Source organism: Syngnathus floridae, chromosome 9, assembly GCF_059516105.1.
Source record: "Syngnathus floridae isolate MCC-2025c chromosome 9, RoL_Sflo_1.0, whole genome shotgun sequence".
NCBI classification, from domain to species: Eukaryota; Metazoa; Chordata; class Actinopteri; order Syngnathiformes; family Syngnathidae; genus Syngnathus; species Syngnathus floridae.
In genome coordinates, this window is record NC_142421.1 from 10,026,466 (window position 1) to 10,170,644 (window position 144,179).

General features: G+C 40.4%; 5 protein-coding genes and 2 long non-coding RNA genes across 16 annotated transcripts; 4 read left to right on the forward strand and 3 right to left on the reverse strand.

The window, feature by feature from the left end:
• Positions 1-1,167: 1,167 nt before the first annotated feature.
• LOC148393417 (uncharacterized) lies at positions 1,168-2,697 on the reverse strand. Its single transcript, XR_015860420.1, has 2 exons — positions 2,444-2,697; positions 1,168-1,519 (listed from the first exon to the last, which is right to left on the reverse strand). It is a non-coding gene; the product is annotated as an uncharacterized LOC148393417 (long non-coding RNA).
• A 6,876-nt stretch (positions 2,698-9,573) lies between these two features.
• On the reverse strand, positions 9,574-73,889 carry sipa1l2a (signal-induced proliferation-associated 1like 2, genome duplicate a). Of its 5 annotated transcripts, none has more exons than XM_088385942.1 (23): positions 73,704-73,889; positions 49,306-49,414; positions 47,657-49,224; positions 44,875-45,008; positions 42,812-43,000; positions 39,340-39,514; positions 39,063-39,166; positions 38,135-38,292; positions 37,066-37,642; positions 34,246-34,520; positions 28,972-29,226; positions 27,737-27,883; positions 26,230-26,333; positions 26,062-26,150; positions 25,030-25,403; positions 23,023-23,298; positions 22,201-22,254; positions 20,979-21,117; positions 17,571-17,790; positions 16,264-16,395; positions 12,469-12,586; positions 11,848-11,923; positions 9,574-11,079 (listed from the first exon to the last, which is right to left on the reverse strand). In XM_088385942.1, exons 3-23 carry the CDS (start codon positions 49,155-49,157, stop codon positions 10,933-10,935), a joined length of 5,244 nt encoding a protein of 1,747 aa, XP_088242068.1. In that variant the 5' UTR covers positions 49,158-49,224; positions 49,306-49,414; positions 73,704-73,889; the 3' UTR covers positions 9,574-10,932. The 5 variants fall into 5 exon arrangements, with proteins under 5 accessions (XP_088242068.1, XP_088242066.1, XP_088242067.1 ...); XM_088385940.1 differs by having other exon boundaries at positions 73,699-73,889; XM_088385941.1 differs by lacking the exon at positions 73,704-73,889 and adding an exon at positions 55,234-55,315 and having other exon boundaries at positions 47,657-49,414.
• On the forward strand, positions 11,600-24,808 carry LOC148393419 (uncharacterized). Of its 2 annotated transcripts, XR_015860627.1 has the most exons (4): positions 11,600-11,949; positions 20,925-21,029; positions 23,870-23,986; positions 24,077-24,808. It is a non-coding gene; the product is annotated as an uncharacterized LOC148393419 (long non-coding RNA). The 2 variants fall into 2 exon arrangements; XR_015860626.1 differs by lacking the exon at positions 20,925-21,029 and having other exon boundaries at positions 11,601-11,949.
• A 941-nt stretch (positions 73,890-74,830) lies between the features above and the next one.
• Positions 74,831-77,511, forward strand: LOC148393420 (uncharacterized). Its single transcript, XM_088385946.1, has one exon. The coding sequence runs from the start codon at positions 74,930-74,932 to the stop codon at positions 77,210-77,212; it is 2,283 nt and encodes a 760-aa protein (XP_088242072.1). The 5' UTR covers positions 74,831-74,929; the 3' UTR covers positions 77,213-77,511.
• A 171-nt stretch (positions 77,512-77,682) lies between these two features.
• On the forward strand, positions 77,683-81,136 carry ntpcr (nucleoside-triphosphatase, cancer-related). Its single transcript, XM_088385947.1, has 5 exons — positions 77,683-77,831; positions 78,461-78,623; positions 78,699-78,801; positions 80,023-80,232; positions 80,690-81,136. The coding sequence occupies exons 1-5, from the start codon at positions 77,798-77,800 to the stop codon at positions 80,756-80,758; spliced, it is 579 nt and encodes a 192-aa protein (XP_088242073.1). The 5' UTR covers positions 77,683-77,797; the 3' UTR covers positions 80,759-81,136.
• Positions 81,137-83,830: 2,694 nt separating this feature from the next.
• Positions 83,831-108,688, reverse strand: mymx (myomixer). 4 transcript variants are annotated; one of them, XM_088385938.1, is made up of 35 exons: positions 108,057-108,688; positions 107,592-107,681; positions 107,071-107,175; positions 106,364-106,480; positions 103,215-103,361; positions 102,688-102,879; positions 102,162-102,245; positions 101,524-101,642; positions 101,015-101,129; positions 100,856-100,933; positions 100,669-100,784; positions 99,877-100,039; positions 97,047-97,171; positions 96,857-96,950; positions 96,380-96,529; positions 96,128-96,277; positions 95,574-95,824; positions 94,654-94,768; positions 94,068-94,253; positions 93,578-93,730; positions 92,767-92,978; positions 92,305-92,485; positions 92,080-92,232; positions 91,616-91,960; positions 91,342-91,452; positions 88,062-89,948; positions 87,493-87,597; positions 87,335-87,409; positions 87,157-87,243; positions 86,988-87,079; positions 86,799-86,884; positions 86,669-86,732; positions 86,370-86,581; positions 85,056-85,208; positions 83,831-84,969 (listed from the first exon to the last, which is right to left on the reverse strand). In XM_088385938.1, the coding sequence occupies exons 1-35, from the start codon at positions 108,555-108,557 to the stop codon at positions 84,731-84,733; spliced, it is 7,053 nt and encodes a 2,350-aa protein (XP_088242064.1). In that variant the 5' UTR covers positions 108,558-108,688; the 3' UTR covers positions 83,831-84,730. The 4 variants fall into 4 exon arrangements, with proteins under 4 accessions (XP_088242064.1, XP_088242062.1, XP_088242065.1 ...); XM_088385936.1 differs by lacking the exon at positions 91,342-91,452; XM_088385939.1 differs by lacking the exon at positions 107,071-107,175 and having other exon boundaries at positions 108,057-108,566.
• An 11,849-nt stretch (positions 108,689-120,537) lies between these two features.
• Positions 120,538-142,495, forward strand: klhdc3 (kelch domain containing 3). 2 transcript variants are annotated; one of them, XM_088385109.1, is made up of 12 exons: positions 120,539-120,696; positions 122,267-122,332; positions 122,758-122,978; positions 123,875-124,051; positions 124,719-124,834; positions 125,924-125,995; positions 126,712-126,925; positions 127,074-127,160; positions 128,411-128,519; positions 137,532-137,605; positions 138,978-139,056; positions 139,839-142,495. In XM_088385109.1, exons 3-12 carry the CDS (start codon positions 122,825-122,827, stop codon positions 139,903-139,905), a joined length of 1,149 nt encoding a protein of 382 aa, XP_088241235.1. In that variant the 5' UTR covers positions 120,539-120,696; positions 122,267-122,332; positions 122,758-122,824; the 3' UTR covers positions 139,906-142,495. The 2 variants fall into 2 exon arrangements, with proteins under 2 accessions (XP_088241236.1, XP_088241235.1); XM_088385110.1 differs by lacking the exons at positions 137,532-137,605; positions 138,978-139,056; positions 139,839-142,495 and adding an exon at positions 128,686-131,059 and having other exon boundaries at positions 120,538-120,696.
• Positions 142,496-144,179: the final 1,684 nt, after the last annotated feature.

A 144,179-nucleotide genomic window follows, 5' to 3' on the forward strand; every position in this document is an offset into this window, starting at 1 on the left:
CTCCTTTTCTTCCTGCTTCATTTTGCTCGCTTCGTACACTGCTCGGGACTGGATTTGACTGGCCCACTGCCTGCAACTTTCGCTGTCATTAAATCCTGTCTACAATTGCATTATTGTCCTTGTGGAAAAGTGGGAATAAACTGTATTTATGAAGAAAAAAAAAAAGTGGTCGGGGATTTTGCTCATAGTGGTTACTACTAAGTGTGATTGGTTGTTGATGCATAACTTGCTGTTTGTGGTCTATGAATGGTGACCGCTCTTCGCGTTAAAAAGCAATAAAATGCAATGAAAACAATAATAGGCAAATAAAACAAAACTCAGTGTGGGCTCCAAATTTAGTTCATTGCACAATAATGGATGTGAACGTGTGAATATTGATGACTTTCTGCTAGCCTAGCAGGTGCCAGGTCTGTTGTAGAAGCAGATGGTTGCTTATTAGATCTTGTAGAGTAGATTGTACCTATAGTGTAGCGCACAGGAGGAGCAGTGCGACAATTTGTTTACATCCAACACACTTTGGCATAATGATGCATCAGTGATTCCTTTGCGACGCTTCGATGATGCCTGGAGAGAGTTCAGAGATGAAACACTGCCAACACTTGTATCTAATAATAAAATAACTTCTTGGGGGTCCTTTAATAAGAAATTAATAAGAAAGTTTCGTAAAATATTAAATTCTTGGAATCATTTCAGGCGACAGATTTTTTTTTTTTTTTTCAGAATGTTCAACGTTTCATACCTTGGATCAGACTGAAGAAGAAAAACTACTAGTGAGGGAAAAAAAGACAAAAATGTGTTAATCTGTATGAGAAGGTTAGGTAAAGCCTTGTTACAATGTTTACATTCTGGTTGCAAGTGCTGCACAATGCGTTGAGGAGAATGACAGCTGAGGGCAAACAAGGCGTGCACCCCTACACACACGCACGCACGCACGCACGCACGCACACACACACACGTTTTTGCAGCTGTCAACTAAGGTGTAGCATCTCAACAATGTGGAAGGAAGACATCAAATGAATAGTAAGAAAAACTTTGGGGAAATGTCACAGCTTGTTTGCACAGTAGGATTCCCCTGAACAAGTGAAAAGTAAAGTCGCACCAAAACTTGGAACTTTGTCATTGTTTTAGCAATTGTTCTGACCCACATGAAGAAAACCAACTCGGAAGTCCAGAATGAGTAAAGAGGCTTTAATGGAGGTGATACGGTGGAGGGTGAGCGGGAGGAGCTGAGCCAGGAGCACGGAGCACGAGCAGCGATGACGGAGCGTGAGGAGTTCGGCCAGGGTGGGGTGGATCTTGGCGATGGTCCTTGGAGGAAATCTAAGAGCGTGGAACACAAAATATTTGGTCAGAGAATTCAATGGCAAGAACAAGGAGCACAACCGTGGAGGAGATCACATAGGCCGGCACTCAGGCAACGAGCCGCTGGCAGCACGCTCCTTAAAAGCCTTCCCCTAACAAGCCTGATGAGCCGAACCTGAGTCCTCCGCCACTCTGCTAACGGCTGCCACCTGTGGACCTGAAAAAAAAAAAAAAACCCTCCCTGGACCCTGACACCCTTTTCCCCATCATAATATCGATTTTATGCAAATGTTTTAGTTTTTCAATTAAATAACAATTACATTAGATTTTGTTAATGTCAAAAAATGAGGTCTATGTATTTGGCGATTTTTTTTATAATTATGTTTTTAAAGTATGTTAATGTTATATCTGGTTAGTATGATTTTGAAATTGTTGTATGTTAATGCTTTATTTTACATTAACTTCATTCTGCATTTTGTTTTTGTAAAATTCATTTAGAGTTAGATTTGGTCAATATGTTGGCACTATCTTTGTAACTTTTTTTTTTTTAATTTCCCTGCTATGGGATGAATAAAGTTTTATCAATCAATCAATTAATGATTGTTGAAACTGACAGCGACTGTCATGGCTCACCTGTTTACTGGGTTTGGCCGTGATGTTGTCAAGCTGAGCCCTTGGGCACTGTGATGTCATTTTCAATCATGACAGTACAAGGCAAAATAAGATGGCTAAAAACAGCTGGAATTTTCTGCTTAACTTATATTCCACAAGTGCACTATTAATCAAAATATCATGTTTAAAATAGCGGGGGCGCGTAGAACAGATGTATTATTGTAAAGCCATTTTTTGACTTGACTTCCTTTAAAGGGAATTTGGTAGATTTTTTTTCTTTTAAATACTCTGAAACTGCTTTTTGGCACAGCATATCAGCAGGTCAACATTCAGGATACACTTGAATAAATTATAATTTAATGCCAGAGCCTACAATATTTTAGTTCTGCACTTTGGGTGTGGTGTAAATTTAGTTTGCAAAGTCAAGCTGATCTGAGGCCAGTTTTGCCATGTTGTATATCCTCCTCCCGTTGATGCAGGCGTTTTATAATGTAGCAATGCATTGTGGGTGGTGTGATAGAAATATGACCTCGCTCCTCGCAGATGCTTTTGTGGTTTGAGGCGCTCCAGCCGCACGAGCCGCCACTGCCCTGAAGCTCCCCAGGGGTGCTCGGTATTGTCGCATGGTATGGAGACGGAGGATGTTGATTAGACACTGGGAGAGGAAGGAAGGTCACAATTACACTCGCCTCAAGGCGGAGAAGAGGAAAGGGGGAGAAACATTTTTTTTCTTGCCTTCAACAAAAGTCAACTATGATGAGAAAGATGTATAACCTCAGTTGTGAAAGCGCTGACTGGCTTGATTGCAAGTCTTTATAATTACACGCATCATTTAGACATAAGAATGTGATGTCACTTGGGAGAATGACAAGAAGGTGTCATGTGGTGAGAGCAGCATTGTTTTGCTGAGAATGAATGTTTTCATCATGTGAAAATGGCTGTTTAAATTCCCTTCTTCTGTTCTACAATATTGATTGCATTGGAAATTGATTCAAGATAATGCCTGAGGTCAAAGGTCATCTTGAAGACGTTGTACATGGATTTAATTACTATGTGCATGCGTAACATGAGCTAAAAAAAAATCCAGCTCAGTGTCTGGTTGCTGCATACGCGCGGATGATCAATTTGTGTGATTTAATAACCCATTGCTTTGTGTGAAAAAAAGCCTTTTAGTTGTTATTTCAAGGGCAAAATCAGGTGAGTATTTAGTATAAGTGTTCCTTCATTCCACTTGAGTGTAATTTTCATTTTTTCTTTCCAAATTGTGAAGTGAGCTGTCACTCACTCAACTGAAAAAAGCTGAACTTTAATTTGTACCCATTGAAGCGGTTAATGAACTATTCAGGGGAATCATTTTATAGCCGAACACTTAAAGTTGAATGCTCATGAAGGAGAACATTTGACTGTTTAACTGCAAGTTACATTTAGTCAACATCTTCAAGAGTGGACACTCTGATGAAGGCGGAAGAAACCGCCGAAACATGTCAGGTAAAGAACCTAAAACAATTTGTTTGATATAAAAGAAACCAGTGAAGTGATTAAAACAAGGAAAAACAAGATGAACTTAGTACAATGATAACTATTTTGTTTTTATACTTAATAAAAAATTCCCACTTCTCACTACTACATATTTCCAAGAGGGCCCTTTCATTCTAGTCAATAATTTGATGTTTGGCGTGACAAATAAAACAATAAAAAAAAAAAAAAAAAAAAATGATTATCAAGATTATCGTCTTCAAATGGATCATTTCACTGCAATTGTCTGGCAACCAGTCCTGGTTGTAAGTCACCTTTTTCCCCAAAGTCAGCAAGAATAACTTTCAGCTCACCCACGACACTCATGAACATAGTAGCTATGGAAAAATGGATGGATAGTTTGATGAGTTTTCTTGATGCAAAATTGATATTTATTTAATATGCTATGTTTTTTTTTTCATAGTCAATTAGCACTCACAGCTGTTTGTCCAATTAGTCAGTGCTGTAAATCTGCATAATCAGCGCAAGTTACCACATTGCTGATTGACATTGTAGGGGCAGTGTTGCATAAAATAATACACTTTCTTTACAGATAATACTTTTTCTAGTAAGACAATCTAATAAGATAACTATTTCCATTAAATTCTATTTGGAAACAAATGGTTTCGCAAGCCTTGGTTTTACACAAAGTTCTCCAACTAAGACTCAAGAGAACTGATCAGAATTTAACTGTCAGAAGAGCCAGCAAGCCAGATGTTAAAATAGATGTTGGCCATTGCTGAGCCACAAGCTTGAGGTTATCAGTGCTGACACATGGCTGCTCCCATCTGCCAAGTCTGCTCCTCTTTTGGCCTGAACCACTGATATAGTTTTTCTTGCCCATCCACTTATTCCAGCTTACTAAATCCAAATCATATACTGTGCAAGTCATTGAAGAGACAAGTTCAGAACATTAACTACGTCATCGTATTCACCCTACTGTCACGTTAATGGACACTCCTTTCACATCTGGACCTCATTGGGTCTATGAAGCTATTGTATGTTGCAAATGCATTCACATACAGAATGGATCGAAATAGTAATGGCCCTGCAAAATGGTGGAGCTGATGGGTTTCTCCAGATATACCTTTTAAGTATGAATGTGTGTGTGTCTGTGTGTGTGGATGGTTGTCTGGATGGATACTTTTGAAATGTGGGGAAGAGAGGTGCTGGAAGAGAATCCGAATCCGTGTCGAGCACTTCCGGTCATGATAATGGAGACTTATTACGCAACATTAATCGTCAAGATTCATTGTGTGGCGTGAATTTAGAGTAAATTCAATTAAGTCGGGAAGGAAAAGACACAGGGAAGGCGTGAGAACTTACATCTTGGAATGAAAAGTGTTTAAAAATTTGAATTTATATTAAATCCATCCATCAATTTTATTCAGCAATTATCTTCATTAGGGTTGCGGGTGAGTTGGAGCCTACTAAGACGCGCACTCCGAACTGGTTTCCAGCCAATCCGCAAGGCATATACAGTCAAACAATTATTCGCATTCACATTAGACAATTCAGCATTTTTAATGAACCTAATATGGATTCTTTTGGATTGTGGGAGGAAAATGTAGTAAAGCACCGGATGAAGCCCCCATAGGTTGGCCAGAGCTGAGATTCCAAACCCAAACATCAGTCCTGTTAGGCAGATCTACAAAGCACTACTGGGTGGTGATAAATCAACAGTCCGAATGGGACTATGACACTCCACTAATGGCATGCTGTGGTGGCTTTGATGGAGCTCCATAGGATTTTGTGCAGAAGCCTGATAACGGTGAAAAATCAATGAGGTATTAACCAATCTGTTCATGTGCACTTCCCACTATACAATTTGATGGGAAAGAACCCGTAAAAATGACATAGTATTTTTCAGTATCACTTGATTTGCATCTGACCTTGGGTTCCTACACGTTGGATCAATCGGGTTTAAGCTTTTATAGCTGATGATGGGTAAGTGGGTCTTGTTTGTTATTCACTACGATACATCCCGACTCTCACACCTTGCATTCACCCCGTGGACATCGATATTCCCATGACCCAGCCAATCAGCGCGCAGGCCGGGGCCCAGACTACTGCATAATCAATATGTTGGGAAAAAAATGTAGAGAGTTTGAAGATCTCCTCAGCAGAGCCCAACCCTTTTCTCAAGAGGATGAGGAGGCCAATTGAGAATCGATTTCATTGCCCGTCGCTTGAAGGCTGGAGAGGACAACAAACAAGGACATCCATGCTCACCAAGATAATTCCGCACCGTTGTATCTATTTGTTCCTGTCTCTCGAACTCATTTACACTTTCACCGCAAGAGACAAGCGTGACCTTTGAAAATGTTTTTCCCCCTCCCCTTTCATTCCTTCTGATGTGTTTGAGGGCAGGTGGGCCAGCAGGGTGGCTGTCACTTAGAAGGTGCTGCCCTTCTCCGGCCTCATAATTAAGGTGCTCACCTATGACTTGATTGACGTGTATAGGGACAACCTGCTGGGAACTGAGAAGCGGATGGAGTGATGGATGAGGTTCTTCCTCTTCCCTTCTGTTCTGTATGGTTATCTGGGAGGGGAGGGATGAGGCCTGGCTGGAGGGAGTTTCAAAGTGGAGAGATGACAGATAAGCAGTCCTGCTGAGAGACTTAATCCTGCTGTTGAGCCTCCCAGGCACAACACTTGAGAGTTCTGTCCCGGCCATAGACAAGAGGGTTATGATTCAGCCTGTGTTCGTATGTTTGTTGGCAGTAAGACCTAAAGACTACTCAGCAAATCCTTGCTAAAGCCATAGAAGTCTGGACCCTGGTGGTTTTGAGTTTTAGCACCACTCAGGGGCAGAGCTACACGGTGACCATGGGCGTCTCTCTGACTCCCCCCCCCCCCCCCCTAACTGAAGGACAATATTAAAACCTGTAACTTTCCAGTCAGTTTGACATCAGTGCAGTATTGAATAATATTTTAAAAGCAAATTTACAATAAACTTGAATACATACTCTTGGAGAATCTTTCATTAGTGATGAACATCTAATCCTTACAATCGATTAACATGGCTTTTTTATCATACCATCATCCGGAGTCATGGATTCATGAAATAAAATACACACATATTCTCAATGTTGCTCAACTCATAATACAAGCAGCCCAGTGCCTGATATATAAGTAGACAATGAGAAAGAAAGTAAATGAAAGCAAAGCAACAGATAATAAAATGGCATTATCTAGTAAATTAAGCCCAGCAAAATGTTGCTTTTTAATTGCTTGCTGCTGTGGGAGCTGGGACTCACATTCACATGCACACAGACAAAGTGAACAGCATAAAGCCAAAGATAAAGAAATGATTAGCTAACTCAAAACTACATTTTCCAATGGTTGTACAATTGCATAAAGTGGCATGAATGAAATTTATTCCAAAAGAAATGTCACAATTGAGATTCAAGCCAGATGAACATAGTGAGCGGAGCCATAAATACCACTGAGTCAGTATTTCACATTTATGTGCAGAAAGTCAAACCATTTAAGTCCATTTAAAACACAACCATTTCTTTAGATAGGGGGGAAAAAAAGAGTGCCTACTCGGTAAAGGTTATTTCTTGAGGATTCTTGAAACAACAACCCCATCCAGAAACCGGTTGGGTCCTCCTCTTACTGATGCTGCAATGAGAACATCCTAATGTGCTGCATCTGCGTGTGGTTATGCAGCTGCACAGCGGCAGACAAGAAAGCGCTCCTACGGGGCTTTACGGCCAAGAGGATTACTGGAGGCTCCTCCGTTCCTTGGTGGATACACTTCTCACTGCCTAAAGAAGGCCATGGAGACTGGCAGGATTTTGTCACATGAAAATAGAGACCAAGATAAAGCACTTTTTTTTAACATTCATTTGAGCTAGTATAACCTACAGAACCATTTTTAAATCGACTCTTGGAGAGGCTGAAAAAAGATGTGAGGAAATGCACAAATGTACACACCCTCTTATAACTGGGGATGGTAATGAATCAAATATCAGGGGTGTCAAACTCGTTTTTTTCGCAGGCTGCATTGTAGTCATAGCTTCTTTCGGAGGGCCATTATGATTGTCAACCCAAATAAATGTCATATTATATATAGTAAAAGCTACAAAACAAATTGACAAATAACTCGTTTTCAAATCAGTCGAGTAAAAAACTGGTCAAATATTAAAAAAAAAGATATTAAAAGTGAAGACAATTTGCAATTCTAGTAATGACACACGAATTTGATGCGCAATTTGTCTTTGCGGGCCACATAAAATGATGTGGCGGGCCGTATCTGGCCCCCGGGCCTTGACTTTGAAACCTGTGCATTATATGAATAGAGACATAAAAAGACATTCTGTGTCCAAAATCCTGCAGATTGCATTTTTAAATTTAACATTAATACTGATATTTGACACAATGCCAACAATTAACATAGGCTGACCTTCACCCGGTCACCAAATACATTACCTCACCTCTTGCACGCCCTCGCTCCCCTTTTGTGCTGTGCCAGCTGTGCTTTGGGCACATTGAGTCTCATTCTGAGTAACATGATCCGAATGATGGTGACACTCACAGCAGGCGAGCATCTGCTGAGTTACAACAGTGTCCCCTCTCAAAAGCTGTTTATTCTTTGTGTGCGTGTGTGTGCGCACTGAGATGCTGAGGTTCGTCCTGAAAACTGCTGACACTACCAAATATTAAAATCGATATTTCCTGGACTGTAAGGTCTTGCTATCTTGTTAGAAAAAGATTTTAGCCAATTGGATTGAACTTTTCTGCTTGTCAGCATTTGTCTCACTGTGTCATCCATCGCCTGTCTGAATTGGAGTCCAGCTTTCTCGCTCCATTTGGCAACTGGCTTTGGCTGCCGCCTGAACCCCCTGATCAGCGCGCCCGCCTGCAAATCTCCCTCATCTGAAACAACACTGGCAACACTTGCACCTTGGGCCAGCCCGGCCCCCCATCTGCTGTCCTGGCAGTGTGCTCACGCATGGAGATTATCTACTTAATCTCACCGTTCCAAACCAAATCACCTCCACATGCACGCACACGCCCATGCTGCCATTTTGGCTGGACTGAGGTGATCGTGAGGTTCTCAAGGGAGCGTCCACAAGCGGCTCGGGAACCTGACCGCTGCAGGTTTGATCCCTGGGACTTCATATTTGAAGCTTCCCATTCATGTCATCAGCTCTTTCTCTTTGCGATAAATGTCTTATGAGAGTGTGTCAACTCCATCACACACGAGCATAATGGAAGAGCGAACGGGACCCGTAAAAGACAAGGAGACCCACTCTTAATGCTCCAGCTGCCTGACGACGTGACACACTAGCACACTCCGGCTGGAAGCTCCTGGAAGGAAGTGGCTGGCAAATTGGGTTGTTTTTCTGTGAACACTCAGAAGGGCTTGTGATTAATTATTCAGCAGGTTCTTGGTGTCCCTGCAGCAAACCCAACATCTGCCAATTATTTAAAGCCACTCACATCTCATTAACACATTATAGTTTCATGTGCATCTATTTTGCACGTCTTCAAATGAACACAGATGACTCATTTAAACTAGTTTCCCCATGTAAATAAATGCTACTTGCATTTAAGACAATTTGAGTGCTACACACTTTCGCTGGATTGTCTTCCTTAATCAAAACATCTCAACATTAGGTATCATCAACAATGGCTGGCAGCTGGATTGGCTGCGATACAATCGTACAATTTTGCTGCAAATCCATTTTTACAAGCTTCTGAAAGCCATATAAAAAATCACATCCCCCGAAGAGATTAGTGTGGATGTTTCCATAACAGCAGTTTTATCAGAACAGCACTTTTTTTTTTTCTATGAAGAGCACTTGCGGCGTCTTCATTGTTTTTCGCATAAACATAAAAAGACAGTGACTACTTGGAAAACGACTGTCTTTTTACTGACTGATCTAGTTGACCCAACAAAACAATTTATCTTTCATTTTTGAGCCTGCTCTGTTCATAAGTCTCAGCGACATTGTGAGATTCACATCATTACCTGTAATTTACTATATTTGGGAAATTAGGGTCCATTTAGTTAGCAGACAGACTTGTTTGTAGTGCATGAGAGAACAGATGAATATTCTATTCAGACTCTCAGCACAGTAAATTAATCCTTTCTATTCATTTCATGAAATTAAATGAAACTGTAAACACAACTATTTCCATCTACATTTATTAAAAAAAAAAAATCAGAAGAAAACACAAAACAACATCCAGTGTCTCTCCCTGCCTGGGAACGAGACAGAGCAACATGTTTAAAAGCATACAAACCAGCAAACTGTAATCTAGCAGCATCCAAATGTTGGAATCTCCAAAGTCATCATTTATATATTTAAATATATAGAGTTGTTGTTTTTTTTTTTACCTTAGCCCTGCCCAACTACACATTTTACAACATACACAGAGCTGTATCTCTCCTTAGTGCAGAAAAAGAAAATTAATTACCCTTAATAAAATAAACAACTTTAGGTTAAATAAGCTTAAATAACAGTGTTAAATACAAGACACTTCTGTGGCCGATATGTACAGAAATAAACACATTTGGCATTGTAATTGTGGTTCACTGGCGCTTGCTCTAATGCTCTTGAAAACCACTGCATAAGAACACATTTTACTGCGATAAACGACACACAGTCACACACACAGGCACGCTCGCACACACGCACGCACACACACGTTTCTATCAGTGAGCCACAGACAAGGCATGTGTTTAGAAAAGCCAAGAGAAACAATCCGATTTAACACCCAAGAGTTTTAGGCACAATCTCCTGCTGTAGAATACAACTGCTGAATGTTTGTGCTAACCTCTTTCATAGTTTTATTCCTAACACAGTTTCATAACTACAACTTGTTATTGCTAGGACAGTGCGACAGTGACTGAAGACTACCGACAATCGTGTGTAGGGAAAAGCACCTTTGAACATCAAGACCGCTGCCAAAATGTGACACGTCATCACTACACTGAGGGAACAAAAAGGTGAAGTTGAAATAACAAGAAAGAAAAAGGCGCAAATGAAACCCCCCTTTTTTCATCACTTATGGAACCCAAACGTCTCAAGTTGAGGTACATTCATTATTCCTCCAGCTCTCCTTTTTCACCCAGGAGTTGATTCCTCTTGAGCGTATAGCACTTCATAAAATCCTCTTCCCGAAGCGGCTGCGACAGCGTGCGGAGCTTAAGTACAGCTGCAGGTACAGTAGACTGACGTGACATAGGTAGGTTACAAGTTGACCACAGTAAATGAGCTTTACATTCCACTACTGTAAGAGGATCTCGTGGAAGAATTCCTCCCCGCAGCCGGGGATGAGGGAATTTCCCAGAAGGAGTCTCAGCTGGCGCGATGGACAAACTGTTAGCCAAGTCTGTACTGAATACGAGGAGGCCTGTTCACATAATGCGAGTCTCTCCACACTTGAGCTCTTTCTATAGTCTTCCCGAGACAATTCACACATGTTGTGGACTGGGAGCTTTCAGTACAAAAGTGTGCGCCGTCCACCTCATCCACCGTCTCCATCTCAGGGCTTCTTGTCGATGCTGTGAAAGAACCACTCGGTGAACTTCCTGAGCTGAGCCGACGCTGTCTGGCTCTCCTCTTGCAACCGCATGTTGTCCTGCCTCAGGTGCTGTACCTCCTCCTGTAGCATTGCCTTGTCCTCCTTCTCCTAAACATAGTTGACAAGAACACGTCAAAAATCTGGATCATAAGTTCTGGTTTGGAGAGGTGTGTAGCGATTCTAGAAAAGAGCTGATTTGCGATTGGTCATGACCTCAGCCGAGAGTATTCGATTAAACTATAACATGCATGTTTTTCAGTGTAGCAGGAAGCTGGAGTAAACAAGTAACATCCAAACTATAGGGGTAGTTGTGCTAACCACGTGACCACTGAGCTGCTGAAAGAGCATAATGCATCCTTCCATCTATTTTCTATAGTATTTGTCCACAGGGTCAGGGGTAAGCACAAATAGACAAATATACATCTATGGACAAATTTGAGTCTTCAGATAACCTAAGCCGAGCATATAGGTACATGTACCAACATGGAAAATCCACACAGAGAGGCTGGAGGCAAGATTTAAACGGAAAACCTCAGAACTGTGAGTCAGACGTCCTAACCACTCAAAGGGCATAATTAAAAATCCTTAAAAAGAGGTGGATGAAAGCGCCTCCATTACAAACGGTTTTCATCATTAAAGGGAGATATTAACATAGCAAAGCAGCCTTTTTAGCTTGATAAAAGTACACTTCCTCCCATTTCTACGCGAGTGATTAGAGGTGGGGAAACATGAAGGCCCAACACAAAGAGGCAAGCAAGGCAAGCTATTGAATGAAGGAGCAACCATGAATATATTCTGAGCTGAGCTGGCGTGGAGATAGCAAGCAAACGCGACGATTGAAAGCTGAAGCAATACAACAGTTGTGGGTGAAGTTACCTTTCGGAGGTCATGCTGGAGCTGCCTGAGGATCACCTCGAGCTGGTTCACTTTGCCAGTCAGTGTAGATGGGGAGCTGCAGAGCAAGAGATAGAATACAAGGTAAAACATTTAATTACCATATTTTCCAGACTATAAGGCGCACCGGACTATAAGGCGCACCTTCAATGAATGGCCCATTTTAAAACTTTGTCCTTATATAAGGCGCACCGGACTATAAGGTGCACCATTAATGCATCATGTCAGATTTTTAATCCAAATCAAATCATTCTCCATTTCATCTTTTTTATTTCAACTTCAAATGCAACAAATTATTTTATAATCACAAAATAATGATCCATGGTCTTTTTGATTGATGATTCATAGTCTTCAGCGGGCCACTTATGATTGATTTCATGACACAATGCTTCGGGCCAGTTTAGATTTAGGAATTTGGTCCATATATAAGGCGCACCGGACTATAAGACGCACTGTCGGCTTTTGAGAAAATTTTAGGTTTGTAGGTGCGCCTTATAGTCCGGAAAACACGGTAGTCTCACAGGGGGGAAATCTGGTATCACAGGAGACAAAACAAATACTGTTACTATAAGCTATACAATAAGCGCTTATGTCGGTACATACTCTGTATCCAGTGCCGCTCCTTCCGCCTCGACAACCCTTCTGGTCAGCTCTCGAGATAGCTCCAGTGCTTCGGCCCGCTGCATGTCCGTCATGGTGCAGAAAGATGCCACACGCTGGTCTACAGACACAATGGGTCAAATATTAGGTCAGAATGTTACCAAAAAAATAAAAATATGCTCCGCTTAGGATAGAGCAACTCATTCAAGCAAAGTATGAATATGAATTAATGTTTTGGGGATATGGGGGGAAAAAACGCGGAGTCTCTCAGAGCGATCAGGAAGCAGACAATATGGAACAAGGTGGTAAACAGAGTTTTGAGTCCAACCCCCTCTCAGAGTTTTCCTCTGGCAGCTGTTTGCTTCTTAATGGGCTGAGAGGAATCAGGCATGCTTCTTTTCTTGTATCAGGCCCTTAAGCTTCCTAAAATCCCAGTGGAATAGCCAAATTTAGCATGTTATGCTCGGGACCGCTCCGTTTTAGAGGCATAATGCTCTTTTCTTAAGTAAGCAGGCTCCCTCTCTGTCTTGCGCCGATGGTGTGAGACACATGATAGGGAAATCTGCATAATTCACACGAGAGATTAAGAAAAACCCTTCCTTTAATGTAGCACTAATCCACTCAAAGACAAAAAGCTAATTGAGTCTGGAGGTGGATACTCAGATGAGTCAGGAAAGGGACAGCGAGCTCTCATTTACATATGAATGAATATTTTCTTGATATTACGCCTGTGTTTGAAAGATTAAAAACACAGAAAAGCGATTTGTGTGTTTTGGACGATGCCGCGTCCAGCTTGAATAGACATTGAGACAAAAAAAAAGCAGCCGCTATTAGATTTGACTGGAAAAGACATTTTACAGCCGTGTGCCATCAACATTTGTGCAGTCTGATTGAAAAGAAGCCATTGAAATGTCATATTTTTGTTGCGAAAATGTAGTAGGCCCCCACTCTGTGGTATGTCTCGGGGTCCAAGTGAGCAGTGGTGGTAAATGCATTGCTCCAAGCTAGTTAAGTATACATGTACATGGCACAACAAGAGCCCCGAGCCACGTTCCGTTCCAACGACAAGCCTCCATTTGTACACGCCGTCGCTCTGGTCCGGCCGGGCTGCCTGTCATTCTCACTGGTTCCATTCCACTTAAATGAGTTGCTGCAGGGCAATGTGGCAGAAAATGCATCAGTGAAGAATCTGAATCAGGAGTTCTTATTAATTATGACAAATGAATGGTCACATGCTACATTGCCCGCTCAGTCGACTCGGGGTCAGGGAAAGTTCAGGCGTGCTGGCGTTTCTGTGAGTAATGGGGGATACTCTGCAAACAGGCTCGTAAAAAGGGGGAGGGGGGGAAACATGATGCTGACCATGACAAAATGATGACACGTGTCATCACTTCTTGAATGCCATTAAAATATCTGACTTGGCAGGGACCGGTTGGTCATTTTGAGAAGACAACATTGTTTGTTATAAACTAGTATGAGATGCTTTTTTAGTATGTTAGCATTATAATGCAAAAAAAAAAAAAAAAGAATTTCACATGAGGATTGGACCAATGTTAAATCTTATTGCATGATGTAGATCTAGATGAGCATCCAGGAATTCATATACATAATTTTGAATATGGACACATTACAACCAGCTCGAGAAAATCGGACTGGAACAGTATCATGTCCTTTGTGTTTGTCTTTTATTTTTTTATGATTGCTTAATGTGTTATTTTTTCCATTAACATAGGAGACAGGAGTCTACCACAATATACAGTGCCGTGAAAAAGTTTGTGAACCCTTAGGATTTTACAATATATTTGCACTTTTTTTAAAGAAATGACGGTGACAAGTTTACAAAAGTGTTACAGGATATTGACACAAGGCTAGTTAGCATTGACACAAATCTGCAAAACCCTGTTTTAACAGGAAGCATAAGAAAATAGCAAAAAAATCAAAACACAGGTGTGAATAAGTTTGTGAACCTTTCCACCTATAGAAGTTAAAACTGACTGTGTGACATGTCTTTCAATACTAGATGACTTCGGGTAATTTCATGTGACTTGACAGACCTTAAAGCCACACTTGTTGTATACGCACCTGAATGTACTTGTCATTTAGTAGAGCTATACCTGCGTGGACACAAACATTACAAATCTAGCAATGGGAAGATCTAAAGAGCTGTCTCCAGACCACAGAGGAGCAATAATTGCAGCTCACAAATCTGGAAAAGGTTACAAAACCATAGCCAAAGATCTGCAGCTACATGTTTCAACTGTAAGACAAGTGATTTACAAGTACCAAGAACATGGAGTAACTACTTCACTTCGAAGATCTGGTCGTCCAAGGAAGATAACAGGCAGAGCAGAAAGAGAGATGGTGAGAGAAGTCACTGATAACCCCAGACTTACCTCTAGAGACCTTCAGAAATCTCTCTCAAGCAAAGGAATTGAAGTTCATGACAGCACCATCAGAAAAAGACTGGCTCAGAATAACCTTCATGGAAGGGTAGCAAGGAAGAAGCCATTACTATCAAAAAAGAATATTGCAGCTCGGTTAAAATTTGCTCAAGAGCACATAGGAAAGCCTCAAGAATTTTGGAACAACATTTTATGGACTGATGAATCTAAAATAGAACTTTTTGGCCAAAATCAAAACAGATTTGTTTGGAGACGACCAAACACAGCTTATCAACAAAAGCACCTCATCCCTACTGTAAAACATGGAGGAGGACGAGTACTCGTATGGGGCTGCTTTGCAGCAGCAGGACCAGGGCAACTTACCATCATAGAAGGAATCATGAATTCCGAGGTTTACCAAAATATTCTGGAAGAAAACGTTAAACCGTCTGTAAAGAAGCTCAAGTTAGGAAGAAACTGGATGCTGCAACAGGACAATGATCCAAAGCATGCAAGTAAATCAACATCGGAATGGCTCAAAAAGAAAAAATTCAATGTTCTGGAGTGGCCCAGTCAAAGTCCAGACTTAAATCCGATAGAAATGTTGTGGTCGGACCTGAAAAAAGCAGTGCACCAAAGAAAACCATCAAACCTTGGACAACTGAAGCAGTTCTGCAGGGAGGAGTGGCCCAAAATCTCCCCAGCTCGATGTGAGAGACTCGTCAGTACTTACAAGAAAAGATTGCAAGAAGTCATTGCTGCTAAAGGAGGTGCAACAAGCTATTAACTCTGACTGTTGGCAAGGGTTCACAAACTTATTCACAACTGCGTTTTCATTATTTTGTTATTCTTGTGTGTTTATAGTTAAAATATAGTCCTATTAATTTGTATTCAGCCATAATGGCAATGTGTCACCATTCTGTAACACTATTGTGAACTTGTCTCCGTTATTTCTTTAAAAAAATGCAAATATATTGTAAAATCCTAAGGGTTCACAAACTTTTTCACGGCACTGTAGCAGTATTTTTGGTCTTGTCGGACAAAAAGCTACGCAAATAATTTCCATAAAAATATCATGCTGTATAATCAAAAAAGGGCCAAAATCCACCCGAAGGCTGATTACTTGTTGAGCGGTGAAATGTTGGGCTTACATTGTCAAAAACAGGCTCCAAGCGAAATTGCTTGACAGGAATCAGAATGAGGCTCAGAGCAGAGGGTAAAAAGCAACCATTCCCAAAGGTTGCCTCCATGAGCACTTTGGAGAGACGGGGGAAAAAAACAAGCACTATTCTAAGCCTACACATGCAAGAGAGAAAGTTCTTGCAGACTGCAGACAGACAAACAGATAAGCTAAGCAGCAAAGAGGAAAGGCAGCCGGTGTCTAGGGGGCGCTAGCAGCTTGAGGAAGGCAGGTTACCTTCAAAGGCTTTTGCTGCGTCAACCAGGTGAGACCAGTCCAGGCCTGTGGCAGTCTCTGGGAGGGGCATGAGGCCCGGGTCGCTGAACTTGGACCTGTCTGCCAAGAAGCCGTCAGAGAACCAAAACTCATCTGCAGAGACAGGCCCAGATCAGATCAGTGTCTGGTCCTGGTGCTGAGTTTGGGGCTCGTTTTGGAGTTGCCATCAATTTGCAGAAGGGCATTATGTGAAGGGTTAAGGAGGGAGAGGACATCCAGGAAGGTGCGGGGTGAGGGGATCTCTCATTTCATTAGGATGTATATTTACAGCAGCTATCTTTAAAATATGCTTAAGTTAAACAGCTCATTTAAAATCTGGCATTTAAGTCAATATTGACTCTGAATGCCTCAAACTGCAAACTAATTTTGTGCGCACAGTTGGGTGGAGTGACATAAACTCATTTCTCTGCATAACAATTGCAAAACACAGAGAGAGGCAATAAATAACCTGTCAAAATGAATGTCTCATGTTTCAATCAATATCGCTCTTCCCTGAAAATGTCTTCAGCCAAGTCTTGGCGCTAAATATATCCATTCAATCAACAGTCCGCCATTCCAAAGAGGCATTTTAAGCAGCATGAGATGGAGACCGAAGAGTGGATACTTCCCTTCTATTTAGCCAGCAGTTTGAGGGATTCACTCTTTACTAAATTGGGCTGTTTCAAAATGGAAAAAGCGAGAGCCGCTGTTCTCAACCACCCTTCAAAACAATCAGGAATCCATCAGGATGACAGCTAGACAAGGCTAAGAAGCCAAGTACACCCTTCCCCCCCAAAAAAGCTGGTTTCTGTCTAGCCGCGACAGCCAGAGACGACCGAGGAATAATGTGGAAATGAGACATGAGGGACAGAGATGGGAAGCAGACAGTGACTGATGAGTGAACGAAGCATCACGTCTGACACACATCAGCACGGAGACATGGACACGTTCTCGTCGGAGCTAAGCTCAAAGACCTGCAGTGGTGCAAGCAGGACACATCACAGCTTTTCCACTAATCCATATTGAGATGATGCTGCGGCAAGCACGGCGGCCTCTCGTAGGCATTGCGCCGCATAACACACACTTTCAATTAGGTGGCGATGCCAAGGAGTTTTCCTCAAGTGTTTTGCTGGTGGGGCCAGTGAAATTGTTTTGATAGAAGTAGCTCTTCAAACAAGTATCTATAAGATGACTCATCTGGAGCCAAGTGAGAAGAGACACTTGAATAAGATGTGTCGCTTGCATCAAAAAACAAATATTTGTGTCTTCTGTACTAAGCTTGTACTTACTCCTCAGGTTGGACTGGGGTTGGTTGTGGACCATGCGAGGGGGCAGCGTGCAGTGGTAAGGTGGCGTGGTGCTGAATAGAATGTCGTTAGGCATGGCTTGGTCCAGCATGGAGCTGTGGGAGCTGGCGTAGGAGGAGCCCTTGCGGTTGCTACATACGCTCTCGTCCGATAACGTCCGGTACAGAGAATGACGGGGTGATAGACTTCCCGTCACAGACAGCTGGGTGGAGTAAAGAAAATGGACAGCTTATCAGGAGGGAGTCACTGACAATCTGAAACACTTTAATCAACAATGGGTGGTTGAGGAAATCACAGAGGAAACAACATCAGGAATTAACAAGAAGTAGGAAGCAGTACGCATGCCTCAGCTGCTTGACAAACAATAACTAAAGTCAACATTCATTGTTAATGCAATATCAGGTAAAGCGACATGTTTTGCCAGCATACGACCTTGTAATTTACTAGTCGTACTAAATCATACTGAAACATTTTGGCAGAGCGCTGTGTACAACCAGTATGGACCAACAAATTCATCAATTGATCCATATATAAGGCGCTCTGCATTATAAGGCACACTGTGTTTTTTGAGTAAATTTTCAGTTTTTAACTGCGCCTAATAGTGCGGAAAATACGGTACTTTGTTTAAAAGTAACATTTCATTGTTTCCACATTTTACAATTAACAGTGGTTAACTAGTTTTCACACTTGTAGCTGGAAATCGCAACATTCTACTGGTATTAAAGAGACAGTATTATTATTCCCTCAAGTGACAGAGTAATTTGTTACATGTGACGTAGTCATTAAACCAGGAAATTTGTGATCTGGTGATTTTTCCCCCCGTAGCAGAAAGGTGGCGGCGAGACATGTCAGGGTTCAGTACAGTGAGGCCTACCCAAAAAAAAAATAGCGAATATTACTAGACACAGGATTATATGAAAAAATATATCTTAATGTGGTAATACTTTTGCATATTATGGAAATGAATGGTGTTTTTAAAATAAACAAACCCTAAAAAAAAACATTCTACACTGTCCCTTTAAGTTTCGAATTAAGGGCTTCTACCCTCTTTAAATCTACAATATAGTACACAAAATACTTTCATTCTCATTGATTATATGGTGGAACAAGTTTTACAGCACTGTGATATGCTTCTGGCTAAGGCTTTTTACCAAGGTACAGCCAATAGTATAGTCTACTAAATCACCTTTTTGCTGAGCCGAGTGCATACTTGCTCGAGAAGGCTTATACTGTGCAAACATCTTTGTGTGTGTGCTCGCCACAATAGACTGAGAATGGACTCTTAGAGGCCAGTGCAGCGTAACCACATACATAAGAGTAGGTAGGAGAGTTGGAAAAGCATTTTCCTCCTGAGGGCATGTATGTATGTTCGTGAGGCAGGATACATAGAGTTTCAAGGCCGTGTCCAGAATTTTGACAGGGATCTCCTCTCGAAACACGCAAAACCACACAGCGCAACCCAATCTGTCATTGCCCTGTTTAGCTTACATAAATATTGCTGGAGTGGCATCAGAAGTAGCCACAAATGATATGCAGGGCTGTCAGCCAGATGAGTAAATGTCAGCCTACAGCTTCCCGACTTTAAGCATCAATGACTGTCATCTGCGCGAGCCAACACCCAACCGTCTCTATTTCAAAGACAGCGTAACCACGAATCCCGCAGTGCGAAGCTAACAGACAGCGAGTGCATCTTGAACGTGAACATACATTGGAATTCAAAGGAGCGGACCGACGCACTCTGCTTCCTTAAAATCTCTAACATGTCAAATTCTCACTCATCAAAACATTAAGCAGGATTTAGAACTTCCCTTCATGTGAAGAGAAAATAGCCTCGATCACAAAGCACACACATGGACCAAAGGTCAGTGAAAACATTTGTGAGCTAATGATTTGCAGAAGCCACATGTTATTGAAGCTTTAATCAGAGAGGTGATTTGGGAACCTGCGGTGTACTTTAAATAGCTTTAAAATAACATTTTAAAGTTGTTTCCAGGTGCTAAATGTTATCGTAACAGCCCAAAATTCCACGCCTGGTTTGGAGTATCGTGAATTCTTTACCTCATGCGCTTATCAGCCACACTAACACATCCACCTATATTTTCCCCTGATTTATCGGAGTTTTTCCTCAGTGGACAAAGCCAACGAGCGGCATATGGAACCCCTTGACGTGCCACTTGGGAGGATGTGTTGGACAAGCAGTTTCTTTCCCACAAGAGGAGCCGTGCGGTACACTAAGCTGCAAACGGCCTTTCCTTTACGTCAGCCGCACAATAGTCAGCCTGTCCGTGGAAGGGACGTCCCGGCGGACATGGTGGTTGCCAAAGAAAATCTCTCAGCACCTGCTCAACCACACAAAGAATGGCATCGGGCGGCTGCCGGAAGTGACACATGCGCTAACCTTTTCTGTAATACTCTCCTTGATTACATAGAGGCCCAACCACGTCACATTGTATTAAATTAGAAACGATCCAATGGTTTTTTCCAACATTGTCACCAGTGCAATGTGCCAGCTGATGATTGAAAACATTCACCTCCAACAAAAGAGCTGTATGTATTCATTAGGATTACCCAGTTTGTATACAGTCGTTTGGGCATGCGTCTCCCTCCAAGATTGCTTTTCCAAATGTTATCAGGCAGAGGATGTGTGCAAACAAAGGCTTACAATTTCAACTTGCACTCTGAGAGCACTTTTGGGGATTTCATGTCGAGCTTTACTACGACATGGAGGGGAAATGAAATAAAATGACGCAGACACATCTGTGTTATGTTCATTTTCAGAACAGAAAAGAGCTGTTTTACGGTGTAAGGCCAGTGCGTGAAAATATGACAAACTAATCAGAGCCCCAAGATGCTTTGTGCGAGAACACGGTTGTGTGCCTTCCTCCTCTCATGAGAGGAAGTGGATTTTGCACAAGAATTGAGTGGCATCCAAAAATAACCCAATTGTGCATCTCTAGGGTCCCTTCCAGGAAGATAATAGATGGAGGACAGCAGGAAGGGGGTGGTGGGGCTGGGGGAGATGATGCAATTAATCGAGTCTGTAGGACCCAGCAACAGCAAACATCATTCCATTCTGCGCCTTTAATCCATAACATCCCAATAGAGCGGACTCAGGCTCTGTTATAAATTGAATTTACCTGTCAATAGCAAGCGAGATAAAGGCTCTGGTGTTGGGAGGGAGGAGTTGTAGCCGCAGATGTTTGCTCTGCTTTTTCTGCCTTTGCGGTTAGAGGTTATCTGCACGGGTTCACGCTTTGAATCCAGCAAAATGGCCTAAGGGTTGGTTGCTCATATCTGTGCTTGATACTTCCAATGCTGTGTTTTCTCATGTTAAAGTTTAACAGGTTCCATTTGCACGCACGCCATGAAAGATGTAGATGGTGGCCTCACCTTTTGACCCCTGCCTTCTCCTTGTGGACTGTCGGGCAGCATCATTTTCAGGTATTCCTTCTTTGAAAGTCTCTGCAATGATTTTCCATCCTGCTCGGTTGCCTGAAGGAGGCAGGCGGCCTCCTGTGCATACAGCTGCCTAAAGACAAACAACAGCAAAGCCCATCAGCAAGGTCATGCAAGCTAAGTCCTGCAGGGGAGGCTTGGAGCCAGCCGGCCTGGGTTCAGCTTTTGAAGAAAGTATGTCAGTAACACACAAGGCAACTCGGGTGAATCTGATTTAGCATGCCAACATCAGGCAACATCAGTGGTGTGAAGGAGCAGAGCTGGAAAGTGTGAAGAACACAGCCAAGCACCGTGAGACGGAAGGAGGGAGGGGTTGGGGAACAAGGAAGGATTTGTAGATGAATGACATCAAAAATATTGCACTCTGTGGGAGTGTACAGACACCACTGAAGTAGGACATAAGAGGTGCAGGACTCAGAAGAGGGAGCATGTTTTGATTTGTGGGCGGTGGGTTGGGGAAATTCAGATGCTTTTAGAGCAAGCACTCGGATGTGCGCGACCTATCCGGTAAAGTGAGCTGCCAGTGAGGATGGCACAGTGTCAGCGCTGCTCTTGGCACTTCTGTTGGCACAGAGTTTGATGGCTACGCTGGGAAATTACCATACACAAGTCTGGCTGAAATGCTACACATTGACACGTGCACATGTGTTAAAAGATGCATTCTTTGGCTTATATTTTGTAATAGAACCGTTCTGGTTCTTCACTGTGTGGCTAATTGTTTTGGGCACAACTTTTCCACATTAACTACAAATGTATTCATTATAGCTTCAAGTAAAACATCTGCTACCACTGGCTTACTCTGTGAAAGAATAACAATAGAGTGTAGTGTTTACTGTATGTTAACCCGCCAAACACTCCACAAGCTTGTCTAACATTAATGTTATTACCCAGCTGGAACATTGCAGTGTTGGCTAAGGGGCTGACACAAGGACTTTGGGGTAAGCAGTAGTGCGCTGTAACATTAGTCTGCAGAGACCCGGAAGAAATGTCACAGCCACTGATGCACAAGTCATTAACCTCCACTTATAGCAAGCAACCATCTTGAGGGAGTGATGGCAGTCGGGGAAAGGGTAGTGTGTGTGCGTGTGTGTGTATGGGGGAGGTTCACAATGGTTCAGAGCTAGGGCCAGAGGGTTGATTTCCACTGATTGTGTACCTTGCACGCTCAGACAGCATTTCGAGAAGGAGCGCTAACAAGCTTTCAGCTCCTCTGGAAGAAGAAGGAGCAAGTGGAAGAGAAAAAAAAAAGATGGAGTTAGGAGCACCGTTACAAATACTGACTAGTGTTACAGTGGGTCAAGAGAAACATCATTATGTTACAACAATATCTGTGAAAAAATATTACACCATTCATCACGAGACGGGCTTATGTAAGGTAAAATAAATAATAAACAACCTCTTGGGTGGGATAAGTGAATTAGGGGGCTTTTTCATAAGTCTGCAGAAGATGACTTCAGCACATGTGATCAATCACAGAGCGCTTAAAAAACAAATATCGAAGAGTAGATTAAATTACTTCAAAGATGGAGCAAAGTTTTACTCTCGCAAGTCCCCAAACCCATTTCATCATCGGTGAGTCTTTGCAGGAAATAAGCTTCAACCAGTACGGAGTGATGGCATCCTTTTGCATCCCCCCACGACTGTTGTGTACTTGTCATCTCATAGCAGTGTGTGGATCTCTCATTGGCATCCACAAGAGACGGGCTACAAACTGAGGCCGGCAGTCCACGGGGATACGTCTCCTTGGAAACGATCAATAACCACAAGTGACATATGCCAAGTGTATGATGTCCGCGGCTTCATTGAGCGTATTTGTTCCGTAGCTGTCTGTCTCAATCAGGCTGAGTTTGTGCACACTGGGAGTCCGCTAGACAGAGTGGGTGCTTAGATCGGGTCTGGCAGATACGAAATAATCGTAACCGATGATTCTCATGCAAAATCATATTTCTTTCTCCATCTTGTTAACAAACACACTCACCCACACTGTGACATGTTGGGAGGTTCCTCATTGCTGTGATTATCATCACCGTCATTATTAGTTGTCTTCTCTGGAAGATTGCCATCTGGCTGTGGACATGTCTGTCCACTAGCCTCTGAGCCGGCATCCGGGCCACAATCGGGGCTTGGCCCCGGCTGGGGCTCGGGCTCTGCACCTGAGTTGCTGGTCTGAGGGACGGTGTACACCTTGGTGGAGTCGGCGGACATACGATATCTGGCACCACGGGCCAACGGACTGCCAGAGTGATGTGAGCCACTGACAGAAAAGCAAAACAAAAGAAAACAAAAAAATGCAACTCAAAAGTTGACCATGCATGAATTGAGTCAAAGCGGGCAAAAAATATGAATGCATAAACAAACATGAAATGATATCAGCATTAAGATAATAAATAAAAATCATACAGATATGATTCATGTAGAAAGATAATCTTCCTTCCTAATTAATGTTTAGATTCAATCTAAATCTTGTGTGCAACTAATAGTTGGCATTAGCTGGCGATAGTCTCCACTTGCATATTCATGACCATCTGGACCACACCCCTGCTGTATTTGCCCCTGCTGCACTGTTGGTTTGAATGTTCAAAAACAATTACATGAAAAAGATGGGAAGCATCAGGGTGGTTATGGTGTGATGGTGCTATGGACTAGTTCCTTATTCAGGATGCTCTTGAGTTGGGCTAGTTCCCACAAACACTACTAATTAGAGCAAATTATGCAAACATAATCATGTAATGGATGCCATAAACACAAGACTCCAATTCTATTTTTTGGCCACTGAGACCAGTGAGTGCTAGACTAGCCTTCTTCACACCACTCCTCTTTCCCAGATGGGCAGCAGCCTGGTGAGGGGCATTTGGACAAGAATGTGATGAAGCACGACCCCATGTTGCTCCAGTCTGACAACAGCTCCAGCAACAATCCTCAACACAGCTGGATGAGTCAAAGTGAGTTGAGAGCAAGGATGGGTGAAAAGTGTAGCTTTAGAGCCCGTAAATAAAATATCCTCGTGTGTGTTTTTTTTTTTTTTTTAACAGAATGGGGCATGGCATGGTGTCTTGGTGGCGAATGTAACGCGGGATTGTGTGGTGAACCGTATAAGCAGGAATCACTTGGTGTGTTTTATCTCGAAGTCAAATCAATAACCCGATACGCTAGAAATAAAGCCACAGCAGACTCAAGTAAGTCCAAAGAAAAAGAGGAAAAAAAATCAAGGAGGTTTGAGTGGTTCATCTCCTTTTGTTTCTGGGCTTCCTCAAATAATTATTTTGTGTCCTAAATGTTAAATAAATTTGTCCAAGATGTACATATACGTCCAGCAACACGAGGGGTCACATGGGTTGCGCAACATTTACAAAACACAGATTAAATTAGTCAGAGAGATACAATGTTGCGTAATCTAAATTCTATTAAGTCTTATTATATAACGCTACATACATGTGAGTACGGGAGGACACAGATCATAGTTTGGTGTTTGGAACAATGTCATATTTTGTTTGTGATTCTCCTTCATGTTCATCCCACCTTTCAATAAGACCTTGAATTTTTGTCATTCAGTGATGTGCAAAGTGTTTTTAGAGAAAAAAAACTTTGATTTGGCGTTGTCCTTCAGCCGCGAGAATTGCAACAAGCCATATGCCTCAATTTAAATGACAACACTTTCGGGATGAGTACTCTTCATGCTTCTATTCAATTTTTGCAAGCGAGTGAAAATCCAAAAGCCAAACGAAAAATTGATATTTATGGGAACATGTAAAATACATTTGGAAGTGCGCATTGATGTTTTCTCTTAAAATGTCCATTGAATAGAAATCCCTAATACATATTACTTGGGCTCAAATTTTCTCACTTCATTAGTCATCTACATGCTTCCCCTCTATTTGTTTTAATATGTCGTCCATATAAAACAAATCAAACAATGTGTGTTAACACAAAAAATAGTGCCATTGACAATAACATCTAGAGCTGTCGTTTCGATGATGTGCCGTACCTCGAGTGTGAAGAGATCTCGCTGAGGTCTCCGATGCTTCCTTCTGCCACATTACTCGCCATCAAAGCAGAAGCGTAACACTGCGGCAGGTATGGTTTTCCATGATCTTCTTCAGATGCTCCATCTTCATGGTGCTCTGACACCCATGGGTGTCCCTGCTCCCCCGCCCTGCTCTGCATCAACACCCGAGCCCCCGGGACCATGCAGGGATTGGTGTCGATGCCGCTGTCTGTGGAGGCCCCTTTGATGTAAGTAAGACCCAACATCTCCGGGTCCATCAAATCTCCTGAGCCAAAATGCTTATCATCACTGTTGCTGGAGGCATTGCTGGATAGAGTGTTGCTACTTGAGTGGCTTGAGTTTTTATCGCCCATCTAGGGATGGCAAGAGAATCACATATACACAGTATATCAGACAAGGTCAGACATACATTACAGGCGTTTTAACATGGACATAGGAGGATTCAACTTTTTTTTCGAGCTAGCTCTACAGAAGAAAATGTCAGCCTTGTTCCTCCTAATTAGTCCTACTTGGGGTGTATAATGTAGTTAGCATCATGGAACTTAGTTTAAAGTACCGTGACTTCAACTTTGCTACCGCTCAACTTAAATCAACAGCCATGTAATTTATTTTGTTGACTAGAACAACGGGCGAAATGTAATTTGGGATCTTTGGGGAGGCAAATTAAGATCACACCATGTTACATCAAAAAGACCAACGTTCCTTTTTTTTTTTTTTTTAAATATTGTTTGGTGTCAAGAGACCAGTTCCACTTTTTATCCATTTCCCCTGGGGTGATATGACAACATCTGAATTATGAAAGCCTTGGTTGTTGTTAATGCTGTCACTGGTTTGGAAAAGAATGCACCACTGACAGAAGGGCTATTGTTCGGAATATATTCAAGCTTCCGGGTAAGGTGTCTGGACAAAGAAGAAGTGATAAGATAGGACATGACTGAAGCCACACAAAACACTGCTGAGAAGCAAATGAGTCTTAAATGTGTCCATTACTTGAGACAATTGAACTTTTACCCTGGAGAGCTTGTTGGGAGAGTCTTTGCTTCCTTCTCGCTGCTTCAGAGGGTTCAGGATCTTAGTGGAGGGGATGTGCCACTTGGCCTCTGCGGACCCACATAACTAAACGTAAACAACATTATCCAACTCGAGACTATGGCTACCATGGTTGGATCGAGCACTCACCTGCCGACCTGGTCCTCTCTAAAGTGGGTTCTCGTTCCCTGTGCATGTCTCCATCGCCTCCTTGGATATCTTCCCCATGCTCATGAAGGATAGGAGAGGGACATCTGCAGAGACAAACACCAGACAGGAGGTGGTGAGCATTGTTCTCCACAAGGAGAAAGGCTCATAATAGATTTTCCGCAGAGGTAACGCAATTAGTGCGCAATCACCGGGAGCTGAAACACTTGAGCTTAGAACAGAGAAGAAAACAAAAGAGCTTTCAGATGACTCAGCATTCCAGTCTTGAGAAAAAGAAGAGCTACTTTTTTTTCCAGCTGGCTTTATAATTAAAAAAAATTAAAAATTAAAAAGCGATTAGAACGAATAGAGGTTCCCTCCTCTACACTGCCAGTCATGCTGTCCTCATGATTTTTCTCAGCCGTCCTAGCTGGAGATCAATGGACTCGTCAATGTGTCACGTTCTGTTCTGTCAGCTCTGACGGACCACAGCAACTCGCATCCCTGCAAATTTAGTGCACCATTGAGGCTTCTGACAGGAATGTAGCAGCATGGAGCAAGGCATTTTGTCAAGGGCTGTAATCTCTTCGAGAAGTATATTGGTCTCTGGTGCATTCTGTTCATATGTCAGTAACAGGTTGGGAAGTGGTAATCTACTGGTCTCTGGATTTAACTGAAAGTATGATTCATTTTTTCGATTTAATTCATTTCCAAACCAGACTTTTTTGAATGGCCTCTGAGTTCAGCAGGCCAGACAGTCAGCAATTCATTATAATGGTTTTATCATTTCGTTTCAGTGTTCTGTGAAAAGAAGCTGGAAACAGTCTGAAATTACACACAAAAAAACCCAAAATAACTTGGCTTTCCAAGTGAACTGCCTCCACTTCAAAGCAAGGACATTGATCTTTTGGGGAGAATTTTTTTTTTTTTTTAAATGCGCCTCTTTCCAAAGAGACCTCATTTCCTCAGTGCGGTTCAACTGACTCTGTTTGATTGACATGAGCCAACAAAGGAATTACTATACTGACAAACGTACTTGAATGTAAAACACCTGTTGAACCCATTTTGCAAGTTAGTGGTTATACTTGGCAGGTATTTTAAAATCATGATCCATGATACAGCAAAAAACAAGCACGGCAAGGCTCGATATTTAAACTAATACTGGATGAACAGCCTCAATCAAGTAACTTGTCCATTTAAATTCTTTGCTTAAAGCTTTTGCTTGAACAAAACGACTCTCTATATATCCAATGCAAACAAACAAACAAACAAACAAACAAACAAACAAACAAACAAACAAACAAACAAACAAACAAACCACAAATAAATACACGAATAAATAAATAAATAAATGAATAAATAAATAAATAAATAAATGCTTTTGTGAAATCACATGTATTAACTACTGCAGAAACAAACAAAAAAATCTGCTCTGATGACCACAAACCTTCAAATAACTAGGATTAAAGTATGACTTGTGAAAAGGAGTACCATTGATGTGGTCACCTACCCATCATATCCAGGCTGTTGGGACCAGGAGCTGCTGCCACAAGGTCCTGGATCGCTGGAGGAGGACTGGTTACTAGGGGAGCTGCGGTAATGGTGGTCTCCCTTGTTACAGGAAACAACCTGGGGATTCTCCAAATCCTGCATCATTCTGCAGAGCAAAAAGAGGCCAACGTCTGAGGGATAATAATTACTCATTTAGATCGGCCAGTGAGCTTTAATCCATCTATTTTGTGCAGTGATTGTCCTCATTTTGGCCGCGGGTTAGCTGGAGGTTCCTAACTGACTTTGGATGGGAGAGTGGTCACTAGCCAATCGCACTCACATTCATGCCATGGGCAAATTATTATTTTTTAATTAACCTGAAAATAATGTTTTTGAAGTGAGAGAATTCAGCGTTCCCATGAATAAAATTAATACATATAAGCATTACATATGGGTGGGTATCAGTAACGCTAGAGTAATTAATATAAGCTGATCAAAATTTGTTTCTCCAAAACATTTTGTTTGCAGAGTTCCAATGCAGCATGAATTTTAAAAAAAGTCTATTTAAAAAAAGAACTCAAAGAGAATGCAATCTCAGTAAAATTCTATTCTGATTTATATTTTCTTCTTCTAAATTCTCGTGCCCCATAGCTCTCCTCTGCTCTCACTCCTCCATTAGATGGTTTAGAGTGGAAGTCTCTTTGTTTCTGCAGTAATTGGCTGAGATGAGCTGTGCCGTGCCAGTGTCCCGTCACCTCCTCATCAGTAGACCGCAGAGGCGCAGGGAGTGTGGAGTGGGAGTCATACACAGAGTAAAAGAAAGAATGGAAAATGGAGTGCTCCCACTGACAGCGACTGTGATTAGGCAGAGGAGATAGCCGTTATCCCAGTACAGTCAGAACAGGCCAAACCACAGGGGGTCATTTTGACACCGTGAAAAGGTTATCATGACTGTGGGGCTTTCATTAGGCTGAACAAATCACTGCTTTACATGGCTGGATGGAGATGTCCTAAAGAGGCTGTCAGAAAGATGAGACTGGGAGCTACATTCAAAGAGATGGGGACTAAAAGGTTCCATTCATATTTATACGATAGCGCAACATAAAAGTGCTACTTAATGAGTTTTGTTTTTCCATCCATCCATTTTCTACACAAAATACCCGCCATCCGCAAATGAATCTCTTATCCTGGAAGAGAAATAGGGGTTCATTTTTATGCAATGCTTTATAGTATAAAATCAACAAGTGAGTGTACCTGGATCCATCTGGTAACTTCCTGTCAAAGGAAGTGCTTCGTGGGATGGCGGCCTGGTGCTGTTGCAGGATCTGCTGGCACTGGAGGCGATCAGGACCCTGAGTGGGCGACCCTCTGGTCAAAGGAGTACCAGCCGTCGCGGGGACCCTATGCCAGGTTGTGTTCCTTCTGAAAGGTGTCTTGTACTCGCAGGGGGTACCCTCACTGTCGACTTTGTACTCCACCATGGGAATGCGATACAGCTCAGAGCAGCCCCTGAGAAGAAATTAAGATGGTAAGCCACACATTTGTGTATTGTAGAAACAACAGCATAAAGTATTAACAAAACGACTAACTCATAATTGCTTCGAGTAAAAGCTGTTAACAATCCATACTTTAATATTTCCATCATCCATCTTATCCATGGCTTTTGGAAAATCAATGGAAGAGAACCGATATGCTTCTGATGACTAATTAGCTGAGTGCTAATAGTATAAAAACTGAGTGGCTTAGTGTGTTTTTTAGGGGAAAGAAGACACTCTGCAAGACTGGAGAGAGCAATGAAACAGAACATAAATATTATGCTAAAAGATGCAAAACTGCTCTGTGGAGGTGAGGCTTGAACTCAAGACTTGATTACTAACAATATGGAAGATCAAATTCTTATTAACATGCAAATTAGTGCATATTTAATGTGAGGGATATTTACAATAAAGTCAGAGACTGTGCCGATCATTTCCAAATAATATTTCATAATACATCTATTAATTAAATAATGTCTGGATTTGTTAGATGGATTTGTTTAACCATTTAATTAATGTTTTTAATTGATGTAATGATGTAACTAATACCTTGCTACAATAAGGGCAATAATTATTGCATCATGTGTTATCATAATAATGCATTAGAAGAATGCTGGAAGTGTTACAACATATCACAACTGGTCAAATACGGTCAAACAAAAAAAGATGGGTCGCTTACTTTTTTACTATGAAAACTCCAAATTCCTTATTTCCATCCGTGTGCTCATACTGTATGCACACCAACACTTTATAATTATTTCAATGTTTTATTGTGAACAACAGTGAACTTCTCTGAAATACCCAGACCTCGGATGCTGTTTCATGCAACACTGATGGTGGAGCCTGGGCTCTGTGTATATTTGAGGGGGAAAGGGTCAGGGTTAAACATTCTAGATGTTGTGCAAGCTCTCCACAAGCATCTCAAGCATGACCCTCATGATTGCACTTGCACTATTTTCCACAATCCAATGCGGGTTGAAATCTATGAATGCATTGCTGTGGTCAGAAGTACAAACAAAGAGGCTTGAGGAGGGTGAGTATCAAGGGAAGACAAGTAGACACTCTCATCCGACTGGCTGGCTGTTTACAACTGGCATCTGAGTGGTGTTGTGGTTGTGTTACACGACACAACATTGGAATCATCCCCCACGTGTTCACCCGTCTCACACCCATACGGCCAATGTCAACATCACGTCATGTATGCACATCCTAAAGATCTCATGGTTTGAATAATTGATTGACTTCATGACTAGTATGTCACAACTGAAAATAAGAGATGGCACAGTATCATTGGTGGCAGGGATGGAAGAAGCGGCGGGAATGAGGAAAGGCGTTAAATCCTCAACAATGTTCCAATCTTTCTCCGGGACTGCTAACCCACTCATTACCTTGATGAACTGTGTGTACATGGTAATGCCAGGTTGCCACACGCAATTATTCCCTCAACGACTAAATGTGGTTAACAGCTTGTCAACAGGAAAGGTCTCGGTTTTTGTTCCTAGCTGTGCTTTTAACACAAGAATGATTAAGAAGTGACAAGGTATGATCTAATGTTACAGCTCAGTGCCTGCCAGGCTGACTGCTGAAAATAACCATCAAACTGGACCGGGGTTACTTGCTTTGAAATATATAGGGGAATTCTGTCTTTCTGTGTATAAATCATGGCAGAACAGCAGGAAACCAGCACTAAACCTGAGCTTTAGCATAGTGTTGGAAAAACAGACTGGTAGATGCATTCATTCAACTGGAAGGAAAAGAATTGGTGTGAAATGACATGTCTGCTTCCTCTCAATCTGCACAAGCTAATGCAGGTTTTCTTATAGGCCTACCATATTTTCCTCACTATAAGGCGCACCGGATTATAAGGCGCACCTTCAATGAATGGCCCATTTTAAAACTTTGTTCATATATAAGGTGCACTGGATTATAAGGCGCATAGAATACATAACTCAACGTTGCTCAAACGTTAATGCAATCACAATATAGTAACACTCAAAATAGTGAAAACAATAACAATATATCAATAACTCAACGTTGCTCAAACGTTAATATCACACAACACACAAAATAAACACATAAAACTTACTTTAATAAATTAGTCCTCATCCACGAATCCATATATAAGGCGCACCGGATTATAAGGCGCACTGTCGGCTTTTGAGAAAATTTTAGGTTTTTAGGTGCGCCTTATAGTGCGGAAAATACGGTACATTTAACGACATCGGCATGGAGTCGATACAGAAAGATGACGTATACAATTTGCTCTCACGTTGTCATGTTTTTCTTTGGAGGAAATCATTTGAACGTTTCAACCATTTTAAACGCCGTTGCCAAAATGACATTAGTGGTTACTTGGCCAGTTGGGGAGCAATCAGTTATTGGTGCCTAACAAAATAGAATAGATGAGTGTGACAACAGGACCTTGGACCTCAGTCAGGGAGCCGTCACTTCAATGACATGGCCAGGGATTGAAAGACATGCTAATCCATTCCCACAGTCCATGTCACAGCAAAGAGCCAGAGAGGTTACGACCTCCACCAGCTCTTTGTAGAGCATCATTGTCCTGAGGTTCATTAGGAAGGTGTGATCCAAAGTGAATACGTTGCAAAAAAAAACCCCAAAAAAAACCTCTCAATGATTTCTTTGCCAAGAAATGTGAATCAAAGAAGGGCTTCAGTGTAGAAAGTGAAGGGATTAAGAGGAGCTATTTGTGATGCAGGTTAGGAATGTTTTTGTTTAGCAGCTTTTTCTTTCACAGAGTGTCATCATGGGAAATGAGAAATCCGGCTTAACTTGAGTCCAGATGAAAATCCATGATGACGACTGATGGCACTTCAAAGTAAAGGTCACGAATGGCCATCTAAATGTCGCGAGTAATACTTGTTATCAGCGGGGGTGTAGAGCAGGTTAAGCCCCCTTTAATTTCAGATAAACAGTAAATCTGGGGATCAGAAGAACCTACACAACGATAGAATAAAATTAATTCCTATTATTATGTTTGTGTTATTTTCCATTTGTACCTCATGGTCATCTTGCATTTAAATCCAAATTAAACTCATTTGTATACTTAAAGACTCTGTATCAAAAAACGGTCAAATGAGCCATTATTTTCATGACTCTTATTCATTTTGATATTTCTTCTGACCAATGGTGGACAAGCCTCTGGCACTGCTACAATTGGCTAAAAGCATATCCTGCCTCGAGTGTAAGGAAATCTAGTTATATGTACGTCATGTCAGAGCCTTGGCTTCACACACAGCTCTTATAATTTAATAAATATAGACGGCTCCAAAAGGTGACATAAGATCAACCTTGATACGATAGAAATCCCAAATGAAAAAGCTCTATAAATATTCTCCTTTCAAATGACATTTGGATATAAATAGTGCGATCGCGGGTATATGAAGCAGGTCATATTGTCTAGAGGGCATGAGACTCGTCCATTGTTGAGCTTGCCCCCATCGTGCAGCTCACGGGGAACTGACAGAACCCTTCAAGCCCCGGCTGAATTCCTTTCTTTTGAGATCATTGTGAAGAAAGCAGAGCACTCATTGTTGACTGCTACATTTAAGCGACTTTAAAACTCAGCCAGCAGAAAGAAAAAAATAAATTGAGAGCCCTTACATCTCTCCACCTGACCTCTCGCCTCTTATTTGACCGAGCCTTGGGAATTTATTCACAAGACCTCGAGATGGATCTTTTGGGTTCTCATGAAACAGCATTAATTTGTGTTTGACAAAAGAGAGAAATTCCATGGTAAAGCTCCAAAGCATAGACCACTACGTTCTTCTATGGTAATACCCACTAATCTGCCAAATGTATCTGTTTGTAAATGCCACATCGGGATCAAATAAAGTTCAATATGTAAAGTATCGTGTCACCTTGTAAGCTTGTATGAATAATTTTCTTTGGGGCTCATGCTAAAATTAAACAGGCACTAGCACTTTAGTTTCCTATGTTTTCAGAGGCTGGAAGAGTTTTTGTAGGATGATTGTTTTGCACCTATTCAGAATCCCTGAACTGCAATTATGACTAGTGTATCATCATTTATGATCACTGATCTTGGTAAGAGGATTAGACAGCAGTTTAGCTAGAGGCTGCTGTTGAACTCAAACAGGAAGAATATTAGGCTACCATTTTGGGAAAAACAATATGTTGCCAACAGAGAAAACTTAAGTCAAAATCAGTGATGAAGCTAACACTTTAATAAATATGTTTGCTTTCCTCAAGCTTTCTCATATTTTATTTGTAACGTAAACTGTTGATCTATTCATCACGGCTGTGATTCAAAAATATTGCCCATATCTGGACAGTCAATTTTCAGACTCATATTTTTTATTTGCAACAACCCACAAGACAATTCTGCCTTGCTTATTTGTAAGTGAAAGAAAAGATTACAAAAGAATATGAATGTGGTATAGCAAAACATCTAGAAAACAAAGATAATATGAGTGCAAAAATGGGGAGATGAAGCCTTTTACAAACATTGAATTGTTTCTTAAATACTGTTATACGCTTGGGTTATAGGGAAGGACTTTATTTGTCAGCCACAGTGGTGATTCTGATTGTCTCTCGCAGAGCAAAGGCAATTTCACACAGCCCACTTATTCTCATCACATCATCTGAAATATGTTCCTCTTTCTGGAAAAATGGCATCTCGCCACGGGTGAATGTTCCCAAAAACCCAGCCCCTCCCACTCTAATTGCTAAAGTGAACAATGGGGGAGGACAGAAATAAAAGCAATCTGCAAAAGTGAACCATAGCAGCAAGACTTGAGGCATTAATCTAAATGATCTCATTATTAGCCTGAAATGCTGATTGTGAGTGTATTGTTGTACAGGTGCCTCAACAAACAAAGACTCTGCGGGGAAGCAGCTGTCAACATCAAGTAAAAAAACAAGGAAGTATATTTCTCTCCACTAATTATCTCAAATATGGGAGGAAATATCAAGTTAACACAAAAACATGAGAATGAAAAGTTGCATTTCTTACCTTCGAGGGGTCCCATCTTCATATGGTTGGATGATAACCACCTTGACAGCCACAGAGGTGCGCAGAAGGTCAATCATCTGCTCGTGGGTGAGGGTGGCCACAGCCACCTTGCAGATCTCAACCAGACGGCTGCCCTGTCTCAAGCCCGCCTTCCAAGCAAAGCCAAAGGGCTCGACATCAGCCACGATCCCCTCAAAGTTGACGTGGAAACCCAGCTGGCCTAGGCCGTTGCGCCGTAAAGTCATCTCTATGGTTTCACAGCCTCTGGTCGTGATCTTAAACAGGAATAAAAATCAATCTGTTAATCATGTGCAATATGACCACAGTTTTCTGCATCTGAATGTAAGAGCAATTATCTGATTGCAGTGACTCTCTTTAGAGAAAATGGTGTATAACGTCACATTGATTTGGATTCATTTCATAATTGTATGCTATCAATAACGCAAACAAATTCCAGTTGTTAACCCGAACGGCTTTAAAACAAAAGCAATTCCAGTTCAGTATCATTATAGACGTACAAAAAAAAAAGGTCACAGATAAAACCACACACCATCTATTTTTAGCTTGACAACATAATTCGACCAAGCTATTTGGAGGTCTCACTCGAGTGTGAGTGCACTGCGTTGCTGGATACTTTCCCAAAAGTGTTTTCTGTAGAAGCACTGGAGAAGAAATCACACCGCACTCAATGAGCTTTAATCACTGGTCAGATTAGTTGTGGTTGACTGGCTCTATAAACCTCAGAGTGGCAGCTGGCTTCAGGGACACATTAACTCAGACTTTGGCCTGTCAACACTTGACCAGATTCTCACACTAGCAGAAATCCTACCCTGCTGTGCGAGTTGAGCCCAGACAACCATAGTGGACCACAACAGATCAACTGGTGTCCACTAAGTGAGACGCAAAATTAGTTGTGTGGATTCACTCGTTTGTTAATCACTCCATTTCTCTTTGAGATAACAGTCTGGAGCTAAAGAAAAATAAGAATGAGGAGTTTATGAAATACAAAACGAAGGGAAGACTGAGAAACTTGATTCCCAAACTAAGTTGATATGCTGCAAAAACTAAGTGGGGAAAAAAATGAAAATATGAATTTTTAAAACTCGCTGAGAGGATTTTATGAAACACAATACTAAAGGAAGACTGGGAAACTTGATTCCCAAGCTAAGCTAATATTCTGCAAAAACTAAGTGGGAAAAAAAACTACAATATAAAGTGCTTCCTGAAGTTTTTCCTGCGCATCAGGGGACACAAACTTGTGATCAAGTTTTTTTTTTTTTACACTTGACTGTTTAAAAAATGAGTAACAGCCTGAAGTTTAGTTAAAAATGTCAAAACTTTTCTTGTAAGAAAAAAAACATTTAAGACGCTTGATGAAGTCATTATGTAAAGTTCTGTTTACCATTGTGCAGCAGTACTGTTTGAAGATAAATGTTGATGTTAGCATCAATAGGTACGCTTTCATACTGAGAATTAGTTTCATTGTGATGTGCCATGTGACCCGAGATTGAACCATAAAATAATCACAAAGACTATAACACGATGAATTAAGTTTTGTGACCAAAAAAGAAAAATTTAGATTACAACTCAGCAGAGGAGATTAAAATGTTATAACCCCTACAATCCGATTCCATGCAGATTTAGCACGCCAATATTGACCAAATATTGAAAATATCAAAAAATAAATGCTCTACTCACTCTTATATATATTTTTTTTATCCGTGCACACACTGAAAAGTCAAAAGAAAAGGACCACACATAGGACAGTGATGACTTGTTCAATAAAATCCAAACATGGGGGCCCCGAGCTCACTGACACCCTGGAGAGCAGGATGTTATCACAAAGCTTTTAGTGGTGTTCTCACACAGGCTGCACAGGCCAATCTAGTACTTGCTTCACAATACATCACTTACTCTTCTGTCTGGAAACCATTCAAATGAAAACGGAATTGGATGAAGTTCCAGGACAAAAGACTGACACCTTCTGGATTGATGGGCAGGGTCACCACTGATGCACATTTTATAAGGCAAGCCCAGATTGCCACGAGCATCTAGTACTTATTATCTTTTGTGCAAGAGCTGGCAGAAATCCCACGGGCAAATGTGAGAGAGATTAGCATGGGCAATGAGGAGGAGATGGATGTCCTTTGGCTAATCACAAATGCTAATATGGCCTTCTCTGTTCTTTCATGCCATGAATGTACTGACGAAGGTGACTACTTTGTAGAATTTTGGAATCTTCTGAGACATTTACATTATGCAAAATCATTGTCCTTGGGCTGCATATATTTTTGGGGGGATCTGTGCTATTGTTCTAATATTAGGATATAGAATGTTAGTTTTTCAGACCCAATAGCTGTGACTATTTCGTCTCCCAAAATTGGATCCTCTTGGATGCATCCTTCGTAACATCAATCTAAAAAAATTGCCCCAAATTTCATGAATGTTGATCGTCAATTCCAATAAATAATGTATTTTTTCCCGCTAATGGTTTTACTAAAGTGAGAGCAACACATCTAAATATGTGACCCACTTAATGGGCACCCACGCTGACTATGAGTGATAACTTTGAGCCCAAATTAACTAGGAGGGTTAAAATCCTCTTGGGGCTCTTCATTTTGGGGCCGCACACTTTACAAATCAAAGGTGATACGACAGTGTTAGCAATAAAATTCATAAATGGATGGTCGGCTCAGTGGAATGAGACGGAGGAAAGGGGGTTTGGGAAATATTAGTTTACCTCGTTAGTATGCAGTATGGAAGGAATACAATGACTTTAAAATGAAAGAATTATTGCAATTGAGACTTTGAAGCATTTACCTCCAACCTTTGCACCATCTCCCGGATATCTTCTCCACAGTTGTCATGAGCAGACAACATGACACACTCCCCGCGCTCATAGAAGATCTTTATACTCATAATCCCTGAGGTCCATCCAATGACATCGCGACAAGAACAATTGAATACCACATTTTTGGATTCCTCCTCAATGAGCACAATGAACTCGTTGGATATGCCGAGCAAGCAGTCCACATCCGCCGATTGGCCGAAGTCCCGAGCCCGAACGCTCCAAGTGATGGCTCCAACGCTGAAGACATGTGCATCCTTTCTAGGTTTCACTTTCTCCTTCTTCTTGGCGCCGAGGTTAATGAAACTGAATTTGACAGCGGAGTCAATGGTAGCAGTGCTAACAAAGTTTTCCGCTAGGTCCTTTAGGTACTCCTGCCGCGTACGGGTGGCCATGGCTCGGAACTTCTCGGACTTATGTGCTGCATTTTCTCCATTTATGACTTTGGCAAGCAGGAAGTCCCTAAAAACTGCAGACTTTGGAAAGGTCACAGACTTTGGAATCGGGGGGCCGAACGGAGGCACGTCTTTTGACCTGGACACGGCGACACTGGAAGACAAAATGAAATACTTTAACTGAGCGGCTCATAGTATAAAAGACAGCTATTAGAAATGATAAAATACTGCTCATTTTAATCTTGCTCTGTCAAAGGCTGAGGTTTATGTCAACACTAGAAATACTCTGGGAGAAATTTCAATGTCATAATTTCCAGGTGTCGTGATAATAACTGTATCATTACTGTGCAGATAAAAAGACTCACTCGTTATTCTTCTACTGTCAAGTAGCCATGGCAGAAAACAGAACAATTAGTTGAACATTATCATTATTCTTCCAAATTAATAGCCGTGAAAAAGGTAGCACAAAGACATTTATGTGAAGCCAATCATAAGATAAACGTACCCACTTTGCCTTGAGGATATTTAATTGCCTCTCATTCCAAAGTACTATGGCTGCAATATTTGTCGATTTGACACGTTGCCACACATACTGCTTTCAAAGATAGCTTTCAAGGATGCTCACAAGCAGGCTTGTTTTATTTACCTGTAGCAGACGTTATCAGTGCAGGGATTGTGGACTTTAACGATGACAAACACATGCTGGAAATGGGAACGGATGCTCTTTGGAGTAAAAGGAAGGGCCCCGGGCTCCTGGAACACTATGGTGACGATGTCATTGCCAATGTGCCTTTTCCGCAATAACTGAAGACAAGATAGGAACAGCAGTTTAATACAAGAAGGGGAAAAAAATGACAATCGTTGTTTTTATATTTAATGATCCTCAAATGACTTCAGGTTCTTTTAAACTTAAGAGTATGAGGTTTGTTCATGAATGTAAAAGTTCAGTAAATTCAGGCGTAGAGAACATCAATCCCCAACCTACTTCAAACAGTCACTTTTGTTCAATTGTGTACCGATTCTCTATTTTCAGGATTCAGCGAATTTAAATCAAGCTAAAATTAAGGTTGCCGAGGTGAATGTGAGCGGATGAGAGTAAAATATATTTGTCCTGCTGTAAGTTTAATGAGGCTTAAATTAAGTGACATAACTTGGTAACATAAAATAAGAGACACAAATCACAAATGGGTCTCTGTTTATTAATGTCACAACAAAAGGTGTGTAAAAACTAAATTATTGGGCCCTTATGATGGCAGATTTCTGGCACCAATGGTTGTCAAGCAACGGCTACAATCATTTAATTTCACTTGTTAGGATAGATAGGCAGGTCCTGCCCCTGGGGATGCATTGATTAAAATCCTACTATGAGGTACCGTTGCCATGGCAATGCTCGGAGTTTCAACTGATGGGTTGTTACTGTGGCAAAATGATCTCGTCGAGGCGTGGGGGGCAACTGGCAGGAGTCAAGAATGAGGCTATCCAAATATGAAGCTGCTTAGAGACTACTGTCCATCATCAAAGTGGTTTACCATACAGACTCTAAATTGATGCTTGCGAAATTGGTGTTTGCTGACCTGTTGTCTGTTGTTGGGTGTGTAGGGGAGCATGGTGGATACATGAAACATCAGCTCGTAGTCTTTGTAGGTGGTGTAGAGAGAATGTGTGCCTGTGGAATCAGCTGGAACAACAAAAACAACTCAGTCTTAGATTCGTGGGAAAATCTGAATTACCCTGGCAATTGGAGCATTAGGGTGAAAAGGAGACAGTTACAATTATTCATTCATTGCTCTTCACTATTAGAAATGTAAAAGTATGTACCGTCGGTTTACACCGTCCAATAATTTATCTTACTTTTGTTATCTAGCTGCGCTCTGTACTTGGTGAAGCCTTTGAGGCGAACTCTCTGGCCCAAAAGATCCAAGAACTCCTCTAGTGCTGGTCCGGCGCTCTCGTTGTTGTACATTTCTTCTTCTGTGCTTTGGCCGGCCTTACAATAAAGTACGCCCACCTTGTGCTGGAAACTTAGCTGGAAAGAGAGACATCAACACACGCACGTACTCAGTAAGTATAATTTCCTGTTGCAGCTGCGTAGCATACAAAACACTTGTGCATACTCTGCGTGATGCACTCAAACTGCCGAGAGTGGCCACTCGTCACATCACAGCTAATGCGATCGCTTTCATAACCTTTTCTAAGAAAGAGCTGAACTTATTTTTTTAAAAGTAGAGCTATAACATCACATGGGCCCCCATAGGTACTATGTACACAATAACAAGCAGTGAATTTTTGAATTAGAACCAAGAAATGCAAACTAAACTGTCATGGCTTTCAAGTGATGCAATTAATTCCGCTTGAAAACCTTTGTTTTGACAAATATTATTATTGTGATTGTAATGATCTAAATTATTAGAATACTGTTTGACGTCTAACGCAAAGTCTAGCTGACAGTCAAAATATAATACTCCACTTTGTTTTGCTTTGTTTTTACTGCGGGTATTATTACTGGCCAGGTCAAAATGACATGCGGAGCCTCCTCCACCACCATCATCAATCTTTAACGGCTCACTGCTCCTTGAACCTGACCAAAACAAAGAGTCAAAGGGGAAATAATAAATGGCCGCCTGCCTCAGTATTTTGCTACCTGTTGCTCGTATTCTCGCTTTAAAGGCATCTTCTTGAACTTGACCCAGGGTCAATACATCTATACAGAAAAAATGGGTTTCTGTGGATGTGAAAAGTAACAGCAACAAAGTGGAATAGCTTTTCTCTTCGGTTACAGGTCATCAGCTCCTGGTGTACTGCTGACACTGTTGTCATGGTGACTTTCTCTATCAGGCAATCTGCTGTGCACTAAAGTGGCAGCACTGACAGAAGGCTATTATACCATGTCAAGCAGTGGCAATGGCAAAATGAGGTTCCTTCCTTTGAAAAAAAAAAAATCTATTGGGATCACATCACCTTTTACTCTTGTTAAGACATTGGCCGATGGCAAGGACAATTACGTTGGCCTGATGGGAAATGGTCAGTGCTTGAAAAGTGCAAACACATAAATGCATTAGTCAGGCTCCTGGGATATAGCTTCCAAGAGATTTATCTGAAGTAGTTTCAACCCGTGGAAAAACTGCAGACAAAATAATCTCCCTCAACCAAAATATAGAAAAAATAATAATTCTATTAATATCCATGATGGCAAGTGATTGATTTTCTTAAGCAAGAGAAGTGACTGAAAGCGTAGCCTCAATAGTGTTGTTGAGCCCGTGAACAAATCTTATCTCAACCTGAAAGAAATCTTACAATGCAATTACCATTGACTTCTCAGGCTTGCCCACTCAAGTATCAAATAATCAATGTAAACCATCTCTTTGATAAAAAATAAATTTGACATGACTTTTATTTGTGGTTCAAATAATAAGAGTTCTGGTTAAGATACGAATTGAAGACGATGGCAGTAAATCAATAATCACTGTAACATCTGTCCTTATCAAAATTAAATGTACAACGTTAGAGATAATGCAACAGGGATGGTAAAAAAAAAAAAGAGGTTTGTCATTTTCCAGATGGGAGCAACAGATATTTTATATTTTACATGAGCAGTTTACTTAAGAATGTAATTTATGATATATAATCTCAAATCATATCCCAAAATATCTAACAGGCTAATGTGTTTGCCAGGCCATCCGCACACATGCAAAGTACATTTACGGTTTTATCTCCTTTTTCATCCTGGCAACTGAACATATTGCTTTGAGGGATTTTCTCTCAGCATAACTGATCATGTAAATACTGAAGACCTTCTCTCACTAGCCATGCAAACACACACACACACAATTTAATCTGATAGACATACAAAACATGCAACAAAAAGAACGCAAAACGTTGGACTCTTTCCTGTCACATTGTTGAGGTGCTGAAAATCCAGTTTGCTTGCCTTATCAACATTTACACAGCAACAACAATTTTAATCAAATCAGGAGTGTATACAAATAAACATGTCAAATGTAAAAGTGGTCATAATTAAACATCTTTCAACAAAGTAAAGCTGTGATTATAAGCAAAACTATTATTTTTTAATTACATTTAATTCGCCTGAGAGGGATATCTTGACTCTTTCGGTTTACAATGTGGGGGGAAAAAAATCTTGATATATCAGAGGGGATGCTCATTCACATTTTAAGAGGCTGTCCCCTGACATTTGGTCAGAAAGCTAAATGCTAACAAATGTAATTACGCCGATAAGTAGCCATATCTCTCATAGGCAGACAACCAAGTGCAATGCTGCTTAATCCCTGCATGCTTCTTCCTGTCCAACATGTCTAACCATGTTGTTATCTTGAAATGACCACTCGCATATTGATAACATCAGGTATCATCCTGCACTATTCAAAAAATAAATCCCATCACAAAGGTTAGGAAATATGTAACTTGTAATTCAAATTGTGTCATTAGGATTTAAATTGATGGGGGGGGGGCTTGATTTTTCACCGCTGAGCTACAAAACTGGGTGAGTTTTTCAACCATTCAAATCTAGCTGGGGACTTAAACAACACTCTTTTCTATGGTGTATCAAATTTACAAGACATTGTTTTGCTTTCCATGGCCTTTAACGACAGAATCAGATGAATATAATATTGACAAGTGATATGAAATATAATACTAAACATTGTCGGCTCAATATGGCCGACAGTGCAAGTGTTTGCGACCCATATGCCTGTGTCAGCGGAAACATTTTTAAATGTCTTAATAGGCAGATCCTCAGCGTCCTCACCTACGACACATTTTAGTACATTGCGTGTACATCACACGTGTCAAACTCAAGGCACGGGGGCCAGATTTGGCCCGCCACATCATTTTATGTGGCCCGCAAAGACAAATTGTGCATCAAATTCGTGTCATCACTAGAATTGCAAATTGTCTTCACCTTTAATAATATCTTTTTTTTTTAAATATTTGACCAGTTTTTACTCGTCTGATTTGAAAACGAGTTATTTGTCAGTTTATTTTGTAGCTTTTACTGTATATAATATGAGGTGCTCATACATTTATTTGGGTTGACAGTCATAATGGCCCTCCGAAAGAAGCTATGACTACAATGCGGCCCGCGAAAAAAATGAGTTTGACACCCCTGGTGTACATCGTGTAGCTTTTCTGTCCTTTTTAGTTGAATATAGTTCAGCACACCCATTACTTCAGCTTCTGTCCAATTGGCTTTAATGTTCTGTTATGACATTCCATGCCAATGTTGTTAATAATGAATGCGGAGGTGCTCCCAAAATGAGAGTTAACATCTGACTGCTTAAACGGCAACTAAAAAGTCTGCACTTACTCCTTGTTCATCCAACTTGAGCAGTTGCTCCGGTACTTTAGGGGAGTTGATTGCCAGCCTCAAGCATTGGATATTTAGCTCTGGGATTACATATTCAAGCACTTCCTTAAGTGGCAAGCCACGGGCCGTCCCATGTCGTGCTGTGGATGGGATCGCATCTTCCAGAATGGCTCCTCGAAGGGTAGTCAGCTGTCAGGATACCAATGGAAAAGGTTCAAAAATTACACTTTGTTTCATGTAATGCTTACAAATTTGTCACAACATCGGGTACATATTTTGACAGTGTGAATCAGAATTGAATTGTTTTGTTGGCTGGATTTTTGTGTTGTATCTTTATATCCCAGGTGTACTTAAAGTTTTGGCCCGAAACGTAATAGGGTTAGGTCACTGTGTGCGGTCCTTCCATGTAGGTCAGCAAGTCTGGAACACAATGATTTGATGATGGCTTGAAACATTTTGTACCGACGTCAAAATGGGTAAGGCTCGTGCTTGTTGTTGCGAACCCCAGTTCTAATACAATTTCATTTTATGCCGTGCTATTCAGGGCAATGGCTTATTACAGCTCCAATGGGCAGCATTAACATCTCCCACTCTAAATAATTAAAATAGTCTAACTGAACAGTAGATGCTAAGTGGCATTTTAGTGTTACGATCATTAATGTGCCGGTAATGGTGGAAGCAAACAGCTTTAAAACACGCCACTGATAACGATGTGTTGCTGTTTGGAGGATTACAGACACGTTTACACCTATGAATCCCCGCTCCTATCTGCACGGCCTGCGGACTTAGATGTCAGCAGTCAAGAGAGGGGTATGCTATGCTGAAAAGCAGATTACTTTAACAGCAAGCCAGAGCGGGACACAGAGGAAAAGAGCGCTGGAGCTTAATGATAGGCGCCCATGCAAATAGACGCTCCACTGGTTCGGGAGTTAAAAGTGCGTGCAACATGCAGGGTTCGCATGACCCAGATACATTGCTTTATCAAGGGAGTGTCGCCCAAACCTAAGAATGGTATGAGATATCAGTGACATTTCCTTGCCTCACACATCTGTTGTACCTGAATTATTCATTGCCTGAGACCATGAGAGGGTTCCTCTACCATCAAGGGACCATGAGAAGAAGCATTTCAGTTTGTGGATTAATAATGTTGTATAGGTGAAGGAGCACGTGCAAGGACAGTGGCAATGAAATGCCATCTGCAAGACTGAACAACTCAGCCATGACTGGTAAAGACCCAGATTTGGGGAGCGTGAGCTTCCACTTTCTTTCATGACCAATGAAGCGTTTCTGCACACTTACGGACTTGTCACAAAGGAAGTGGTTATAACTCACAAAGGGTGTTTGGCAAGACATGTTTAGCATGGCCACAACAAGGTTCAGGCCAGAGATCTGTTGTGTACTATCATTAATTAAAAACACACTCACCTCTAAATGAAAACAATTCTACTTTTTATAATATTTGATATGAAGTGGCCATCTTAGCAATCGATTAAAATTAACAGGTAATCATTAAACCAAAAACAGATTCTTATGAAACTGACCGTTTCCTTGTAAAGTGAGATGAATCCTCCATTTGTTTATAACATTGTAGAGTAAATGTACCAAAACAATTTTGCTCAAATTAAATTGATAACCATCATTAAACAAAACCTTGGGCAAAATGTCAGAACTTTTAAATGTCCTCAAAAGTACAGCGGGATGAATGCAATTTCACTATCTCCAGTCGAGGTAGAAGAGCAACAGTGTTTATTCAATACAAAATACATTGTATTCACTGTCATTCTCTCTCCCTGTCTGAGCAGACGTTTCATTTTATCTGAGAACAGCCTTGTAACTGCCTGAATGACCTCAGTGACTCAAACATGTTGTGCTCAAGGCAACATAGCATTTAAAAAAATGTCAATACTTTATCAGGAACTGCAGTAGGTATTGACAGTTTGTCTGTAATGAACCTTGAATCATGTTAACCATTCAGTATCTCTGCCGTGTATTTGTAAAAGTTCCCGTCCGATTTATAACATGAGGTTGTATGAAAAGAGCAACTATCAGAGTGTTATGTTTACCTGACTGGTTCTGAAGGTGACACGATAGTTGAACTGCATTCCATCTTTCTCCTTTCCGTCATCCAGACGCTCCCTGCGGACGCTGACTGCCACAGGTCCCAGATGGTCATCTACACCAAAATAGTTTTGGTGCTCTGGAGACACATTTAAAAGAGTACCAAATTAATCTCTCAGTGTTGGCATGTTTTCCAGATCTTTCTCAAGGTTTTAAGATGACTTCTTTGGCAAGTGATCAAAAAGATAAAACCCGTATTTGCTTCGACAAAAAAACTTCATAAGTCAAGTTTTGACAGATTGAAGTGCGCAGAGGAAATGATCCAAAACGTTCCAATTGATTCACTCAAAATTAGAATGCAGGCACTCGTGGATTAGATACATGGAAAATACAGAATTTCCATTCACCCGGTGTAACTCACCACCAGCAACAAACTGCATTCTCATGTTGGATATGGATGGATTTTCTATTCAGATTGTAAGAGCTTAGTGTGTGCAGGTTCTATTATTGTTTTTACATCTGGACTTGATGAATTTATGATCCCGTATCAAGCATACCCATATGAGATGAAGTCAGAGAATAGTGAAGATTCGTTGGGCCATTCTCACGATAAGGTTGCTGCAGATGGTTTAAATGTTGCGTCCATGTCGCTTAGACCATGCATCTTAAATACACACCTCCCTTATCAACAAATCATATTTAATCATGTAAAATGAATTTACTGAGTCAAGGTAAGACATAGCTACCCATGTGAGTAATGCATGACATGTTAGGGATAGTGAACTGAGGGGGCGGCATGCTCGGTTTGGTAGAAGGCCAAAACGCAACTGAAAACTGATGGTGTCAACCGCAGCGGAAAGTTTTATTGTCAACACTTTTGCTTAACGTGTCACTTGGCGTTGACAAAATGCCAAAGGTTACCAAATAGATGGCTTGGGTTGTCATGTCAAATAACACATCAAATTTGTCGTCCAGCCACCTTGTAATGCACAGTCACTTCAACCCTCTGCAAGCACTTTTATTTTTACATGTATTTACTTGGCGCGATTTAGAAAGTATTGAGCCGCTTTAGTTTAACGACTCCCAATATACATGCTGTGACTATTAGCAAGTCTCTGGCCTTTGGCGATGGATAAACACTGTTCATTAGTGCAGTCTTGAGGAACAACACCCCTGCTGATGATGCAAATATGGCTTTAAGCAATCAGTGAGATCAATGTCCAACAGGCCAAGCTGATGGAAGCATTCACGTCATGCTTGAGTGAGTGTGCGTCTTTGTGCATGTGTGTGTGTATCTGAGGTGATGATAGACTTGTCTCTCCAGTTAAACACCTCATCAAAAGGTTACATTCACAAACTGTGCAAAGGCATCATCTTTACAAAAAGAGATGAGCAAGAAAAGCAATCTGACAACTGAACATGCTACTTCAGCTAGATACGCTATACGTGGTGACCTGTGTTACCCGAAAGGTTAAGCACTCTCAACACAACTATTTCATGGGAGAGTGAGTTACGGGAGGGAGTCTTTCAGAGTCAATGATTAGCCGATGACATTCATGGTACATCTAAACAATAATTGTGCCAGAAGGGCTTTGAGTGACGTTACAAACTGACAGCTTTATTTAAAGCAGGGTATTTTTTTTTGTGGACATTCAGGAATCTGCCAATGTTAAAAGGTGAAGCAGCTGTTTTCTGTGTGGCCTAAGGTTGGGAAATTCAATCTGCTGAAAGCAGCCAATCCCAAAACAGTAGGGAAACAGATATGTATGTATATAATGATGTGACGGGTTGGGCTGGCATGAGTATTTACAGCCATGCTCACAGGTGGTTTAATGGGGAGACCTTGGCATGGTTTTGCTGACCCCGGAGTTTTATAAGAACGGTCCTCACACCCGACTGCCCCCCATGGAGAACAGCTGCAACACAGCCTCTCGCTCACTTCTTACTTCACACATGACCAATCACAGCTTCTCACCAAAGTTAGGCGCAATATCCAGAAAGGACATGACCGCTTGTCTCTCAAGCAAGAGAAACATACACCCTTGTACCAAGCACAAGCCAGCTATTGTTCTAGCCCGAATATCATCTGGTCCTGTAGCAACAAATAACTGGGATGTTAAGACATCTGATATGATGAGCTGAGGCTGTTCCATTGGGAAACTTGCTTTCCCACCGTACTTTTTTTTAAGAAGGAAATATATATTCCAAGGAGTCATTTATTTTCAATGCATTGCACAGTCTGTGGTCACCATTTCTACCTCACTGCTACTCAGACAAGCTACCCTCAAAAAGTTACTTCTAAAACTTGCCTTTTTACCTACCTTTATGTTTTTTATGCAATTATTTGATCAAAAAACCAAGTTCAATAGGGTAATGCTCGAAATACCGTATTTTCCGCACTATAATGCGCACCTTCAATGAATGGCCCATTTTAAAACTTTGTCCACATATAAAGCGCACCGGATTATAAGGCACATAGAATAAATATATCAATAACTCAACGTTGCTCAAACGTTAATATCACACAACACACAAAATAAACACGTAAAGCTTACTTTAATAAATTAGTCCTCATCCATAAATCCATATTGGTCCATATATAAGGTGCACCGGATTATAAGACGCGCTGTCGGCTTTTGAGAAAATTGGAGGTTTTTAGGTGCGCCTTATAATGCAGAAAATACGGTACTCAATTTAACACAGTAAAACCTAGATTGAGTGAAGCACTTGCCAAAGGCCATCTGGTAAAATAATAGACAACAACTGGCAGACAAACAGATTTCTTACCTTTTCCATAGAAGAACTTGTGGTAGTAGTAAGCACCAAGGTCAATGTGTTCAATGATGTAGCGTTTGACCTTCTCCCTATGGATGGGCTGGCTTTCTCGAGGGACTTCCAAGACAGAGACGCCAGCATTGGTGCAGTGAGAGCTTAGCGAGGATTCAAAGGAGCAGCTCTCCGACAGTCCGCTGTAGTTGGCACTGTTGGCTCTGGAAAGTGAAATCTTTCTCTCGCCTTCACCGCCGATCTCGTTGCGAAAGTGCGGGCAGCCCAACACCAGGTTATTACTCTTTCCGTCCCCCTCATCAGCATCCAAGTTCTCCTTTGGGTTCAAGTCTTCCCTACTTCCTAGTGGTGATTCAAAGAAGGCAGAATTTCCACTACCGCATCCTATTACTCCAGCATCTGGTCCAGGTCCCGGTAGAGCACTGGCTCCAATGCCGGACAAGCCCCCAGCTGAAGCAGCTGATGCTCCAGTAGTGGTGTTCTTCCTCTGGCTCAAGTTAGCTCGGCTAGCAACCGCTTCACTGATGTTAAAAAGCACGCTCTGAACATCATAATGGGCAAAGCATTTTTGAAAACTGAGAGGTCTTCGATCATCCTCCAGAGAGAGTCTCAAAGCGTCGCTTTCGCTTTTAATTGTCCGCAATTTCCTGAACAAAGATGGTTCAGATGACTCTGACTTTAGACGCCTCATGAAGGACTTCTCCCTTTCTCTGCTATAGAGGAGAGCGCTATCTATATAGTCGTAGCCTGGAATGGTGACAAACTCCCCTCTGGCTATCTGGGCTGCTGTCTGTAAGCTGGGGGAGAGGGAGGCATCACAGCGCAACAACTCGGGAAAACCCTGGGGTGGTACACTGCGGTGGTCCAAGGTATCCACTCTGTAGCCCCTGAGCATGGTGAAAAAGCCATCCCCGCTTAAACCTTGGCGGTCAATCGAGGACGTACTTCCATATTCACGATGTAAAGAGGCCCCGGTGTTTGGATTGACGGCTGTCTGGTCCACTACGTCTTCGGAATCAATATCGCTGATTGTGACATCACTGTTGCTGCGTTGTCGAATAGGGTGAAGGCCTTTCAATGGTGAGTGGCTGAGGAGGTCACTCAATGAATACTTTGCATCAGAGTAGTCTACCTCCATACAGAGTGGTTCTTCTTGCGCATGTACATCCACAGTATGGTCCTGCTGGCCGTTCTGGAATACCGGTATCACACTCTGATAGTTTGGTGATGGCCGTCCATCCCAACCATCTTTTCTTGGTGGCCATTCTGTTACCCTGGCTCTGACCCCCATTTTAGGCATGGCTGGAGTACCATTGGTTTTGCCCGGTCCTTCAAGTTTGCCTTGCATGTTGGAGCCCGGGGGTCCCATGCTGCCATTGAGGGCTTTGAGTTTCCTGCTAAATAACTCCTCTGACTGCATGCCTCTATGGTATTCCTCTGGGCCTCCCACGACTCCCACAAGCTTTGATTTATTATCCGTCACCGGGCTCAAAATACTCATATCTTGCGAACAGACACCTTGAAGAGCAGACTTCTAGGACTCTTCATGATATCACGTGATCTGCTCACTGGTGAAACAAAGAGATGGGATCTCTTTTTTGTGATGCTGTTGTCATACCTCACAAAAGGCCACTGGCACAACTACTAACAACATTTGGATGTGAAGGACACGTGTCTGTGGAGTTCTGAGGCACCGCAGAGTGGAATCTTTTTTCACAGCCTGCCGCCAACGTAGAACGACAGCTGGAAGAGGTTGACCTAAAGTAAAAGGACAAAACCACAGAGTGAAATATTAACACACAGATACCACACCGATTAACGGGGACATTGTTATAAAATTCATTACAAATTTATTTGTATAGTGTATTTTACGTTTTCATGCAAAACGTGGGAAAAGTAGATACTATTATGATACATTTTATACACTGTTAGGTGACGTTGGACAGAATCAGCGGTTGTTTTGGTTTGTGGGAGTCAGTGTTCACCAAATGTAGCTGATCGGAGGATTTAAGAGGAGTTGGTACAATTATGGCTTGATAACTAAACAGATGTATTGTGTATCAACTTGTCCAATGCCTAACAGATGGTGCTGAAGTGAATTACAGTAACAGGAGGCAGATGTTCCGTGAGACGTTTACATGTACAAATATCTGATACTGCCTGCAGGATCAAACATGCAAATTATACAGCAGAGATGTTTTTGCATATTAAAACACAGTTTCATACAGGTTTTTTGTTGTTGTTGTTGATGGAAAATAACAATGGGTTGAATCGGACATGATGAATGTTCATTTTTCATTCATCTTCTGAACCGCTTATCCGCACAAGGGTCTCGGGGGTACTGGAAAGCGGAGCCTATCCCAGCAGTTGGGCAGTAGGCGGGGTACACGTTGAACTGGTTGCCAGCTAATTTTATAAACAGAAATATATTATGAGCCAAAATTCCTGACGTCATTCTACTAGCATAAACTCTCAAGACAAGTTTATTCTATCACTCCCCTCTCGGCTAACTAAAAAGATAAACACAGAAACAATATTGACATCTGTATCAGTTTCATAAATAGTAAATGGGTACAATTACATTGTGCTTCTCTCTTTCAATACTATTTGCCAACTCATTTATGTCTGCTTATCCTGTTCAGGGGTGTGGGGGTTGGAGCCCATGCCAGACAATTGCAGGCAATTGTGAATACAGTCAGTTTTATAGGCGAAATTGACAATTCACTCTATTACTGACAGCCTGACATAATTGCAATTCCCATAGATCAATTTTAACAAACCAGGCTTACTCAAATGTGCCCAAAAAATCGATAGTGTTTCTGACGTCACTTGGTCTCTCGGCCCAAAATCTCCCTTGTTAATGTTTCTAGAGAAGAACAGTTTGTTGATGAACAATTTAAAAAAAAAAAAAAAAACTTGGGTTATTAAATGAAATGTGTTTTTTTTTTCTCTTGTGTATCCATCTTTTTCTTTCTTTGTGATATATGAAAGTAAAATGGGGCTTTGCTTAAAATGAGTCCACAGGCCTCAAACTTTGTTCTTTCTATTGTTTTTGTTTTTCTGTCATTTACCAATAAGCAACTTTGAAATGAAAATGTGGGTCAAATCTAACAGCCATAGACATTTGAGTATGTCTGTCAACTTCAACCAAAAATACAGGATGATACTATTTGGACAAATAATTCTAGAAATTGTCAGTCTTTCTAAAACATGTCACTAAATGTTACCTAATGGCTTGTCTTGCTTTAAACGACTTTGTTTACAAGTACCAAATGGTCGGTGCTATTTAACACAAGCAGTGTGTCATGTGGCAGCAATTTAGAGGGGAAAAAAAGCCTGCTCTGGGAAATATGTCTGTTTAGTGTCGGTAACTGATGAAAGCCAAAATATACTGTATAATAAACAATCCCGAAAACGCTTGGTTAATTTGGGATTAAACTGCTTTTATCGTTTCTCGTCATATAATCATCCAAATTAGATCTTCTTTCACTCCAAAAGCGATAAAGACAGTGCCACATTGAGCCAGTAATGACACAATTGTATTCGAAAACTAACATATGAAGAAAATAGAACATCAACAGGAGATTCTGTGTACCAAACTCACACTCTCTAACGTACTAATCTAATTTGTACAAATATATAGTTTATAATGAATGCAAATAATCAGCAAAAAAAAAACCCGACCTTGTCAATCTATAATTATTTTCTTGTAAATCAAGGCATCTTGAAAGTATCTCCTGCTGCTAGTAAATGTGACTTAAAGAACAGAGGAGTCAGCCTCAATAATTTGCCTGCTTCACCTTGTTTATGTTGCCATGAAGGGTCAGGACAGGGTGAGGGGGCTTTTATTTCACACGGGAGACGAGGCAGCCTAAACCAATGAACATGGTGGTCTGTGTTCCCCTTCCCTCCATTCTATTAAGTTATTTCTCTGTGACATTGATGAATGAACACAGTTGCAGCACGTCTCACAACGTCAACTAATGGAGTGTGTGGCAGGATTCATGGTCAGCAGAATCTATTGTGCGACTTGAAGGTGGCTCTGATGTTCACTGCATAGTGGCAGCATGTGCTAGCGAGGTGGCAGGTAGGCAGGCTAGGTTCCTGACAGGCCCTTATTACTGAAGTAATGTACAGTTATTAGAAATGTTTAGGACACAAAGCCTGGCAAACTATGGGTCTGGATGGAGAAATAAGAATAGAAATCTAAATGGTGATGATTACCGTTTTTTCCGCACTATAAGGTGCACGGGGTTATAAAGCGCACCTTTAATGAATGGGCCATTTTAAAACTTTGTCCATATATAAGGCGCACCGGATTATAAGGCGCACCTTCAATGAATGGCCCATTTTAAAACTTTGCCCATATATAAGTCGATATATTTGGACACGCCTGCTGTAGTGACTCAATATTGGTCAATATATAAGGCGAACTGGATTATAAGTCGCACTGTCGGCTTTTGAGAAAATTGGAGGTTTTTAGGTGCGCCTTATAGTGCGGAAAATATGGTATGCAGGACTGCAGCCCTCGAGGACCAGACTTGGACATCCCTGGCTGAAAAAGATTTTGACAAGGAGGAAACGTTGCAGTTAAAAAGATAAACAGCCATCATTATCACTCAATGATTCCATCATTTAGTTTTGCGGGAGGAAGATAAAAGTTAACAGCCCGACATATTTTTTTGCGTCCTTCCTACTTTAGTAATGATAATGTCAAAAAAGGCAGTAACTAGTCAGATGCAAAGTGAATCGAATCATTGCACTTTTGATTATCCATGTTTCAAGCAAAGTGGCTATAAAACCTTCCCCTGAAGAATCCTTAATTTCATTTTTATTCCCTGATGTCAGATAGACACTGTAATAAATTTAGAAGGAGGCTGCAGTACATCTCATCAGCAAAATCTTAAAATAATCCTCCGACATTGTGGCCTTAAAAGTTAGGCATATAACACAGAGTGAAGAAAGTCAATATATTCTCTCCACCATCTTGAGATTAATACTTATCTGTCAGTGATATGCCTTTTTTTTTTGTGCCAGAGCAGAACATAATGTCAGCCAGGTCTGACAAAGTCCTTATTAATCACTTTTGCAGTATGACTAAGCAAGAGTAGACGTCACCCAACCCCAAACTACTTTTTGATAGATTTTTTTCTTCTTTCTTCATACATTCATCATCACTATTAACTTTTCTTCTTGCTATCTCCAAAATGAATACATAAATCAACAATTATTCATTATGCAGTTCCCCTGACATTGATATTGCTGATAACACCTGCAAGATAGATTTTGGATCTGAGACATCAAAATGAAGAGGGAGAAATACTAGCATATTTGAAAGATTATTTTTTTTTGTAAACACCTACTCATTTATATATTGAGCATTCTCCCCAGTCCTTTTTGCCCCAGGATCAAGGTCAAACATGTTTGTTTAGCTCCTACTATGCTGTCGAGCTGCTTTGAACCTTGAGGTCATCACAGACCTGTGATCACGACCAATTATGTTTATTAAAGCTATGTGTAATTGAGCAATATTAAACCTGCCTCAGTTCCAAACTGGCAGGAAATAGATGTCCCCAACATGTTTCGACCTCCGGAGGCAGAGGGCAAGCCTTGATGCAATCATCCTCCCCTCCCACAGCCAAATTAGGGTGCAATGTAGGTTAAAGGCCAAGATGATTACACCAATTTTCCACCTCATGGACTTCATCATATAGTGAATCAGGCAGCACTGCAATGGGAAGCGAATTTCCAAGACGAACTGTGCATTTATTATTGGCCTTTGATTGTTTCATGGTGACAGGCTATGGCTAGTCATAAATTTGGATGTGTCACACAATGTTCATCAAGACCTGCCAGGAAGGGGAAAATCCAAGAGTAAAGAAAACAAACCCAAGGGCATGTTGCTTGTGCTTCACTGACCATTTGAGTTCTCCATAAAACCACAATTAAAACAATGAGCCACATTCCATGTCACTCCACAGTCGAATGAGATCACATTTACACCGCAAATGGTGTTTACATTTTATCCTACTTAGGGGTGATTTAAAAGTCTGTGGTGCACTCTGTTTTAAGATTTCAACAGAATTAAGACTGTTTAGTAACTTTCAAATAATGAGTCCTAATTAGATGAATGTTTTCGTAAGAGTAAATATGTGCTTCGACATACTTTGATGACTATTTCAGACTATTTGTACTTGATGAACTTGTTTCAGATAATCCTTTTAAAACCATCAGCTATTAGATCAAAGCACACAAAAGAACCTCCTCGACAGGTCGTACAAGTATGCTAGATGTTTTAAAAAATACACTTCTCGTGGAGTTCACCCCTCTCTCGTCGAGGAAATCTAGTGACACGTGGCAACTACCATTAGCAATGTGCATTTGAAAAATGCCACAGGCCTTGCTCTGTAGCCACGCTAGCTGCCCAATTCAAATTGCATCAAGATACTTTCTGAACAGACTGAGATATCATTGTTAAACACAAGCTCTTCTTTGTGGTGTCCTGAAATATGTAAGTTATAATGTACTTTTCAGTTTTTCTCATTGCGAGTTTCCTATGTGCAGAATGTGTACTGAAAATGTGTAAAAATGTTTTAAAAAGTACCGATATTGGTGTCAAAATGTAACAATTACTGAAAAAGCTACTCAAGTTACTGTAATTTGTACTTCGTAAATTTTCAACTGGACTGAACAGGTACCGTGCAGTGGGAAAGGGACATGCCAGCTGGTACCATACGAAAAAAAAAATTAAGGATCAATATGGCTCTAAAGCCATCAACTACCACAATCATATCTCAACACCTCTGCATGTAACAAAATACTTCAATTCAGAACATATATATTAATTAATGTGTGTGTTTTGGTTTTTCTTTGAAATGCCAGCCTTAATATAGGCTATTTAATAAGGAACGGGAAGAGGCTAACTTGTAGGTTATGTAGTGATACATTAGATTCGTTGGTAGAAATTCCAAATCTGAACAAAGTGGTGGACAAACATCCCAGGCCAGATTGTGCTCCAGAATAATCTACTAACTAAGCATTCTGACATGACATCATTTCTTTTTTAATTTGGACATGGCTCACCCACAAATGAGATCATGCCATTACTAGAGATGGGAAGACAAAAGACTCCTGGAATGTGAGTGTGCAGAATTGGTTGAGCTAAACAGAGGAAGCCAGCAGACGGCAGGCAGAGACATTTTGTTTATGTCGCAGCACACACTGACCTTGGCTGCTACCACGACCGGCAAAGAAGAATAAGCAGAAGAGATAAAAAAGCATACACTGACTGTCTCCTAATTCCCCCAGCGCCTGCTTTCACTATGCACAGTGGGAAATACCCCCATTGGCTAATGCTCATTCCCAGGTGCACATGCTTTTGGGAGAACACATCAAACAAACGCCATAGCCTCCGCAAGAGTCTTTCCCCTTGCATAAGCTTAAAAAAAAAAATTTGCACGCTCTGTCTGCATAAAATTCATGGTTTACTTCGGAATCTAGAGGATTAGACAGGAATTTGGAAATTGACGGATACCGGAATTGAGCTTAAATACTGCCCAAACCCTCGGAAAACTTACTGCAGATGCAACGACTGTGACGGTTGAATACAAGATGCATGAAGAGGTGCACGTTAGCTACTTCCTCCTGTTGACTGTAATGCAAGATCACTGAAGAAACCAGCAGAGATCTCGCCACACCTCCTCGGTCAACAGTTGTGCTGTCAAGCATAAAACGTAACAAAAGCCAGCCATTTGTTTTTTCTTCAGCTTTGCGGTCTGGCCTAGTGTTTATTTCAAATAGACCCTATAATGGCGGTAGATGACAGGAACAAGTGTGTGCTTCCTCTGAGTGCTTTTTAGCCAGCAGCAGCTCGAAATCTGGAATGTGCTGGGTTCAGATGAGTCTGAAGCACATGGGTCACCCGTGATTGGACTCCATTTCATTTGGTTCAAGGAACAGTAAGTATTTAAAGAGCTGAGACTACATTCTCACTGCTCTTTATTCATATAGGACATTTTACAACAGCTGCAGTTGTAAAAAAGTGCTTCACATATAGCAATGAGACAACCTCAAAATTATTTGCTTATCTGTGTTTCCTTTTTCAAACGATCAAAAGCCCACATTGCATTTACAAATTATTAAATTAAATTTGTTGGCAATTGTACCTGAAGAAGTTGAATCTGTGGCAAGAAAGAGCAACGTTTTCAACATAGACACCTGACAAACAAAGAATGTATGTGTACATGATAATGAGGAACACTCGAGAATGAATTGATTTTCACCTGAACGTAACATGAAATGAGCACACTCATTACATTTTGTGCACTAAAAGCCTACGAAGCAACAGATGCATCGCACTTTTTGCTCACATGACAACAAATACCCACCGGAGATAATTTGCTGGGCAGTGTCACAAGATGATCAAGATTTTGCAGGATTGTAATGTTTTCTCTTATGAGACTAGCTTTCCCAACATATTTTATGTACCTGTCATGGACTTGTACAACCAGTTACCAAGTAAACAAAACACTAATTTCGGTTCACAGTGGAAGTCCCGCCCATAATTCATGCAAAGAGTCATAGGTTGGACGACTAAGACGGATAAAGCACATGAGTGCATTTAAAAGACAAGTGCTCGTGGGTTTGTCTTCCATATTAGCACAAGAGTGGATGTGAGCAATGGGGAGTGTCAAGGCCCCTCCTGGACTGATTGAAAAAGATAGTCTCCTGTCCACTTGGCCGGCCAGCTGGCTAACTGCCCAGCGCCTGCCAGGCAGCACATTGCCATTGTTCTATAGTTGTTTCGGTGGGAGCTGGGAATTAAAATAAACAGGACAACAGATTTTGCCTGTTTATTCACAAGAGAACAAAGCATACTGCTGCCACATCAACGAACGTTAATGCTTTAGACTGGTTGATGAAGTCCATAATTCCAACAATAAGTAATTGTTACACGCTGTTGCTACCTGTATGTGACAGGTAGCTTTAGTATCACAACTAAAGCACACATGCATAGTTTTGGATTCACTCCCTGTGTATTCAATTCTTGCAGGATTCACTTCCTGTATGTTCACAACAGAAGGAGACCGTGTTCACTTGTGGCTGCTCGAGCAGAGCCCCCTCCCGAAAACAGAAAGCTCTGTGGCCCCACTCCAAAAGGGACCATCTGTCTCATAAAGAGGTGGTGGTGGTGGTGGTGGTGGTGAAGGGGGGCACAACAGCCTTCACTCCAATGGGGAGATTGAGAGGGGACATGCAAGTTTTGATGTGGCCTGGTGGGTCTCCAGAATAAAACCACTATCTATTTCGATCTGCAGACTTCTCCCCTTCTGCTGATCCCCAGCCGCCTGCTGCCCACCCAGCTACTTCCATAATGACAGCCTGTCAGCAATGCACTACCCGGGAAGGAGTGAGAGAGAGAGAAACAAGATAGAAGAAAAAAAAAATGAGGACACAAATGGTAGGAATGGCAATCTCATTTTGAAAATAGGGCAAACTGTCAACAGATCTGTGGGAAGTTTAATTATTTCTTTAAACACAACACATGTTCATGTTCTATATATATTTTTTGTTGATTTGGATACTGCAAATAAATTGTATTTGTTTCATATGCCACTCTTGAGCTGCAAAAGTGGTTGCACTTGCAAGCTAAGTGATGCACAACTGATGAAGCAAATTACCCAGAACTAAACTGCACTGCTCTGGCTGACCTGTAGTACACTACCAAAGGGCAACATTGACCACTGAAGGGGCATGAAAAGACAACATTGTGTGAGCCATCAGATGAACGTTAGGTACATTAGAACTTATGCCCATCATTTGGACCATGGTGCTATTACGGGTGCACACGATAAGTGATTGATCGAATTTTGTGATTTGCGTGCAAGCAGTTATTTGGTTCTCTTCATTCAATTGCAAATAGAGGGCAGTCTGAAAAAAGAACATGATGTTGGCTTTAGGAATTTAAACTAATACTGCACAGAACTATGCAAGTATCTTTGGGCTCCACGAAGCAATAGTATTGGCATGGGGAGTTATGAATGTAAAGCGATTTTACAATCCATTTAGAAAAAACAATCAAAGATTGATTGATTATTTTCATAGTCATGCAAGGTAATTTCAGTCAAGGGCCCTAGCCCAGTGCATATACAATCTTTACTGCCATTTGATGATGTATCGATTCTAATTTATTGTATTGTAAGCAAAACTATAAATAAATAAATAGATAAATAAATAAATAATTAAAGAAAGAAAGAAAGAAAGAAAGAAAGAAAGAAAGAAAGAAAGAAAGAAAGAAAGAGTATTAGAACTAAGAAGTGCTCAAGACTTTTCAAAGAATGAGAAGTGTCTCTTCTGCAGATTTAGTTCCAGGACGCTATGTGCAACCCAACAAAAACAGATTTATACACCTCATCATCAGGAAGCACACGCAAACTAAAATTATATCAAAACATTTCAGTTCTTTAATACCTGCTCACTCACAATGACGGCAAGTAATTTTCTTTTCAAAGTATGTTATTCAGACTGGTGTTGTCGACATAAATCTGGCAGCTTTAAGAATTCAGCCCTCAGGTCACATGCAGAAAGCTCCAACAACTGACAATGGGGTAAGTTTAGTCAAGCAGAAAATGTGAAGGAAAGAGGTGGACACAAGTAAGCACAGATACGGATGAATCACATTTATTACCCACGCAAAAGCTTCCTGTGTTGCCCCTTCCGAAATACACACACTTGTTTGACAACTACTCATTATTATTTTTTTTATTTGTGTATAAATGTTTATAACTCTTTTGTTTGTAAATTCTGTACTTTTAATTATGTGACGCACATTGAGTTACCGTGTTTATGAAATACACAATATACTGTAAATAAACTGCCTTGCCTATAAACACATACATGAAAACAGAAATGCAAGTTAATGTTGGCCGGTGTGAGTGTTTATTTAGACCTCAACATTTAAGACCATTGAATACCAATAGTTGACATGTTTACTTACTTACAAGAGTCTTTTTTTACTCAAGCCATAAATCCTAAAAGGCGAGGATGTAAATCTCTGTAAGCCGCTAAGATAATGAGTCCACTGGGTAGATGCCATCCCTCTGCATTAAATCCACTTGTTGAGTACAAACCACCCAAGAACACACTCCGGCTAGGAATCCACAAAAGACAGGTGGAAAAAAAACATTCTGCAGCTTTTTTCAAAATAGTATGTGCCAAAAGTTTGATGAGAACTTGGGAATAAAAGGCTAAAAGTAATTAAGGGCAGGTCTGGAAGCCTTCAGGGAGTCGCTTTGGCGAACTGCATACAGCTGCTACTTAATGCACACAAGTTTCTACCTCCCCCTGTGACAAAGACACCAACAGCTGAATGACACTTTAGCATTAGCATATGTGAGAGAAAGTAGGTGGCTGCCCTGGGTGGGGGCAGAAATACTGCAGGGGGTTGAAGTACTTTGGGTATGTGTGCAGGGGGGAGGGGATGGGTGGACACTGGTGACATTCAGCGATCCTCTGCCTGACAGGAAGGACAAGGCAAAACAGACAGGGAGAAAAAAAAAATTCAATTTTCTTAAGACAAGATGCATGGGTGAAGGCAGTGAGCTTCAAAATTCTTTTTGACAGCTGGCATTTGAAGTTACGGAAGATGGAGAAAGGCACATAAGTCATTCTTGTGAAGAATAACAGCGACGTGGTCGAGGATTCATACACACCGTGATATGGGTGCAAACTCACAATCACAATTGCCTTTCACTTTGAGAATCTCTCATTTGACACATAATGAGTTTGCATATTTAGATCAGGCAAAAGCAGTATTAAAAGGTTGAGATGGAGAAAAAGGCTATATATCAAGGTTGGTATTTTTTTTTCCGTGTCGACCTATTTGTGTCTTCGATTCATGTACTAAAATCAAAACGGTACCAAGGTGGCCTAAATGGATCCCTTTTATTCTTTTCTGACTGCGCAGGAGTGAAAGAGTTGACTTTTTTCCCGTGGTGTTCTTCAACACAGGCACCAGCACTCAGGCACACACTGTCGCATAGGCTAAAAATATACTTGTTTTCTTTCTCATATAAACTCCAAAGTCCAGCTATTATTTGGATAAGCAAATATTGGCACCCTTCCAGAGCGGCCCCTTTATTTTGATTATTTATATAAACAATCTCAGCATGCTTTTCATTTGTCACTAGTTACACACAAATCCTGCAAGTTATCCGTCCAAACGTATATTACGTCGTACTTGTGGGTTTTATAATTCAACATTCGCAAGTAATGCATCTTTCCCGAACACAGTGTGCAGGTTTACAGACGAGAAGCACAAACAACAACTGTGCTATGATGCTCCTTTGTTGTTCTCACGCAGGCCTCCACACCTACTTTTAACAAGCATGCTTTCCGTTCTCACCGTCATGTGCGTACCAAACTCACTCACCACTACATTTGATGAGATAAAAGTATATTGAAGGCTTATTAATTGGGGTTGTATACAAATATAGTGGAATTCCCATACTATTACAATGTAGTTGTGAAGCAGGTTATTTGGGAGTAAGTCAATCTTTTTAAAACAACAGTACAGGTCTTTGGAGGGATTAAGTTTTGATTACCGTATTTTCTGGACTATAAGGCGCACCGGACTATAAGGCACACCTTCAATGAATGGCCCATTTTAAAACTTTGTCCTTATATAAGGCGCACCGGACTATAAGGCGCACCATTAATGCATCATGTCAGATCTTTAATCCAAATCAAATCATTCTCCGTTTTATCTTTTTTATTTCAACTTCAGATGCAACAAATTACTTTATAGTCACAAAATAATGATCCATAGTCTTTTTGATTCATGATTCATAGTCTTCAGCGGGCCACATATGATTGATTTCATGACACAATGGTTCGGGTCGGTTTAAATTGAGGAATTTGGTCCATATATAAGGTGCACCGGACTATAAGGCACACTGTCTTTAGGTGCGCCTTATAGTCCGAAAAATACGGTATATAGTTCTTGTACGATAAAACATAATTGGGTTTTAGTGTCCTTAATTGGAAAACCGTAAACAGAGTAATTCCAACTACTTACTCATATGTGTTTTGCTCGGTTTTTACTGGTTGGAGGTAGGAGCATGATAATATCAGGAAATGACAGACTTAAATTTAGTTGAATGAATGAATGGCAGCAAGTACGCATCTTTGTGCCACATTCTGCTTTGATCCAGCCTCCGCAGGCATGTTCCCAGCTTTGATTTGAGTGAATGGGAAGGAAGGAGTTTTATTTGAGGAGTGGGAAGCCGCAGGAGGTAACACTTAGATTTTCGTGTCACTGCATCCGCGCAGACTCACAAACTATTCATCAGCCTGCACACATACAACGGAGCTTTTGGAGGAGCGCACAAACTCAAGAATACTGCCCGTTTGCAAATTTGATGTGTCATTTACATAGCAAAGGTAGTCATTACAGAGATGGAAACACATACACAACGACCTACATTCACAAACACTGAAAAGTCATCTTAAAAGCCCCGCTGAGATTCAAATAAACAGAGAAGTTGGGAGGTTTGTTTAATGCTCAACTGACCCCACATACAAAAATGACATTTTAAGAAAAGCACATTTAACTATGATCAGACAAATTGAAAGGAGGCAACTTGTTGCTGTCAACAAACAAGGGCAAGTCCAGGTACTGTGATTCATCTTTTTCAGATTACCATGACCTGGATAACTGAGAATCTACTCAGACATAATTTTACTGTGACATTTAGGTATACTTTAATTAACACACTTGTTCCTGTGAGATTAATTTTCACAAACCTTTGTCTAATTCCACAATTCACTTACAACACAGTGCATATATTTCTAGAACGTCTCTTGTCATTGCTTGTCTTTTAGAGGTTTCTGCAGTTTTGGAGAATTGTTGATCCTTTGGGTCAACGCGGGGGACGAAGAAACACGACGTGGTGATATGGAAGTAATCAAGGCTTGCTATGCAATTACACTACTTAAACAGGTAGAACTGCATAATGCAGCAAGGAACAAAGACTTGAGTCTGATTGCTTCCACCAGGGTCCATTTAATGATCTACAGAGACCCTAAGACACCTGCATCCGTCTCGACTGAGTATGAGTGACGATAAGCAGGAATGTGATGTATTTGCCGTCTAGTATTTTTAGTCCTGCTGATAACAGCATGCTGTGGAAGGACAAGGTTCTCCTTAGTTATGCAGAGTGGAAGAGAAGCGGTTAAAGGAAATGGCATGTTCTTCCAGCTGAGAGGCTGAACAGCTGGCGAGCAACAGGCAGGACACTGCCACTCCTATCTGCTCCCTCATCCACGTCTCATTGTGTTCCGCAAATTTTGTTGGATAGGGGAGCTGAGCTGCCACCATTTTCCTCCACTCTGCCACTCGGCACAAGAGAGCATGAAAGACAAGGGGGCTGTGGGCATGAGGTGAGGCGGTGGAGAGTAAACAGTGGCTCACATCCCTCGATCTCGTTGCTAGGCAACTTTTTGCTATGAGTGACAGCAAATGTCCTTTATGAACAAAGACAGAAGTAAAAGGAGAGAAAGGAGAGAGTGCTGCAGGGATGAACAGTAGACCAGAGTTGTGCAATGGGACAAAAACACTCACACTTGTACACTTGTACAATCTATCTAATATAGGATGCATTGCTGGGAAAAAAGCCTTAATGCATAAAATCGTACGGTGGTGTAGAAGTGCAATGCAGCATTGTGAGAGGTGTTGCCAAATATGCTGCCTCTGTAAAATAAGTTACTCAAATCTAAGAAATATCTGAGTTTGTGATGAAGTGTCACACCATTGTAAGCTAGCAATACAAAATTAATACTGAGCAGCAGCTATTTGGAAGGGTATACACACAAGAAAATCACCTAACAAAGATACACGATTCTAAATAAATGTCAAATTATGGAGAACACATTCAAAAACACTTGATCTTCATTTTCGTTCACTCAACCACACGTGAGGCTGAAAAGGTGCGGTCACTGGTTTGTCCCTGTCAGCTTGACACGACTACAGAAAGACGTCTGTTAATGGTTTGGGCAAGTTTGCCCCTACCACACTGAGAATTCATCCTTGCCAATAAGCTTGTGTATAAAGCTTCACATTTCAATGCATCTTTTATTGCAAACATATGAAACCCCCTGAGAAGTACTGGATTTCAACACAGCTGACAAACCAAACTGGCATAAATGAACAAACAACACAGTACTTGCTCACATTTGAACGGCACAGATGTTCTACCTCATCCGTAAAGAAGATTATTCATTTTCTCCCCTCTCACAATTGTAAGGGTTAAAATTAACACCCACATAATGACTGCTGCCATAGTGATGCCTTTCATGGGACTTTTGGCAAAGAAGGGAGAGCGGATTGCCAGATTAGGAGTGTTACTCTGCAGATGTGTGCGGAGGTAGTTAGGAAGTAAAGAGAAAATGACACTGGAAACCACATTGTAAACAGCAGAATAGCAGCGGAGGCAAGGTGGCCAATGTTGTTAAATGACAGCAGAGGATGCCAGATGTCTCGAAAAGTGAAGTGTGCCTCAAATAAACAAGAAGCAGATATGGGTTGTTTTCTGCAATTATGCTCCAGAAATGTGACAAAGCTTAACTTGTGCAATACCAGTTCACAATAAGTGATTCTTCTTGCAGTGTGCTATGAATAAATTTAAAAAAAGTTCATTTAAATGCATCGGGACTACACGAGGGGGCAATTTTGTAAACAACCTGCACCTCATGACGTCATGATGTGTGGATTAAAACAAATGATCGCCCAGCTGTATGCAGACTAAATATACTTCAAAAAATCTGGCTAGAGCTCACAAATAAGTGACTGAAGAGGTAGATAGAAATGGGGCTGAAGGAAGCAATGGGGAAATGGCCAGAGTTATTTCCATTCCCTCTGCCCGTTTATGGAAACATTATGGGAACACGGCTCTGTTCTCATGGAGGACCAAGACGCTTTGGGAAGCGAGTTAAAGAGGAAGAAGTAAGTGAAGGAGAGTGTGGGTGAAAAAGGGAGGAGGGGCTGAAATAGTTCTTTTCCAAGTTTTCTCTTGAAAAGACCATGCTCTGTGTGTGTCCTGCATTGTTTAGCCCGCCCTCTGGCAAAGACCACAATAGACTCCATTTATCTACACCGAGCATCCAGCCTTATTGAAAAAAAAGGCCGTGAAAGGCGAGCAAGCATCACATGTGCCAAGGTGACATGGCTTTTCCCTTGTTAACACTTAAGTATAGCATCCAGAGTCCACATAGCACAGTCCTCATGGCCGTGAGGGATTACTCTGCTGACATACCGGCGAAAAAGAAGTAGTACATCTGTTCAATATATTTGCATTTCTATTGGTTGAGATCACAATGCACCACTTGACTCGATGGAAAGCGAACATTCTCAGTCAGGCGTGAGAAACCCTCCCCATCAATGAAGCTTTTTTTTCCACCCTTTGGTTTCTTTAGCCGGTGTAACAGCACATCGCAAGGAGCAGCTTGCGCAGAACGCAATCTGTCAGTCTTGAGACAGACTGGCCCAGTTTGCCCTGATTGGCTCTCATCAATTCCTATTTGCGCTGTGTTCTCAGAAGCAGAAAGGGGACCAAGTGCCGTTTCAGGACATTGCAATGTGTGCTATTCAGCAATCTGCAGCTCTAATTGCAGAGTGTGAGGAATTCTCCACATCTCGAGCAATGAGGCCCAACAGCTGCGGCGGGCATGGCATGCGCTGGGTGTGTTAAAGTGAGGTTTGGCTTCTAAAAGGGTGTCAAAGTCTAATGCCCCACTGGGAGCCACCCACACCTACATATAAGTACGCACAAAAGCTCATATGCAAACACATCAAGAAGTTTCTAATCACAATAATGTGCATGGGGCCTTTTCCAAGTCCCGCAGCCTTAGGAATCACTTAATATGCTTTCACACGTCTGACAAATGTATTACCTTTTGTCATGATGATGGGCCAATAAAGTTTACACACCCCATAAAAGGTTATCTCATCAGAGAGTGTCACCCTTCCTGTTTGGAAAACCAAGATGTACACATGACTAAGAGAAGCTGTTAAAGGACACATAGCTCCAGACGGCACACTATTCACGAGACACCTGTCGAGGAAATAGTGCACCGAGAAATGTGTTTGGACTAACTCTTAAATACCTTTTTTTTATATATAAATAATGAACTAAACTTCAAATTCATTAAGTAGCAGAATTATGTTTCCCCAAAATGGAAGTCAAAGGAGATGCAACTCAACCCCCCCATGTCAAGTTGTTCTTCTAAAGACTGCAAACTAACTGAGATTTATTTAAACAGCATCTCTGCTGGTTACAGCCAAGTACTGCACTTGATTTCTCAACATTTATGTCCATCTCCAACACTGACAGAATCCAAGTACATTGTTATATTAAATGCACAGTGGCTTGCTATTCTCTTTAAACTTGACATTGGCACTTGGGAACACAGTATTGACCCTGGAAAAAGTACAAACAAGGACATCCAATAATTATTGGTACATTTGTGAAGATTGTATCTTGAGGGGCAGCTATCCTCTGAAAAATACATCTAGACAAGCCCACAAACCATACATTGACCATAAAAAGTGCATTGGAGAGGAAGTCATGTGGGGGTGTTCTTCCCCCCCCCTCCTGTTCAACACAATGCACGTCCCCATCCTCCTCTTCCTGAATGCTAAATGCGTAAAGTGTCTCGAGAGATAAGTGCGGATGAATTCATTCCGTCCACAAGGAGCCAAGTGCACTGATGTGACCTGATGTACATGAGGCCCACCTCAAGTGATTTGGTGACCTTTAACCTTGAGAACTGATCAAGGCCACTGATCTGATGAGGTGGACGTGTGAGGCAAGGGGAGGGCAGCCACATAAATTGAGGATAAATAAAAATAGGGGGGTGGGCTAAACAATAGCACAACAGTTGTAAAAGACATATCTCTTTTCACAACAGTAGAGCACTTCGGTATTATCTCTCCAAGGAGACCCCACTAGTGGAAAGTTCAAGCACAAAAGAATTGTTTTTCATGGGCTTGCTTGAATCATTCAATGGACATGACCTCACAGAAGTAGAAGATTGAAAAAGGCCCGTAATTATTTCTCTCGCTGTCTGGTTTATTTTTTTTTTCCAGTAAAAGCATTCTGAGGAAGCACAAACTCCTTTCTTTGGTGAAAGAAAGTGACATTACAAAAGCATTGGACACAGTTCAGCTGTCTCTCAAGGTTATCAACAAAACTATACATTTGGAACCTTGCTATAGAAATATAGAAGTGTATGTTTGGTTGTTAATAACTATAAGTTGAAATTTGAAACTGCCATTGAATTCAAAACTACCAGCACACCATTGTGATCACTTGCACGTTGGAATAATATCCAAAACAAGAGATTTATCACATATCCCGCCATGATGACAAAAAATATTCTGCTATAACAATAGGTTTACTATTTTGGTTCTAGTTTTGTGGTGTTGTGGAATTGTTCTTCATTATTATGAGAGCTGATTCTAATTTTTATCTCCATCAGTCACAAGAGATATTTATCGCTGTCAACTGTAGAGTTTTGTGATTAAAGGCAACACAAATAAATGTGACTTGCCTTATTTTGACATAGTTCTTCATTGTGTTGTTACTTGTGCTACAATATATTATATATAGGAATGTGACAAATACCGCAAATGAAAACTAAACCGCTAACAACCATCAGTAAAGAAATTCCCTATCTCAGCAGGATCTCATCTTCTAAATCTTTGAAATAGTTTTCAAACAATTGCTCGAGATTTTTTTTTTTCTAACATGGTCACAAGCATGTTTTTAATTTCACACTGACAACAAAACACACAGGATACAAATCCACAACATTTCTGCCTCTCAGTCTGAAATGCCTTTCATTGTCAATTAACCATAATGACAGGAAATAATTAACAAAGACTCAAGCTTCTATTTCCACCCTCCCGTAATACAAAGTCAAACGTTACCAGCACGTTGGAAAAATGATCATCCATCATGTGTGATCTCCTGGGAATGAGATTGTTTACACCCGCCTGACGAACCTTACTGCAATGACATGGATTATTTCAATAAATTCATCAACGAGAGGTCGAGAAATCCCATCTACTGTTTTAAGATTATTTAGGAGTTTGCACTTAATCATATGTGAATTGTCTGTGACTATTTTTTCTCAGTGTCAGTACATTAAAAAAAATATCTATCATCTTACTTTGTCCTCTGATGTTTGAGCTTTTTAGGGTGGTTATACAGCTGCTCCGGTGGTCCTAGTCCAAGCACCTGGTTGAGAATGCATTTGTGAACTGTATGTGGCCCTTCAGCCTTGTTTACATTGTCGAGAGGTTCCACAGGCAACCAGTAACAAAGCCTGGGCAAGGAACACACTGAATGTAATGAGCAGTAAGAATTCAGTCCCTCTTTGATACACTACAGCCCAACATAGTACCGGTGACAGTTCCCCAGAATAAATTACTCCTTCTTTTAAGCCAAATGAAAGATTTAAAAAGTAGCATTTGGTGTTAAATGTGTTGCCCCCTGGTTCTGGATCCAACTGGGTTCCCACCCACTGTGGCTGACATATCCACAGCAGGTTTCAATACACTTGAGTAGAGGGGAGGAAGGCAGCAGTTTGTCTTGACCACACTGACAGAAGTGGGAGTAGGGTGGGTGGGGGGTGGGGGGGACAATCAGGCCACTGTCACTCCATATTATCTTCTATCCGCAATCGTCAAGTGACTGCTAGTCGAACTCGTGTGATAAAAAAGGATTATAAAAGAAACAAGTGACATGGCATATACTGCTCAACTTTTACTTTGTCTTGAGTCACTAATGCACACGTGCATCGTGGACTTCTTTGACGACAAGATAATGCATTTTTAGGCCAAAGGCATTAGTCATCATTCAAGTAAAGTTATTTTTGTGTTTCAAGATACAGTATTTTAGTCATGGTGGCTTAATGGTGCGTGTATGGTCAAAGCTTAACCAGAAAACAGTAAGGTACGGATAAAAAATAAAAATTATTTAAAAATAAAACCAAAAAATAAAAAAATAAAAAAATATAAAATAAAAAATAATGCTTCAAACAATGAAATGAGAGAAAGGGTAAAATGACACAATTATTTAATTTTAGATTTTACCATGATGATTACATTTAGAATACCCAGATTCATGACTATTACTACATCTGTGTCACAATCAACATGCAAACGACCATCGTGTTGTTCTAGTCCCTTCCAAAAACATGCATTTATTTATTAAACAAAATTCATTCCCATCTGATTTATGTCAGTGAAAACATACAGGAATAACATCCTCCTACCCATGTGTTCCGTCAGTGCTTTTACAAACAACAGCCTACAGGCCATAAGCAGACGCTAATATGTCACATGCCAGACAGCTGGCAACATAAAAGAAACCCACCAGAAAAAAACAGACAGTTTCTCACGATTGATAAAGGACTGTTTGGGGAGAAAGTTCCTTCCTGTGAGAGAGAGCGGGAAAAAAAGCAGATACCCACAAGATTTTCACATTCCCGACAATGCTCAACACAAAGCAGCTGAGCAACGCAAAGCAAATTTACAAATCAGTATTATTCAACCCCGTGTACAGAACGACACTTGATAAAGGTGACACCCATCTAATGTGTCACCTAGGGTCAGGGATTTAATTTCTATGCAAAACATATTTTGCCTTCTTGAGTCACTTTGACATTGACATAGTGGTTGTGAAGGTGTCTATGCCAGCAATATCCAAATAGGCGGGCATGCACAGTGGCTGACCACTTCATGGCACATTAGTCAAGGCTCTGCTCTATTGAACTTGCTAATTACGATCAGCCACTATCAAAAACAAGCATTTTTTACGCTTTACAAGTCATCAATGGCTATTTACCTCGCTTCCATTTGAAACTACAGGCTCCAATTGATGTTGAGGAATCCAAAGTGTATATAAGGTAAAATATTTAAATACACAAGTTGTTTAAAAAATCACTGAAATAGAATAAATCACAGTTTTCTTTGCATGTATATGAAAACAATAACCAATAAATAAATATAGAAATACCTATTTTGCCTACCTTTTTGTAGGCACGCGAATATTTTGATAGCTTCCCTTTGCTTGTTCTTACTTCCACTATCGCTTGTAATAGAAAACGGAAATGATCTAGCACCATTACACATTTGGATGACACCGTTGCGCTTCAGGCCTCACCACCTACACTTATAACGGTAATATTAACCGTCTGAAAATAACCGTTTCATCCATACTTGTTAGCTGTTGACAGCCTAAAGGGATAAAGGTGTCACCTGACTAAAAACTACGTTGATTGGTGTATTGAATGTTCATAGACACAAGAACATGTTCATATAATTATTATATTTCACTCTATTATGTTGAGTACATTGAGTTGAAAGATAAGCCAGAGCGCCATTGGATCTCTAGAGACATACAACCAAGCTCCATCACAGGGCCTTTTTTTAACAGTAGGAAGGTTGTATGCACAGCAAATCGCTTCTTATCTTTCAATGGAGGCGAAGACCCCATTTTTTTAAGTCAATTGAAACACACGAACTCAAGTTAACCCAAAGATTCATGACTGGTACTTGGACTCTGTAGCCTGTAGGTTAATGACTGGCCAATGCTTACTCGCTCCATTGTTGCTGTAGAAAAGACGTCGAGACAAAACATGTAGGGAGGGTCAGCAACTTCAAGCAGCCTTTCCCTCCTCCAACATTCCTGTTATGGACATTAATGAGCCCCAAAGGGACATGGAGGTGCAGGTAATTCATCTTGGCAGAACACATTTTCTTACATGTTTGCAAATCCATAATGCACAAGTGTGGCAGCTTTTTTGTGTGACACTGTGAAACAACCCAGAATACAAAGAATGCTCAAAACCTCTGTCCAAGGGTATTTTTGGCCGTTGACCCGGTAGATGTAATTTGGTGCTTTTGTTCATTTTGAAAGACTGAGGAATTAATAGCGATTACGGGTTAGTACGGCACGAGAGAGGCCCTCAGATGACCTCATTTTCACCTTTGTTCATGATAAGTAAAAAAAAAAAGCAGTTGGCAGCATTATACATCATGGTGCCATCTGTTGCATGATTGAGTTTGGACTCAAAAATGATGTGGGATTTTAAAAACGCTATGAAAGAAATGATTAAAGCCGATTGATGTGGCAAGATGCCCAAAAAAAAAAAAAAACTCAAAGTTGCAACTGAATATGTTGGTGCTTACTGTATTTCCTAAAACGGTGGCCTCTGCTCAAATAGACTATGTGTTAATCCCTGGGTGGCTCACCCATTTGAACAAATAAACGCCTCTCCTCAAGGCATTGGTTTTCTTCACAGCAAATAAAAAACAATTCCTGCCACCAGTCACCTGAACATACAATTACAACTGTTGAGATCTGTTACGTCGTATCGACAGGTGTGAATATTATTTGTGGAAACTAAAGCAAGGGACAATTAGTTCCGGCCACAACTGTGCTTCAATATCAATAGGAAGCTTGAATAAAGAACACACAAATTGAAACTGTTAATGTTAAGCAGTTGTACATTCCATTCTCATTTTAACACGCAGAAATCAATTCCCTGCTGACCAACCAATGAATGGCAGCATATTTAGTTCCACTTCACCTCAAGCATATAAGCATCCTCTCAGATGGACATCTTTTTTCAAATAGTCCCCAAGTACTCTCCGCATTTGACTATAATGTCACTGTGTGAAGAAATACAGTTTTCATTGTCAGCGGAGTCGACTCCAAAATGGATGTGGAGCTTTGACTGTAAAGATGAGAGGCCACATTTTCTATTTCCTCAGCAGTCAGGCCATGCAAGAGCAGGCAGGGATGGCAGCAAGCTCAAACCTTTAACTTCTTCTTTGACGCCACATTCTGACTTCTCCTTTGTTCGCCAGAGGTTGACAGGGTCCTGACTCGAGATGACATGATAACCACTTGACATTTGTCGTTATACCATCTGCCAAACCGAGCAAAACTTGCCTTCTGGCCATCACACGCCTTGTGCCTGGCACACAAATAAGCTTCCGGATGAGTGAAGCTACAAATATACTACAATTAAAAGACACTGGCTAGATAAAGAGGCTTAAGATATTCCCCAAGTAGCCACTTTCACAAAAAAAAGCACTACTTTAGCAAGCTTTTAGTGACTATCTTGATCTTGGACTACATCTACACTATTCTTACATCTTGTAGACCCTGGAGATGAGTTTTGCACTTGGTGAAAAGAGAACACCTCAACAGTAGTCAGAATGCAGACTAGTAGTTTTTGTTTGCTTTTTTCCTGCAGCAGAACACAAGTGGTAGTCCTCTGGTTCCAAAAAGTCCCTGCAGATGAGCTACCGCCACCCTTAAGTATACTCCTTGAGTCTCAATCATATCGGCAGAGTCAGATTAACCACCGCTGACTGTACACAAATAAACTAGCAAACACAATATGACATACAATATATCCTCAAGCAACGCTTACTGTAACATGTCATCAAATCAAATTTATTTTCATTACATAAAGTTGTCATAATGCACAAGCTATGTGATTAATACTATTACACTGATTGACATCTACTCAGCTACAGGGAAAGATCTGACACTGACATTTGTGAGGCTGTTTTGTGATACTCTGGGGTTGTCTGCCTTCATCTTAATGTACAACCCTCTTTTTTGGCCACTATATATATCAAATTAAGAAATTGTTAATAACAACCAAAATTATCCTCGTGATTATCTGGTGCACACCACCTCTCGGCAAGTCAGCTGGGAAAGGCTCCATGGAGGTCACCTGTGACTCAAATAGGGACGAGAAGTGTTTGACTATTGGTAGGTGGATAAATGATTGTCATTATTAAAATTTACTAAAGAGGAACACCGCCTTTTAGTAGTTTTTCAGAGTATAGCCAACAGCAACCGCATTGTCTCAAAAGCTGACTATAGGTGGAAAAAAAAATTGATGATACAACCCAACCCAATGACAACATCTGCTTTCTCTGACAGTGATAACCAGGCTTTAAATCTTCCATAAATCCAGACTGCAATCAAAACAAAAACTGACAAAAAATGAGGAGGGCGTCAGGTTCTCACTACAGGAGCAGGCAACATGTGATCCCCAGCTGCTGGTTGGTTGGTTGGTTTTAAATCAACAAGATTTAGTTGGGGAGGCCCCTACTGTGACTCTCTGCCAGCCAGCCGGTCTGTTGGTCATGACCAGACTAAGTCTCCTGATCCTCATCACATGGAGAATGTGTGTGAGGGGGTAGCAATGTGCCACCTCGGCGAAGTTTTATTTGCCCCTAAAAACATGATGAGTCAGCACAGCAGAAGGAAATAACATCATGAAGAGGGTGCAGGCTAGGTGTTGCAAAAAGCGTGGTTTGACAAGAAGATAGACCTGTCAGGTAATTTCCCATAACAGAACCCTCCCTAAACAGCTCGGCGTTATGGTAACATCTTCATAGGGAAGTAGTGTGTCTCAAACACACACACACAACTAAGCAGTGTAACACTAGATGGGCGTTTCCAATGCCTCAAGGCCACAAGCTATCCTCAACAACACTGCAATGATAACTTGAAATGTCCCGAAGGCATGTCACAGGAAGCCGTCTCTCTGACAAACCTGACAGGTGTCTCATTGTTCAACTGAGCACACATTGTGCACATAACTTTATTTTTGAAAGGCATATCTATCGGCTTCAATTATCCATTGTGTGTTTATTCATGCAGAAGGTGTTTTTAGAAAGAAATGAGAACACAGTTCCGCTTCAATGGTCCTTTCTTCATGTTATTGCTGACTCTACAAAGGCATCTCAATGGAGGTGCATGTGTGCTTGAGGCAGTTATTTACTCACTGTGACCCTAGCTTCCTTTTTTTTTTTTAAAGAAAACCTCTGAAAGTATACAAAACACAGACATTCCAAGAAGATAATTTTTAAGAACAATTCCACATGAGCACACACATGCACCTCAACTCATTTGGAAGGTCACGTTTGAGTTCAGTAACCAAATTAATTTTTAGCAGACATCAAACTATAAGAATAATTGTGCTTTAATGAAGATACTAAGTTAGGAACAGGAAAAAAAATGTTTATTTGCCTGAAAAGCTATGATGGGGAATATGAAACCAGAGGGAGATAAATGAGAGCACATTAAATTATGCAATGATAATTTGCATTTGAACTCTGGTGTACCGTTTGAAGCTCTTTATGAGGAATTGAGATCTTGTGGGGTTTTCATTTCTTAGAGGAAGAGATCAGTGAGTATACTTGATTTAAGATTAACATGACTTGACTTGTTTCGTCTCTCATGGGACATAGGTCACAAAGGCAGCAATGAAACATGCATATTGTGCTCTGCTAACTGTCAGATTACAATCATGCGCAACTCAACTTGATAAGGAGGAAAATAGTTCCTTGACAGCTTATATTGACTACATACTATAGTCAAAATAAAGGAAAGGAATCACATTTCAGTCCAATTAAACGTCTACGAAAAAATAAAAAAGCAAATTTTACAGTCAATTGTTCTTGAAGAGGGAATTTAAAGGCTGAATTACAAGTGGACAACGAAATCTCTGTCGCCCTCTATTGCTAAAGCCACGACTGACTCCACGAAACAAACCCCATTCACAAATATTTCAAGGCGAATCTACCCCTTTTCCCCCCAAATAGTAAATACTACTGTTAAACACCTAAAACTAATTTTGACTCGAGTTAATTGGAAGAATACCTATATTTAGTGAATGGACATTGAGGAAATAAGTTAAAACAACAAAACATGACATTTAATTTATGGGCGGAAATTTGTGATCAGTCGTCCCATTTGTTTTGAAATGAAAACGCCCCCCATAAAATCACTTTATCTTCAATTCTTGCAATTAAATTTGGAGTTTCTATCCGGTTTCGCTCTCGCAAGCACAACACTTTTAATCTACACAACCACGTAGTCCTCCGTGCATATTTGTATTATATGCACAGAATTTTGTTCAATTAAAAGGGGAAAATCCTTATGTCTTACCTTACATTGAGAGCGTCGCCAGTTCGCCAACAAAGTATCCTTATCGGCCTTGCGCCAGATGCACAGTCGGGCTCGTACCTTTCTCTTTCAGCCTGAGCCTCCAGACTGAAGCGAGTGAGCGCAGACATCCAGCACCAGCAGCACCTCGTTTGGCGATGACAGCACGCCGGGAGAAAGTCCCCGCCCACCGGGACTCTTGCTGCCCTGTGTGAGAAATGGTTTATTTACACCGTCCTCGTTTTGTGCGTGCGCGCTTGCGTGTATTTTGCGTGTTTCTAACCCAGACTAATGTGTACTGCCTTAAATATTAATAACAACCCCATAGTGTGTACTTGTGAACTGACCTCATTTTCAATCACCTTTAGTCTATTTTAGTCGGTCCAAACTCACTGTCTGCCACTAAAAGGTTCTCAAAAATGGGGAAAAACTTGTGAACCAGATAGCGTATGCGCTTTTAATAAATTTAAAGTTTGAAACCTGTAAATTGTCTTCATTCTTCCTTCAAATTCATTTGAATACAATAAATTCCGCGTCCAAGTGAGAACTACTGAAATGAACTTCTTTTCCCATGAGGCACCATACGACGCCATAATCTTGCGACATCCGTTGCCAAGGCGACGACAGACGCCGAAAGATGACCGTCCTCAGGTCAACTTGGAGTAGTGACTATTTTACTTTTTTCCATTCATTCTCATCGCAGGTCACAACAAACAAAAGGGGTTTCAAACTAACTAAAAATTAAAACCAGAAGTTGTAAAACATTCCTTTGTGAGCATTAAGAACAGTATAATTTTGGTTACCGTACAGATTTATAAAAAAAAATAGTAGACGCCGTCACCCGTTTCCATTATTTCATTTCAGCTTCATGTCTTATAGTTTTTGCGTGCGGAGCGCGCGCGCGTGTGTGTTTTTGTATATTTTTGTTCATGCTTTTATTTATATTGAGCACGTAGGAGCTGGTATAAGAGGTTGCCTCTATAATATATAAATTGATCCAATCCAATTGTTGTTTTTTACTGGGCCGTATTTTCCTTCAGCTCGCAATTGTTCAGTTGTAGCAATTTACTGTCAAAATGTGTTATTTTGTGAGTTCTGATCCGGATATCCGGGTTGATGTGGTGCCACGGTGCTTTCTTTCCGACAGGAGATTCAAAACTCCCACCGTTTGAATGCAACATCAGCCAGCAGCTAGCTCGTATGCTAGCTAATTCTCAATGTTGTTGTTGTTGGTATGTGTCAAACCCACGTCGCTACTATAATGTCACAACGACCGGATGAGAACCCGAAACGAGAGACTCTGTTTTCATTTGAGCTTTTGGTGGAATACATTCGAATTAACAGTGAAAGAGAGATCTCCGACAAGCTCGCTGTTGGAATCCGACTCTTGGACTTTCCAACGCTGCTCATTTATCCGCCTGAAGTGAGAGGAGCTAATAGAAATAATCACCTACAGCATGAAAAGGACAAGCGATGGGTATATTCGTTTAATAGAGGCAAGTCGTGTTTCTTCGAAATGAATCTCGACTCTCTGCACACGAAACTCATCAACACCCCTCTCTATGTTATGATTCTCGATGTGAAAGACGAGATACCCAAATTATTAGGGACATCCCTCATCTCGTTGGCTTCCATCATTAACAGAATTAGACACGACTCCATTGAACACGATGTTGTTAGTTGCTCATCTTATGGAGAGAGAGGGTCCGTGTGCGTGAACAACCTTGCAGAGGAGCCAGTTGGAGTTATTTCTCTGAGTTACAAACTGCTAATTGTGGGAGACAGTCTACCACCGCATGTGACAAAAATCATACCGGTCTCCAGTGAACAATGTGCTCAAGAAGACATCATGAAGAAAAGGGCAAAAGAAAAACTACATTCTGGCTCTATGGGAGTTAAGTTTCCCACGCAGGACAATTCTGATGATGGATGGAATAATGTGGAGAAACAAGCTGTGTTCACCCAAACAGAACATGACCCAATAAGCCAAATTCCTCACACAGTCCAAGAACATAAGAGCTTGGATGAGGACCTAACTGTGTTTTGTCCCCCTTGTCTTTACTATTGCAATTCTGGCAAGGAAAAACGTAAACCCCAAGGAAGTGAGTACAGATTAGTTCAATGCGAGTCACCAGTGGTATCACACAAAGCGACATTTTCCGACAATGAAAGTGGTAATTCCTTACCAACGGACCAGGCATTGCAAAATGAGCCCAACGTGTCTGCAAGTGTCGCTCCAACAGGCCTCGAGGAAGCTCTGAGACCACTGCCTCTCCTTAATGCTCTTTTTCTTGAACTGTCACAGTTAAATGTCCACAACCTGCACCAGCCGCCTCTGTCGAATCATCCAGACTTGGCCTGGATATATAAAACAGTTTCTCCTGAGGCTTCGGGCAGACAATGGAGCGCACCAAAAACAAGACCAGAGCAAGAAAGCAATGTGGACATCACTTCAAAGCATTTGCATTCCCCCAGAATAATTTCGCCCCAAAGTATGAAGGCTGAGCTCAAAGAACCAATGCAAAGCAACCAATTTGAGGCTTTAATTGAGAGTAAACCACACAGGAAAAAGTTAATGTACAGAACAACAAAAACATACAATCTAAGGCGGCAAAAAAACTGCACTGTGGTGAAAAATCGGGACTGTATGGCATTACACACAGCCAATCAAACACGGCCAAGTGCAAGTAAAGTGGAGAAAAAAGTCAAAAGTTTCATTCCTAAAGAAAATATGAAGACGCAAAACATGAAAGAGGTCTCTGTTGTGGAGGATACAACAAAGCCAAAACATGAAGATAGATCTAAGTTGGAAAGTCCGAAGCAAGACAGTCCTAAGCAAGAAATAGACACTTCATCTATCTCTCTCTCTTGTCTTGATGATGATGCCACAAGCAACCAACTCCCCAAAATGATCCTGACGTGGACTAAATCAGAGAGCCAAATTATAAAACTGGACTCTTGCAAAAGTAGTAGTCACAGCAGCCACAAGTCTGTAGTGTCAGACTCTGACAAGGAAGAAGAATACGCAGATGACTTTAACAGTTTTGAGGCCAGCGAAGCGGACACATCCAGTAGTCCAGAATCTGCCAAGTCGAAGGTTCCAAAGCCTTCTTTTCTCACTTCAGATTCAGACTCGGAACCCGTTAAGGAAAAACCCCTCCTCCCTGCGCCCATTAGAGGTCACAGCCCCGTGCAGCGGGTTCTGAGAGGCACGCACCTCATCCAGCCTCGAACACAAGACTCTGCACCCAGCTTCTCTTCTGAAGATCTATCAGCCTCCATGCAAATGGGACACTCCAAGAAACAAAAAAAGGAAGAGGATGCTGGAGTTTCGTCCCCAAGAGGCCGAAAGAGTGAGAGCAGCAGCCTCGTTTGGCGAGGTTCTTCAGACTCAATGTGCTCTGATCCACTGGAGGCTAAGGAACTGGAAGATGACCTTGGATCCCTGGACTTCAGAAAAGAGTATCAACATATATCTGAGCTTGCGGCCTTCAAGCTCCCTGGTTACACAATGTAAATACAGTGCACCACAAAAATAAATACATAGGCTTTTAGTATTATATTGAGTATTGTTTACGTATGATTGTATTTGAAATAAAGATATTTCATGTGGGAAAAGGCTCAATTATGCAACAGTTTTCTTTGAATATTTTACATCAATTTGTATATATTTGTAAATAATATATGTAGATATGTGTGTGTATCTTTGAAGCCTTGCAATGGCAAGGTAATGTTGAGCAATTGTCAGGTGTCATCTTTTTTCAATTTTATGCAGGACATTATCGTCATGGCACATTAATAAAGTGTTTTTTTTTATCGTGCTGCTTTATCCTTTATGCAGTACACCTCTAAGAACTATTTTTTTAAGTTTCCATGTATTCCAAGTATTTCCTGACCATTGAATTAAAACTGCTCGAATATAAAAAAATATCATACATACTCAAAAGTTAAATTGCTTTTCCAAAACCAGGCGTCGTTTCCAATAAGTCTAACATGATCAATGTTTTTTTTTTTATTGCGTTTTCAGTCGTTCAAGGGACTTCTACGCATGCGCGGTCTTTGTTTGCGGAAGTGAACCAGCGTGGCAGAAGGGAGCGACCAAATGCTCAGGCATGTGTTTTTGACAGGACCGCCAGGTAACAGTTCACACATTGGACTCACTACATTCAAGAAACTTATTAACAGCGACTTTGCTCGTCACTCCACCAAGAAAAAGAAAATTTAGATGAGGCCAGTATAATCTGTTTTTTTTTCTCCGATCAGAGTTTACGATCAACTCGTTCAGTAGTAAAGATCTGCTAACCCTTTTCTTCCCACAATTAAATTAAAGAGGAAATATATTGATAAACAGAAGAAGTTATTGTAGTCTGTTTTCCTTAACGAGCAACTAATGTCCACAGGATACGCAAGTGTGAGCGGAAAGATGCACGGATTTACAATGTTGTCAGGTGTCCTCGTCTTACGACGGTTACGAACAGCGCACCTCTAGTAAAGTCACGAAAAGCCACGCACAGTTAAAGTTGTAGGCTACATTTGATTGTTTTATAAGCATAGCCAAGTGTTTTGCATATCAATATTAACTTTAATTAGAACTTGGACAAACTAAGTGAAATTAGATTTCCCTCAGCTTCCTGATTATATATACTATATGGCACTTTATGACAAATTCTGGTTACGTCACCGCCGTAGGAACAAAACTCCATTGTAAACTGAGAATTTTAATACGTGAGAATTTTCCATGAGTTAAACAGTATTCTTGTTGCAGGTGTGGGTAAAACCACTCTGGTCCAGAAGGCGTGTGATGCACTAGTGTCCTCGGGTCAGTCGGTGGAAGGCTTTTACACGGAAGAGGTTAGGGAAGGAGGCCGCAGAGTGGGGTTTGATGTGGTCACAGTGAGTGGCGAAAGAGACCACCTGTCCAGAATCAGGTCAAAGGAATGTCAAACAAGCTGCTCTTTTTGATGTTGTGTTTGAATAACCCCGGCATGCATTTCATCCCACAGAGATGTTGCTGGTGACTCTCATGGCAGACGGGAGTACAAAGTGGGACAGTATGTTGTGGATTTACCTTCATTTGAACGCCTGGCCCTCCCCCTCTTCAAGAAGGTACGCCACACACTGTCGAGTCTGTTATCATCAACAGATCATAGCTGCCTTTTATTCCTGCTTAACAAATCATCAAACCTTTTGATTTGTCTCAAACCAGAGAGCATAATTGGAAGCCTGCATAAATTCCAGAGTGACATTTTTAGTAGCAGTGGTGCCGTCTGGCTCTCTTTGACCATGAATATCCTGCTTGTAAAGTGAGCCCGGAGCGCCGCCTACACATTAGCTGTAAAGAAAGGTGTCATGGTGCTGCGTTTTCTTTTTATCTCTTGTAAACGTTTCTCTCTAATCATAGTAAACCATGGTCTGTGTACTACCATGTCTTATTCACATGCTAACATGATGACATTTTTCCTTTTGTTAGACTGACAAAATGGTTTTTGTCATTCATTTAATACAGAGGTAGTGATAATTAATTGGCTGTTGATTAAAGAAATGAAGCAAATTTGGATTGCCGTACTTGACAGGAAACCAGCATAAGCCTTGTTAATTTGGTCTCAACTCATTTGTGGCCTGATGAAGAACAACAACATATCAGCAAACGTGTAAACAGGGTTTTTTTTTTTCCAGAAAGGTTGTGAAAACTTGGCAAACTTTCATCTTCTTTGTGGAATACCCTCCAAATATATGCTATTGCACAACCACTCCTCCAGGTCGTAATGCAACAATCACTGTCACGATCTTACAGCTCTAATGTTCTTGATTCATACCATGGCTCCAGCCTTGCTGTGAGGATTATGCATATTCTCCCAATGCTCGCATGAGTTCTTTCCGAGGACTCCTGGCTTCCTCTCACATTCCAGAAACATGCATGTCGTGTTAATTGAAGACTCTAAATTAACCATAGATGAGAATGTGTGTTTGAATGGTTGTTTTGAATGTTCGTGCCCTGTGATTAACTGGCGGCCAGCCTAGGATGTACCCCGCCTCTTGACCAAAGTCAAATAGGGGTATGCTCCAACTTGTCCACAATTATAAGGAGGATAAATCAATGGACAAAATGACACTAATGGCATGGGAAAAAAAAGAGTTCTGAACTTTCAGCCATTGCCCCTCACATTGTTTTATTGCAACCCACTGAATGAAAGTAAGTAGTGGGTTTACATACAATACACAGAGAGTACTTTGGTGGTGTGATTGTTCTTACCGAACAGATCAACATCAAATATCTGCCTTTGCTTTATACACACAACCTAACATTCTGTGCTATCCTGTGTCCAGGTGAGCCCAGAAGAGGGAACTGGTAAAAAAGTGTTTGTCCTTGACGAGATTGGGAAAATGGAACTCTTCAGCCAGCCGTTCATCAAAGCAGTGAGGCAGACATTAGACGGCTCTTCTTGCACGATCTTGGGCACCATTCCCATCCCCAAGGGGAAACCGCTTGGCTTGGTGGAAGAGGTGCGCATGAGGAGCGACGTCAAGATCTTCACCGTGAGTACAAATACTGTACAGTTGCTAAGAAAAAGGGGTTGGGGGGGGATCAGGATATGTAGGTCAGTTTTAAGAGCTTCTTGCAGCCATAGGACCATGTTTACATTCTATCGCAGACACATGTATGTTGTGTGTTGCATAGACTAGAGCCATTCCCTGCATGATCCTAAGCCGATAGCAGGATTAACATCAAATCATGCGTGACTGATTAAACAACAAAGGCTTGACTGAAATGTCCAAATAATTAATCATGGGGGACCCCATTATGGATATTGTCATGCTAAGTACCAGTATTTACTTATCCTGCACGAGGTTACAGTATTGAGTAGTGTAACCTCATGATGAACCGTTTCTCCCTTTGAGCGTGATCATCATCCATTGTATGTTTGGCGTTCATCATCAAATACCGTTTGTTTCGCCTCTCAAAGCAATATTCATTGTTTGTTGTCCCGCCTAGGTGACAAAGGAAAACAGAAATGCCATTCTGCAAGATATTCTCTCAGCTCTTCGGGAGGGTTTAAAATAGTAACGCTAACACAACTTTAGGAAGGTAAACATGCAATTAAATTCACCTGATACCGTATTTTATTTTTAAAGTATGCTTCCATGTATTACAGTAGATTTGTGACCTGTTCAACGGGTACACAATTTTTTGTTTTGCATTGTGCCTGCTCACAATGGATTCAGTGCAGAATGATTGATGGATTGCATAGCAGTGCATTGCATGGCCTTGTGTTGTCAAATTGCTAGTTTTCACAACTATTCTTGCACATTTGCAATCATTTTGATTATCCCCAATTAAAGACAAGTGCTCATTAGAAATCAATTAACATACTGTGCAATATTTATATTTGTAAGCTTTATCATTTGGATAATAGGAAAATAAATGTTTTGGTTCTCAGTTGTTTAGGGTTTGGCTTCCATTCTTCTCCATTTGGAACTTTATATTACACACACACGCACACACACACGCACACACACACATGAATAATACTCGATGGATATTGAGCCATATGTCATAAACTTCCAAAGTTCTTTTTTTTTTTTTTTTGAAGTTGAAAGCCAGCAAGAATATTGGCCCCCTTTCCAAAGAGTGTCCGGTCATTTCAAAGTGAAACTCGAATTTTGGCTTATTTTTAGTATCACTTGCGTAAGTGATGTAAGCTGTCAGGCCAGCCGCAGTGAGCGCAGCCAGCTGTGATGTGCGTCAGACATACTGCTGCGCCAGCATCTGCTCTTTGGCCACCTCTGACGTCTCGCCAATGGTTGGCACTCCAAAGCGGCGTTGCAATGGTGCCGCTTCTGTTGCGGTATGATAGTGTGTGTTACTTGGGCACATATTTAAAGGCTGATTGGCGTTGTGGCAGTCCACAGTGAGGTGGCACCCGCCACTCTGGATTGGCAAACAGACTGCTGCATGAGAGCAGAGGGATTATGTAAGAGTGACCTTTTCCAGGTTTATCCCTTAAGTGCTGTCTGGATACCTTTTGATGTGTCATGATGTGATTATATGCCACGGTGTACTTTTGGGTTTTTTCTAAGCTTGAAGCATATTGATGACACTGCATAGAGAGCCTACCATCATTTTCAGCATTTTCACCCAAAGTTACCGGAAATAGGCCCCAGTCCACCCACAATGCTAGCGCTAAGGCTAATGGATGGATGGATGGAAGATGGATCATCAACACAATGTGTTTAGTGACACTTTCCTGATGTGGCCATACCATGCCCGCTCTTTCAATACTATAAATACCACATGTGACCATTGTGCAACTGTCCTCGGTGATGTGAAAGCATTAATGTTCCCTAAGCTTGGGCAGCATCGCGTTAAAAGCCACGCCGAATGGATATGCCTTAATATCCATATCTCCGAGGTACATTTGCTCCAAGCTGTGGGACAGATGTCTGTCTGGCACCTCGCTTTCTTTATCCCTTCACACAGAAATTCAAGGAGCTTACTGACAATCTAGGACAAAAGAGAGCTTGCAATGAGAGAAACGGAGCTTCAAGATATTGCTGTCAAGATATGCTGGGTGACAGCAGCTGTAGTGCTGTGCAAACATAGCCTTGTTACTTTTTTTAGGAGCATTTTTGTCATGATTTAACAATTTCCAGGTGTCTTCATAAAAGGCCTGATATTCTATCAAAAAACTGCCAAGGATGAATAATTACAGCACACTTAATATCCGACTAATATCCACAACAACTTATTGTGTCTTCTGTTTTTATTTGATTCAAGTGTGATGTAAATTAATTGTGGGATGAATTAATTACCACCCCTTTAATTAAGTTGGATTTTCTTTTTTCAAATTGTGTCCCATATGAGACCCTTTGAAAGCATACGCAGAAAGAATTTATTAGAAGCATGTGCAGGCTGTGACTTTTCACTTTCTCCCCTACACTAAAACAGATAGTAGCAGCGACCTGAATGTCCAAAAGGGTCCAAAGACTTAAATGTCATTGGACCTGGGTCCTTAACCACTATGCAAAGCTGCTTCCCATCTTAGTGATTCCTAAACCTCTCTTCCCATTCCATCATTTTAACAGGCTCACCCCAAAGGTTGCAGCCGTGGGGTGCCGATAGGCTTGAGTTTCCAAGATTGTTGTTTGCCGCTTTTATCCCTCATCTCACCCCTGAGCCTTAAATCCAGCTACAAGTGGCGGTGACACGGCAGCAGAGTACGTTATAATGTCAGTAAAGGGGGGAGGGGGTTAAGCCTTCGCAGTGGTAACTCAAGTCAGCATATGACACAGAGGTCAGAGTTCACAGGTTGAGTACAAGGATCAGAGCAGGGATGATCACTAGAAAGGCTTTTGTCCCTGTGGGTTGCAAAGGATGTGGCTGTCATTTAAAACTTGGTTGTCTTCATTGTGGTTACAATGTCATGCTTTTCCAGTGAGTTGAGGAATTTCATTTAGACTAAATTGCCCCAAGTCCTCAAAGAAGAGAACCAGCAAATCATCACTCTTCTCTTTTTACGTGTTTTCAATGCAATGACCAGATGTCCAATATTTTTGCACATGTTGTGGACCTGATGTAAGTACACAGTTTTGAAAGTACATCGATGTGACACATGAATGTACTATAGCTTATGTAAATTAAACAAACTGCTGTGTGAGTCATGCTGCAGTCAGAGATGTGATAATGGTTCTCAGATTGCTGACCTGCAATGATGGATGCTCCTGCCAACTTAATTTGGCACATATGGACCGCGAATACAGATCTGTCTCGATTTCGTATGTTACTGCAATGGCCGTGTGCATGTAGGCACGTTTAAAAGCCAAATTTTGGGAACTGACAGGTGAAGCACTTGTTGGAGCAAAACAAAAAGTAAAATGCATATCTTATTTTGGAGCAGCTGTTCTGCACCATCAGGGCAGATGTGAGGTGACCTCTTATTTGTATTAAAAATTAAAAAGTCTATCCTTAGATGCATTAGTCTTAAAATTATTGTCCTCTATATTGAGATTAAAAGGTTGAGGAACTCCAAAACAAATTCCTAAACCTTTTTTGCAAATTTGATCCACACTAATAATGACTAATATACCAATAAAACATTTTTTAATTACAGATTAAAAACACAACTGCATGAAATCATTACTGTTAAGTTGTTTTATTATGAAAATTTGCTGTAACAAAGCATCACAAGCAGTACCCAACTGCAGGTTTTAGTGAAATTAACGAGTGCAAAACACACAGGAGGGAAACAATTGTGGGCGCCATTGTAATGACTTTAGTGTATTGTACGTAATGTTATTACTTTAGTATGCAAATGTTCTTTCAAAATGGACTTCCTGCAGTGCTGTTTTGTACACACACTGATAAAAGACAAACAACACATCCATTTATTTTCTTTCTTTGCCGTTTATCTTCATTGGGGGAGCTGGAGACTATCCCAGTTTAGTTTGTGTGGGAGGGATACACGCAGGTCAAGGCCAAGCTATTAGTTTTAGAAAGGCTTCTGAAATTATATGTTGTTAATGATTCTTAAAGAAATGTGAAGACTTTGATCATTTTAATTATTTTCTACAATAATTATCAGCTTGAATTAAAAGTGTATGAAACATCAATATTCATCACCATTTATGCAAATCTCTGCAAATGTTTCCATTTTAAGCGAGCATTTTTTTTTTTTTTTTTGTAGAACAGGCCCACAGGCAATTCATGTGGTCCTCGAAGGCAACCAGGATTAAAGCGTAAATGCATGTTTTTGGTATTTGGGAAGAAGTCTGAGTACCTGCAGAAAACCCAGGCAAGCACAAAAATGCTAACTCCACTATTTATTGTGCTGCCTCATAGAACACAACAAAAATGTAAAATGAAGACAAGCGGCAAACTAAACTCTAACTATATAGCACACACAGTATCAAAATCACACAGAAATACCATCTCACACATTCAAATAAAACTGTGAAAGCAACTCTGAATATAAATATAGTCAGTAGTAGATAATACTCATAAAAACGTGCACTGCACATTAGAGCGACCGGTGCAAAGTCACATGTCCTTTTTGCCAAAGAACTTCTTAAAGACTGATTTGTTGCCAGGCCGGGGCAGACTCGTGTAGCTCGTGGGTGGGCAAGCGTTCCGCTGCCATCCAGCCACCATCACTGGTGGCATGCTACAGGTCTCACTGTCCATTGACTTGTCTCCCAGCACTAGTGTCACACTGTAGTTCGACCCTTTCTCCAGACCTCCGCAATTGTGCTGCGTGGGTTTGATCTTCTGATAAGTTGCTAGGAGACACACAGAACGCAAATAGGCGACACACTCTCAGACGACGTATTGTCAAGGTCATTCAAGTTAATAGGCGTAAACTAACCAGAAGTGAAGGAGTGGGAGGGAAACTTGCTGCTCGGCCAGTCCTGATTGCTGTGTGGGGGAGACAAATGGGAGGAAGAGGTGATGTCTCCACTCCCTCCCTGAGTCACCATCTGCTTACAGCTGCTGTCATCATAATCATCATCATCATCTTCTGTGGAAGAACAAGAAGGAAACATAAAAGGCAGAAATGAACAATGTGCATGAATCACAATGACGTAAGAGCATGGACTGCAAGCTCCCTCTAGTGATACTTGAAAGAATCACTGAATTAAATGTTCAAACTGCATTATGTTAGGGTGGCTTAAATTTTTGTTCGTTTGTACAATCCAGCACAAAACATTTTTAAAGCAGAGTTTGGTTGGAAGAAGTTCGTACTTTATACTAATGTAAAAACTCAGTTCCAATCCCTGTCACATATAATTCTAAAACCGTTAGAGGCCTACAATATACTAATATTCAACTATTTTACTTATTTATGATGAAAGTTACTACTCTCTCATTGTTATTAATAAAATACTATGTATTTTATATATTTGTACTTTTACTAATACACATGCTTTTTCATGTTAATATCTATAATAATAATAATAATAAATAGTAGTATAACATAGCCAGTGTTATTACAACTCATCAAGATCTTAATAAAAATAAAAAAGCCCAACGGCAATGACAGAACTGCGCATAAAACACATAAAATGATTTAATAACATTTTGAGAGATAAAACCTCTGCCATGTTTTTGACAAACACTGAGACCTACTACGCTACTGTACTTTAATGTTGGTCGTGGTGTAGCTTTATAAACAGCCAAGATTTATTTATTTATTTATTTATTTACTTACTTACTTACTTACTTACTTATTTAACCGGTGTGGAAAATTGAATTACTAATATTGGTTCAGTACAGGGTAGCAGTAAAACAATACTTGGGCACCCCCTAGTGTAGAAGATCACAACTGCAATGACTCACCCTATTATGTCCACCTAAAAGACAACTCCCTTAAAATGTGTTTTTAAAGGACCAGTTGTGTTAAATGGATATTCTTGTGTTCAGCAATCATGATAATAAAATAATAATACATTTTAAGTCTTAAGTCTATCTGTCCCAATCATTTTGCTCAACTAAAAAAAGGTATTTCATTACAAACTGTATCCGTAAAAGTTGAAATCTTAATCTATTGTCTCATAATCATCTTTTGTTTACTCTGCATTTCTGATATTTATATACATCTACAAAACTAGAGAAATCACTGTTTCAATACTTTTGGAGTAGACTGCACAGTCTGTATACATAGAAGACTCGAGGGCCTTACTGCAGGAGTGTCCATGTGTGGATGAAATGCTCGACTGTTCCTCCATACGTCTTAGGTGACTGTACGGCAAGCACGTGAACTCTCTGGAGAGGACAACCATGTCTCTGGCTCGGTTCAGGGGTTTCCGTCTGGGAAACGTGGAGGTGACATCATGCTGGGAGGAGCAGTAGCATTTGACCAGACCATAACAAGTTGAGCACAGAGGGGGGCTTCTGTTGGGAGGGACAGATGTTTTCTTTCCATTACAGAGTATTCGTTGCAAGAGCAATGCTGTTAGGTTGGACAGGATCTTTTCTTACAAGGAAATGGGGACATCTTGAGCTACTGGGTTGCTTGATAACGCAGACACAGACTGACTTGCACCTTTTAAGATAGAACGAAAGATTAAATTGCATTGTCGTCTTACTGACATACTGTATATCTCTTTACCTGTAATTGCTTGTATTTTGTTCATCCATTTATTCATCAGAAAGCGTGACGACGCATTGAACAGATATTCAGAGCCATCACGTAACCTGAAGGCCACAAAAGTTGGAGATATTCAACAGTCCATTTTGTTCACACAGCTCCTTTGTTACATCTGAAATCATTGTAATGCTTTATGTTTTACGATCTTACCTCAAACGGAAGCAGTTTGGTTTCTTGGTGTACTCTGGTGCAGATGAACACTCGGCTCCGGTGAGGTTCAGCGGGAGGCCACATGCAGAACTCTGCAAGGCAGCAAAGGCTGACCACTACTGAGCGTATATTACTGTTTGATTTTATTATTCATGGATATTGTACTCACCCTCAGTGTTTCCTTTCTATCCTGATAGAAGCATAAGGTGTGACGATATAAGACCGTATGGTACGAATTCCAGCCTCTGGAGGCAGCCTGTGGAAATAAGATAAAAAGTGTGCTGCTGACTGGGGACTTTACACTTGCTGACCGTGCTCACTTGAATAACAAATAGAAGCTTTCTTACTTTCTTTCCTCCAAGTTGAAGCTTTTGCTTCCTCTCGAGAGTTCCCTCCATGGATTGCAGATCAGGATTTTCATTCTAAAAGGCGTTATAAAAATGATTCTGGTTCTTTCAATCGAAGCAGACCAATGTCTAATGCAAAAAGATGCTTTCAATCTTACTAGGGTAGCGCAGCGCCCTCTTGTGGCCGTTGCCGTGCTCTGCATATCCCTGGGTTCAAAGTTTTGAGCATCCTCGTTTTGGTAACAGAAACCATTTGACTGACGCTGTTGAGAAGAAGATTCAAACAAAAAGTAAATATCAGCCATCCCAAAATAAACATAAAATGACGTTTTAAATGATGATTTATATTTACTACTATTTATCTTTTCATGACACTGTATGTGGGGAAATTAGATTAGAAAGTATTCCCACTTAAAACTGGTTGGTGATTATGTAGCGGAAACAGAACATTGTGGTTGTCAGTATTTTGGAAACTCTTTTATGCTGATTTTAACTAACATTAAATGAGTAGTGTTACATCGGCCAAAGAACAACTATTAAATTTGGAAGCTGAACTACTTGGCACTGCCTGAGAAAACATTTTTTTTTTATATTGGTTTTGGCAGAGGCCTGAACTCTGCACTATGCTGGGAAAATGTGGGCAAACACGGCAAAATAAAACAAAAAGTCACATTAACAGAAGTAAGATGAATTGATTCAACAATTCAGGTCTGCATGGTCACCTTACCTTTGAACTAGCTGTGTGTTCCCCAATCTCCTCCCCACCTTTTGACTCTTCTTCATCTTCCTCCTCTCTGTATTGGTAGACATATTTCTGACTGTCACCAACATCTGGAAGTTTCAACTGATCTGCAGCTGTTTCGTTCACAACCACTAAGGTCTTGTCAATTTGATCCCTGTTTGGAAAAGCTGCCCAGGACCTTCTGTCTCTTACAGTCTGCGGCGGGCCCTGGAAATTCGGCTCCTTGCTGCCACCCAGGAGGTTCTGGATGTTAGACGGCAGCCTGAAATCGGCCACAAAGAGGTTGGGTTCTGAAACCGTGGCCAGGTTTCGATAGAGATTAGCTGGCAGTTTGCTGGTGCATGAGCTGGGAGTGGGCTCACTCGGCTGATTCGATGAGATGGGCTCGTCTTGGCTAGGCTGGTACATGATATCTGAACAGATACTCTGCCTCAAATTGCTAGTTTGATTCCAGATGCCTTCCAGCTCTTCTTCTTCCTCCTCAAACTGTTGATGGTCCAGATGGACATGGTCTTGTTGTGGATCTTCTTTAGGTTTTGATGCGCCCACATTTTCTGTCATCTTCATGCGATCAACGCGTCCCACTTGAAGGGACATGAGCCTCCCAACCATTCCGGTAATCTGGGGATTATCTGGACAAGATGCATCAGGATGAAGTTTGATGCTGCTGGAGCTGGAGATACCCGAGTCTACCGAGTCGTGACGAACATTGATAGTCGATTTGACATTGACAATCATGTGAGAAGCTTGGTGTGGACACTGTCCTGGCTTCTCATCATGTACACCTCGCGTGATTGGACTTTTATGGTACTTGTGTCCATTGAGGTCCCGAATAAGTGTATGGACATTTGGGCACTGGTGTTTATTAGCCGCAGCGCTTATGGCTAAAGTCGCTTGATTCACATAAATAGGAGGTTGAGAAAGCTTGCAGGTGTCATCCTCGACAGTTTTGAGTACCGGTGACATTTCATCCTGCTCCTGCTCGGTATCACCCTGCAGGTTGAACTGCCTTTTGGACGAATCATTCCAAGATGCCAACTGATCCTCGTCTTTTTCTGGAGGAGGTGTGTGGAAATAGCCGTCATTATCAGGCAAGTCTTTCACAACTTCTGTTGACGTCTGTGTCTCAGAGATGATTGTGGCTCTGCTAGCAGCGTTGCCCTGGGATGGTCGAGTTTGTTTGAATGAACTTAATTCTGTGTGCCGTTGGAAGTTTGGATCTGGATTAGTCTTATTTGATTCTTGAGGAGCTATAGTTATGATTTCCTGAATGCTAGGAATGAGAGTCATGTCCTTTGTCAAGTCAAAGCTTAACACAGAGCCCAAGGAAAGAAATCTGCAGCGGCCTGCCCCTTGGGTGGAGGTGAGTGGTCCCTCTGAAACAGCATATGGAGTAATAGCGTCCTCTCCAGTGCACTCGAACTCTCTCAGTGGCGGATTCTTTATGCCTTCCATAGAATCAATTCCATCCCCACACTGTGGCGAGCTTTTCTTCCTTCGACCGTCTTTGAGTGGCCAGGTATGCGTGTCATAAGTGACCGTCTCACCGGCATAAAGGGGCTCATCTGCTTCCTGGTCGACACCCATGACTTTCTGGATGGTATGCCTGCGAGTGTCGTGCTTTCTCTTCCTCTTCTTGCCCATTCGCTTAAGGCTGCAGAATATGGAGTTGTTGACATGTCTTCCATTCAAAGGGTGGAAGGATACGCTAGTCGGAGGTGCTTGCGCTGTAGAAGGTGATGAAAAGGAGGATGGCGGGGCACTAGGGGAGGCCGAGGATGTCAAGCGGCTCTTTTGACGCGGGAGAGAGATACTTTCGTACACCGGGGCCACGGATGAGTTGTTATCCTTGACATGGAAGTACGTACTCACCTACGAAGAGATAGAGAGACGTGTGAATGTTTTTTTCTTCTCTCCCATCAGAGATATGTGTTGCCATTTTACAGTCAGCAAAGAACTAGATCTGTTTCATGTGTTAATGATAGAATGAGCACTGAAAAAAATACAAAACATGACTTATATTTGTGTGCGAACATTCAACCCATTTATTTCTATGAACTTCATATTATCATGCAAATCATTAAGTGAAAGCAAAGAAAATAAAGTAAATCTGCATCTTTTCGAAGACCAAGGTGCAAGAGCACCAAGAAACTTATTTCGTGATGTACTGTGAATTAAAAGTGACTGTCCCTGAGCAACAAACACATCTGTGTGGGGACATCTGGAACTGTGGAGCAAAAAAAAAAAAACAACAACTAAAAATGGAACCTAAGCTACTTTGAAGCTGTACTTAAGGTTGGAAAGGAGAGAAAAAGCAATAAAGTGGGAAACTAAAAACCATTTAAAGAGGTCCGGGAAACTTTACTGAATCTGTCATCACGACTACATCAGTGCTTACTACACATTAGAGTTACGAGAAGTTTGTTGGTAAAACGATAACCATCATACTTAAGAAAAGCAAGCTTAATTTTTCTTTGCTGTTGTTGACATGATGATGTGCTGACTGGTGTATATAAATTCAATATGTTACACGGTAGTTGATATTAAGCAGACCGAGTGAGAAGATTTTTTTTTCTCAGCCTGCAAATATGTTCGACAGTGAGCGGGCCAGCCAGCCCACATTGATCTCTCATGTTTTAGTATTGGGTTCAAATTTAGTATATGAGCTGTCTGTGAAGATGAAAACTGAAATTCATCCCTTCCCTCATGATTTTTTTTCCTTCGTAAGTACCGGTACCGAAAAAATATTACTGATGTCGTCAGTGACCTGCCCACATCAACTTGACTTTCATCACATTGTGATCGACGTAAATCAAATCTGAAGTCATACCAGCTCATGGTTAGATAGTAAAAATAACACACCCCTATTGCTCTCCTGTAAAATATCGCTCCAGTTATTGTGCATCATTAAAGCCGAATTTATAGGCTTCTTGCTTGCATTTATGAAGTTTGTGAGAGGAAAATTCTTAGCATTACCAATAAATTGTATTTTCACGTTTTTCGAACTGACACGTGAACATTAACCAAAAACAGAGACTTGTGGTGCCGTGAGTAAAATAATATTTTGTCAGCAATAAGGTTTTCAAAGATTTCGTCCAAGTGTAAAACGTCTCATCTTGGCAAATGGATTCCATCACGGGGAAGCTGCAAGGCCGGCTGCACCTTATACGGTGAAGGCACAGTAAATAACTCCAAACAGCATGCAGTCTCAGCACACTTGAAGGCGAGCGCAGCATGCGTTGTCAATTCACACCCTGCAATTTACCTCGTTTGCACTCTGCCGATAAATCTTTTTCTTTCGCTTTAAACTACCCAAAGTATTTTCCAAAAGCCCCTGGCAGCGCTTCCAGAATTTTTTACAGGCAGGCGCACTGGGCTAAAGGAGAGAGTGGGCAAAAAGACAATATATGACGGCCAAAGCAAAATGAGAAATGAACAAACAGCAGATAGTCAAGGAGAGATGCTGTTGCTGTTCGTAATATCATTGCGATGTCTGAAAAGCCATTTGCTGGATGACCCAAAACTATAACTGTACTCACCCTGTGGAGAGCCTCAGAAGTTTCTTCTACATCATCAATCCAAACAGGTCGATCGACCACCTGCACCCGGCTGTCCCCTGTGTTACCAAAGCTGAGAATGAGGTTGACCATGCTCCCTAAAGAGGAACTGCTGGGCTCCTTAATGACCGTGATGGCGGTTGTGGGAGACTCTGATCGTTGAGTTATACTTTTCATGACCTCATAGTCATCTTCTAATGGCTTTTCTTTTGGTTGCTGTGCAAGTCCAGGAAACTTTTCTGAGCTCTGGCAGCTGTCTTCTCTCACCTTGGATTTGGTTTCGTCTATGATATTCAGAGACTGGCAGAATTCGTAAGAATTTGTTGACTGTTAAAAAAAGAAGCCAGAAAAAAGGCAATTAGTTATTACAAATATTTTCATTTGTTTTAAACCGTGAGTGTATCTTGAGCAAACTTAAAATTTCAGGTGATTTTTTGCAAACGTACCTCTGATGGGGAGCACAACGTGGCCTCGGAGTAAATGTTATCTATTGGGGACTCCTGCATACTCTTTTTGTCATTCCACTCTTGTTTCTTTGCGATCCAGTGCACAGAAATCCACCCAAGCATACTCCGCAGTTCCTCTATCCGCTCTCCTACCTGGAACACATGACTAAGGGTCAGAAGGAAAATCATCCAGTGATCCAGTGATACATATAGAACCCAGCTCACCATCTGAGTGAGATGGTGTTCTTTGTCTAAAATGTTTCTCCCAGTTGCTGCCAGCTGGTCAAACTCTTTAAACTTCTGCTCAATTTGTTTATCGAGCTCTGTGGACTGCAGGCTTTGTCCATCTTCCCTCAAATGCAAGGTATCGGAGAAAATGCATGACCGCGTGTCCTCTGTCCATGAGCTAGTCACAGAAGTGGAGGTGAGGTAAGAGTTGTTGGAAGAGACAAGGAACAGACTTGTGAGGATAGGCATTCATAGAATATGAGAATGACCAGACCTCCACCCAAAACGGACGTACATTAGCTTGTCAGATTCAGACCAGGAAATGAGTTCTAACTTCCTGAACACGTCACATTTTAAGTTAAGAACTTTGCTCTACACTTTTTATAGATGTCCACACAAAATGAAATATGGCAAGAACATCTGGCCTTAAAGAAGGGCATACCCCTGCAATGAGCTTACATTATTGCAAGGTAGCTCCTGAAGAAGTCTTGGAGATGCAAGAATTCTTGCAGACGTGATTTGAGCTCCATCATACTTTTCCCCAGCTCCGTCCAGACCTTCAGTGTTGCCCGAATCTTGGTCCAGAATATTCTTTCTGGGCAGAACTCCTTCAAGCGAGAAGCCTGGCTCTCCATATCCTTGACTTCATCAGTAAGAACTTCATAGTCAATCTGTGAGGATCACAGAATCCCGATTACACCATCATCTTTGGCACTGTTTTTGTGAGCATGTACCAGTTGTAATGTTGCCCATGACTTCATATGTTCTCTACAGCAGGGAAAACATATGGTCCACATATGTTTGATCACGCAATAGCAAACAAGCCATCGTGTCCACCTTTTTTTCTTCCTTTTGACAAGGCGGTAATTAATCGTGTTAAAGGTTCTTTGGGAGCAATACTTTATTGCGTCCGTCTGCAACAGTGAGCATCAAGAACACTGAGATAGGATTCCTGTCTCCTGACGGTATATTTATTTCAGTTTGTGGGATTAGGTCATTTCTGCTTCACTGGTATCAGGTCCAGATAGCTGTGCGTGTGTGTGCGCACATGACTCATACAGATATTTAGTGTTTCCAAACGTACACCACTAACCCTGTATCCTTCGGATGTGATACACCCATTAAACACACACACATACACACACAGTACAAAATCTGTCAGGAAACAAAAATGCGTGAATCCTTAATCTAAAGCCAATCAATCAAAAATGATTCAAGACTATATTAGCCTTGGTGAAATTCTTAATTTGGAAAACAGTATTTTGCTCACCTCAAGGTGGGTGTTCCTCTCCTGCAGAGTCTCAAAGTCACAGTTATCTGGCTCACATTGGACAGCCAGATCTGTCTCCTTCTCAAGGATCTCCAGGTTAAGCTCATTGCAGCCGCAGAGGCACTCCTCCAAACACACAGCCAGTCTGGCTTGCTAGTATTACACACAAGTCATCATGAGAACTTGTAAAATTGTACTTTTTAGTCATTATTCCTCAGTGAGATAAACATTACAAATGTTATAAGGTGACGTCGATGCCCTTAGACATGTTTATGTGCTATCCTGACGTGCGCTGCATAAATCACATGACTTAAAAGAAAACGCCCCCAAAAAATGCTCATTTGTGGCCTTTTAAATCCATAGCATGCAAATCAAACCAGATGCTGCAAATTTTTTTTTTGCCCAACTGTTGGGACAGAGATTTTTTTGACTGAAAAGCTTTCTACCAAATAATACACATGTTTCTGGACTTATTCTTCTCTTCTCCAACCTGGCTCAGTAGCTCCTGTATGGATTGCTCGTGACTCTGTGATGGTCCTCTTTCTCCCACTGTGTTATTCAGTATTGCCACCGTTTCTCCCAGTTCCTCCACATCGTCGCCCATGCTCAGATCAGCCTCACCGCTGTTTTGGAGTCCCAGCAAGTCAGGAATTGATGAGCGCTTACCGAGGCGAGGCTATAGAAAAATATCTATTATACTTTATGTACTTCAAAATTATTTTTTTTCAAAGTACCGTATTTTCCGCACTATAAGGCGCACTTAATAACCTCCAATTTTCTCAAAAGCTGCGCCTTATAATCAGGTGCGCCTTATATATGGACCAATATTGAGCCACTACAGCAGGCGTGTCCAAAGTCCGGCCCGCGGGCCAAATGTATATATCTTATATATGGACAAAGTTTTAAAATTGGCCATTCATTGAAAGTGTGCCTTATCTATGGACAAAGTTTTAAAATGGGCCATTCATTGAAGGTGCGCCTTATAGTGTGGAAAATACGGTAGTTCATATAAAGACAGAGGGGAAGACAAACCGGAAAAAAACAGGGCTGGAAAAAAGTTATTTGGTATGTCTTACCTGATTGAAGCAATATTGACTACTGTCAAGCTCTTGACTCTCCTCGAGCGCCAAATGCTCCAAAAACTCAGTCAGCATTTGCTCGGAACTCTGCTGAGTCAGGGCGCTTTGGTACCTGGAAACATTTGAAACATTGGAAAATCAGGCACACCGAAATAATCACCTGCATTCCCAGTTGAGCGCCTTTCAGCAAGGATATTTTACACACAATGTATCATCTGAGTTTATTTTACTATGCAAGAACCATGTTTTGATGTCGTCATGTGTCACATAAACAAATCTAAATCAGAGCAAGGTTCTTCCTACATGTGCGCAGAATTTACTTTTGAGATGGGAAACAGAGCCGTTTGAAAGGATATTTTTTCCACATTAAACGGGGTTGAAGTTGCTTGCGTTCAATGTTAATAAATGACACTGGCCCAACTGCGGGTTAGTGAGAGTTTTCTTGAGGTGTCTATTCCAGGCCCCGCTCATTACCTACTCTGAAGAACCTAAATGGAAACTTTTACCACTCTTTGTTTTCTTTAGTCAGTTTGGTGTTCTTTGCAGCCTGGTTTTTATGAGTATAGGTACATCTAATGATACAGCTAAATCCCAAGTTGTATTTAGTGACCATGGCAACGACCTTTCATGCTATAAGTCAACCAAAGCATGGAAAGGCTGAGTCTGACATTCATTGTGTGGTGGGGAAGTAGATGTCAAGACAGGTTTAGACATCATGTGCTCTATGAATCAGAAATGACTAAGCCTTAAACGGGTGAGCACATCGAAGAAAAAAAAATCTTTGGTTATTCTGTATTTTTCTGTCTTAATAATAAAAACTCAAAAATAAATGAAATTACAACTAGCAAGCAAAACATTTATAAATCTCCCAGTTATGGGTACAACTTCATTGTTTAAAAAATGACATCTGATCTTACTTTCTGTCCATCTCTTCCATACGCAAGCCATGTGCATGTAGGTGACTGCGGCCATGGAGACGCTCCACCTCTTGTCTGAGTGTATCGAGCTCGAGGCCACGAATGGCGACTTCTTTCACTATCCGACCACTCTCTCGTTCTTTAATTGACGTGGTTTCAGGGTCACAGGCTAGCGAGGACTCCTTCATGGAAATCTCCGTCGACTCCAGCCCGGCCTCTCGGCTTCCAAGTCTCTGTCGTACTTTAAAAACCTTTACAGTAAAGAAATTGAATGTCAAAGTTTGCGAGAGCTGTGCTTTTCATTGCAAGAAACCTGGCCCAGTATAAGCAATGAAAATGTGGCTGCTTTGCCACTTATACTTTGTAAAATACCAAAGTCATATTCACTTAATACCATTGTAAATCAAATTTGAGTCAACTTCAGACACGACCAGCTCTGAACATGAACTTTCTCACAAAGGAAAAACATACATAATCATCTGCCATGAGCCCATTCATTTCAAGAAAATAGTTTCTGTCTGACTTGAGTGTACAGGTTATGCGATGAATGTTACCCTCGCGCCCAGGTCTTCCGAGGCCTGCAGGAATACAGCGTTCCTCTGGTGCCTCCTCTGCAGTTCTTCCCAAAGCATCTCCAGCTGTCCGAGGAACTGTTCTATCCTGGTGCTGCCTGGATGCTGAGCGCGGACCAACCCATGGCCCTCCTGAAAATTGGACATTCAGATAATTTGAATAACTGTCCATCGATCCAGCAAACTAGAAGTGAAAAATTCATGCAAGTTTAACTCATTCAGGCTGTAGCTTACTCTTTTGACCACCTCTATCCTGGCTTTGTTGGTGAAGATTTCTTGTTGCACTGCATGTTGGCACCTCCTGGCCTCCTCTAGTCCCTCACATGTGGCTATAGAACACACTTGTGTGGCCATAGAAACATTTTCCTTCAGCCAGGACAAAGTCTGCGGAAAGCAATTAGGTTAAAGCGATGCTTACGAGAATAGATGTTCACTGAAAAACAACACAGGAAAATAGCTAGCCGGTGTACTAAGAATAAGGTGCTGTTTCCATTCCAGACCTAATTAAAAAAAAAAAAATTGCATAGGTACATATGAGCATCTTAAGTTTACTTCAGCATTGTGTCTGTAAGAACTAGCGAGCACAAATGGAGTACCAGCTAAGTGGGTTGTGCAATGAAATTTGATGGCTTGAGAACGAGACATACGCTTTTTTTTTTTTTATATAAAATGATTTTTTTGGGGGGGTGTTGCTGGCAGAAGTAAGTTTACCTTGTCAGCTGACACAGTGAACTTCTGGAGCTGAATATGAAGCTGTGGGTGGCCTCTTAGGGCAGTGGCTTGCTTGGTTTCGCCTCTAGGCTCTCTGTTGGAAAGAACACACAGACATGGAACTCATATTATGACTTACATAAAGACTTTATTACATAAGAGCGAGGGAGTACAGCTCGGCTGACATTACCTTTCCCTCCCTGAATGATGACTGATGATGACATCATCAGGCCCATCTCTCATGGGTAAAGAGGTGTGGTTCACACTTCGCTGCGCCTGGCTTTGCTTAGTACTCCCACAACATTCAGATGTACCCTGGCGGAAAGAATAAATTAGCAAACGTAAGATAAAATGTATTTCGCAAACTTGAAGCGAACTCATTGGCTGGGGTAAATGAAACACACAATGCTAATTACACAGTTGGACAAGACCAAGAATAACCCCAAAAATACTTCTCGCATGAAAACCACGACCACAATAAGGCGAACTATGACAGTTTTCGGAAAACAAATACAGAACAAGATGGCCGTTCAAAGTTGTCATGAAGCTAACCCCTGATTTAAATGCCACATCCCAGTACAAGAAGGATTAATGGAGCCGACATCCATTCCCAACACATTTGCTTCTGTTTTTCTTTCTTCATAATATAAACAATCTGTCAAGTGTGCCCAACATCGAAAGATTATGAAAGTGATGATGTCAGACAGTGCAAGTGAATCTTTTGAAGTGGTATTCTGCTTTTCAGGCCATCTCGTTTCACAAGACACTTCTACCAAGAGTGGTGTTGAAGCTCATCTGTTTTCGACTTGAGTGTCTTCCTATGAAGTGATGTCAGCCAAAAACTATCACTTAGCACTGAGTCCATCTGGTCTGCAGGCCTAGCGTCTGACAGCACTTAGCCAGAGAAACAAATCATGTTCGTGTTTACCTCCAGCAATAAAGAGACCGTACTACTGGCATCCATACTGAACCCACAATAAGTGAACACAGGCGTAAGGATGTTGATGTATACACGGGCAACTAAGATACTTTTGACAAGTGGATGTATTTATGAACGATGCATGCGGTCAACAGTATTTGCACACTAGATCGTGTCTGTTAGCAAATAAAGCTGTCCAGCTGCAAATATTTCAGTACCCTATTTTCCGGACTATAAGGTGCACCAGACTATAAGGCCAGACTTCAATGAATGGCCCATTTTAAAACTTTGTCCTTATATAAGGCGCACCGGACTATCAGGCACACCATTAATGCATCATGTCAGACTTTTAATCCAAATCAAATCATTCTCCATTTTATCTTTTTTATTTCAACTTCAGATGCAACAAATTACTTTATAATCACAAAATAATGATCCATTGTCTTTTTGATTCATGATTTATAGTCTTCAGCGGGCCACTTATGATTCATTTCATGACACAATGCTTTGGGCCAGTTTAAATTTAGGAATTTGGTCCATATATAAGGCGCACCGGACTATAAGGCGCACTGTCGGCTTTTGAGAAAATTTTAGGTTTTTAGGTGTGCCTTATAGTCGGGAAAATACAGTACACACAGACGCCCGAGGTAAAACACAAAACAAGAGACAAATAACTTTTTACTATTTAACTAGTGGCTGTCTTATTGGTCGTTTGGGTTTTCTTTCAATTATCCTATCGTAATGCGTTTTGATGTGGTCAAGGATGCACACAGACCTTGCTAGAATCTGATCGCCTGTTTAATAAAACACAAAAGGCAATAAAAACACACGTTCAACCGAGAGCTGCTGGTGGCCACAACTCATGCCCACACACAGATTGACTGAGCCAACCTTTCCCAAATTTGGTGCATCCCGTCTCCATGACGTCACTAACGACTCAACTGGCCCCGCCCTCACTCACAGCACAACAGACATTACATTATTAATTGCACAACTAACAGTAATGACTCACTTGGATTAAACTGAACATAGCTACAAGCATTTTCTTGTCGAGAGAATGGAGAACATTTGAACTTTTATACAAATTACACAATAATACTGATGCTACACAGTCAAGTAATTTTTCTGAGGCATACTCACAGTTTGTCATTATAAGTTTATGTTTAACTCTGTCTAGGTAGCAACATTCTCATACGCGATAATTTTCTTACATGGTTGCCAGAATATAATTTCATTTTATGATCCACTCGCCTGCCATCTATGAACACATCAATGGCTGTAGTTTGCTCAGGAGGTTGAGCCAGGATATTATTCTGCCATAAAGTAAAAGGCTATGTAAACCAGTTGACGTTGAGGTGAAGGTAAAATTGTGTTTGCGCTGGCCCAGCCTTTACCAAGGTTGCATAGTCAGAGCTTGACAGATTTCATGGAACCTTGTGCAATACTTAAACCGGGTGTTCTTGCGGTAGCTACAAATTAGTATTTCAGGACAGAGGGGAATAAAAAGTATAATGTTAATTTTGGGACCGTACTATGAAATCTGACAATGTACTGCAATACATTACCGAATAGAAGAAATAAAAACATGCTTGTTGGGTGTCCGTGCTCACATCTAACCCCGGAAAACCCTTCTCAAACTATAAATAAGGCATTTTCTAAGCCACGTGTCAAACTCGAGGCCCGGGGGCCAGATACGGCCCACCACATCATTTTATGTGGCCCGCGAAGACAAATTGTGCATCAAATTCGTGTGTCATTACTCGAATTGCAAATTGTCTTCACTTTTAATAATATCTTTTTTTTATTTTTATATTTAACCAGTTTTACTCGTCTGATTTGAAAAAGAGTTATTTGTCAGTTTGTTTTGTAGCTTTTACTGTATATGCTCATACATTTATTTGGGTTGACAATCATAATGGCCCTCCGAAAGAAGCTATGACTACAATGCAGCCCGCGAAAAAAGTGAGTTTGACACCCCTGTTCTAAGCCATCGAACACTTTACGTGCAGATGTTTCAGGGACTGATGACACATTTCCACTCCTAGCTAAGAGCCACATTGTGGTCACGCTAGTATCATACGGTAAGACCTACATTGCTTACCGTATAGTCTTCCATGTGACTCTGCTTTTCTCTACCCAGCTTTCCCATGCTCGTTTGAGTCTCTGTTCCCATATTGCATTGGAGTTCTTGGGTTGGTGTCAAGGGGTCAGCATCTTCCCTGGTGAATGTGGAGCCTGTGGGGGGGAGGGCTGTCCGGTCACTCCTGCAGGACAAGCAGAGCGAGAGATTGCTTTGGTGCTGACAGCAGGGCCCCACAATAAACTCCAATTATGGTTGTGAATTTTCTGCCAGCGTTTGTGTCTTTTGGATTTAAATAGCCAAGGCACACAGCTTAAATGACAGCGGTTACGTCATTTATGGAACTGAAGATTGTCCCCGAGTAGGACATGCTGTGAGCATTTCATGGTCGGGCAGGGATGAGCATGATTCTTCCCAAAGATATTTCCTCATTTGGTATTTTGATGATGGCGGTGGAGAGCGTTGTCTAATGTAGATCCAAATTCATCATGGGTGTTCTCTTGGGCTAAGATGTGGCGACTGCAGAAGTTGTTTCTGCATGAATTCATTCAGCCTTTCCTATTAATTTGACATCCTATATATATAGTACATAAAATTTGTTATATTACTGTCAGCCTTGAAATGATCTTTTTTTGAATTATCCATTTACATTGTGGACATTATACAGATTTAAACACATTTTGTTTCCACTGATGATTGTCTGGTCTTATCCCAGACATTAAAACTGGTCCTTCTTTAAAATTTACTACAAAGTTTTACTGAGCTGTGCTCACAGGACCATCGTAGTTGTCTTATCTGGATCTGCTGGCTTACCTGAAAACCTTCTGAAGAGAAACCCAGCAGTCCTTCACCTCACTCTGCTTCTGTGTTACACCAGCAGCCAAGGCAGGGTGGAGATTTGAAAGCTGGGATACACTGACATCTAACATCTAGCGCACACATGCATGTTGGTTAGGTGAGGAGTGTTCCTGAAAAATACTTTCAATTATGTTTTATTTACCATGATTTGACTGGCAATGTCACGTATTTCTCTGTCTCCGAAGAGGCCTGGCTCTTTTGAGGCAAATATGCTTTTCATCTGAGATAAAAGCAAATGTGTCAGTGATGTCATTTCCATGTGTTGGACAGGGAAAAACATCATGAAGATGAATTAGATTACCATGTTATTAATGGCAAATAACGTATTGTCAGCCTGCTGGTAAAATGAAGACACTTCCAATGCAAGATGAAGATTGTCTTTGTGTTTTTTCAGATGAGACTGCACCTTCAACCACCTGTAAACAGCGGAAAACAATTGAAAAAAAAATATTTTAGTACATCTTGAACACGTCTCAAACTCAGATACGGCCCGTGGCATCATTTTATGTGACTCCAAAGGCAAATGATGTGTGTAGACTTTGTTTCTTGTAAATTGTCGCCACTTTTAACAACACTGAGATAAAATACAGGTTTTTTTTTACTGACCCCCCCCCTTTAAATTCAATTGATAAATAGTTGATCAATTTAGTGGCTTCTGATTTCAAAACTAGTTTTCCATCATTTTTTGTATGTATATAACATAATGTAAGTCAATCATACATTTAGTATATGGCTTCAACGGAAACTATAGCAACAATGTGTCCCATGACAAAAATGAATTTGAGACCCTTGATCTTGAAGGACACTCACATTTTATTGATATTTTTTCTCCTGCTGGAGATGCTTTTACTATCAGACTTCCCTTGTTTCTCCAGTTTTAGAGCCATGTGATTGATCTCTTCATGGAGGGTTCTATACAGCTGTTCATCCTGCAGTAAAGAAAATAAACCAACAAACTTAAATACTGTATTTTCCGCACTATAAGGCGCACCAGATTATAAGGCGCACCTTCAATGAATGGCCGATTTTAAAACGTTGTCCATATATAAGGGGCACCGGATTATAAGGCGCACCTTCAACGAATGGCCCATTTTAAAACTTTGGCCATTTATAAGATACATACATTTGGACCGCGGGCCGGACTTTGGACACGCCTGCTGTAGTGGCTCAATTTTGATCCACATATAAGGCGCACCTGATTACAAGGCGCACTGCCGGCTTTTGAGAAAATTGGAGGTTTTTTAGGTGCGCCTTATAGTGCGGAAAATACGGTAATTACAAACGAAGAAAAGTTGTGCACCCAAAAGCAACACAAAATACAGTTCATTAAATATATATGGTGTGTTTAACCATACTAGTTGTATTTAATTTAACAATTAACTTTGATGTAAAATGTTCTGCTTTGTTTTTTCTGAATATGACTGTTCACAATTATTGCTAGCGGTCACCTGTTTCAAATCTAAAATTCTTCTGGTTAGCTGCATTTTGTCAACGTTTGCACCCAGGACATTAACAAGTGACTGCTCCTCTTCCTGTTGGCACACATAAAAGACGGAGTTTATAGGCTCCATTAGTTGGGAAACCAGACATTTTTTTTAGAGGGAACAGAATAATATCACATTGTACCTGCCATCAAGGAAAGGCATTAACAGAAAAGGCCCCCAGCATGAATAGATGAGCAAATACTGTAAATACGTAAGCAATCAAAATTCAACTTAAAAAAAAGCATCCGCCACTCTATTCATGCAGTGAATGGTTTTTGTTTTTGTTTTTTTAACAGCAACTGGGTACAGCAACCCAATAAGGAAATAAATGCAGGGAATAAATGTACGTGAAATTAGAAAATAAATATTGAATTAGTTAATATCTGTAATTGTTTGTTGATCATTTGAAATTGTGTTGTCAAAAAAATTATACAAATGGTAAAAACAGCCTTAATGGTATGATGTACAAGAATGAATAGCTCCACTTTACCTTCTCTTTAATCCATGTCTCAAGTTTGTCCACCTTTTTGTTGAACTCCTGCAGGTTTTTGGATCCTCCCAAGACCCTGGACTGAGTGGCAGCTGTCTGTTTCAGAATGTTCCATTGATCTTTCAACTGACTGAGCTGATTCTTCACAAGGTCAGAGGTGGGATTCAGTTTACAGATCAGCTGATCACCTGTCTTTTGAAAAAGAGGTGAACAAAAGAAGCAATTTAATATCCTACAGAGTCTTTCATTTAGTGTTTTTGTGTGAAATTCGTCCACTCAAAAATAACCCCAGCAACTCTCGATTATGGTTTTTTGTTGGTTTCTGAAGTTCTGGGTATATTTATTATCTGTAATCTACCGTTTCCGAACATTTTCTTCAAAAGATGACTATTATAAACTCTTTGTGTGCTTAACTGCGATTAATGGTTTCATTCAAATTTTTCTTAAATGACAAGGTAAGTTTGCATTTTATTGTACTGGCAACATTGTAAATATTCACTGTCGTACAAAAAAAAAGAAAAGCCTACCTGATTAAGTTGAATTAGAGTGTTGTCGAAGTCTTTAAGATCTCGCTGAAGTATCTGTGAGGCTTCATCCCAGTCCTGCAGGGGGCAGCCCTGAATTTTCGAGTCGTCCTTCAGGTCTTGCAGTTTGCTTTTGCTCCACGTCTGAGCCTACAAAACCCATTTCCTCTTTGTTAATTTCATTCTAATCTCTTTTATAACAAGCAAATCCAATTTTCTTACACAATATACAAACACATTTTATAGAACAGTATAAATTCTGTTAAACGATTGTCGACGCCTACTGCTTGCATGACATCAGATGTGTTACCTCTCAAGACGTGTTAGTAAATACAGTGCTATTTCTGATGATGAGGAGAGCAAAGAGAACTTGGCTTAGAGTGCTTCAGGCACATCAAGAAACTCTTTGTTCTCAATTTCATCTTATGCAGAGCAGTATTTTCACATGGCAGCTGCCAGGACACGATTGCATTAAGCTTTGTGGAGAGCAGACTTGTCTGGCTGATGACATAAATAGTTAGAACTCAAAAGTAGGTGACAAAATCCAAAAGCAGTTTATTGCCAGTTATAAAGTGCCAGCAATTCTTTCAGTCGCAATGATTGATTTGATAAATTAATAGTCTGGTACTGGCACTTCCAGTTCTAAACAAGACCAAAGTTGGAGCCTACATAAATCAGTAAAACTTTTATTTTCCACAGAGCTCTTTTTGTGTACTTTATCAAACGGCAAATTACAGCTCAGTGCACACATAAGCCATTACAATGTCAACACGTTGAGCCTAAAGATATATAGAATAATAAGAAATATTATAAACTCACTTCCAACATCTAGACCACACATGACAAGCCCCTTTGCCCAAGAATGAAACGTGTGATGTCACTTGGCTTCAGAGAAGTTTATGTTATGTTTACGGGCCCCTAGAGGCATCCTAGGTATTTCGGTGTAGAACAGAAGGAAAAGAGTTTGACAAAATGTGCCTGCTGTTATCGCCTCAATCTGGAAAGCTCTCATAGCTCACAATGACCTCATACAGGAAGTCTATGATTCCCTTGTTTCTTCCTGTCCACTCTGCACGACAATGGCTTGTTGATCCCAATGTACAGTTGGGCCTTGGTCAAACCCCAAAAGAAGAGCGCTAATGTTGGCAGTTTAGATTCTACCACTGCTTCTATAATGTGAAAAATCTGTGACAATATTGAAAACAGAGACACCTTTGGTGAATATAATTTGAAAGAAATACGGCCCTGTTTCAGACAGCCTTTTAGTCCTAAAAATCCTAATTTTAGCAATTGAAGGTAAAAACAAGAACACAAGTGTACATTTTTACAGGTTGTAAAATGTTGACGGTTCAGCTATGGTTTTAACTGCTGCAGTAATGTGGCTTGGCTCGGAAAACAACTGTGAGAGTGCAGGTTTTTAGACTTTATCATGGAAAGAGTTGGTGAAAGTGGTGTTTTCCACAAGAAGTTTTCAATGCAGCTGTGCTGACCGCCTTTGCGTCCTAACGTCAAGCATTAAGCCAATTCAAAATCTCCAACCCTAAATAATTACATAAAGCATGTAAATCACCAACAATCAATTTCTTATGCTTATTTCTTAAAAACTCAAGCATCACTGACCTTAAGGCTATGTTTGCTAATATGAACAATGAACTACAGTATTAGATTGTTTTTAACACAAAAACATTTCCCAAACAGTTCATCGTATTAAAATGGACCGATTCATATTTGGCCAAATTGCCTGCGCAAAATGTCCTTCTGCCAAACTCACAGGTCCGCCGGCCTGGAAGTAAGGATGAGATAACGCGCCCCGTTCTGCAGCTCATAGAGCCTTGCGGGGCCATAGGCGTGAAGAGATGGAGCCAAACAATGATCTCATCCCTAAATAATTGCTTCACTTGTGGCGCTTTTCCCTCCTCGTCTCCCCTTAGCTAAACACGGCTCATTCAGTTCCTGGGACCAAATAAGAAGCAGTACATATTTTGGCTGATTCCATTCTTAGGCATAATATACAGCTTATAAAAGAAACACAGTCTCACACTATTCCTTCTGTGGTCACAAAGGTTTAACGGAAAGCATTTGCCTGCATCTGACTGCAGTGGAAGACTGCACAGGTTGATTTTCAAGTTGTTCTCATTTATTTTTTAAAAAGAAAATAGCTCAAAATACTGATAATAAGTTTAAAAAATTGCCTAAATTGTTTTCAATAGTATGAAAAAACTTTAACTGAAGATTATATTTTATATAAAATATTAACATTATGACTAAAAGGCAAAGTTAAAGTATAAAAAATATACTGATAATAAGTTTTGAAAAAATGCCTCATTTGTTTTCAATAGTATGAAAAAACTTTAACTGAAGATTATATTTTATATAAAATTTTAACATGATGACTAAAAACTACTAGTCAACTTTGAAAATCCTTGGCAGGTAGTGTACCCCCACTCCCCCACACATTTTTATGGAAGATACACATTAAAAAAAGAATAAATAAATAAAAATTAATGATGATCCTGTATTGCAGGAAGTCTCATTTCTGGTTCAGTGTTTATTATGACACAATTCCGCTCTACCAACATGAGCGCTAATGTATGATGACATTCCAAAATAAGAAACAACAACAAATAAACATTTAGGGGAGTTGATCTTTTATATCCTCACTGATCTGAAGTCATAACAAAATTAGTGCGGTTACACATGATGCTGGTTTGGCATCTGAAGCATATTTTCCCCAAAATTTTGATTTATAAAATTATATCATTTTTAGGGTGCTTGGAATTTCCAATGTAGATTTAAAAACCTTCACATTAATGTGGAAAAGTCTCTTCACATTAGAAAAGGTTGATGGATGGTAGCAATGACATTCATTAGGATTCTAAATATATTCCATTTAAGTTTAAGAGGGGCAGCCAGGTTCCTGCTATTACTCAAGTGAGGGAATGTTACGCGCAAGTAGTAACCACAATACAGTTTTAATAAACTGCTTTTTCCATTTTCTGTTTGTCTATCAATCAAGAGGTCATTACAGCATCGTTAAAACAACATATTTACTGGTGATCGCAGCACGACAATTAAATCCAGTTCGTAATTGTAAATTTTCAATTAGTTACTGTTGTCAGATATGTGATATGTGTTACAAAATATATATTTACCTGCAGTACTTTCTTGTTGAAGAGAGATGTGTGCTGACTATAGCAGTCACTCTTGGATGTAACATTGGTCAGCGCTTCACTCTGTGTGTGATGCTGACATTTTTGAGGGTCTTTCTCCTGTCATACAGACAACGGGAAATTTAAATGTTAGTCTGAAAGCTCACAAAAGCTCGTTAGGATTCATGCTGCTTGTACGGATGTCAGGGGATTAACCAGTACATCTTCAGTGACCATGATTCCGACATGACGTTTCAGTAAGACTGAAAACATCCCAAGGCCAAACAACTCAATCATGTCAGCATTATATCTAATTTTAAAAAATGAGCATAATGTTCCCACTAGTCAAGCATTCCTGAAGCTCTCCGGCCGGGAAACACCTGGGTACATGGAGGAAGCAGGAGCTGGCAGATCCTCAAGTGTCTGCTATTAAACATGGGCTTGCAATGCCTGTTTCTATCTCCTGCTCAGTTTTTATCTTTGACTACAAATAAATAAATAAATAAATAAATAAATACATAAATAAATAAATAAATAAATAAATAAAATAATATATAAATACATACATGAATGAATAAATAAATAAATAATGGCGCCAAGAAAATACATTGTTTGATTTGTTAGCACGGGTGGCAATGAAGATGTGTCATGTAGTTGCATGACCTAAAAGGATGAGGGAGGCCATCGCTGTATTAGTGTGTTATTATTACCGGCCTCCATGTGGACTTTACAATGTCTTTTCTTTTGTTAACATCTTCCCTGACCTCATGTTTTCCAGTGAGCACTGCCTCTGAAGGGTGTGCTGTAACAGAGCACTACACACACACACACACACACACACACACACACGCACACACACATGAAAACAGAGATGACTTCAACGTAGACCTTGCCAAACATAACACGCTTCGCCCAGTGTCATGCAACACACTACATACAGTAGGCTAAAGAGGATTGGGTTATTCTGCTGACTGATGACTTTTTCCATTTAGTGACAGCCAAACAAGAAGAAATTGAAGGACTCAAACTGCTTTTGTCATAGTGCCCCATAAATGTGTCAAATATGGACATGCAGAGGGCAAACAACATACTGTAAATTCACCAGCACTAATATAACAGATAAAAAATAAATATTTTTTCAAAAAAGAAAAAACATGAATTTCTACTCATTTGAGGGAGGAAAAAAACACAACAGTACATTTAACATTCAAATTTTAAAAAATCATCTTACCTGTTGGATGGACTTTTGTCGATTTAGTTTTGGTTTGGTTTGCCCCTGTATTGCTGGATAATCCTCGCCATTGCTTGTTTTCAATAAAACCTTTTATTATGAGACAAATTGCGTTGTTGTTAATGATATATGTAAGCTTGTAAGCCACCATGATAAATCTATCGTAAATATTCTTCAAATTAGGCTGCAGCATCATGATGCAGAGACCTGTTCATTAAATCTAAAGCTTAAAGGAGACAAATTAATACATTAAGACTAATACTCAATTAGCATTTAGTGACTTAACTTTTATATATTAAAAAAGAAACATAAAAAATATGGATGTAAGTTTTGTAAAAAGAACACATTTAAATATGAGAATATAGCAGTTTTAGGGTCGTCTTAATCCGAATAAAGCAAATATGGCTCTGGTGCGATCAAACAATCAAATATATATTTTTTCAATGTCATTTAAACGTCTTGTACCTTGAACTGAGAGCGAGGTTTATTGTCACAATCAACCCCGACGATCCTCGGAAGACTGCAATCACATGTCGCGCTGATGTTGTTATTGTTGTTGTGGTTTTTGGATGTGCTTCCCAAAATTGATCGCTGTCTTAGTCCCACAGAAATGGTGTTCTCTGGGCTTTTCTTACTCCCAGAAATTGTGATCTTTTTGATGGCTCTAGAAACAGCAGAAGAAGACGCGAGGTTCTGGTTCAGGTGGTCTTCTGCGATCATGTCTTCCTGTTTGTGTTTCCCGGGGGCTACCCGCTGGTCGGTGGGCGCAACCAGGCAGGGGCCATGTGCGCAGACCTGCTGTCGGCTGAGGTAGAGCGAGTTCAGGTTCTGCTGCAGTGTGCAGTTATCAAGGTTCTGGCATTGCAAATAAGTCTCGGAGAACTCTTGGCATTTTGGCACGGCGGGAACCGACAGCTTAGTCCCAATTGTGAAGGGCTGTATCTTCCTGACAATACTCTCAGACATGGTCAGTGCCTTGATGAGATAAAAATCCTGGAGACCAAATTGCCCTTGAAAAGAAAAGTTTCACTCTCCTCACTCACCACGTCTGCTTGTCCAGTCTCTGAGCTGCTGACAAGTGGAAGGTTGAACGGCAAGTGAAGGGAGAGCTCAGTTGTCCACCTTCTTGTGCATGTTGAGAAGGCAGAGCACACAGCCTACGATGGCTTCCTTGGACTCTTGGGAGCTGACACGTTCCCAGACGTGGCGCAGAGCTGTGCCGATGTGCGTGACGGCTGAAGAGAGGCTTCTCCTGAGGAACTGGACCAATGAGCCAACCAGACTGCTACTGAGGAGCCTGATAACCAGGGACCGCAGCAGGATGAAAACTGCTGGCATGCTGCCTGAGTGACTTTCTGCTTGGAGTGAAAAAAAAAGCTCTTGGAAGGAGGGGGAGAGCAGAGGGTTGGTTCAAGAGAGGATGAAGTCACCACCTCTCCATTCTCTCTCTTTTTCTCGCTGTAAGGAGCTCGGAGGGGGCTGAGAAGCCTTTGGATGTCAAAATTCCAGCTGAAAAAAAAAGTTCACCAGAGACTGAGTTAAAAGTTTGAATACTCTAAAGAGTCCATCCTGTATGAGATAATATCCTCAGAGTAATCACACACACCTTGAATCTTGAATCTTGAATCTTCTTTCTGGTTTGAGGAACAGAATCTGCGAGTAGACGAGGCTTTTCTGAAGCGTATCTGATGCTCTACTGAGCACTGTCGAACCAGAAGTGAGAGTGAAGCCCACAGACACCTGCCTTGTCCTTCCTCCATCTGCAGGAAACAGTTGTCACGCAGGTTCTCAAACACAACCTCCCGTCACTCATCTCCTCGAGCTTGACGAGCGGCTGGCAGTTGCACACGTGCGAGGCCGATAGCAGACGAGCAGATGCTGACCCCATGACTACCGCTCCTATGGCAGCGCACATGTCAGGCTGACTGATTGGAATGTTATGGGTGGGGTGCTTCTGTCCAAGCAGCGGGGGATTACTGAGGAGGGCAGAGAGCAGAAAAACTATTTGTGTTGAGGAAAAGAGACGTTCCCAAAAAAGGAACTCTCACTTTTCACTCCTTTGCCCTCCCTCTGAGTTGAAGACATCACCGGGTCAGAAGGTCACCCTCTCAATCATTTAAGATGACACAAGATGAAACAAAAACAAACATATAAACAGTACGATTAATTATATCAATTACATTTATCAAATCCAACAATTTAAGATGAATTTACAGATGTATAAAACTTTCTAGCATTTCTTTAAATCTTGACTTAGAGGAGAAATTGATTTGAAAACATTATGCTCCTACAAAGGACACATAACTTTATTTATCCCAGTCATTAATTTTAGTTTGGCTGCAGATTCATTATATTCCAACACATAACAAATAGTTGTTGTTGTTTGATACTGCTCTTATCAGCTATTACTTTTAAAACAAGATTAACCTTTTATATGATGTCATTTTGAGTGCATTTTAGAACATATAATATAGTGCTCAAAATGTGTGTGATTATAAATAATGTTCTCCAATGATTTTTAATTCCAAATTGTAATACTGCACATAATCTTTCACATTATTTTGGCATATTTTTTTCAATAGAATTCTAATTCTAGGTCACACCTCTCTCCCGGTTAGCACATTTTCCATGTAAATACACTTTACGCCAAATCTGGTTCAAGAACTTTAAGTAAACGTCATGACATTTCCTTATTTTATTGCACCGCGCGGCTTGTACTTGAGCCTGTAAATATTTAGAGAGGATGGAAAGTTGTTTGCTTGCAGAGACACTGTCAGATAAGATTTGAACCAGGTGTGCTATCTCTTCCAACCAATTCCGATTAGGCTACTGTAACACCTTCCTTATGTTGTTTACACTGGAAGTCCTCCCTCGCCCCAGATCTCATTCCTGTGTAGAATTCTGCAGCCTAAATTTGTGGATAATAATTTGCTCTGAACTGAAACTTCTGTAAAGGTGCCATCTTTCTTCATTGCGGGCTTTGAAGCTTTCAGCATAGCAGCGCGTTTGCTTCTAGTCTGATGGCTGATATCACTGCCGCCCAAGTTGATAATAAAGTCCCGATGCGTTCTCACCACAGGCCTTGTGAGATTTTCTTGCATTTTCCTCGAGCCACTAAGTACGACTTGGAAGACATGTCCGGGGGTGATGTCACCGTTACTGCCCGCATGAAAAGAGTGTGATAGCTGTGCTGTGGCTGAGGGGAAAACATGCAATGGCGCTTGAGAGGGGGTCTGTACTTTTCCACTTGCTCTATGTCATCTCAAAGGCATGATCGGCCTTCTAGTCAAATTTCATCATAGATAGGAAGTTGGGCCTCGGAGCGTGATTCAATTTGTTTTGTTAGAGATAGAAGTGGTTGTCGGATTTTTTTTTTAAAATGACACGGACAGTAACAGCTGAACACCTGTCTGGCAACTCAGAAGTCAGAAATTTCTATACTGCTTGTTTTTATTGAATATTTTGGGCAAGCTGGAGCTTATGCCACCCTGGACTAGTCTCTAGTCAAACACAGGCCACATAAAAAATAAATGAAATTGTTTCACTAACCTAGCTTGCTTGGGTTCAGAATGTGGGATGAAGCTGGAGAAAAACAATACAAGCATAGGGAGGAAGATGCAAACTACCAAAAAAAAAAAAAAGACATTTATTAATGACTGTTATACGGGATGGCAAGACAAAAGACAGTTGTTCTCAAACTGACAAACATGAGTTACAACAACGGTGCATCTGAATTGTGAAGTCATCCATTTGTTCTAAAGCTTATCAGTGTGTCTCAACAGCTTAAAATTCCTTAATTCTAAGATCACACATTCAAATCGACATCTTGACGATGACCTTTCACAAGGGTCGACTGCAGGCGGTTGTAATTCAACTCGGACATTTACAACATGTGTTTTTATAGAATGATTTTATTAATTTTTATAGAATCACGACAGCTGCAGTTTATGGAAAGAGGACAATAAAAACACATTACAAAAGCTACAAGTTTTACAACATGATCTTTCTTTTTTTGCCCACCTCAAATCTCTTTGTTGATGACATAACTTCATCAAGATAATTTCAACATTCACCTTTTATGCAGGCCTTTGGCTATATTTGCCCTAATGAGACTGCATGCTTATCAGCTGACGTTCAGATGCGGGCACGCACCCACACACACATGCACACACACGCACAAACACACACCTTTTACACTAACACCGGCGGTCCTTTGACTATCTGATTCACATTTCTTCAAAACATGTCAACTCCTATCACACAAAGACTCAAGTGTTGAATGACATCAGATGCAATTAAGTGCCAAGTTAGTCATTGTTTAGAAAGCAAGACTGCCAGGATCTTCACATGGCAGGAAAAGGCAAGCAGGGACAATGCAATATTTCATCATGACGCATACATCAAGTCAGTTCTCCTGGGTCATTGTTTAAAAAAAAAAAATCTCTTTGAGTTGAGGTAAATGTAAAAATATTATCTTAAAATGACCTTAAAACGCAATTCAACACTGCATAGACTGGCCCCGTAATGGTGATCTACTTCCATCCAAGCTGACTTGGGGTAAAAGGCAGACTACAGGTCAATCACAGGTCACATAAATAGAGACATTCACACTCACAATGTCACCGAGAGTAGATTAAACCCACGCTGCCTGTACTGCAGTCAATGGAAGGCAACCAGTACACCTTGTTGGACTGCCAAATTATTCAATTTTAATAACACATTTTTCCATCGGAATTTGAATCTGTTCCAGATGAATGCATGTGCCAAGGAGGTCAGTTTCTTTCCAACAATGACTAAATCTAATTCACTTTGTGGTGTACGTTCTAGCATAATAAATAATGGTGCCTTAGTGTTACTTTAACCATAATGTTATGGTACTGAACAGCCAGGCCAGAGTTGTGTGTACAGAACCATTGTGTTACTTTATTACTCACTTTATACAAATAGTATGTGTAGATTAAAACATCAAACGGGTTCTGTTTTGGGTTCAAGACTGTGTTTTGTGTTGGTCTTGCAAATCAATGTTCAGATCAGGGACACGCACATACTTTTCTCTGAGTTTACTTCCAAGAAACCCTCAGGTGGCAGTTAGGCTGGCGGGATGAGGTCACACCGTCATGTAACAGCATTGGTTTCCATGGTGATGGCGCTACAGCAGCGGGAAGCAATCTAGTCATATCAAAGGCCAAATAACACAAGACGGCTGTGTCTTATTTTTACTCCTCTAAAGGTATCAATCACATTGAGAGAGTGTGTTAACCTTTAACCTGTGATGTCATTCCAGCGGAAGGTTGGCTGCCTTCAAGCCTTATTGTGGAAGTGGTGTTGACCTAGTGTAGTGTGATGAATTAATCACATGAACAGACTCTAATCTGGAGCTGCGGTCTGCCTGGAGCGTATTACTTCACATCTGAGTCATTCGGCTTTGCCAAGAATCGAAGATTTTTAATGCAAAAAACATACGGACACAAACAAGAAAGGGTTGAAGTTGAATATATTTACAATGACATGCATTTTTACACATTCACACACTTAAGAGTCGCTCTATCATCATGACATCTAAAAAAAATAACGTTTCATTTGAATTTGCCTTCTGCAAGAGGACAATTATGAGCGAGCCAAAGTACATCTTGACTTCATTTTCAACATTAGCCTAATGTTTTAGGTGAGGTAATTCTTCCCTGTCATCTTCTGTCTAAATAAAAAACAAGTCATATTTAACTCACCCTTTTGAAATGAACTACATGATATCTCACTATAGAAAACAACTCATCAAAGCGTAGAATTAATTTAAGACAGCCAAATAAATTGTTTCTCCTTTAAAATACAAGGTGGCCTCGGGGGCATTACATAACACCTAGGACCCACCTGAGAGTTTGGCTTTATTGTTTGTCTAACTCATGTCACCTCCCGATAGAGGAATGGATGAGCTCATTGTTGACAACAGGCTGAGCAATGCATGCCTGTCGGCGCGTAACTTCAGATGACAATGTAACAAATTAAGTTAGAATCGTGACAGGAACATGACAAAGCATATTTTGTTTTAAATAAGACTTCAGGACAATGTTTAACATAATGGTTTATGCTACAGTTACCATTTAAAAAAATACTATTAATAGCATCATAACATGTTTTGACCATATTATCACTGTATGTAAACAATCACAAGATTAAATCAATAAGATTACAATTGTGAAAACATCACTTTTCTTGCACTTGATGGATGTAATGAATTTGACCTTGTATGGCTTGTTTCAATTATAGTATTTGAACAACCGCTTATAATCAATCAATGGGAGTAGGTTTTCTCCAGGTATGACTGTTTCCACCCACATGCCATAAACATGTTGAATGAGGACTTTGTGAACATCGCTGTGAATGGTGGTTTGTCTATGTGCCCTGTAATTGGTCAGCAAGTCCAGAGTCACTGATTTATAATCCTAACGAGGTCGAATGCTTTAATAAAAATGCTGAATTTATTTCATTTTACTTCAATTCATCGAGTTAGCCCAGCAAACAATATACAAGTTCCCTTTTTTTCAAGTACTTCACAGAAGGATGCATTGCTTAGCAACGTCAAAACAAATAGAGTTAGAGATTTGAATCACCTTGATTTTTTTTCTTCTGCAGGGCACAACAAGTAGAGCCAATGAAATGCAATTAGAATCGAGCCTAAAATGCTCATCTGTGAATATTTTCAGATATAATTTAAGAGCTTTTGCATGTGCATAATTGTCAGTTGTACAGTACTGTATAAGCATATTTACGAGTGATTAGGTAGCAAGGTGTGGTATCATCAACAATAAGTACGTGTGGTTGATTTTAAATGTTAACAGTCTATTCTTGGATGGACACAAGTATAAGCATGTAAAACTGTACATACAAAGTAAGACGTGACACAAATGTGTTTACGCACGTGTCGTTAGACCACTTGTGAAAAAAAAAAAAACAATTGGCTTTCAAACAGTTGGCGTTTAATCATGGAGCAATGTCCCAACTGTTTTGGGGGAAGGAGGGTGAGATGCGGCTGCCTTTCGTCGAAAATAGAAAGTAAGCCACATAATTAAAGTCATTCAGGAGAAAATGCAACCAGTTGTCTCTCCTGTTGCAGTCAATCTGAGAGACTCTCACGGGTCTTCTGTCATATGCTACACAGTCTATTACTGTTGTAAAAATTAAATGGACCTTAAAAAGCAAGGAAAATGTAAAAAAAGTTTATGACAAGGAAAAAAAAAGGTGTCACATCCTGAAAGAAAGAATAAAAAGTTGAAAGAAGTGTAATGATCATGCACTCATTATCTTTAATTTAGCGTAGAAGCACTTTCCTGGACCTATTTACATGTGAAAATTGACACACAAGCCACAAACACACCACACACATTAAACAACTGCTCCTGAGTAGCTTTAAAGACACTCTACAAAGATGACAAACCACAGAGCTGCATTTGTATGCTTAATAGTAAATGGACTGCATTTATTAAGTCAATTTTTCACCACAGCCTTACAATGTTACGTCACACAAACTGTATTCATACACTGACAGGGACATTTGAGGACTACTGCCTTGAGCTTGTTCTAAAGCCATTCATTTATTTTTTTTTACTAAATTGAACTTCCAGTCTCGGTCCATTTACCATAGAATACCTTATGATTGAATTCGGGTAGCTTTCACCCAAACCGACCCTGACTTTTTATAACCAGCATGGAAATAATTATATATGGAATTACTCATTTATTAAGGATTTTTGTTCAAACCATGTCCTTATGAAAGTCTTTCCTTGTAAAGAATGGCTTGTTAGTTCCTAGGTAATTGGACACTAAGTCTGGTCAATAAAAATCTGCTACATAGTACTAATTTTTCATAATTCTGCACTCTTTCACTGAACCGCAAGCAAGAAATACGAGCAAATGTGCATACCAATCTTCATCTTAAGAAACGTACAAAGAGCTCTGTTCATTAAATAAGCCACGAATTAAAGGAAAATGCATGATTCAATCATCTGGCCACAGAATTAGATCATGTTCTATGACATCATGTTGGACCGCTTGTAGCTGTTGACTTTATCCAGCTATTGCGGAAGTCAAATCAGAGGATTTAACATCCTGGGAATATGTCTGTGCATTCACATTCTGTAGCTTCACGTCCTTTAGTGTGATCGTATAAACAGATCGTGGCCCTGACTGATACAAGCCTGACTGTATTGCTTACCTTATTATTATTATGTCATGGAAAAGCCTGGATATTTCAGAAGAGAGTCAAGAATAATAATGTAGAACTTGAAGATGCATCAATCAAGTCAAACAGATATTCTACCATACTAGGAACCGTTTGACCTATTTCAAGAGAATACGGCAGTTGATTTAGTACAGTGTTAGTTGTGCTGCTTATATCACAATAAATGAAATATTTTTATGTGAAGCTGTAAGGAAAATAAATGGCTACATGTTATATATTTCACAGCCACAAACATTGCAAAGCGAATCCATCATGCCTACAAAATACCAAACAACAGTTGGTTTTAGCAGTTGTTGTTAACTCAGAGCTATTCTACAGTTGGATAGTTCTCCCAACAACAGACGGACAGACACCACCTGTGCTGGCCATAAAACTGTGAAACACACCACTAAGCAAATGTGCCATTGCAGGGTCAGATGGATGACGCAATGTGTGCAAACGCTGACAGGTGGGATGATATAGGCCAAGCTTTTGAAACAAACAGGCAGCATATACATACTGATTCAAAATAAAATATTTACTGAGTGCCTTAAGAAGAAGCACTGATGCATTCTCTTTTCTAAGGAATTACAATTAATTACCGTATTTTCCTCACGATAAGGCGCACCGGATTATAAGGCGCACCTTCAATGAATGGCCCATTTTGAAACTGTGTCCATAAATAAGATATATACATTTGGCCCGCGGGCTGGACTTTGGACACGCCTGCTGTAGTGGCTCAATATCGGTCCATATATAAGGCGCACCTGATTATAAGGCGCATTGTCGGCCTTTGAGAAAATTGGAGGTTTTTAGGTGCGCCTTATAGTGCGGAAAAGACAGTAAATGTAACATCGCAAAGTCCGCACAGTCGGCCCTGAACCGAAATTCAAACCCGAGACCTTAGACATGGCAACCACTAGGACAATGTGCTTGCCCACCAAGACCCAAATTATGATTTCCAACCCAGAAGCTCAGAACTGAGAAGCAGACAGGCCAACCAGCTTTGTTCCAGTCGAACTGTTCTTTCATGCGTAACATCTACAATGTCTGCTGGAATACATTGTGGTTTTTCCATGACCCTTTGTAGCTTCTTAATATACTTAAGATGAACTCGTGTTAGCAGTAACAGCCTCAGTATCATTTCCCATATCATTCAGATAAATGAGACTTACGTGTGAACGGGCCAAACGTAATGCAAGTGACCCAGACATGATTGTCGTGTTTGCCACATCCAAAAACTTTTGGGACCTATTCCAGACAATAACATCATCTAACTGTAATTGTGTAATATCAACAGTGTGAGAAAGTACTGCTGTGTGGACAGGTTTGGGAAATTTGAGTGATCACGGTTTGTATAAGCTTCTTTGTGTGTATTTTAGCAGTCACGACTGAGAAGCCTCTTTATTTATGTAGACTCGTCTCATTCACCTTAGATCTTAGTGGAACTCTATTTTTTTTTTTTTTTTTTTTACTTGTGTCCTTCTTTTGTATGTAATCACCTATGAGAGTTCAAAGTAGCAGCTTTTGGCAGCTGTCGCTTTGCACAGTCTGGCCATTGTCCATGACAAGCAGCTGGCATGGGGACAAAATGCCTGCACACAACGAATCCTTCAAAGAGGATCAAACTGGGTCATGATGCAAGCAGGTCTGCAGCAGCTGTAATATGTTCTCTCTTCACCATAATCCTTGGACAAGTCTAAACTTTCACTATTTTAACATTTGAAAGCAGGTACATCAGTCTCAACCCAACCCTCTGTAATATAATGCTTTGTAAGACTAAAGTGCAACTGTCATATATTTCTTAATGTCTTTAAATTACTGTTTTAATGATTCCAAAATGGCAAATAAAAGTGCTACTTTATGTTTATTCTAATGAATTCATTGAACCGCAAGCAAAAAAAATGCAGACATGAATACCAAACCTAATAAAGTCAGTTGTTCATTTAATTAGCCCATTAGACCTAAAGGAAAATGTATGAGGTAATCCCACACAACGAGAGCAGTGTTAGAAAAATGCTACAACAATGATTGGAATAAGTACAGCACAACCAATATGAACCTTCTCTGATGTTAAAAAAAAGGTTATAAAATCTAGAATAATTTGTACTCTATTACTGACAGCTTAATGATTAATGGTCTATATTTCAGGCGATTTTTTAATGGATAGCTGCAGTGGAATGCTGAAAAAAACTGATCCAACTGGAGCTTCTGCTCATGTTATTTGCCCAATATTAGAAGACGTGTCATGTTACAGCGACAACAGTTGAGGCACAGGAACTGCATGCTGCAAAACCTTGGAGCAAGGATTAATTGGTGGGCGCCCTCTATTGATTGTGATGAGAGACAGCTTTTCCATAACATTTTCATTATTATTCGAATATTTTTATGACGTTTTTTTTAGAATTTTTATTAAAGACCTTGTAAAGTGAATTTAGAAATTGTTTCTAAATATATTATACAGTGAGTGTTTGGAAAAAAAAATCTGAAAACAAAGACTGAAAAATGTCATTTGTGGAGATGTATTATTAAACTTGGATACACACTTACTAAGTCTAAAAAAATGTTAATTAAAAATTATGTTATTATTAATAACTGATGGTATTCACCCATGCAAAGACAATATTGTTAAGGATTTTTGAGGAAGGAAACATTTTAATGTCAAAATGTCAAACTGTTTACATTTTCATCTTTTCTACAGAATTACTAGGAAATCGCAATGCCCCATAACTTTAAAAAAATAATATTATTTAGAACAGGTCCACGAGCTCTTCACTTGTCCCGTTCTTGGGGTCACTAAGGACCGATACATTTGGGAAGCCAGATACGTGCAAGACAGCGATCTCCTGCTCCTGGGAGGGGAATAGTGGAGGCTGATATAAATATAAAACTGAAGACATGATCCACCATTATTAGTAGTCTCAATGGCGGAGGGGAGTTTGGGCAATGGAACAAAATGAACCATCTTGGAGAATCTGTCAACCACAGTCAATATGAGCATGTTTCCAAAGGAGGGAGGCTAACCAGTGATGAAATCAATCGGCAAGTTCCCACCTATCAATTGATTTCATCACTGGTCTGCCTCCCTCCGGGAAAGCGCTCGAGACTTACTAAACACCTCCCCTAAATCGTGATATTCAGGAGGAACCAAAGAGAGATCAGGAGGTGAATTCTCTGATGCGATTATTAATCCAGATTACTACAGAGATTAATTGTTCAAGAGTCTCAGGTTCATCTCGGGAAGCCATCTGATTTTGAAGTTCCTCGGACAGTCCGCAAATTAAAGCTTTTTTTTGTCCAGCCTCTTTCCATCCACTTTTAGAGGCTAAAATCTTGAACTCGATGGCATAGTCTGCAGCTGATTGAGAGTCCTGACGTATTAGCTGGATTAATGAAAGGCTGATCAAAAACTCTTTGCATCTCCTCGGAAAATGAAGCAAATGATTCCAAGATTTCTGACTTTGATTCTCATAAGGCGTTGGCCCATCTTCCTGCTCTTCCCCGAAGCAAGTTGATGACATAGGCCAACTTTGAGCCATCGTCCAAATATGCACTTGCTTGTTGCTAAAAAAATAGGGAGCACTTTAACAGGAACCAGCCACAAGCTCCTACCCGAAATATTGTTCAGGCGATGGAATGTTGGGCTCCCGGTGAGGAAAAAAAGCTGTTGTCAGTGAGTTGGTATCTCCCAGATTAGAGATGCGGGGCTGACCAGGTGATGAAATCAGCAATGGGACGCTGGACGCCATCTGTGCGGCTATTGAGTTCACGATGGTGCAAAGGTTCTGAATAGAGTCCACAACAGTCTTCAGAAGATGCTCACGTTGACAATTGGGTCTCCTGAGTCTGCTGGGTCCATGATGGTCAGTACATACTGTCACGTTTAATCCAGGATTTGGACCCAGAAGCAGACAGTAGACATGAGTGGGAAACCAGTCTTTATGTACAAAATTTCAAAGTAACAACAGAAACATAGAAGGCATAGAAGGCAAACATTTCTGACAACGTGTAACTGAGTAATTCAAGTATATATAGAGAAAATGATGTATCTAATCCTATGTGAACAAATAAGGAACTATGTCATTAACATAACTATGCGATCAAATAAATGACCTACAGTCATAAAGGACAAAGCCACTAACACAGTGGTTCTTAACCTGGGTTCCATCAAACCCTAGGGGTTCGGTGAGTCGGTCTCAGGGGTTCGGCAGAGCTCCACTGTGGAGGTCCGAACATACCTGCTTTATCGTGTAAATTTATGATGATGCATGTCTGAACTGTTCTCGCAAAGGCAACAGCAGAAGTCACACTGATTTGCAGGTGTGTAATTTGTTGTGAGTTGTGTTGGTTTTGTTCTTTGAACAAGGTGATGTTCATGCATGGCTCATTTTGTGCACCGGTAAAAAAAAATGTCTTGAATTTGAAAAAAAATATTTTATTTTCCACTAAAGAGGGGTTTGGTGAATGTGCATATGAAACTAGTGGGGTTAACCACTGCACCATGACAGTGTCGCCCCCATCTGGTGCCTTACCAGGCTTATGATCGTCATGATGACAGTCGTAATATGAAGGCATTATTTACATAAGCAGGCAGTAGATGCCCTACTTTTCCTTCTACGGAAGCGAACTGGTCAGTCCTGCAATGCACGTTGAACAATTAACATTCCTAGACGCCGTGCCTTACCAGAAAAAAACCGGAACTGTAAGTGATTTCGAGCCGTCTCCGTCACATGACTGCCATGAGCGTGACAGTTGAGTCGTGAATGAGGCGATAGGGGGCGCACTCTCTCCCTTGCCGACACGTCACAGCGTCCCTTCAAGGGGCTCCCTTGCCTGCCTTGCAGCCAGTGTTCAAAAACATCATTGAATCACCTCCGACTCTTCTCCAAGGTAGCTATGCTAAACATACTAACATGAGAACTTATTGGCTGTCGTGGCGTGCACTCACCAACCTTGTGTTTTATCCAAATAAACGTCGCTGTTATAACTCTTGTCATTTTCTAGTCGGGCATGCGCTAAATAAGGTAGCGTAGATTAGCTTTAGCCTAGCTTACTCGCCAAGAGTCTCATACTATCGCTTGACTGCGGAACAAGATAACATTAAGATCGTCTATGTTGGTTGTGACAACCTTGCTGTCTTTTACAGACATGACGCTAAAAACGTCCTGTTAAACCTAACTAGCTGGTGGATGAAGCTGTGGGAAGGTGTCATGGCTCTGCCCCACTGAGTCTAATGTTGATGTTCCTAAATCAGACACATGATCGCTTATGACACTTTGGATTGTGGACCCATTTCACCACCTCTCAAGTGGTGGTTATACTTAAACCTTCTGCAGAAGACAACATGCCGTTGTGCAAACCCAGTGTTGCTTCTAATGTATGTACAGACGTGTGTATTGTATAATACACAGCACAGCATCTACAGTATGTGTGATAAAGTAAAATAATCGTAGTTTAGATCTGGTGTTACCCCTCTGATAGGGGGGGGGGCTCAAAATAGATAGGGTCGCTTAGGGATGTATTTTTAAGAGCAAACAAAGGTTGGGGGTCAACAAGAAAGTGGGTCATTAAACAGAATGGGGACAGAGTGGGGGCTGCAAAATGTTTTGCTCGCATGGGCCTCTATTGTTAAATATTCGGTCTCTAATACTGAGTATTAGATCGTAAAAGCAAGAATGTGTTTCTTATCAACTCCCCTCCCAAACTATTCATTCATGGTGTTGCGAGTGGAAGTGTGCTGCACTTCTTTGTCCTTCATGGAATGAGACCAAAGAATGTCAGAGACCTGTTATTAGCACCCATAAGAACTTTTTTCAACTGTGCAAAAATGCATGATATGTCTAATACACACAAATAATACTGTTCTGGACAAAATTAGGTTATGGTAAATGGACTACACTTTGCGATTTATCTCCTATTTTGTTGCACAACCTTTTCAGGCTAAACCTTTTCAGATTAACATTACCAGCAAACGAGTTCTGTAAGTCATTGAGACTTGCAAGAATTTTGTCCCACTTCTCATGAGCAAACTGCTTCAGCTGTCTCACATTTTAAAGGCGTATTCGCCTGTCTGCAATTTTCGGCACCTTGCACAGATGTTCGGTAAGATTTAGATCTGCTATCATAGGAAGTCACTTCAGAATAGTCATTGGTTTTGTTCTTTGCTGTTCTTGGGTGGTTTTAGCGGAGAAGCACATTTTGCTCTTAGATTATTGAGATTTGTGATCATAATAGTAAATTTCAGAATGATTATAGTCATGATACTTTGATTACTGTGAGCATAATTACGTGATCAGATGCGGTGGAAATGTACATCACAACAGCCAATTAGAGTTGACATTTTCCTGCCCTACCTTTTTTTTTGCAAGTTTTAGTTTAAAGTTTGATTTTTTTCCCCCCTCCGTTTGTGCTGTATCGCCCTGCTCCACTTAATCTTCATATTTTATATTATGCTACACAGATCCAAGACACCCTGTGCAAGAGCCAGCCCAAGAACATAACCAAGCTTCTTCCATGTTTCACTACGGTACTGTTTTTTTTTTTTTTTTATGCCTCCATTTAGTGTCTGTAAAAAAACGTTACCAAAAAACCTGTTATGCATTTTGCCAAATTCCAGTCCCACCAGTTGTAACTATTTTCTTTCTTTGGAAGGGAATCAACAATTTTTTTTTTTTTTTTTCTTTCTCTTAAATGTATACAGAGGAGCCTCCAAAGTTGGAAACAACTTTCATTGATGTTGGGTGACTTGTGAGTTGTTCACATTTCAAAACAAATACATGTCTTATAGGAAATAATCTATTTTTTTCCAGACCTAAGATGCACAGGTAATGTTTGAAGTACAATTTTTAACTTGTCTTGATGAAATGAGGAGTTAAGCTAGTCCAGGAAATGTTCTTTAGTTACCACCAGAGTTTTTTTTTTTTTTTTTTCAACTCCTTTTTGTGTTCACAGGTTCAATGGTGGCAATTGATCTGATGGTGATGAAGTGATTGACTACGCAGAGGTGCAGGCGAGTGGAATGTTGCGCTGGTCGGTCCACCTTGAAGGAGGGCCACGGAGAGTCAATCATGCCGCAGTGGCCGTGGGGCACAAGGTCTACACCTTTGGGGGCTACTGCTCCGGCGAAGACTATGAGACGCTCCGTCAGATCGATGTGCATGTTTTCAACACTGGTAAGTTAGAATGGATAAACTCAAGGCTTCCATTTATGTTTTGCAAGTAGTCAAGCTTGCATTAAAATGTCTTGTGTTGCTGCTATGTGAAAGTTTTTCATGACCTTTAAAAAAGTCATTGTTAGAGATTTGCTCACTCCAACTTATTTCGCAAGAACCACACGAGAGACAAGCAAGTTCTTTTAGACACCTGCAGGTGGAGAGCTCACACGTTGAAGGAGTGAAGTCTGAAACTCTCCCAACTGCAAGGACATATTTATTAAGAGAAAGAGTGGGGGCAAGAGTAGACTGAATAGGAAGCCCTTGTGCTCTAGTCAAAACATATCAGGGGGTGTTTTACGACCTTGTGTAGAATGGGATTCATTACCGGTTGCATTCCAACATAGTCATACGATAAGGATACTCTGTAAAACCCTAACAGTCATACTGAAGTAAATGTACAGAATGTGCTTGCTTGAGAAATTGTCTACATTTTGCATCCCTTTTTATTGCTATTTGTTTTAGTCAGCCTCCACTTGGTTAGAATTTCTAAATAATTGTTCACAAAACAAGAAGATGGCTTATGCTCATTTGAATTGGAGATGAGAACATCTCAGCTGTTGTTTCCTGATTTCATCAGGTCGCTTGCTCTCCGTGTCTTCCCTTTGGTGTCAGTTCCGCAGCAGTGCCTGCTGTCACGCCGTTTTACCTTTTGATCGATTTTTAAAAATATTTTCCCCCCCTTTCTGTCAGCTGCAAATGAGTAATTGGTGAAATATTATCCAGCAAGACTAACATAAATAAAACAGTTCAGGAAAATGTATCCACAAACCAATCATCTGGGAATGTAAGAGAGGTCTAAACTTGCCCGCATTGCGTTACCATCTTATTAATTCCTTGACAATTTAATGCCGTAGTGTCCATGCGCTGGATGAACTTGCCCCCAGTGAGGCCATTGGGACATGAGCGGACTCGTGAAGTGCCATACATGCGTTATGGTCACACGGCGGTGCTACTGGATGAGACCATCTACTTGTGGGGGGGGCGCAATGACACCGAAGGGGCCTGCAATGTGCTGTATGCATTCGACGTCAGTAAGTAGAGAATGCTCACAATATATCTACAAACCTTTCTGCATTGATAGTCTGGTACTTCCTTAAGCAGAATAATCATGATATTAAATTTTCTTGTGCCTAAAATATATAAGATATATACACATAGGTGTGAATTAGGGTTGGAATGGTTCACAAAATCCACATTTTTCTCTTACTTGGCAAAGGAAGTTTTGTTTAACAAATGTTTAAAAAAAGTAGTTTAGAGGTGCAATGGTTAATTGTTAATCAATTAGCAAAATAATTGACACATTTCACATTGTCGAAACCCTATAGTAGAATTTCAGCCTCTCTCACTCAACGGTAAATATACTCAAATTTGTGCAGTCCCCCCCAAAAGCAGACTGATGATCTTTCAGGTGAATCAAAATACAACATCAGTTGGGATAGACTACGACACTCATGAGAATAAAAAGAATAGAAAATTTGAGCTTGCGTTGTTTGTGGTATATTTTTGTTAAGACTGTTTTACAGGCTATCCTTTAATTGAACCCACTATTGAAAACTCCAATGCAGATATTTATTCCTTGCTATATAATACAACTAAGCCAAAATAGCATGTGTAACACACACCAAATCTCTGCTTACTTTTTACCAGAGGTTTGATGTAAAGTACTGACAATTAATTCAAGCTATCCCTGTTCTCTAGATACCCACAGATGGTTCACACCCAAAATATCTGGGACCGTTCCAGGGGCAAGAGATGGCCACTCGGCCTGTGTACTCTTGAAGGCGATGTATATATTTGGAGGTTACGAGCAGCTGGTGAGTCTTTGTCCTGTTTCTTTCTGGGTAATGGAAAAAAAATATGTAGCGAAAGATACTTGTCCAGTAACTCCACTTGGAAAAACTACATACACGAAGATCGATGAGGGGGGTGTCAGGTCTAAGGACCATCAGACATTATTTTACACATTGAAAGAAGAGGAAAAGACAACCAGTATTCTTTTTGCTCGCGAGGAGAATTACGTAGAAGGCCCAGTTACAGACCTCCACCAATTCGGAGCTCCTTTTCCGCTATCTCCTCTTTTTATTTTGGTTGCCCTGGTTACAAAAGGCGTTGCTACACTAAACGGAGGGGCGATTGTGGCTGTAGCAACGCTGATTAGCTAACTAACAAATGTTATGTGGTGCGAGGCCTTGGCCAATTCGTGACCCCAGTAATGCAGAGTCTGTCCTTAGTTGGTTGGCAGCCTCGTTTTAGGCTGCGATCTCCAAACGTCCTGGGTGCCGTGTCCCTGTAAAACAATGCTCTAGACTTTCTTGCTAAGTTTCACACAATAATAATAATAAGTAAATAATCAGATACCTCTCGTGCAAACACTCCAACAAACATTAAGTAAATCTGAGATAACTTGCATGAAGTCTAGTTGAGTAAATATGGGAGGACTTATGTGCAACTACTTCAACATGTATATCTTTACTGTAACACTTTATATCAAAGAAAAACTGTCCCGGTCAATAACAATTTATGAATAGAAACTACAAGGTTTATTAAGAGAAAGAACTTCTCTCGAACTACACAAAGAATAAAGGTGTTCTGTTCATAACTAGTGAGGGCCTCTCACAGATAAGAAAGGAAGGGAGTCTAAGAACTCCCCGGAACTAGACAGACATCTTTGTTTAAGCAAACATATGAGGCCTCCGGTTCAGGCCGACCAGCGCTTCTGCAAAAACAATTATTCCAACAGGGGGGAAAAGATTAATATGCAGTGTTCCAATGTGTTATCTTAGAAAGTAGTCAGATGGTGACCAATATATATGTGTGCCTTAGACTTGTTGGCAAATTGAGTTCAGTATGAATGGTCTAGTGAAAATTCAAGTATTTAATTCCTTTCATGTCCTGCTCTCTAGGCTGATTGCTTCTCCAATGATATCCACAAGCTGGACACCACTACCATGCATTGGTCTTTAATTGATACCATGGTAAGTTTAAAAAAATATATATACTTTTTTTTAATCTTTAATTGAAAAGTAGGGAAATGTTAGCTCATCCAGCAAGGCTTAATTCATTCACTCCTGCAAATATCTCTAGTTTTCAGGATCATACGCATTCTAACTAGAGGACTGGCCACCACAGTCTATAAAGCAAATGTTTTAAAAGGCCAACCACACAATTTAGAACTTTTTATCAGTGTCCAGTGCATGGAGTACCTCTGCAATAAACACGATCATTAAATCAGCATCTTATATTGTACAGCACATCTGCCATGTGCACAATTATTTAGAATTATTAAAGTAAAGTTCTACTTGTTAATTTTACATCAATTAATTAAACATGTTTTTATTCATGCTGAGTGCACATATTTGAACGACTCTGATTAAGGGTTATTCAGCTCACTGATTTACCATCCATTTGATTGCAATCACTTTTAGTTAAAATTCCATAAAATTGGATTTATTTTTCTTTTGATTACTCTATTCCAACTGCTAAATAAGAGTGTTCCCCTCTGGCACTCTGGTTGTTTCTTTTAATAGCGTCCACTAGGTGTCACAATTTCCCTTTTTGTCTCATCTCAGTGTAAAGATAACAATTAACTGTGATGTGGGGTTAAAAGATATGAAAATTAATTTGTAATCATTCCGTTATTTTGATTTGATTGTTTTTATTTATTTATTTTTAAACAAATTTTTCCTTTTAGGGCATTCCAGCAAGCTGGCGAGACTTCCACTCAGCAACCATCATTGGTACAAAAATGTTTGTATTTGGAGGGCGAGGAGACCATTTCGGTCCATTCCACTCCCACAATGAGATCTACTGCAACCAGATAGAAGTTTTTGATACGCAGACCAATACCTGGCTGAGCAGCCCCGCAACACAGCTCTCACCTGATGGACGAAGAAGTCACTCAGCTTGTAAGGAACTCATTCAACTTGTTCAGCACTGCTATTTAGCTTCAAATCTTGCAATTCATCCCAGCGGGTTGTTATTTATCCAAATATTATTAATCTTTATGCTCAATGGTTAATATAATCCCCCATTCTTGTCCATGTGTATATGTAGTTTGCTACAAGGGAGAGTTATACATATTCGGAGGATACAATGCCAATATGGACCAGCACTTCAATGATCTCTGGAAATTCAGTCCAGGTGAATGCTTTTTACATCTCTCAGTTGCTCTTTCGCTTGTGCCCTGTGATTGGCTGGCAACCAGTTAAGAGTGTGCCTTGCCTACTCCCCATGTACTGCTGCGATAGGCTACGACCCTCGTGAGGGTAAGCTGTTCAGAAAACAAATAAATCTTTGTTCTAATGTTCAGTGCAGTCAACCAATCTAATGTTTTGCCAAGCGTGTGTGTATGTTGTATCTCCCACAGCACGGTCTCCCTCAGGATTTATTTTATCCCTATATACCAGGATGGTGAAATGTTTGCAGGCAGTTCAGGGCTAATATAGTAAATATATTAAAATATTCAATACATAAGAAGACACTTCAAACAAACTTAAGAATATGTTTATGGACATATTTTGAAATATTCATAAGTCCTCCTAATTTGAACCACAACTATCCTCAAAGTTGAAGTGAACAGTTTTCAGAAGAATTATCAAGAGTTTTACACTTCAAACGGCTGACTTGTGGATATGCCTGGTTATATGTTTTTGATCTATGGCAGGGGTCACCAACGTACTGCCCGCAGGCTCCCAAGAATCTCATAAGTAGATCTATAGAAGTATTGCCTAATGATTTTATTCTGTTTCCTAATTATTGTGAGATGTAATTAGCGTGATCAATGTCTTCGCTTATTTTTCAGGAATGTGTACCAAACTGGTAGGTAGCCCTTCCCAAAAATTGATCTCAGCTTGAAAAAGGTTGGTGACCCCTGATCACCTAATTAGGGCAACCCATGATGAGTTTTATAATAGATACATTTGTTGATTATTTGTTGATTAATTAATGAATGGGGAGAAACATAACAAAGCAGAACAATTTTCTAAATCCAAAGTGCAGAAAATGCACTAACATTAGTAATGATCTAGTTGATTGTTTGGGATGTAACATGTTAGAAAATAGACAAAATTATTGATCATTGTTTTGCAAAGCAAAGTTAAATAAAAAAAAATTAGGTCTGCATTCATGGAAGATTACGGAAATTTGAGAATGTTCTCTGGCAGAAATTTATTGATAAAGTGACTATCGATTAATTTGATAATTGATTAGTTGTCGATCAATTGTTGGAGTATACATTTTTTAAATTGCATCAAAGAAAGTAAAATCTTCATGGTCAATCTAGGGCAGAAAGCAGTGAACGGGTTTGTATGTATAACATGTCAATACGGTACTGTATGCATCTTTTTATCCCCAAATAATCAACATCATTATCAATGTGTGTTACTCTACAGAAGCCTTTTTATGGACAAAAATAGAACCCAAGGGGAAAGGCCCATGTCCTCGGAGACGTCAGTGCTGCTGCATGGTTGGAGATCGAATCATCCTCTTTGGAGGAACCAGGTAAAGCAAAAAAGATTTAAATAGTTTGTCACATACAGTAGATACAGCTTTGCATGTTAGTCACTGATTAGTCAAGCTTTGATACACAACTACTCGTCGTATTTATTGACATTCTCAAGTAAGACGGATTAGTTTAACTTCTAATTTAAATCACGATCAAATTTAGGGGAAGGGCTGCTCTCTCTTCCCTACATGCCAATGTGATGGTCTGGCTCCTGTAGACGATCGCCTGGGATGATTTCATTGGTGGTCATAAGGCAGTAATGATAACTGACTGGTACCTGCTAAGGTGCCACTGTGCTGTTTCTAGGCCAGTAGCCAGCGGACTAATGAGGGAGCTAACGGCTTTTAGATGGCCCAGCATAGTTAGGACCTGGGCTATTGTTATCACAAAGCTGAGTTATCAGTCAAAACCCCGCTGGGAAAACCTGATAGTGCAGATGGGAAGGTTGCGGATAAGAGTCCTCTCAGCCCCACTACGTCTACAGGCCCGAAATCCTTCAGACCTCAAATCATGATAACTCAGTCTGGATGGCCTCTGTATCATAGGTTTAATTACAGTACAAATAATATTACTTCCACACATGGACAAAATTGTTGGTTCCCCTCTGTTAATGAAAGAAAACGCCACAATTTTCACAAAAATAATTTGCAACTGACTCAGTTCTTGGTTAAAACATGTAAGATTGAGATCAGTTCTTGGTTAAAACCACACCTAAAGTATTCAGTGATTATCAGAGCTACATTGTTTTAACCGCAGTACAGTAATGATCGATAACTGCACTGCTCTGAGATCTTATCAAAATTGAGAAAACATTTTTTTTCGGTTTCTCAGTGTCAAACTGTGTTTCATTTAGATATTGTAAGCATTGCAAATTTTGGCAGCAATTTAGGTCAGAAAATGTCCCGAAATATGTTACTTGTATTACTTTGAATACGTTTAAGCCTTGGGAAGGTGCTACTTTTAAATTCTCTTGTTCTTAAAAAAATAATTTCCATCCGTTGCCTAAAATTTATAATCCTAAAATTATCACTGGTTTATAGTGAGGCATTTTTGCAGTATGAGAAGCACATTTTTCCGAATGGCTTTATTCAGATAAGTAACAACAGACTAAAGATGTTGACAATAATCTGTGTTTGATTTTTTTTTTTTTTTTTTTACCTTAAATACAATGTAATCTTAAATGTTGAATATAATCTGTTCCGAGATGCTGGGCAATGTCCAGTTTGATGATTTCAGGAGAAAAAATCCCAACAGGCCCTAATAGAAAGTTGCACCGTTCCATGATAAAACGTTTATTAAATGTACAAGCCATATTTGAACTTGTTTTTAATGGTGACGTAAGTGTACAAATAAGGTCCACATTTTACATTTGTTGAACAACAAAACACTAAACTTAAAATAGCAAATGAGTAATCAAAGTCACGTTTTTTAAGCACCATTAAAAAAAAGTGTAATGTTACACTTTAAATTCACAGGACACTACTCTAAGCAAAATCATTTTTAAGTGAACCAGAAATAAAAGCCATGTTAAGATAAATAATGTACCTTTTGTTTTTGTGTCTTGCAAAGTTAGCCTGCCTCAATTTGTGTTGTACAGTCAAACATACCTAAACACTGATTTGTTTCTCCTGGATATCCCTATCCCCTGGATTAGCCCATAGTGGATTTCACCGGGACTCGATTTCCTGTTGAGAACAAACTGGGCTTAACTTGGTAAAATTCATCAGTTAGTGTGGTTACAATCACGGGAACAATGAAAGAAACAACACACGAATTCCACAATCTTCAAATCAATGGTCTTCTCAATTTAGTCCACTTGTACTTTATGTCTGGTTGGCCCAAACCATTGTTTTTGTTACTTTACACATAGGTGAGATCTTAAGACTCGAGTTGACCACACATTTCTATTGACTGGCATTTCATGTTTGTTTGGATGAGCACCTGTAAGCTTCTTACGCACAGGAACTCCCATAAGAACGAGTACACACTGTAGTAAGACGCACAAATGCTCACTAAGTGGCTTCTAAGTAGTTTGTTTTCTTATTATTATTACTTCCTTTATTATTATTTTTTGCAATCAAGATTGCCCATCCGTGTTAATTTGCACTCCAAGATGGTAATAGAGAGGTCTTTTTTTTTTTATTTATTTTTTTTATTTTCACTTTAAACTTTTCTGTTATAAAGGGGCCTGGTTCGTGTGTTTGTTTTTACATGACCTAACAACAGGAGGGCAGTTAACAGGCCTAAAAAGTTATTGGTATCTGTCTTTATGCAGCTGACGAATGCTTGCACAGGCCCCATGAATTATGCGCCGGACACGTTGCTTGTGTTCTTTTGTGAGTCTGCTCATTTGGTAGGTCGGCCCAAGGAAATTGTGTTCAAATTTATGGCTCTCATTTTGTTTGCCTGGGTTGGTTGTCCTTTCAGACTGATCTTGAACAGAGCCCCTCTGTTGATATTTATTCTCAGTCTTAGATTTGTGTTGGCAATTATTTATTGCTTTAGTGAAGTACAATAAAACCCCGGAACTCCCAAATCGCCCAGCTTTCAAAGGCATTTTGATGTGTGAAATGATCAGTCTGAGCTAAATGCAGCAGGTGAGTAAGATGTATAGGATATAATAATTGGTTTTAGACAAAAAGATCATTAATACAGGTTATTCAGAGTCCATGTGTCATTTTTGCACAGGAATTGACCCAATTTATAGCATGCTTCCGAAATGGAGTGTACACATTGCTTAAGGGTAAATGGCTGGATAGTTTTGGCAGCCTAGAGTGCCACTTACGTTAGTGTAAATTGGCATGCTGAGCTCCAGAGAGGCGCGAAATTCTGCCCCATCACTGATTTATGACCTGAGGGAGCATTCTTTCTCACGGAGTGCAATTTGATCTGCCCTTACCACCTCTGCTACACTCATTTGCCGAGACCTGCTCATTGCCCCACGAAGGACGACCCATGCATGACTAACTCCACCTGCACTGACCTTCACCTACCAAAGCAATTAACTGCCTACCCTGCAAAGTGAAACATCCAATATCTCTGAGCTCCATGCAAGTCACTGAACATACTCCAGCTTTATAAATTATCTTGTTTAGCTTTAAGTGGCACAGCTAAGATGAGTGCACAACATTCTATGGTAATGGTAAATTGCTAAATTATTTTTAAGACTGGGAACTGGGCATCGTTTGAGGGGTATAGTGGGACAAGGACATAACAGATTGGCACACTGTGAGCAGACAGATTCCAAGCTGTTTGGGAGAATCTACTGCTTGTCATAATAAAATGTCTTTGTACCATAATATAAATATAAAATCTTGTTTGACATAATCTCTAAGTTTTTATTATTATTGCAATTGATTCAACCAAGAGGACTACACTAACAAATATTGTAATTAGTTAAAAAATATTACTAATGTCTTATATTTCTTTTAAAATGTAAAGCATTCCCAAGTGCATTGACTCGAGATTAAATGCATTTTTGTTTCAACACCTTTGTAGTTCCTTTTGTTTAAAAAGTAGTATTTTAATAAAGCCTTTAATTGTAGTGTAGAAGCTGTTTTGTAGATTTCAAACAAATCTTGCCAAATTGAATTTATTCTTAAAGCAAATCATTTTCATTACTGAATAAGATAAGCAGTCTACAAAATGCTTTAGATGTTTGGCGGTATAGAAGTCATAGTTTTCAAGTTGTTGGCCCGTGCGTCTAGCTCGAGAGACTGTGTGGTTGCTTACGACTCGTTTCAAGGGAGACCACATAGCAGGTAATCTCACTGGTAGCCAAAACATCCCAACACAAAACCTCTTGTTTATTCCACCAAAATCTCACCATGATATTTAATCTGGGTGGAATTTGACTAATGAATTTAAAACAGCAATTTGCTGAGCCAGTGATTTTCTACCTTGTCCACTGATCTTGTTTTGCTGATCAGGAGGTCAAAAGTCTGGTGCCTCGATATCACCTATTATACCATTTAGCACCTTATCAATGGCGGAAAGGGCTGCTGTTATGATAGTCCAGCTGGCTAAAGTGTAGCTTATCACCATTGAACCTGATAGTTTCAATTTTAGACTAAACACTACGTTGGACTTTGCCAGTTGATTATTGAACTGTTTTTTTTTCTTTGTCCTTCCCTAATGTATTTTATATAATGCTAATGACACCTTATACATTTTAACTTTGAATTTATGGTCAAACCCTTGTACATCGTTGTCCATTGCAGCTGCACTTGTCGTATTCCATTTTAAGACATGCTACGGAGACGCTTGGCTCCACGCAAACACGATTATCAATTCTTCAGTTATACACATGCTGTCATTATCCCTTTAGTGTCAAAGGGTAGGTTGCAGAGGTTTCCTTTTAGGAATTGACAGTCGTCTTTTGTGTGTGTTTCATATGGCTGAGATAAAACTTGTCAAACAGCGAGGTGACCTGAGATGGATTTGGGGCATCTCGCACGTGCGGTACAAGACCTTTGGGCAGCACAGCAATTCAGTGATTTACCCTTCAAAGACATTACCATGCTAGTATTTCATCTGCATCTTAACCCTCCTTAACCCACCAACAGCCTGTATACGTTATGGTGTCATAGGGGTGAGTGCTCCACGGCAGCTCAAATAAACAACCTGCATAGGTGACAATCTGTAATGTCATTCAAGTAAAATGACATGTAAAATAAAAGTCGAACATTGGATTCAATATTCCTGTCATGGTATTTTGTGGCAAATGTGCTCTGAAGAACAACAATTTATTTATTACATATTTAAATATTTTAGTTGTGACCAATTGTGACTAGAGGAAAGGATTTCTATAACTCAAGGTTTAAAGGCATCACATAATATGGTTTGCGATCAACCATGAAAAAGACAACCTGTTTCTGCTGTTCATTATTCAGTATTACAGCATCATCTTTAGTATCCTGCGCCATTTGGCCTTGACACCCATTTTATGAATTGCAGCTGGATAATGTGGCAAGAGTTTTAAAACTTTAATATGCCACCTCTACCACCTCCTATAGATTGTAACCAGCTGTGTTACGGCCAAAATAGTAATTCATGTCTTTCTTCTTTCCATCAGCTCCAAGTTTGTGTCGGTGTAATGTGATTAAAAAAAAAAACAACCCTGCAAAGAGAAGCCCAATAAATAAATGTGTGAATGGGCCAGTTTGCACTTTTGCTCCATTTGAAAGGCAAATTAGAGTTGTAGTCAAATCTTAGAATTTGAGATTTAGATATAATTAGCAACTGGCATTGTCTAATCTGAAGACAGGCATCTTCAGGAGCCAGAAGTAGTTAGTGTCTCACTCTCATCATGGGGCTACAGGTCTTAATCCAACTTCCAGCCACCACTCAGGAGGGGGCACAGATATGTTGGTAAGACTTGGTGAGACAGCAAAGATTAAGGCAGAAAAAAATGGATGAGAATCTAACAATGAGTGATAACAATTGGATTGACAAAACCTTCGTTTACTGTTTCTCAACAATCCAGTATGCCATTTTAAAATAAGTAAGCAACGGAAGCTTAATTAACATCACCAACCGTCAACAGTCCAATATAAAATTTGGATACACACATAGTTGTGCCTACAACCAGTGCATCTAGGTTCAGAAGTGGGACTCAAAATGCAGATTTTGCTTTATGACGGAATCTGTATCCCAGTGTTGATTAATTTTTGCCACAATTTTTACTAGAACCATCTGTTCCCCCTGTAAATCCATTTGTTTTTTTCTTCTTCTTCTCTAAAAGGTTTACAAAACTAATTAAAAGTGTCTGTTCAACCTGATAAGGTGTTTCACAGGAAGTTGTAGTGTGTGCGATAAGTTCCTGTGAGCTAGATGGTCCTGAAGGAGCAAAGTTCAATAGGATGTTGTAGCGAAAGGAACAGGATGAAGATCGTATCATTCCAAGAATGAGGATATCGCCAATGAAATGACTCAAAACACTCCAACAGATCATCAGCTGTAACTTTCCCAACCAACACTTGGCATTTCTTGCTGGTGTTTTTACAACACGGTTTGGCATTTTCATGGATGAATTCCCAATCTGGAATCCTCCTTGGCTCTGTAAGGTTCCCTCATTAGTTTTAGCACAGTAGTTGATTTTCTACTGTTTCAGTGGCCTACTTTCAAAGATAATTAGGTGGAGACGTCAGCGCTTTACTAGAGAAGACGGCAATTGGGTGATTAGACACCCTCAATGAGTGTTGTTTGAAATAGCAACCACTGTTGTTTTAGTGGGGGAGTATCGCTCTGGCTTCTTTTAGACTGGGAACCACCGTTGTTGCGGGGTCGGGACAACCAACTTTCACACGTAGTGATACTTTGCTGATCGAGTAACAAAGTGAACCATCAAACACCAGGACGCCACATAAAGTCAAACACTGTGACTTTCCCGCTTCCATCAACTCCCCCTTTTCCTTCCCTTACTTCTAAGATCTTTTTGGCTCGTTTTACAAAGAGCAATAAAACATTAATGTGCTGCTGGATTTCACACCCAGGCTAATATTGTCCATGAGTAGGCGAGAAAGTTGTCCCAGCAATACAGTTGTCATTTCTCTTGATGATCTTAAGGCATTTTCTTATCTGTACCTTTTTCACGCATCAGCATCCAAGGCTGACACTCTCTCGCTGTGTGAGTTGTTGACAGCGAGTGCGCTGCATTGTGTTCTCGAGACAGTGGAGTTACTTATGCTACTGTTGGTGTTATTCCAACATGTTCAACTTTTCATAACCTTTAACAACAAATGTTGAGGCACTGACAAGAATTAAAAACTCAACAAACAAATTGAGTTGCCAACAGCACGTATGATGATTGTCACATTAATTGGTTTTGCTTCCTGAACGACTGAACCCTTAATGGCTCAGACATATTTTTCTCTTTTACAAACTATTCCACTTGTCTCTTGCCTTATTGGGCTCATTTGTTTATCACATTATGATAGCAGTTTGGCAATTATCAACCATTAATGCACAATAGAACACATTATAAATCACAATTTGTTTTAAAATGTACAAAATCAAAGCGGGCATGTAAATTGCTAACTTAATCTGTTTCTTTCTACAGCAACTAGATACTACTAGCAACTAAGATAGGTGAAAATAATCCTCCATTATCTGGTGCTATTGAATCGGTCTGCACTTTTACAAGCCTGTTTCTTCTTGTCTTACGTGCAGTGCCCATTACTTGAGTTCGGTATGTCACATAGATTCCCTCCATCTAGTTTTCTGTGGTATTTTCCTTACCAACATTCCTGCTACCCCTAAACCAGTGGTGTCAAACGTATTTTTTTCGCGGGCTGCATTGTAGTCCTAGCTTCTTTCGGAGGGCCATTATGACTGTCAACCCAAATAAATGTATGAGCACCTCATATTATATACAGTAAAAGCTACAAAACAAAGTAACAAATAACTCATTTTCAAATCAGACAAGTAAAAACTGGTCAAATATTTAAAAAAAATAGATATTATTAAAAGTGAAGACAATTTGCAATTCTAGTAATGACGCAAATTTGATGCACAATTTGTCTTCGCGGGCCACATAAAATGATGTGGTGGGCCATATCTGGCCCCTGGGCCTTGAGTTTGACACCTGTGCCCTAAACTTTTTAGGCATGACACTTGAGTGATGGTACTGCCAGTCGGCCTATATGAAAGACGGGAAGCAAAGATAAGAGTCACCGGTGTTCCGATGATGGGATGGGGTTGTTGAAGGTATTCGATTGAAGGCTCTCTATAAGCCTGGGTGGATCACCTTTTTTTGGGGAAGGGGGCGTAATGACTTCCACAGCTGGCCCTCTGGGACGACTGTGCTCGTGCTCTGCTCCTCTCCTGGCTGCTTTAAGCCTCAAACATGTTTGTTTGGGGAAGATTAGGAGTGTAAACCCCTTACAACATCCTGAACACGCAGCGAGAGGGAGACGCGGTGGCGGAGACAGCGGGAAAGAGAAATAGAGATTGATGAGTTGGAAGGGTGTGGGGGATCCTCAAACTATTTAATCAACTCCCAAGTAGGGATGTACTGGTCCCATGTTTTCTCTCCTTTAATGTATGGTATAAAAAGGATGTTCAATAGAAGGTATGAATTTGCCCAAAAATAGATTTGCACCCTACTGGCCAATCATGACGATGTTGATTACATCTGAAACTCCTTTTGTCCTCAGTACTCAAGTGTGTCAGAAATGCCCCAATTTAAGTCCTATTGCCCGCCACGATAGAAAGTATGTTAAATGTATCTGCTTTATTTTCGTGTTCTTAAAGACGTGAGTTATTGCTACTGATATTTGGAGTCTTGGACTAATTTGTGTTATGGGGAATGAAATAACATATTGCAGAGCTGCTTAATGTTACTGCTGATTGTTAATTGTGACTCCTGCAATCTGATTAGTCAAATTGAATGCACTTGATTTCTTTATGATTGAAAATAAATCGGTGAAGTTACGGATAAATGAATGCATTACCAAAAAAAAAATACCATTGTATTGTTTTCATTTAAAACATCAGCAGTATTATTTCTTGTTTGCACTAGTTTGAATCAGGTGCTAACTTTTAATTCCGACTTGAGAGGTGTCCAATAAATCTAATTTGTTTTGTTGTTATTTATTTTATCAGTTTAGTTTCTCTTCTCTTGGCAGTGATGCACCGAGTGTGTTACAAGTGTGTTTGCATATGTGCATGTTGCCATGGCAGGAAACAGATGTGCAGTGATATGAACGGCAGCACATGTCTGGGAGGCTATCTGTATGGGCCAGCCTGTCTTACTGCACTGCTCAACTTCCTGTGGGCTTAAAATCAAGCTGGCCGTGATAAGGAGAGCTGAACGATGTGTCACCAGCACACCTTTTTTTTAATTTTTTTTAATCATATGTAATTTTTTGGTTAACAGTGATAAAATGTGCAAAGAAGTTTAATTAAATTACGTCCCAGTTTATAATGCAGTTTGTGGAGCAGAAGGTGATGCTGCCCTGTGTTAATTTCTTTCTCTTTGATAACTACAAGCTATTTTCTTGTTGCAGTCCCTGTCCTGAGCAAGGAATGGGTGATGAATTTGACCTCATGGATCATTCAGACCTCTACATCTTAGATTTCTGTGAGTATCTCTGTCACCCATCGCTTTCCCCCCACATATTTCCAAACTGATGTAGAGGGGCATTGTCTGTTAAATCTTTGGGACCTCTGCAGACAAAAGTCAGTTTGGTGAGCAAGATTGATTTTATTTTAAGGGATCGGCCAATTATCTGTCCCCCAAAATTAAGGAAATCGGGGCCCATTCTGATCCTGGGCGATCGGTCGATCGGTGCGCCCCTTGTGTGTATACGTATGTACGTATATGTTCCCTCTTTTAGCCTGAAGACAGACATATGGCCGTTGAAGTGTAAGCCAACTCCAAAGTACCAGCTCTATGCAAGCTTCTACTTCATATATACATTCATCTTAGATCATACGCATCCTCTGCATCACTTTAATAGCATTCAGATGAACATGATGAACAGTCCTTATACAGCATTCACGCCACTCAAGCCTATTCCATTATCAGCCGTGCAATACAAATGGCTTTGCTGTGGTTGACAGGTAATGAGTTGTTTAGCACACCATGACACCAAGAGTTGTTTCTTCTGTTCTCCTTACTCTGCCTTCACCATCATTTGAGTACATTCTGAACTGAATACAGATTTGCCTGAGCTCCTCTGGGATTGTGTGAAGTGAAGTGTTTGAAGTAGTTGCACTTTGTGGTTTGATTGCGACTGAAGCTCTTATGGTTCACCCACCTCGTTGAGACGGATTGTTTTCGAAGTGGTTGAATTTGTTGCTAGTCAACGTAAAGTTTGTGTTTTTATAAATAAGGACAGAGTTTCACAAGGAACCATTGCAGTGGTGTTTGCTGGTCTTTGCAACACTGCACATACTAGGTCAATTTTATGGGACGATGGCCCTGATCACCTGGGACCTCTCCGTACACAGAAGAATTCCCAAAAAAACATAAAATACAATTGAAAGTTTCAAATATATTCCAAGAAGGTTCCATCTGTACACAATTAGGAAAACAGGCCTCACCTGAATTTGTGCACTCAGAATAAGAATAAAAATTATGTTAGTCATAATCCCAAGGGGTAGCCAAAATTGAGTGTAAATCTAAATCGACTTTCTTCCTGTTCTCAGGTGAAATTAAATTCTTTAGTGCTCACAGCCTATATGTCAAAACACATTCAGTTGCTATGCAATTTTGTCCAGAATGAATGGCGTAGGTGTTTTCTTTATAGATAGGCACATTTGATTATGTTAATGCCTCATTCAGTTTTCACACAAGCCTCATGTTATTATGTGGTACACTTTATAACTTGAACAAGGTAATTTTCACAACATAGATCTAACTGCTTTTAATTATGTGACGTGGTTCCGTTCTAAATTGTGTTTCACTAATGTCTCTATCTTATGACTCATCCCTTTTTTCTTTATTTCAGGTCCTAATTTGAAAACATTATGCAAAATAGCTGTAATTCAGTACCGTCTGGAGCAGTCGGGCCTCCCGCATGATATCAGGTCTGACAAACATCCTGTTCTTAAACATATGCTACTTATTAAATTGTCCTTGTTGTTCTTCTGTGCTTTGCCATTGTTTAAAGAGACATGGACATTAAAACCGAATTCAATTTTGCCACTTGACGTCGTTTCTCTTGCATCATCACTACCACCTTGCAGTTCTTTTTAGAGTTCAGAGTTATTTTGAACCTACGTCTAGAGTTTCTTTTGTGTGCGTATATGTGTGAGAGAGACGTTGTGAGGTCATAAAATTCTGATAAATTCCCGGTACTCTTCAATGAAATCTCCTACCCCTGTGCCAATCCAACACATACACACACGCACAACACAAAAAAACGAACAAAGCCATTGAGAGGGACGGAGTGTTGAAACCAGAGCCAGTGATAACAATCTGGAGCTCAACCTCTGACCTGTCATCAGGTCAGTACTAGACCTTGTTGTCAGACACTGCTCCCGGTTCTCATATTACATCATAGCCTCCCCTCATCCAACTGATGTCACACACCATTAATTACAACTGCTTTGTATTGTAGGGCTATCACGTGTTCTTATTTAATTTAATCAAAATGTGAAAAGGAATGTGGTCAGTTGTCTCAGCTTGGATGAAAATTGATGCTGTATCTTGACCATTGTACAAAACTACAAAGGTTCCCCTGATTCTTTCTGTGACACCGCTTGACATCAAATGACGCAAACGTTATTAATATTATTTTTCAATTCATTTCATTATTATGTTGTTATCTTCATCATTGATTTTAGAAGTCTCTTTCTTTTCCGTCCAGGTGGGAACTGTCTGCCATGACCACCAACAGCAACATCAGCAGGCCAATCGTCTCCCCCCATGGCTGAAAGATAGCTGAATATGAAGCAGAAGCATATTTCTTTCCTGCCATGTCCACTTGAGCATGGATGAACTGTTTTGTCAAACACAGATCTGTGCTGGATTTAATCTCATTTATCCAAAAATGTCCCGCAAAGGACTTGTTTGGACTCAGTGGACTTTCTCATGCTCAGGATGTTTCACAAGAGGAAAAGAAAAATGGGTGAGACCCATTCACCCACACTCTCTCCCTCTCTCTTAATTTTTTGGGGGTGTTGTCATTTGAAATTCAATCAGCCTATGATAATCATAAACTTTGAAGCACAGAAAGAACTAGCAAAAAAAAAAAAAGAAAGCTAATGTTGATGTCATCAAACACAACTAAGCTTCTTTGAGAGAACACAATCTCTAGACGGAGACTTAAATAGTTCTTGAGAATGTACTTTTATGTCTATATATACCCGGCTTGTTCATTTGCAGCCAATGCGTAAAAATGTTGATTATTGGGTGTCGTGCTGGTTTTAAAAACAAAAGACTATTGAGATGCTTAACTTTTGCTCTTGCTTCATCACCAACCCGGCCGGGAGCGCCCCACTGCCACCCACTGCCCAACAGTGACTCAACTCTCATTTACTAGGCAGTTGTGACCACTTCAGCCATCTCAATGTCTTAAACAAGACCTTCCCATGTCAATACATAACATTTCTGTGGCTGTGCTGTTACTCACCTGCTAAACAACCCCCGCTTCGCTGTGCCAAATGTAAGAAATGAATCACAGTGTAATTGCATAGTGTAACATTTACACTTGTTGAATATGCATCACCAAACATTTTCTCTTTTAGACAATCCACGTGGTGTTAGACACTTTTCTCATTACTTGCTTGTTGACTCCAGAGGGAGCGTGCATGTTTCCATGCTCATAAGTGAGGTGATACAACTGCATAAGGGCTGCCTTAAAATTTTCCTCTCTATAACACTCATCCAGATTCATTTGATTATAAGTATAAATCATGAAACGTGTGTAATTTATTGCATATCACTTGAAATCACGAAACAGCTATTCATTTGCATTCTTTTTTTATGTTTGAGTGGTAAAAGTCTAGTTGAATTTTTCACCAGATATACGGGACAAATACTTAGGGCCGTCACCCACCTTGTTTTATAATTAAGCTCTTTCACAGAATTCATTTTGACATTGTAAACCAGTAAATAGTACAACAGATGCATTTAGTATTATTGAGGGAATACTACAATTCCTGTTTCTATTAAAAAAAATATGTTACAGTGCTGCTTATTATCCATCCATCCATCCATTCGTTTTCTGAACCGCTTATCCTCACTATTATTATTATTATAATTCATCCATACGTTATCTGAACCGCTAACCATCATGAGTGTCGCTGATGCGGTGGAGCCAATCCCAGTTGACTTGAGACAGATTATTATTATTATTGTCATTACTACTATTAGGGTATCTTTTCATGCGTGATTGTCATTGCTAAAATGTTTGTACAGTAGCTATATGCATAACCAAGGGTCTGTTCCTCTACTGTCATTTTTTTAACCTAATTCAAAAAAGACTAAAAATACATTTATTGAAGACTGTTTTCAGTCAAATCCATATTTACAGCCTCAACTCACTGTGTTACCTTTGTATGGAGGGTAAGAAGTGCTATGAGGTTCTTGTGACACAAGCAATAGGAGCTTTGTACTGTTGCAGAAGAAATTATGGCTAAAAGAAACCCAGCAGCAGCACCCTGGGCTCTTGCAGTGCATCGGCCTGCGTCATAAATGTTTACAAATCAGTTTACATTAAATTCCAGGTTTAAGACAGCAGATTAGGGCACTAAAGCATATCAGGACAGTCAGAGGAGACAAAATGCTGATCTACAATATAATAGAGACCACAAAGCAAAGATGGATTTTAACGCTCTTTCTCACTCGCGCACATTTACGTACTCACATGGACACCTCACACACAATACTGCTCACTAAATTAGTGCACACCAGCTCCTAAAAACAAGTCAACCACTGAATGGCCATCAGTAATTTGCTATTATTTCTAATTCTGTTGTATGGTGATGGTGTTTTTCCTTTTTTTTGTTTATTAATATGGGTGATGGAACACTTCAGGGACAAAAACACATTGATTGAAGGACACTGTTGGGCAACACATTTTACTCTGATAATGATGCATACACCTTCACTAATGATGCGATTGATGGGAGCGTTTGTTTAAATATTTTGACCTCATGTTTTTAATGGCTGTGATTTAACCCACCCTTTAAGATACAATTTTAAAAAATGTTGGAGGGGTGTGCCTTGGTTTCCAAAATGGGTAACGCTGTCGGGCTGTAGTACCAGCGACTGTATTGTGCACAGTGAGATGCCATAGTAGTATATTGTATCCATTTGTTATTATTAACAAATTGCGTACGGTAAAGGGACAAAATATAGAGTGTATTCAACATTTAATTATCCATATATACCTCACCTTTCACCTTGCTCACCTTTTTCCTTTTATTGTTTACTGTTTTCAGGACGATTGTAAAAGTTGGTCAGGACTTCCTCTGCAATATGATTTATAATGAAATCAGTAATAAATCTAAGACAGTTTGACTATAGTTGTCTTTTTGTGGGGATCGATTGCACTTCACTTCACTACAAAATTGCGATGCGATGTCAACATCTTTGCTAATTTTTCCTCAAAAATCTTACAAACTTCTTTGTAGGCAATAAAGAAAAAAAATTAAGATCGTACTACCTTAAATATAATATGACCAATTGGAAAAGATATAATAATATATATATATATATATATATATATATATATATATATATATATATATATATATATATATATATATATATATATATATATGTATATATATATATATATATATATATATATATATATATATATATTCGTGCAGGGCTCATTTACCTGCTGCCTATTAATTACGTAAAAGCACCCGTGGCTAAAGCCAAACTATGGCAGGGATTTTATTTTCTTGACCTGGATTTGACACCTCTAATGTTTCATCAAGTATTAAAGTGATATGTCTGCCAAGTAAATACAAGTACTCCTGTACCCCTGCACTGCTTTAATATATTTTACAACTGTGCAAAAAAATTGAGCAATTCTACATCCAAAATTGCTGTAGAAAATGTTGCTACTGTGTTTTTTTTATGCAGACCTGTGTAATTATTTGGTTGTGTCAGACAGGGGAGAAGAGACTTGTGTCAGGTATGCACTTGACTATCTTGAATGTGGATATATTGTGTTAATGAATGTCAAAAATGTCTTGAAAGGCTTAACCTGCAGAAACCTTCACGCAGGTGTTTTTCTTTTACTTCCCGTATTAACTGTCAAACCAGAAATCTCTTCAGAATCTCAAGTTCTGCTCTTGAATATTTTTTCCAATATTTATTCAGTTGCCTTCTCAGCAGACACGCCACTGTCAAGGTTACACTAATGGAACTCATCACAGTTTAACATTTTTGAAAAGATAGCGCACTAAATTTAGGTAATGAACCTCACATCTTGGCATCGCTTTAACTCATGACTGGATATTCCTGTTTCAGCTCCATTTTGTATCACTTGAAGACTTTGAAGCCCCTCGCCTCTCAATTTAATGTTTCCTGTTCAACTCCAGGACGTTTATATCTTCTCCATGCAGTCGCCCTGTCTGATAGCCCTCAATGTCTAAAACATCGGGCACCCCAACCCCACACGTCAAATGACTTTCAACCGGACGCGTGCGGCTGCATGGGGGCGTCCCTCTCATTAGTGCGTGAGACCCAACTCCGGTCGTTGCCGCTGCCACCAGTAGCGGCGTCCTGGCAGTGTGTTCCTGTCTGTCACCAGCCCTCAGCTATAAAGTCACCGTTATCTCCACTGTTAAGTGCAGGCCACAGACGTAGGGTGATCTCAAAGTGAGGTAGTAGAGACACCCTGTCCCGCCTGGCCCCACAGAACACAGGAAGCAAGGCAATGGCGGGTCCCTCTGTCTGGCCCCGGAGCCCTCCTCGCTCCACGACGCAGGCGTTAATGCGGGGAAAGCCTCGGCCAAATTACTCTCTAATTTCCCTTTAGGACTCAGACGATCCCATCGGTCCTCGAGAGTCAGACTGAGGATTTGTTCAGAGTGGTTTGTTTTGTCTTGTCTCGCAACGTCCTGCTCCGATTCCATCACTCAAGTTCTAGTTTTCGGCTCACGGCCACTAAATTGGGGGATTTGTGAAAAGGGGCATTTAAATAGCCCCAAGAGGATAGAAGCTGGTGCCTGAAAAAACATGGCAT

Bases quoted from the DNA above. Each gene is read 5' to 3' on its own strand.
- sipa1l2a (XM_088385942.1), bottom strand. From the start codon at position 49,157: ATGAGTATTTTGAGCCCGGTGACGGATAATAAATCAAAGCTTGTGGGA. The intron at 27,884-28,971 runs GTACACTCACTT...TTTGCTCTGCAG, and splicing joins AAGTTACCAGATGGATCCAG to AATGATGCAGGATTTGGAGA. The intron at 11,080-11,847 runs GTAACTTCACCC...AACTATGTTTAG, and splicing joins TCCAGCATGACCTCCGAAAG to GAGAAGGAGGACAAGGCAAT.
- LOC148393420 (XM_088385946.1), top strand. From the start codon at position 74,930: ATGTGTCAAACCCACGTCGCTACTATAATGTCACAACGACCGGATGAG.
- ntpcr (XM_088385947.1), top strand. From the start codon at position 77,798: ATGCTCAGGCATGTGTTTTTGACAGGACCGCCAG. The intron at 77,832-78,460 runs GTAACAGTTCAC...TTCTTGTTGCAG, and splicing joins GTTTTTGACAGGACCGCCAG to GTGTGGGTAAAACCACTCTG. The intron at 80,233-80,689 runs GTGAGTACAAAT...TGTCCCGCCTAG, and splicing joins GCGACGTCAAGATCTTCACC to GTGACAAAGGAAAACAGAAA.
- mymx (XM_088385938.1), bottom strand. From the start codon at position 108,557: ATGTCTGAGAGTATTGTCAGGAAGATACAGCCCTTCACAATTGGGACT. The intron at 96,530-96,856 runs GTAAACTTACTT...TGCTTTCCGCAG, and splicing joins TCACTGTGTCAGCTGACAAG to ACTTTGTCCTGGCTGAAGGA. The intron at 87,410-87,492 runs GTAAGATTGAAA...AACGCCTTTTAG, and splicing joins GAGGGCGCTGCGCTACCCTA to AATGAAAATCCTGATCTGCA.
- klhdc3 (XM_088385109.1), top strand. From the start codon at position 122,825: ATGTTGCGCTGGTCGGTCCACCTTGAAGGAGGGCCACGGAGAGTCAAT. The intron at 122,979-123,874 runs GTAAGTTAGAAT...TTAATGCCGTAG, and splicing joins TGTGCATGTTTTCAACACTG to TGTCCATGCGCTGGATGAAC. The intron at 139,057-139,838 runs GTCTGACAAACA...TTTTCCGTCCAG, and splicing joins GGCCTCCCGCATGATATCAG to GTGGGAACTGTCTGCCATGA.